Source organism: Melanerpes formicivorus, unplaced genomic scaffold, assembly GCF_026170545.1.
Source record: "Melanerpes formicivorus ecotype bairdi unplaced genomic scaffold, bMelFor1.0.p_v2 SCAF_45, whole genome shotgun sequence".
In the NCBI taxonomy this organism is placed as follows: Eukaryota; Metazoa; Chordata; class Aves; order Piciformes; family Picidae; genus Melanerpes; species Melanerpes formicivorus.
In genome coordinates, this window is record NW_027142397.1 from 4960198 (window position 1) to 5098169 (window position 137972).

Below are 137972 nucleotides of genomic sequence, written 5' to 3' on the forward strand. Positions count from 1 at the left end.
CAAATGTGTCTGGAGTGACTGGGAAGAGGGAATGCTGTCTGGGGAAGCGGACTCTCCAGATGGCCTCAAGGTCCCTTCTGTCTCTCTCCTCTATGCTTCTACAGACTAATTCCTTAAATCAGCATCCTGTGGAAATCTGCCAGGCATCCTGCCAGCTCTGGAGCTGGAAGAAGGACTGGAGGACAGCATTAGTGGCTATGCGTGCACAGCATGTAAAAGGAAGCTGGGTTTTTGCAGTAGCCCCCCTGTAATCTCCAGAGACAAACTCCAAGGAGCATTTCACAGCAGCCTCCTCTCAAGACAGCAAAGCCCTGACTCAGAGGTGCCAGGGGTGAGAGGCTGAGCAGCCCCAGCCCAGCACTGCCTGCCTCATGAGTGCCCCCCTCCCACATGCTGCTCCCAGCCCCCTCCTGCTACAGGCAGACTCATTCCTGCAGCAAACCCAACAACTGCAGCTCAGCATCCCCCTCTGTGTGTAAAAATGGCCTAGATGGACAAGATCATCTCTCCTGGCTGTACCCACCCTGAGTGACAAATTCTCACTCCAAGCTCCAAGCATCTGGCAAGGAGGACTGTGCTCCATCTGGAAGCCTTTCCCCATGCACTGGACTCTCTCCTAGTTCAGGCATTATAAGAAAATAAATCAGAAGGAGATTAACATAGATATTGTTTGAAAGATTTAATCAGCTACAATTTGCAGTGTTATGTTTTCAGCTTAATTAGCCCAAGCCTGGTTTTCTTTGGTCTGTATTGGGAGGGCATTTAAAGCAGCATTGCAGACCTCAGTTTGCTGGGATGGAGAGAAAGTTCTTCCTGGCACCTGGGGCCAGCAGGTGCCTTAGACAGCAGGATCTCGAGCAGAGGCTGCAGGATCTCGAGGAGAAGCTGCTGCAGAAGGCTTCCTGTGTGAAAAATGTGTAAAAAAACCATTAAAACAATTAAATGTTACCTTCCTGTACCAAGAGTTATTCCCAAGCTGCTCTGCTTTATGTCCTGCTTCCTGCAGCACTCCAAACAATCATCAAAAGAATCATAGAATCAATAAGGTTGGAAAAGACCTCAGAGATCATCAAGTCCAACCTATTACCCAACACCTCATGACTAATTTACCCATGGCTTCAAGTGCCACATCCAACCCTTTTTTGAACACTTAGTCCACAAAAAAAGGGTGCTCCTGCTACACCAGCTGGGAAAAGTTCTCAGCACCACACCTCTGCCATGAAACAGCTGCACAGAATGAAAACCAAAGAGTATGGAAAGCCACCAACTGCAGCAGCAAGAATGACATTGTGGACACGGGGAAGCACTCAACAAACATCAGCAGATAAGATCATGGTGAGGAGCAGGAGTTACCCAGCAACTGCTCGACATCAGGCAGACCCTCATTATTCAGCCAAGGCTTCCAAACACAAATCCCTGACAGTGTTTTCCCCAACAGCTTCACAAGGGATGGGAAAGGTCAGACATTCAACAGCTTTGCCAGGGATGGAAAGGGTCACACACTCAGCAGTTTCACCAGGGATGGAAAGGGTCAGACATTCAGCAGCGTCACCAAGGATGAGGAGGATCAGACACTCAGCAGCTTCACCAGGGATGGAAAGGGTCAGACACTCAGCAGCTTCACCTCTGATACCAGCACAGACTAAAGCCTGCCTGGGCAGTTGTTGCTCGTTCGAATCTTCACTTGATGAGTTTGAACTGGCCCTACTAATGAGGTTCTAAAGATGCATTTTGATTTGGAGGGCGAGTGCTGATTAGAATGCAAGCTGTGCGCTTCCTGCTCCGAGCGCTCATGCCAATGTGATTTCAACAAGGGTTGCAAGCACAGGAGTCACCCTGATCCATACTGCTCCTGTGAACTGGCTCCTGAAAGTGCTTATAGTTCCACCTACAAGACCCAAACAGGCATACCTCTCTCCACTCCAGGAGGAGCTATTTGTCTCATCACCCTGTCCTAACCGGTGATGGATCTGTGTTCATGATGCACCTCAGCAAACAGCTCACCGTGTCCCAGATGTTCCCTGCTGCTGTCCCCCCACCCACTGCACACATGGTTCCTGGCACCAAGTCTTCTCACAGAATCACAGAATGTCAAGGGTTGGAAGGGACCTCGAAAGATCATCCACTCCAACGCCCCTGCCAGAGCAGGATGACCTAGAGCAGATCACACTGGGATGCATCCAGGTGGGTCTTTACTATCTCCAGAGAGGGAGACTCCACAACCCCCCATGGCAGCCTGCTGCAGTGTTCCATCACCCTCACAGTGAATTTTTTTTTAATCATGTTTACATGGAAGTTCCTATGCCTCAGCTTCCACCCATTGCCCCTTGTTCTGTCATTGGCCATCACCAAGAAGAGCCTGGCTCCAGCCTCTTGGCACTCACACTTTACATATTTACTCACTCAGCAGCAGGGTCCTGGGTTTGGAAAGGACCAAGAACATCTCAATAAGCAACAAAGCCTGGGTTTGCTCCTTGCTGGTGCATCCCAGAGGGGCTGACAATGCCCTCATGCTGACACAAAGGCTGGGGACTTTAGCTAGTGCTGAGTACATCACCCTGACAGCTGCAGTGGCCTGCAGATACCAGAGGCCAGAGGAAAGAAGTAATTTATAGTGGCTGCATTTCCTGCAAGGGAACAAGGGCACCAGCCCCTTCACCCATGCCTGACGTGCTGCTCATCCTCTTGATGCTGGTGTCACAAATAAAGCTGTCACCTGCAGGGACAGTGAAAGCCAGCACTGTGGAATGAGCCAGAAGCAGAGAACCAGCTGACATGCCAATATGTTCTTCAGCTTTCTCTCCATCAAGGCTGCTTGCAAAGGCGGCACCAGGTTCACAGGATGCCAGGACCAGAGGATGTTAGGGGTTGGAAGGGACTTCCAGAGATCTTTGAGTCCAAGCCCCCTGCAAGAGCAGGACAGTAGAATCCAGCACAGGTCGCACAGGAATGCATCCAGATGGGTCTTGAAAGTCTTCAGAGAGGGAGACTCTATAACCTCTCTGGGCAGCCTGCTCCAGTGCTCTGTGACCCTCACAGTGAAGAAGTTCCTCCTCATGTTGAGTGGAACCTCCTGTGCTGTAGTTTATATCCATTGCCCCTTGTCCTATCACAGGGTACAACTGAGCAGAGCCTGTGCCCTCCCTCCTGCCACCCAGCTCTCAGATATTTATAAACATTTATTAAATCCCCTCTCAGTCTTGTCTTCTCCAGACTAAAGAGCCCCAGGGCTCTCAGCCTCTCCTTACAGGGCAGTGCTCCAGTCCCTTCATCATCCTGGTAGCTCTCCATTGGACTCTCTTGAGTGTGGCAGAGACAAGGCTTTGGGGTGCCCCTTTCAAGCAAGCCACAGGGTTTGGCCTCACCTTCTTGTGGATCATTAGTGCCCACCCAGCTATGGGACAACAGCCCTTCCTAGCCATGAGCTCATCACCTCCATCTGCAGCTTTCAGAGTCCTCAAGCAAGGGGCAACCTGCTGCAGCAGAGACCAAGCAGCTAGGGAACGGCTCCGAGGAGGTCCCAGCAGCTCAGCTGGCTCCATCCATGCAGAGCAAAGCTGAAGGCGGGTGCTGTGCCAGCACCAGCACAGAGGTCAGGAGCACAGCTGCACCCCCATTATTGATGGCACGAGATTAGTTTGTCTGAACAGGGAAATACATCACCAGAAAACAGGAAACATTTGGAAAGTGGATGGCGGGTGTGAGAGTGATGAACGAGCAGGGAGCCCGGCAGAGATCAATGAATAGCTGATGAGCCACGGGCCCAAGGCAGGGGGAGCTGCCAGGCAGGTAGAGGGAGCAGGATCAGCAGGGAAGGGGCTCATCATGGAGAGACATTACAGGGAGCCCCCAGACGGCCCAGAAGTTTGGGGGCTGCCAGAGATGGTCCTGGCTCTCCTCAGTGTGGATGTGAACCAGGGGCTGTGATGAGTAGACCAACCCTACTCACAGCCTGCCCTGTGCCCCACTCTATCCCCTCCTCCAGGCCATAGCTTCTGCTCAGGGCAGTGCCAACCAGCAGTGCAGGAACAGCTGGGCACAGGAAAGAGCTGACAAAAGTCCCTCTTGCTTCCCTCATCCCCTCTGTCCTGCAGGATGCCCAGTTTGGAAAGACAAGGCTCAGAGAAGGGGAAGCACCCAGGGACCCCTCACACACAGGCTTTGCAGATGGTAGCAACTCACCCAGCCTGGTGCTGCTGAGCAGAAGCTCCACGGACAGGCAATCTCTGTGAAGACATCATTTTGGGGTCAGCTCTCTGTGTATTCCAGTCCATTAGCAGCATCTGAGGCAGCTGCTCGTGAGCAATAAAGACACATAACCACTCCATGGCACTCAGACACTGGGGAAAATCACCACAGCATGAGAGCTTTGCAAGGACCAGGCAGGGGCAGGAGAGCAGCACCATATCCTGCTCTCCCCAGCAGCCCAACAGAGCACACTGAACACGGGCATGGCCCCAGCACAGCACTCACTTGTTAATGCCCTGAACCATCAGCCGTCCCGGGGCTGCCAGCAGTGGCTGAGCACTATCTAGTGGTGGGAGACATCGCTCCAGTAGCTTGGCCACCCTAAAGCAAAGGGATGGAAGTGCAGCCCAGCTCCCAGGGCTGCTCAGAGAATGAAACCTGCACATATGGAGGCACTAGGGATGCAGGGTGGTCATTTGGGACACGTGTGATCTCCAGGATGTTGCACTGAGAAGTGTCCTGGTGTAGTAATTTGGGGGAACTCAGGTTTCTGGGCCTTCTGCACCACAGGGCAACTGAGTTAGGTGGGCTGAGGAATGTGGACTGCAGTAAAAGCTGATCCTCGAGATGCTGCTGGAACACATTTCCCACAGGCAGTGGAGACCCAGACTGGGCCACACCACTGTTTTACCAGGTGAGAAGGGCTGCTAGACCTGGAGAAGCCAACTTGTACCCCATGTACCCCCTGCTCACTGCTTCCAAGTGATTTCTGTTCAGATGGTTCTGTCCTGCCTTCATCTCCTGTATCTGACAGGTCATAAATTAAACATCACAGACAATTTCTAGAGGCATTGTACTCACAGAGGCAGAACAGTGACAGCAAATTCACTGGTCTGCAGATTTCTGTCCAGTGTCCTTGTCCTTGGCAACCAATACAGAAAGAGAAAGCTCTTCCCACTTCCCTGGAGCATCCACCCTCTGCAGCCTGACCTCTCCAAGTAGCCTGAAGGTAGCTATTTGAAAGAAAATGACAGCAGCTACTCGTGGGATGATGAGCTGAAGAGAGTGATATAAAGCTATCCATCAAGAGGCAATGGCATTTAGCCCTGCTGCCTCCTTCCCTGCTCTTGGTGGCTCCAGCGTGCTCAGAGCAAGGGTCTGGCAACCAGCAGGTCACCAGCAGCCTTTGCATTGCATATGCAAAGACAAGACTCAAGAGACAGGGTGGCAGCACTCCCGGCCCCCTGAGCCGGCTGGCTCTGCATGGTGCTCGCTGCACCAACAACAGGCAGCTATGAAATGAGCTTCAAAAGTGTCCTCACTTCCAAGAGCTGACAGTGACTGAGGCAAAGTGGGAGAGGGGGAGGGGAAGCTCACAGGGTCCCTGAGGATGTTGGAGTGGATGGAGCTGATGAAAAAGCACACGGGAGTGGCACTTCCAAGCAAGAACCAGGCCCTTAAAATGACCACATCGGTCTAAAATGGCTTGAAAAACAAAGAGGGGGAGCAAGAGAGCCTCTTTGTTGCCTTGCCCACCCTGGGCTCTAAAGGAGTTTGTATTTCGGGTTCTGATCTCTGCCTACGATCCAAGGGGGTCCCGCAGCTCCCTCAGAAGGCTCAGCCACATAGCCCCAGAAAGGTGACAGGTAAGGACTGGTCAGCTCCCTGCTCTCCCCAAGGTGCAGCACTGGATGGATTTACACCCAGGGATGAAAAACCCTCCTGCGGCATCCCCGTTCGGGCTCCAGCAGCACTCGTGCCCCCCACCCAAAGGAGATGGAGGACAAGGACCGTGTTCCCCGTTATCGGGGCTGGGGACGCTGTAGAAGCTCTGCACACTGCTCACACGGAGAAATGCACCGGAGGATGCTCCCGGCCCCGTCGTGACAGCGAGGGGCCGGCACCAGCAGCCGGCTCCTCCGGGCCGGGCAGCGGCGCTGCAGCCCTGCCGCCGCCAGCAGGGGGCGCCGCCGCCCGGGTTCGAGGCTCCGAGGAGCCGGGCCGAGCAGAGGCGAACAGAGCCGAGCCGGGCCGGGCCGAGCGGGCGATGCGGCGGCGGCAGCGGCGGAGCGGGCGGGTGGTGCTGCTGGCCGCGCTGCTCGTCCTGGGCACGGCCCTGGTGCTGCGCACGCTCCGCGCTACCACCGCCGCCGGGGTCCCCGCCGAACCCCCCAGGAACCCTCCCGCCCAGCCCGCGGCCCCCGCCCCGGCGGCGGGCGGCCCCTCCTATGACCTACACGCCTTCTACTATGCCTGGTACGGCAGCCCGCGCTTCGAGGGCCGGTTCCGACACTGGGACCACGCCCTGGTGCCGCACTGGGACCCACGGGTCTCGGCTGGCTTCCCCCGCGGCCGCCACCGCCCGCCCGACGACATTGGCTCCAGCTTTTACCCCGCGCTCGGCCCCTACAGCTCCCGCGACCCCGCCGTGCTGGCTGAGCATATGAGCCAGCTCCGCGCCGCCGCCATCGGTAAGCGCCCCCCGGGCAGCGAGGGCCCTGCTACCGGTCCGCCCGCCCCGTACCGGGCACACGCCCGCCCCTAAGCTGCCTCACCGTAGCTGCGATCCCTCCCTGCTGCCGGGCCGCCATGCCCCAGCACGGCGCACCGGCACCCCTCCTGCAGCCAGCGCCCCTCCCCGCTCCTGGCACCCAAGGCTCCCCTCGTCCCCTTACCTGGGCGCGGTGGTTGCGGGCTCGGTACCCGGGAGCTAACCGCGGCAGAGCTGCCAGAACACGGCGGAGGAACTGCACGGGGGAGTTCGGGAGCAGCCCCGAGCCCTGCTCTGTCCGTGCCGCTGCAGGAGTGCTGGTTCTGTCCTGGCACCCCCCTGGCCAAGGAGACGACCCCGAGGAGCCGTCGGACAGCCTGGTGCCCGCCATCCTGGACGCTGCGCATAGCCAAGCCATCCAGGTGAGGCCCCGAAACTGGCCCCATGTGTTCGGGCTGGGGCTGCCCTGCGTCAGTGACTGCTACAAGAGCACTGGCGTTTAAGGCAGTGGGATCCATTCTGCAACACGGAGCTTTTCCTCTGCTTCATAACTGGGATTTTCAGTTTCCTCAGTACTGGCAGCGGGAAAGCCAGTGAGAGCTCCAGCTGTGCTGAGTGGACAGGGGAATCCTACATGTCAGAGGGGTCTGCCCAGCCTGCCCACAGAAGGTCCTTTACAGCAGACCCAGTAGGTCAGGGTGCAGAGAAAGCAGCACCAGTGTGATGAACATAACCATCTCTGTGGTCTCTTTTGAAGGTTGCCTTTCATATCCAGCCATACAAAGGGCGTGATGACCACACCGTGCATGAGAACATCAAATACATCATGGACAAGTAAGTTTTTCACAAGGCTAAATCCTGACATGCAGGGTTTGCCTTAAGCACCCACAGCAGGCAGAACTTTGAATTAAATGCATCAGAATAGTGTCCAAAAAAACACTGCAAGAGGAGGAGCTGCCTGCAGGGAGCCAGCAGGGCAGTAATCAAACACTGCTTTCTCCAGTACTTAATACTGTGCCTTCAGAACCCAAAATTGCTTTCTTCTGCTCAGGTTTCTAAGCTTATCAGCCACAGCCTGACACCTCTGGCCTTTCTCTCAGAAAGCTGCATGCACAGCACTCCCATGGAGCCACAGATCAGGGCTGTGGGGAAGGAGACCCCCATGTCTCACGCCGTGTTTGCCATGTAAGGGAAACGGCTGCCAAGGGCTCATCCCCCCAGCCCCTGGACAGCTCTGTGCTCTGCTCTAGGTACGGATCACACGCAGCTTTCTACAAGTACAAGACCAGCACTGGCAGGACCCTCCCATTGTTCTACATCTATGATTCCTACTTGACACCTCCTGAATCCTGGGCCAACCTTCTCACCCCATCAGGCTCCCACTCTCTCCGCAACACCGCATACGACGCCGTGTTCATCGCACTGCTGGTGGACGAGGGACACAAGCAGGACATCCTCTCAGCAGGCTATGATGGCATGTACACCTACTTTGCATCCAATGGTTTCTCTTTCGGCTCATCCCACCAGAACTGGAAAGCAATCAAGACTTTCTGTGATGCCAACAACCTGATGTTCATCCCCAGCGTCGGCCCAGGCTACATCGACACCAGCATTCGCCCCTGGAACAACCACAACACTCGGAACAGAGTCAATGGGAAGTACTATGAGACAGCTCTGCAGGCTGCCCTCACAGTCAGGCCAGAGATTGTCTCCATCACATCCTTCAACGAGTGGCACGAAGGCACCCAGATCGAGAAGGCTGTACCCAAGAAGACACCGACGCGCCTTTATCTGGACTACCTTCCCCACCAGCCCAGCATGTACCTGGAGCTGACACGCAGGTGGGCAGAGCACTTCAGCAAAGAAAAGGAGCAGTGGCTGATGTGACCTCAGCACTCACTCGGGATGCCCTCCCTGTGCCACTGACAGCACAGGGCAGTGCTGTAGGAAAGCACTCAAGGAGATGCAGCTGCAGCTCCGTCAGCCTAACCAAGTGCTGGGCACGAGCAGCCACTCACCAGGACCCCAGGGACTGTGCAAGCCTCAGCCCCAGGCTCACAGAAGTGTTACAGAGAGATCTGCCAGCAGCAGTCAGATGTGCAGGTCTGGTGCAGGGGCCCCTTATGGAGCTCCTCTGGAATTCACAAGGAGTGCTTGGCTTGGGGACCAACAATCTGGTATGTTTGGGGGTGTTGGACGTGGTCAGCTGGGCTTCAAGCACACTCTACCACACGCTCTTGGCCCACTGCCTGCAGGATCCATCCCTCTGCCAGCAACTGTCACAACAAAGAGGAGTAAAGACTCCTCCAGCTGAACACTGTAGGTGACACTAAGCTGTGCTGTTATCCATCCTCTACTTCACTCAGCCTCTCCTACACCAAGGAGTTCTGCGCTGGGCACTGTCACTGTGGTCCCCTGTATCCTAGTAACTACAGACAACTCGAGCTGGAACACCAGAGACTATTTCCTGATGCTACTGTATGTGCTGGCAACCAGGGAAAAGCAGAGATCTAGCCTAAAAGCTCTTGGCTGTTTAGTGTTCCAGGGTTTGAAAACTCAGATCTAAAATTGCTTTCTCTCCTCCTGAAACAGGGAGGAAAAAAAAATACTTGCCATAAAATGCAACTGAAAGCACCATTAATTTGTGCTTGGAAAGAGGTTGAGCTCACAGCAGCTTTCCCTTTTCTTTCCTTGGACCCTTCTGAATTAGCCATAAAATTAATTTATACTTGTCTGTATCATTAATAAAATGAGAAATGGCAGCTCTGGATGTGGAGTGAGGTTTTGTTCATGGCTGTCACACACACTCTTGCCAAGCACCCCAGTCCATCGAAAGCGATGGGCAACAGTGTCTAAAAAGAAGCATTTATAACGAAACTCTGCCAAGTTGGTCACCAATTTTTAAATTAAAAGCAGCTCCATAAACTTTACATTGCAGTGAAGAATAAATAACCAGCAGAAACTTCCATCCATTCCCCACTGCCTTCTGCTCAGCACTGCTGTGAGAATATGGAGACGGGGAGGTCCACCGAGATCACAGCAAGAGGTTGTCCTCCGTTGTATCCAGGGAAGCCAGGTCTGAGCAGCTCTTGTCCAGACAGTAATCATCTGAATACTCTTCATTCTCAGCAGAACTCAGTGCTAGGTTTTGATTTGGAGGTTTAGAGATGTGGAACAGAAAAATGGTTAGTGGACACTAGAGCTGGGACAGCCCAAGAGCTTGAAAAGGCTCTTCTCCATCTTTGCTTCCCTTTAAGTGCAGAGACAATAAACAAAGACCTGGGATAGGTGTGATGGGGAGGGTGGGTCAGACACCATCACTCCATCCTGGAACAGTCTGATGTTCACATCACTGGACTTCAAAAGCCTCACGTGAATGAGGCAGGCAGGGATGTGGGATGGGTACAGCACACAGCTCAGCAGACCTGTTTGGGTGGTCTCCCAGACTGTAGCAGAGATGACAGTGATCAGCAGATACCCATCAAGTGTTGCTCCTGGGTTTGTCTTGTCTTTTTCTCCTAAATCTTCTGTTTATTAACCTTGACATAATACACTGACCTCATTAAACAAGGCCACCAATGCCCACCTCCTGAGCACACAGGCACACAGTGCCCAGCTCCAGCAGCTTTGCAGATTGCAGAGTCTCCTCAGCCTGAAGCCTCAAGGGGACTCTGGTACCAGGCCATACTTCTGTCTCAGGATCTCAACCGTGGATGCCAGTGCACTGTGGTAGGAACAGAATTGTCACAAGGCTTTGGGGGATCAAACTCTTCCTGATTGTGCTACGAATGAATCTGAACAACATGAATGGGAAGGTTCAACTGCTAAGGCAAAAGGGGCAAAACATGACCCACCCTAACAGGAAGAATTCCATTTCATTTAAAGACAAGCTGCTGTTAGTCAGCAGAGAGCACTCACCAGCCAGGACGAATGATGGTGAACTTGCCTGACACAGACAAGTCAACCACAGTGGATCCCAGACGACACTCTGGGCTCTGGATGTCCCCTGTTGGGCCTCCATCGATGATTAAGGACAACTGAGGCCACAGGTCTTGGAATTCCTGTACAACAGAGAACTGGTTTGTGGCCCTGTGCTAACAGCCACTGCTGTTAAGGGAAGTGGGGTCTCCTCCCTTCCCCATTATGAATACATCCCAGTTTGATTTCTGAGCACAGATTTGTCTCAGACATGCAGGAAAGCTACACAATCCTCTGGCTGAAGACTTCTTGCTGTATCACCATTGCTAAGGAGTGCATGAAAAAAGCCAGAAGTCTGTTAAGACATCTGGGGGGAGGACAGGGCGCTTGCCTGGTCCTGTGCCCAACTACTTGGTCACAGGCTTTGCAAAAACACCTCCTTGAGGGGCAGCAGGCTACTAGGTTAAAAGGAGCTGCAGAGACAGCAGCAACCTCATTCCACACCCATCCCTCCAACATAAATTTCTGTCTTTCAGATTTGGCACCCACTTCAAAAGCTGCACAGAAGCCTTTAAATGTTACTTTTGGGCTCTGCCCTCCTTACTTTTTAAGGTGAGTATCACAGCAAGAGGACTGCCCCACACCCCCTATTCACAGGCTGCTTTAACTGGAGATTATAATTTAAAACACTACCAGCAGCAGAGAAATCCTTGTGCTATTGCTAAAGCTGGCCCTTAGCTGAGAGCCCAGGCCCTGAGAGATGACTGCAAGGACCTCACATAGAGCCCCAGCCTCACCGACACAGTCAGTGTGCTCCCCTGGCAGCTGACGTTGGCACTCGTTAAAGCCAGTGGTCCAGAGCAGGCCCGTGCCAGCTCCCTGATGAAAGGGTGGTTTGGGACACGAACACCAACCAGCTGCAAGAGAAGAGAATGGGTGTTAGACAGAACAACTTGTGAATCCTGCACTGCCAGGCACCCTCCTGAGGTAAACCTGACAGCCCAGAGTGAGCCAATATCCAGCCCCTGCTGGTGCAGCAATGATTTGAAACCTTCACAGACTTGCCCTAGCACTGGGTCCTGCCGTGCTCAGTCCCAGGGAGCACCACAGCACCAGGACCAGCCTCAGGAAGTGCCAAGCGGACACCAAGGAAACAAAACCACTACAGCCTAAGCACAAAGCCAGCACAATGTCCTTCAAAACCCGAAGTGTGCCCTGTGACAGAGACCTACCGACGTGAACGGATTCAGGTCTTTATTTAGTTCTTCTGAACGTTTCAAGACCAGGGTCACAGGTCCTGGAAGCAGATCCCGCAGCAACTCGTCTGGCACGTTCACGTGGCAGTACCTGCAGAGCACAGGGAAGAGTTAGAGGCTCCACCCAGACCCCGGTACCAGGCGCTAGGAAGTGGCTGCCGCGCAGCCTGCCCCCGTGGCAAGCAGAAAGCAGCTGCTCGCCGCCGAGCCGGCCCCGTGGGCAGCCCCACTCGCACAGGGTTGTAGGAGGGCTCAGGAGCAGAGCACCACACACGCACCTGTAGAGATGGTCCACGTCCCCCAGGCAGATGGCCAGCGGCTTCGTTCCGTTCCTCCCCTTCAGGCTGTAGATGCTTCGCACGGCGCCGGAGTCCTGGGCCAGGCACGCCACGCCGTACACTGTGTCCGTCGGCACCGCCACCAGACCGCCTGCCTGCAGGGCACCGGCGGCGGCCGCCACCGCCTCCCTCCAGCCTGCGCGGCACCGGCGGGTCAGCGGGGCGGCCCAGCAACCCCCGACATCAGCATCTCGCCCCGGACCTCCCGCCGTGCCGGCCCACGCCGCCGCCAGCCCTCGCTCCTCTCCCCGACAGGCCGCTGCCCCTCCCCTCCAGCAGGCAGCCCCACACACCTTGCGGGTCCGGCTGGGCCCCGTCGTCGGGCGGCAGCAGCCGCAGGCGGGCGCTGCAGGCACGGCCCGGGCCCGGGCCCAGGCCCGGCGCCCCCTCCGCGGCCCAAGCCAGCGCCGCCAGCGCTGCCCGCCGCACGCGCTGCATGCACCAGCCGCTTCCGGGCCCGGTGACGCAGCTCCGGGGGCGGTGACGCACATCCGGGGACGCGAACGGCCGCGCCGTTCCCCTGGCGACGAGGGCAGGGCCGTGACGGCGGCAGCGGTCCGAGGCGCCGCCGGTGCTTGCTGTTCACCGTTCGCGGAGGGTGCCTGCGCCGCAAGCTACGGGGAGCTGACGGCGGAGATATTCCGCTCTTCGCGCCGTGCCGGTGCGGACCGCCGTCCGCCTGACGGCAGCTCCGTCCCGGAGGGAGATGGAGTCTCGGGCCCAGCAAGGAGCGCTCTGTGCCCGGCGGCGAAGGGGAGCGGAGGAGCCGCGGCCGGAAGCGACTCCAGGAGTTGAGCTTCGCGGGGCCGCGGCTCGAGCCGGCTGTCCCAGCGCGGAACCAGGCAGGGCTTGGCTCGGGCTCCAGAAACGCCTCAGTGCCAAAGGCCGCGGCCCTGGACTTCGCTCTCTCTTGCGGCACCGATGCCTTATCTTGCTGCATGTGCAGTTTAAAATACAGCAAGAGGGGTTTAGTCTGCCATCTCATCGGCTCCTCGGTGGAGGAGGTACAGCCTTCAGACCTTGCACCGGCTTGGCTCAAATGCTGGCTCCTCCTTAGCAGGATCAAGGCTAGTTAATGACTGACCTGATTTACTAGGGCAGGGAAGCACGCAGGCTGGGGCTGGCTCTCTGGGTACCATCAGCATCCGGGGATAACTGCCGGCCTGTCATCAGAGCCCCAAACAAGCTGCAACTAGCCAGGGCTGGAGGTTTGGGGTTGGGAGGTGCAGATTCCCACCGTCTGCTCTAACTCATCCTTACCTGGGAGAACAAGCTGAGGATATGGAGCTTGCGAAGGTCGCTTGGTGAGGAGGAAGGAGCCTGCCAAGGGAAATGCCTACACATCCTGGTCTGCCCTCAGGGGGCAGGGGATGCCCACACTTCTCCCCCCCTCCCCCCCCAATTTAAAAACACTCTTAGGAATGACTATTATAACACGAAATTTAAATAAGCATTTAATTAGGATTCCATTAGTATTAATATTGCTTTCAATTCCAAAAAAGTTAATTTCCACTTCTTTGCAGATATTTCAAAGTACAATATTAACTTCATACAAAATGAGCAATTAAGCAAACACCATTATTTCACATTTTACATTCTTCAAAAAAATACAAATTCATATTTACTCTTTTTTTTTTTTCCTTTTTTTTTTTTGTGTTTGTTTTGTTTTGTTTTTCTCTTGGGTTTTGGAGATGCTCTTCCTTTGGAAGTACTGTACCTGTAACTAACATCTTCACATTGCTCAATGTAAGCACATTTGTTTCCAATGTTTCATAGTTAAATAAATTCCTTTAACACCACACACACATTCTCGTAAAACTGGGGCTCTTTTTGTCATCTCCAAGACCACTGCCCGGCTCCCCAGGCGTGCCCACGCCACACGGCACCACCCGCGGCTCTCCTGCGCCTCCTGGGCTGCCACCCGCAGCCACCGGCGCTGGGGACAACTCAAACCATCCCAGGCTCAGGCCTACAGGTCCCTGCCTGCCGCTGCTCTGCGTCACGACAACCACAACCGCACCTCTTCCAGAACTAGGGCCAGACAGCTCCGGGTCAGCAAGCAAGCGAAGGGCACAAAGCTAACACGGCAAAGGAACACCGACTGCTGTTGACTGTGGGACTGCAAAAACATACCCTTGATTCTGCTGGGGGGAAAAAAACAAGACAAACAGATCTTGTGGGGGTAAAGAAAAAAATTCTCAGGGAAAAAAAAAAACCAAAGGTAGAAACTGCATTCCTTTGAAAGTGTACACTGCCTAAGGAACCACGTTTGGGCCAGCTTGCACAGCGGCGAGGGCGCGGTGGAGGGGGGGAGGGGATTGTTCCGCCAGTCCCAAGAACGCACACACAGACTCTGAACACCACCACATAAATATCCAGTTTAATTTGCATTTCTCAGTGCAGACACAGAATCCAACTTCTTAGAACAGGAGGAGGGGTAAAAGACGAAAAGACACAACCAAAACAAAAAGAAAAGAAGGGTTCAAAAGTTCAGCCCTGTCCGTGAGTATCAACTACAGGTAACAGGTATAAAAAAAAAATCGGACGTTGCTTCCAAAATGCGTTACGGGGGGAGGGGTGGTGGGTGGGTGAAAAAAAGTAGTTTACCGTTAAAAAGCTCGCAGGGTCTGTTCAAGACTTGTTTCTTTGTCGTTGTTTTGTTTGCCTTACAGCCCAAACTGACTCTGAGCAGCTCTGCCCAGCTGCCTCACGTCACCGATGCCAAGGATGTCCCACCCATGCATCTCAGAGCATCTGATAAAGACAAGTTCATTGTCCTCACTTCATAGGGAGGAACCGAGGCGCGGAGAGGTCAAGCAAGTTGCCTGAGGTCTCTCGGCCAGTGAGCAGCAGAATCAAGGTGACACCAGAACATCCTCTACTCTACACCACAGACCTGGCTGCCTCTCATTTCAGCTGCCAGCCATACTCCTCCCAAATCAGGAACAGCTTTTCATCTCCAGTCAAGTCCAAGGCCAATTACCCCTTAACTCATCTCCCCAGCAGTCCCCCCAGGCCAGCCGAGCTGCGTTTATGCAGCCAGCACAGGCAGAGTTCTGTAAACAGTTTAACAACGCTGCTGCCATTGCAAACACAACACCCCAGATGGCTGCAGAAGCACCATCCCCCGGGAAGTAAGGCAGGTAACGACATCAAAGAGAAATTTCAAAGGTGCAACATGCCTGTTTCAGAACCACTTGTCACTTCTGTTGGTACTGGCATGGCAGAGCAGAACAGAGGACAAGAGAGGAAGGAGACAGACCAGGACCGTGGCCGCATCCAACAGAAGTGACAAGCAGCCCCCCCAGAAAGCATGAGAGAAAAGGCTGCAAAGCACAGTGCTCTCAGGAGTATTTGCATAGATTGGACGTTTGCTAATGGTGCATAATTTCTCTGGGGTCAGACAGGGAGGGGCAGGACGTCACTGAGCTACTGACTACATCTACTCCATCGACAGACACAGACAGACCACACGGGACAATGATCTCCAGCTACAAGTATTGCACCAAGTTAAGTGCTCATCTTTGCACACCCCTGTTAACTTTTACTCAGAGCAAAAATAAACTTTGTGAAAGTATATACAAAAGAAATTGCAGCAATTGGGTTAAAGACAAAATAACCTAAAGTGCATTTTTTTAGATACCAGTATGAGGTTCTGCAAACTAGTCTGGACACAGTCAGCGTGACACCAAGTGCCCAGTTCGTACTTTGTTCTATAGAATTCAGTACCAGCATTCAGACAGTGCTGATCTCCCAGCCCTCTACCATCTATGAGCATGAGAAGCAACTTCTACAGCCTCTAACTGCATGTCAAAGTCACTGTGTGGTGACCAGAGCTACTGATGTTGGTAGTTTGACCCATTTCATACGTTCAAGCTTCTGCACCTGTCTAGATGCCACAGGTAAGCAAGTAAATCCCCATGAGCCACAGAACAGCAAAACTTTGAACACAGAACGACCCAGAGCGGAGCAGCTTTGCTGTCTGACTGATAACTAAAGGGGTTCATGACATGGAGGCTTTGCAGAGGAAGGGCAGATAGTTCTCAGAGGCTCTTTCTGGGAATCCCACATCTACAAGAGAAGAAGCTCCCCTTTGCTAAAGATGTTATTGTGAATGTGGTAAATGCTGGGGCAGCAAGGGGAGGACACATAACTCCCTGGTGCTGAGAGATCCCAAGGCTTTGCTGGGACTGCCCTCTCTTGCCAGCTGCTTGAGATCTTTCCCATCTGAGTGTGCTAACAGCCAGCCCAGCAGCCCCAGGGATGATAAAAGTCCACTGCCAGACATACAGCATGGAACACTCTGGGAAGCAGACCAAGAGCTGGGCAGCAAAAGCACACATCTGTACAGCACAGTGGGGTGGGATGTGCAGTCCGTGGTGCAGCAGCCTATGCATTCAGTCACACTCCTCTGGCCTCCTTACCAGCTAATTAGTTTCACCTAAATTGCAGCCTGCCAGATGCACATGCAAGAGGTTAATAACAAACCAAATGGACCTAAAAGCAAGCATAAACTTGGAGCACACCGACAGAAAACAGCAGAGGTTAACCTCTGGCACCTGCTCAGGAAGGATGCCTGCAGCACCGCTCTGCTCCAGACCAGCTTCTAAAGCCTGGGGCAGAGACTCTTCTACTGATTTGTGTCACAAAGGAGTTTCTGAAGATGCTACCTGCTGCAACCAGAAATGTGCTTTACCTGGACTAAGTCACAAGCAGCAAAAGTAGCACTGAAAAACATCTCCCTGAAGAACAGGCTCTGCAGAGGTTGCTAAATCCCCCAGCTGTGACATTCCAGACCTCATCTGGTACCCTTGTCCCCATCAGAGAAAACCCCACAACTACAGGGGGATCTGCATGCTCCTACACTAGCAGAGTCTCACACTCAACACACCCTCTCACCCTCAACCACTACTGTCATGCTGTGCCATGGGAAGGGTGTGAGGCCCCTCGCAGAGGGCTGTGCTCCATGGGACCCTTCCAGTTCCAGGCACCACTCACACTCCCTCTGAAGCAGAGCTCAACCAGAGGACTCATCCTGCCAGTCCCAGCCACATAAGCTTGAGACAATTTCTTTTGTGTTCAAGGCAGTTCTTGCTGCTCTGCAACCAAACTGAAGCACAAAATGAAGGAGAAAACCAAAGGGGGGCCACTACCTCACTGCCATGCAGGGATCACCACTGCAGGGACAAACCACAAACCACTTCATTAATCTGTGTTTCAGGCTGCAGGACCCACCTCCCCACTGGGACAGAACTGCACCACACACCAACACACCCCCAGAGGAAACACAATTAGCAAGGAAACACAATCAGCCTGTTTCCAGCTCAGCTGGTGCCACCAAGCTCTCACTGCCATCACCAAATGGAGCACTCTGCCCTGGCAGAGACACAGCACTGCCCACACAGCATCCCCTGCACAACCTCTCCTCACATACACCCACCCCAGCATGGTAAGATTTCATCCTTCTGCGTCTGCACTGGACAGCTGGCAGCCAGCTGACAGATGAAAACCCAGCTGCCTGCAGCCTGCTCCCAGCTGTGCCGCCACAGTGCACTCACAAGGGAACAGCAGGAGATAGCCAAAGCCAGGGATGTGACAACAGTGGTGGGAAGGTTGCTGGTCACCATGGGGGGCTGGCTGCACTCCTGCCACTCCCCCCAACAGGTGGAGAGGGCAGCTCTGCTCAAACACCCAGGGACACATCTCTGGAGTCTGCCTCGCTAACCTGGTGCTCAGAGACTCCACGTTAATTGGCTTTACAGTTGTTATCTTTGTATCTCACTAATGACAACACTGTCAACTGAATAAAGACTATTTAATATTCTTTCCTTTAACAGAGAGAGACTGACAGCCAAAGCCAGAAAGATGGGGGGGGGAACACTATAAAAATTACATCTCTTAAAATAATGCAGCATAAATAAGCCATTTAGAATGAGACTGCATTTATTGCAACATTACAGGCTTTTTGGTGGAAGGAGGGGGGGGGTTGTGTTTTATTTACCCTGAGTAGGTTAGAATAGAGACTTCTCAGTTCGATATGAGGAGAAAAAAAAATAAACCACCAAACTTCTACGCTGTGTAACATCTTTTGAAGTCAAGAAATAGCCCCGTGCACAAAAAGCTGGCATTGCAGGAGGGTGGAGGCAGCTTCAGGCAGAAATGATACAGTTTAACAAGGAAGAAAAAAAAATAAAGGAAGTGTTTCTGGACAGCTGAAGGAGAGACTCAACTCAATTCTAATGGAATTGAATCATTCTGAAGGTTTCCCTAGAGCTGCTCTTGACAAAAGATGAGAGTAACCAGCAAAGGCACCGCGCTCCTGGTGAAAGAGTTGCAGGAGTTAAGAGGGTGACTTGTTTCTGAACAGAGCCAAACGAATCAGAAAGAGCAGCAGGCACCAAGCTGCCTACCCCTGGGACTCACTGCATCCTTCAAAGAGAGGCAAACAAGCTCCTAAGCCTAAGGAAGCCGAGGCTCTGACTGGGTTTCCATGCCGTGGAACAGGGTTTGCCACCACACTCCTAAGTCCTCACGAACTCAAATGAACAGTTCTGTCAGGAACACAAGGTACTTGTGCTCTCCTGAAAAGACTCCCCAAAAGCTCCTGTGGGCTTCAACAGTGTTCACACAAAGCAAACCTAACCATCAGCTCCCACTCAGTGATGTGACAACTCCATTCCAATTCAACTGCAGACAAACCATCTGTCACAGTCATGCCAGCTCCTACCACAGCAAAGACCTCTCCCAGGCTCCCCTCGTAGTGCATGGTTAGCATCAGACGTAAAGAGACAGAGAAAAATGATAGACCCAAGGAGTTGTAACAAAGACCCACTTGCTGCCAGTACCTTAAACCCAAATGGAAGTGATGTGCAATTGGAGACAAACTAACACCCCCACCCCCACCCCCTTTTTTTTTTTAACTTTTTAAAAATCCTTTTTTTTTTGCACATGAGTAACTTTTAACTTCTGTGTTCACATATGACAAGCAAAAGTGACAGACAGTGCAGCCAAAACAGTTCATATATAACTTAGCTTTTTCTGGTTTTATCTTGTTGTTGTTGTTGGTTGTTGTTGTTTTTACCTTGTTTTTTTGTTTAAGATAAGATTTCTCAAGGATGGATGTACCTGGGATGAGACTAAGATGACATCTGTGAAGCAGAAATAAGCCACAAAACTTCCCAAGAGGAAGGGGGGGAAAAAAGAAGAGAATTGATCCTTCAGTTTCTGCTTCTAAGGAGAAGGGTTTTACCCTCCAGGTGCAAAAAATAAAAACCCCAAACAAACCCCAAATCTGGAACATCTTCACTTGGAGAAGCTGCTATTCAAACCGATTTCTTCCTCACCCTGCAGTAGTGCTTCGATTGGAATTATGTTAGAGGGGGTGTCAGGGCTCTGGAGGGACAGGAAGTCCGAGACATCCATGGCACTTAATGTTTCAGTCTGCGAGTCTGAAGGGGTCACTATCTGACTGCTCTGCCCACACGAAGGAGAAGGGGAAGGGAAGGTCTGAGGCTGCAGCTGGGGAGCTGGCTGCTCCAAAGCTTTAGAATCAGGTGAGGAACATTCCTTCTTAACAGTGGCTTTGTCCTTGGCAGAGTCTCGGCAGGCACACTGACACTGGCAGGCCTCCTCCTGCTTGATAATAATGACAGGAACACTGAGACCAATCTGCTGAACAGGGCTTCCTGAAGGTGAGACAAAGACAAAATACAACGGAACTACATCATTTCACAGCAGGGAGAGAGACAAATCACCTTTGTTAAATGAGATCGTGTGCCCCTGGCAGCAGAGATTAGCTGTTACTTTGTTCAAACACAACAAACACCTCCAGTAGATGATCAATAAGAAAGTGGCAGGTACTCTGCCCTGAGAAATAAGGATAAGAAACCTTTTCAGTCTGCACCCAGGCATTAGAAGGCTGATCTAACATTTTTACACAGCACAGTGTCTCTTCTCTGACAACCACTGCAACTCTTACAGCGTCAAATCAAACAAAGAGCAGTCTTCAAGCCCCCAAGTCCCTAAGCACCAACCTGTGAAGATGATATAACATTGCACTTTATCTTTCTATGTGAGCTCCATTAAAATACCATTTTTATGACTACTGGATCTAATTTGTGAACCTAGTTATCTTAAAAGTCATTGGAGAAAGTACTACAGGACAGAGCTCAGCACAAACCTATATGCTGACAGCAGACTGCACTTGAAAACCTCAGGAAGGTAAAAAAGGGAAAGGATTTTTTTTTTCCCCCCACCATTTTTGCAAGCAATAAAAATCACCACAAGTGCTGGTCAAGCTAAAAGTGCTACAGAGAGAGAGAGAGAGAAAAGCAAGTTCAGAGTCAGGCTTACCTGTGTTGCCAGCTACTGGTAATGCGGTGGTAAAAAAAACCTTTTCTACTACTTTTGGAACTTGTGGCTTCAAAGGAAAAAAGAAAGAGGAAAAACATCTGAGTTGGTTTCAGTCAAACTTCTGCTGACCTAAGTCTGAAAAACTGCTCAAGCAAAAGAAAACAGCTGCACATATATTCCAGAGACAACACACAGCAGAACTAATTCAAAATGGTATCATTCAGCTTGGTTCTGAGCCATGTTCTGGTTGTCAGATAAATCAGTTATTGTTTCAGTAGTCCTAAGGATGGGGAACAACCACCCTCCACACACACACACCCCCTCCCATTAACACAGCCTAGGGGATTATGACAACTGAGAAAGCCTACAGCTAGCAACAGTATTCCCAAAGCAAAAGCATGAGGACTCAGGTCTCCAGATTTCCCAGAGAACAAAGCATGAGGACTCTCAGCTCTCCAGACTTCCCAAAGCATGAGGACTCTCAGCTCTCCAATTGATTAAACCCCAGGTATGTTCTTGGGCCACGTGCTATTGTCTTGGATAAACCAAGCTGTTGCCCACTCTGAGAAGTCTGTAACTGGGGACAAGATTTTTCTGTCCTCTGGATTTTTCTACCCATATTCTATTTGTTTCTCTCCCTGCTTTAGGGGCTGCACTGGTGATGTGTCTACACACATTAAGGTGATAGGCATTCAACGCTGCATCTCAGCTTGTGTCTTACAGTTCCAGGTTTGATCCTTTCCAAGAGCAAGGGCTCTAGAAGGAAGAGCTCCAGCTGCTCAAGAGCCTGCTACACACACTCACCATTTGTTCTTGGCTTTGTGGGGAACCAGTGGCACCATTTAAGATCCATTGCAAGTTCTGCTCTCCCATGACAATGCTGGACTGCAGGATAGCAGTGCTCTGCGAAGGAGTAATGGTTATGGTTGGGTTACTGGTCAGAACAGGGTTTGCACCGACAGGCACAGTCTGAACCACAGCTGGCAGGGGCTCAGCAGCACCGGGCACTGCCGGGGCAGGGGCCCCAGCCACCACAGACAGTCCTGGCACCATGGGCTGCGGCGGGGGCTGTGGGGGCTGCAGGAAGTCTTGGTGACTGGCTGCAAACTGTGTGCTGTGAGGAACAGGCACTTCTGGGGATTGTAAAACAGTTGCAGGATTTCCAAATGCAGCTTGCTGTGAGCTGGTTCCTATGGAGGAGGGAGCAGCGGGGGCTGCTGAGGCTTGTAGTGCTGAGTGGGAAGGCTCAGAGATGCCAAGCTGCAGGACCAGGGGAAGAGACAAGGATGCAGAGTCTCCCGCGGGCGGTGGAGCAGCAGGGACCGAGTCCGTGTCACCATTAAAACCTTCCATCAAGGCAGCTGCCAAAAGAAACACATCAGTTCTCATGAGATCTGAATCAAGGACCTTTTCAGTGAGCTTATCAGGCAGCAGGTGGATTTCTGCCCAGTGAAGCACCGCCAGACCAAAGGCGCTCTGTAAAACCAGCCACAAGCCGCACCTGTCTGCTGAGAGTCTTCCTGGTTTGCAGGCTCTGGGCTCTGGAACATCGACTCGAAGATGCTTGCTGGTGAGATTGTGCTAAGGTCTTGTCCATGTGTCTGGTGAATGAAAAATAGAGGAAGAAATCAGATAGTGTCCTGTCTCAGGCCTCCACAAACATTGACAAATTCCAGTCAGGCAGCAAATGGATGTCAGAAATAACTCTCCAAGCACCAACCACCTCCAGGAAAGGCAAAGCTCCTGAGCATACTCCACTTACCTGGTGGAAAAGGACAGTTTTATATTATCCACAACCAAGTTTACCAACATAATGAGCAAGTCCTTACAAAAATAAGTCCTTCAGAAGTAACATATATTCTTCTGCATCCACACTTTGTTTAACCCTTACTTCTTGTAATACTCTGCCAGAAACAGAAACAGACATGAAATTGTTCTCGGCTGTTTGCGAGGCCTTTTCTGGGGCTGAAACAAACCAGCTCCATTTAGATTATATCCTGGACTGTGAAGAACTGTCACCCAGCCTGCCTCAGGAACAGAGCAGACAAAAAAGCTGCACACTGCTTCCACACCAAAGCACAAAAGATGACTCTCTCTCATCAGTGGATGATTTTCCTCTATGGAAAAGTTCAGCTCAGACAACAGTTATCAATGAGCAAGAACATTACTGCAGTAAAATCACATGCAGAGCCTTTAAAAACCAGGCTGAATGAAACACTGCCTATACTGGAGGAAAATCCCCCTTCTTCACTCTGTTACTCTGCTGTTAGGCAGAAGTATTTACATTTTGTTCCAGCAGTCCAAAATGGACAGCAGCAGTAGGTCATATTTGCAGGCTCAATAGGGTGTGTAGGAAACACACATTTCCTCATTAAGACACACTAAGCAGGATCAAATCCAGGCTCTATCTAAAGACAATCCCCTCCCTCATGCAGAATGAAAGCCTAAAGCAGAGCATGCAACACAGAAAACACCAGCCACAAGTATCTCATCTGCTGTGCTCTCCTGAGCAGGATGAGCAGGTTGCCAGCAGAAGCACAACCCAACTGTCAGTTTGAGGCCAACTGATGCCAGTGACTCACTGTGTTGGAGTTCTCCCGCAGCTCAGAATCTGTTGAGATGAGGCTCAGGTCACTCAGACAAAGTGAGTGGCTTGTATCCTGTGCAGCAGAGAAAGAATATTCAGTTTCATGTGTTAAAAAGTGTCAGAAAGGCTTTCAATTCCTTTTAGAATCCCTACAATCCTGCCCATGCAGACATTATTTTACTTCTATGTAACCCAAGTCTCAGGTCTAAAATCCAAGGAGCAATTTTACCAAGCAAAAGACATTTGGTAGCATTCAGGATTTTTAACATCTCTTTCACACTAATTCCAAAATGTTAAATAACCTAGAATTTTAAATTAGCATAGGAACAAATCAGCCCACAGGAAAGAGAAGTGCTGCTAACCTCAGAGACGTTGTTATTGGGAAGTGCATTATAGGACTGTCCTTTCTCGTGACCTTTCATGTGACTCTTGAGACTGTACTGCGTACTAAAAGTCTTCTCACAGCCATTACTGGGACAGAAGAAGGGTTTCTCCCCTACAGGCAGCAGAAAACACATGCAACAAACTTACAAACATTGTACCATTAAAGCACTTAGAGTCATATTTTAACAAAAACATTCAGCACTCCTCGGAGTCTTGCAGAGAACAGCCTCTGGTTTACCATCCAGACTGACACAAGAACACGGAACTGAATCCTCACACATTATTACTGGCATGTGCCACACACCCAGGAAACTCAAGACTTGACTAGTATAAATAAAATATTGAAGGTTGCCCTGGCCCAGGCCCAGAAGCCTGCACTTGGCCTTGTTAAACTTCACAGGGTTGACATATGCACAGCCCTCAGCCTGCCCAGGTCCCTGTGGGTGACAGCCCTTCCCTCCAGAGCATTGACTGAACCACTCAGCTTGGTGCCACCCGCACATTATATAGAAGTATAAATACATATGAGGATTCTGAGAGTTGGTATGAAGTGAATAAGCTCAATTAAATAAAATAACAAGCCCTTGGGACTTACCAGTATGTGTCCTAACGTGTGTTTTAAGGTGGTGGCTTGCAGCAAAAGCCTTCCCACAGCCGTCGTGCTCACACCTGAATGAAGCATCACAGGAGGGTTAACATCAGCAGCACCAGGCTTCTCTGATGCATTAGTTACAACCTTAGATCATGCTCTGCAACAGCCCCAGGACCCTGAAGAGCAGGCCCAGCACTAATCTGTGACAGAACCAAGGATCTCCCACCAGCTGCTCTGCATAACAGACCACAGCAAGATTCTGAACAGGGTGTGAAGAGTCAGGCATGAAGTCAGTGGTTGTTGTGGGGGGAGATAGGGCTCCTTCATGGAATAAACACTTACTGCTTCACAGCAAAGCAACAACACAATTTAATAGGTTTTAAAAGCATGCTCATTGTGGCACACATTGATGTTTAAAACAGCAGCTTGACTCTTGCTGTCTTTGAAGACAACCATTTCACCCACTTGCAGAGGCAGCTGAGGGAGCTCCAGCACAAGCACACTCACACACCAACTGCCTTCACCTCCTCATGAGAAGGGTTTTTCACTCAGGACAGCAACAGCTGCCCCATGGCACAGTTACAGCTGCCCCTTTGCACAAGTCCCCCAGAAAAGGTCCCAGGTGCCTACCTAAATGGCTTTTCTCCTGTGTGTGTCCGGATGTGCTTCCTCAGGTCGCTGTGCGTTGTGAAGTATTTACTGCAGCCTTCCGATTCACAGTTGAACGTTTTCCCTGTGTGAAGCCTCTGATGCGCTTTCAACCTGAAAAGTATGCCACAAAAGTCCTTCCTAGGACTTGCAGGAAGAGACAGCCCCTGAGGCAAGCAAGCCATTCATCCTAACGTGCAGGACAGGATCAAAGGCTGGATGTGTTTGGAAGTGAGGGTAACTCGCTTAAGGAAATAACTGATGATGCTTCCCAAGCCCTTAAGCAGACCTGAGAATTCCTCATGCATCATTTTCAGCACTACTGTGATATAAATAAGCTAAGTATGTCATTGCAGGTCCTGTCATCCTATTCCTGGTATAGCATTTCCACATTTTGAGGGGGCTTATATTTATATCTGCAGGAAGGAGAGCGACAGTTCCATTCAGACACAAACAAAGTAGATGCAACCTGTCAAACAGCAACAGCCAGCTCTGGAGAGCCAGGGGCAGAGCCTCCCTACCTGTAAAGGGTGTTGAAGGCCTTCTCACAGCCCTGCACGTCACATTCAAAAGGCTTTTCCTTAGTGTGCACTCGAACGTGGATTTTGAGGCTGTAGGAGGTAAGAAAGGCCTTGCCACAGCCCTCCTGATTGCAGACAAAAGTGTACTCCCCACGGTGAGTCTTCTGGTGAGTGCGCAGGTTGCCAGCAGTGCTGTAGGTGCGTGGGCAGCCCTCAAAGGTGCACTGGTATCGCTTCACCTAAGGGGCAAAACACTGCAGGCTTAACATTTACTGGAGCCCAGACAGGGTAGAACTACAGTCAGACATTAAAGACAAGATTTTGACCTCAAAGGCAAGGGGGAAAAAAAACCCAAATTACTCTTTATTTGTCTAATGTAGGATTTCTCTGCACTAGATGAGGAAGGGGTAACACACTCCAGAAGCACACTGATCTTACAGAGTAACAGCAATCTACATGAAAAAAGAGAGGAAAAACACAGTTTGAAATGTTTGTAACTAAAAAGCTGAAAAAGTAGTTGGAAAGGATGCCAAGAGGCCATCAATCCAATCCACTGTCCCCAGGTGTGGCACCAGGGTGCTCCTGGCAGAGCTGCTTACATGGAAAGGAGGAAGACAAGGGGGAAATGTGCTTTTACAATCTGACCCTCAAAACGGGCCCAGTTCCCATTCACACCTCAAACAAGAGCTGGAGCTTTCCCCATTCCCTTCAGTCTAACCATCAGTCATCTATTACTTCATTTTATCTCAAAACCAGCCTTTGTTGGGCTTTGCTCTTCTCTCCTGTGTTTAGAATAGAATTAACCAGGTTGGAAAAGACCTTTGAGATCATCAAACCCAACCTATCAACCAACACAGTCAGCACCCGAAGCCTAACAAATCAAAAAGGTGATTTACATGCCACAGGTTTCTGCATCATCAAGGAACAACTTCACATTGAACTGAATTTGGTCCCTTCCCAGCATCTGCAACAGGCAGAAAGAGGCCATGCAGAGCCTTCCAGTGTCACAAGGTTTAATTAAATCTCATTCTCTCTTATGACGCAGAAGGAATAAGCCATCTGATATGCCTCAATAAATTGATCTTCAGCAATAATTAGCAGGTCAATGGCTTTCAGTTTACCACTGCAGTTAGGAAATCTTAACATCTAAGAGTGATTACAGAGTCCAAGAGAGGACTTGATGGTTGGCAGGCAAGAAGAAGGAGTGTTCCAAGAGATGTTATTTGGAACATTGAGAAAGACAACCTGAAGCACAAGAGAGGAGCAGGATCCTGCAGGTTTAGTGTTCTAACAGCTGGTCAGGGAGAGGACACAGCAGGAGACAAGGCAGCAGCTCTCCTCTCTGCCAAGACACAAAGCACCCATCTCACAGCACCCAGCATGTTGCTGAGGAAAGGCTGGAGACTGCCTCCAAAAACCAGACCCTGAACTGAAGGTTGATACCCAGACTGATGAACCTGTACCCAACCAATGCATCACTTCTGTGGGTCTCTGCCATCCCATCACTCAACAGCTGCTTTTTTCCTTTACAGACACCCCTCAGAAAAGAGCATTTGATAGTCAGGGCTCCTTGTTCCCACAGCTGGCAAGCTGAGAACAGAGTAACATGGGATGCCTTCATCACTTGTCAGGGAAGTACAAAACCACTCTCTATTTGAAGTTGTGCTCCTCTCAGAACAATGGAAATTTCAGCTACTGTATGAAGCAGGAGTAACAGCAGGAACATCACTGTTGGTGAGCAATGTGAGTGGTACACTACACCAAACCCAGATTCTCCCTTGGCTTTGTACAAGGCAGTAAAAAGAGAGAAGATGACAAACACCCAGTGTTCAAATGCAACAACCAACCTCAATGATACAACCAAGCAGTAACTTGAAGGGGAAAATATCTTGGAGGTCTGCACACTTTTCCTCAGTCACTCAGCATTATTAGAAGGAAACAGTGATTTCACTGAAAGGAACTTGCCCTAGATTTATACTTTCAACCAGGTAACAGTTAGCACTAAATATTCAGACACTACAATAGTTGTAAGATAATTAGAAAGGCTGGTTGTGTTGAGTCAGCCAAAACCAAAGGGCACAGGACTGGCAACACACAGACACAAGGTCCCAAAGTCCATTTTATCAGACAGGAAGGGACATGTTACCCTCACCAGGGATCACCAGATTCAGTATCAGTACAGAATGTATCAGTATAGAAGTAATGTTCCCTGCTGGAGTTTTAAGGCTGTTGGCAATTAAAATTTTACAAACTGCGTCCCAGGCCATTCTCCACAGCACTTCCTGTAACACACAAGAGGTCTGACGCCAGCAGGAGCTACCTAAAAATCAAGCAGAGCCTGTTAAGCTTTCTAGGTGTTTACATTAGGACTAGAAAGTGAAAGGAGCACATGAATTACAGGTGAAGGATTTGGCTCCCAGCTGCCAATGAACATATTTAAAGGAGTAAGGCAGTGACACTTTCAGCTATGCACAAACCTTGCAGTGTTCCCTCTTCCTCGAGGGCCAAAGCTTTGTTTCACAAATCATTCTGGGAGGGTACAGCACGGGAAGTTCCACCTCTTTACTGTAAGGGTCAAGGAGCATTGGAACAGGCTCCCCAGGCAGGTTGTGGAGTCTCCTTGTCTGGAGACTTTCAAGACCTGTCTGGATGTGTTCCTGTGCCACCTGCACTAGATTCTATGGTCCTGCTCTGGCAGAGGAGTTGGACTCAATGATCTCCAGAGGTCCCTTCCAACCCCTAACATCCTGTGATCCTACAGACAGAAGCAATGCTCCCACCATGCTCTAAGAAATAAAATGGTCTGTGAAGCAGCAAAGCCATTTCTCTTTTCACTTTAGGAACAACAGCACATCACATAAATGCAGACTGTGCACAAAAACACCCAGATATTGCCCATAAAGACTGGTGTTCAGAGTAGCAAGCATCTGAGAGAGAACAAAAAGGGCTTGTGCAAGATGGAGGAGTGTGATCCACGCTTAAGGCTTATTTCCACTGCAATGAAATCACAGTGTAACTCTCCCTTGACCCCAGAAAATTAAGTGGTGGAAAATCAATTAACATAAAGGATTCATCAGGAAATTCCAGGTTTTAGAAGGCTTTTTTAAAAATGAGGGAAGAAGAAATACAATCAGTTGAGTTGCACAGGCAGCCACCAGCACCTGTTCAGCTGCACAAGCTGCTCTTAGTCACTGCAGCTGCACACGTGGTACCCATGAAAGGAGAATGCTATGACTGACATACAAAAATGTTAGCAGCTAACAAGGTAGTACACAGAAGCTGCTGGTACAAATAGTAACTGAGCAAGAGGAGTTCTTTAGGCCTAAACCAGGCTCGCTGAACAAACCTCTGTCCAGATATGTCTTTACCTACAGAGCTGACCTCCTGCAGCCCCATCTCCTCACTGCCCAGAATGTAGTGACAATGGTTCCCTGCTCACCTGAATTATTCAGTGCTCAAACCCAGCTTCCCTTCTCAGTAAGGCTCACTTCTGCAGTTCTCTGACACTCAGTATCAATTACACAAGGAGCTGATATGACTGATCCTGGCCCACACCCTTGTGCAGATCACCCCTTAGTTAACTAAGAAGGGCCAAAAAAGAAGCACAACGTTGGCCTTTCACTCAGATCTGCACTGCTTTTGTGCCTAAAAAAGGCCAGACTCAGCCTGCACAAGCCCTCACCACTTTGCATGCAGGCAGAATTCATTAGAGAGACAGAATTAAAGGTAATTCCCACTTTTAACGGGTAAGGTGACTTAAGCTTTCAAAACACAGGAGGAGGTAGGCTACAGTTTCCCTTACTTCCATCTGACAATTTCCCTGCAAGTGACACAATAAAGCAACAAAGTATTTTTAAGTTTGGGATCTTAAGTTTCACACTTCAGCTACCACCCACAGTCTGGAACTTAACCTGCAGCTTGGATGCACTTATCTCAAGATGGTTAACTGAAGGAACAGCAGAGATCACCTTCTTCTTAGACATCACTGAACTTGGGAAACAACTGCCCAACCAAAATAAAACCAGGAGAGCACTCACTCCACACATTATAGACATAACCACATTTTCAGTACCTCAGTCTCCTACTCTCTGGGATTACCACACATCACAAAGTGTTCCCTGGCTGCTTCACAAGGGAGAGCGAAAACTGATGGCACTCACAGCTTTGCTGCTGACCCACTAAGTGACCAGGGAAAAGTTCTGCCCACCAGCACAAAGCACTACAACAGCCAGAAGCAGCAACAGATCCAAGAGCGCAGTTCACTTCACTTGACAGGAACCCTTAAGAACAAGGCAAATTCTTATCTGCCTTCTGGCAAAAAGCTTTAGGAAAAAGCATTTTCAAAGCATTTAAGGCCACCAGGGAAAAGCACATAGGACATAAAATTCATAATCTCAGCCACTTACTTCTTTAAGCTTAGTTTCTGGGCATTCAGATTGCAAAGTGAGCGTTGCTCCTTCAATATTTCTTGGCATAGGAGTTGAACCAGGATTTATTGTTAGATGAATCTGATCTGGAGAAATAATATGTTGCACATAACCCTGGGACATTCCTTCATGATCTGCTATTAAATGAAATCCTTCTTCATGACCCTCTGGCAAAAAAGGCAAGTGATCACCACATTGTCCTTCATCCTCATCGTCTTCCAACACACTGTGGTCCTGTTCTATTAGAACAGTTGTCCTGTCATAGACCGTCCCAGATGACGACGAAACCAGCCCGTTTTTATCAGCAAACCTCATCATATTATCATCTTGAGTTAAATCGTCTTCCTCCACTTCATAGTAGATAACGTTGCCTTCAGGGCTGTTTTCCCCCATGGCTCACCGCTTCTCAGTGCGATACCGTGCACCTTAACGACTCATCTGCAACAGAAGGACGGGCGGCTGGGGTCAGGCGGTTCTGCCTCGCCGGCCCGGCCCGGCCCGCGCTCCGCCCTCAGACGCAGCGCCTCGCGGCTGGGCAAGTGCCCCGCAGCGGCAGCCACCCCACCAAGCCCTGGGCAGGCGGCAGTAGAGGTGCCGGGCCGTGCGCCGCGGCCCGTCACCCCGCGGGCCGGGGCAGGCGTCCCTTCCCCGAGCGCGGCGCTACCCCCGCCCAGCCCCGTGCCGCCCCGCGGGGAGCCGCCCGCAGGGCCTGCTGGGGCCACACCGCCCCCAGCCCGAGCGCCAAGACGCGGCCCCGCGGCGCTCACCGAGCTCCCGGAGGCGGCGGCACCTCCTTCCCCGCCCCAGCGGCACCATGATTTCCAGCGCACTCACTTCCGCTTCCGGCCGCGCATGGCCCGACGGGAGCGCCGCGCCCACCGCGGGGCCTGACAGGAAGGGCGGGCCCGGAGCTGCTGCTGCTGCTCTCGGGACCCCCAAGCCCCGCCCGCGCCGAGGCTCGCCGCTGTGGTGCTGACGCAAGGTGCAGCCACCCCCTAGAGCGGACGGGAGCGGGACCAGCGCCGATGCAGGAGCAAAGGCTCTCAAATGCTGCGGCCCAGTCTGGCAGCCGCGAAGCTCCCACAGGCGCAGCACAGCCAGCGTTGGACGCAGCATCGCCGCCCAGTTGCACTACAAACGGCCATTTCGTCCACACTCGGCGCAAGTTCAAACCAGAGCGTGCAAGGTTCAGACACGTTTTCCACGACTCTGTTTTCACCTCAGTGCTCTCAACCATCCCTCCAGGTATCCGCAGAAGCTGCTTGTCACCGGCTGTGGCCACCGAGCAATGGGCTACAAACACCTTCCCAGCTCACAGTGTATTCCCAAAGCCTGGGGCTGCCCCGGGGTAGAGGTCTCATCCCTCACACCCACCTCTCCTCCCACCCCATTCCCACCATCTGCAGCAGCCGCACACCACACTCCTGTAACCATAATAATAATAAACAAACCAGGTTGGAAGAGACCTTCAAGATGATCGTGTCCAACCCACCAACCAATCCAACCCCCCTAAACAACTAACCCATGGCAAAAGAACTCCCTTTCCTGCAGGCCAGTCTCTTACCTCCACTGGGTGACCAGTGCAGAGTGCTCACTGCAGGCAGGAAGAGCAATTGCTCTAACGCCTCCACATTGCCACCCAACCCCAAACTCTCTGCCAAACTCTGGCAGGACTGCTCCAGGCCTTCTACAGCAACTTGAATCGGTCAAACCACCAAGAGCCCAAACCAACACTGAAAACAGGCAGAAAGGCTGGAAAAATGCATGGGGGATCTTTTTTATTTAAATAACAAGGACTTAAAAAATCTTTTAAGACAAAATATAGAGTGTGAATATCAGCTTTTCTTACAGTTTTGTCTACATACAGCTTATTTAGCAACCTGATATACTTTACAACTGAAACACTGACACCTGATTCAACCTGCTTGATCTGTGCTTTCAAAAGCAAGAGATTGTATAAAATACTGTGATATAAACACCCCCCCCAACAGTGTACTGTACAAAAAAAATATCTATACAGTAATTTGATCTCTAAAAAATAAATCAGATTAGCTGCATCTGAAATTCATGGTGAATTGTCTTCTCTCAGGAGGAACTGATGGATGAATTGCTGAGCTTTCCTCTTCTCTGCTACATCAGGCGTAGGGCGTCCAGGAGGAGGTCGAAGTAACAAGCCACCAAAGATACTAGCTGCATTTAAGCCAGAGACACACAGTGAGAGCCTGTCAGCAGCAAGAGATCAAAGGTAATTCCATCAACCCCACGTGAAGTCAGAGTGCCTGGCTTCAGAAGGGGGTGAATCACCCTCTCTGAGTCACTGCATCACTGTTCCCAGGCTGCAGCAGCGACTGCTTCTCCATGGATGGTTTGCTCAGTTTTGAATGCCTCAAAACAGCAGAGGCCACGTCCACGCTCCCTTTGGAGACGTGCTTTGTGACACAAACTGCCAAACTCCTCTGAACAAAATGCTTGTTTTGTGCCTTACCAAGAATATTCACATCCAAATGGTTTCTCTCTGAATTTTTCAGCAGTTCTCGTAGAAATGCCATCAGATATTCAAAGACGTTTTTATGGCATCGTGGCAGCTCAGAGACAATCTGAGGAGGGGAAAAGAAAAAGCATTTCTATTGAAGACAAGGCAATGGCTTAGCAGCTTTGCCTACTGCCAACATCACCCTGTCTGCAAACACCAGCAGCTCCTTATAACCACGAAGCACGAGTTCTAGATCCTTCTACTATCAGATGATTAAGTTTCTGAGAACAAAAGCCTGTTACTGGTCCAGCACCTCCCCTCCCCATCTGGAAGGACAGCAGGAGTCTCCCAGTGAAGCCTGCCATACCTGGCTGCTCAGCAGGTAGCTGCTGGCACTCTCCAAACAGCTGCTGTAGAAGCTGTAGCAGATGACAGGCTCAGGCAGGCTCTCCAGAAAGAGCAGCAGGGCTTCTGCCACTGAGTGGTTGCTGCCAACTGGTCCAAAGACAGTTAAGGAAGAAGCAGGCAGAGCGTGATCTGTTTTGGTTGCATCTCTGCTGAAGCACTGTTTGCTCAGGTCTCCAAGAACTCCTGCAACCATTGTTCACAGCTTTGACTGCACACCTGCTTTCTGTTGGCAGCTGGACACTTGGGTAAGTCATCAACAATCCTTGTCAGCATCGCAAGGACTCAGCAGGGCATCTGCACCAATTCCAAGGAGCAGGGAGAACTGAAGACTTTGGTCACCCCAAGATGAGGCAGTAATTTAAAGCCGTGGTGGAGCACAGAAGCCTGCTGACATCTTTTTCAGCTTTGGTCACTAAGGCTTGGAGGCCCTCCCTGGACACCACTCTAAAAGGATACAGAGGGTATCGTACATTCCTGTGTCCAAACAGTCTCGGATCTGCTCAAATTCAGACCTGAGGCCTGGCTGCTGAAACAGGTCCTCCTGCAAAGAAAGCCATGAGTCAGTCTCAAGGAAAATTAGAAGTTATTTGGGTAATGTCATTATAACCTGGCTGGAAAAATGCCTCCAAATCAGACATCAGCACAGAAATTTCCATGAGCAGCTCTTGTAAGGCTGCAGCACTGAAGCAGAGAGTGGTGCAGAAGGACGGCTGATGCATGCCACATACAGACAAGGTCACCACCACGGAACAATGCAACCAGGGGCACCAGGATTACTGCTAACAGGTGTCCTTTATCTTTCTTACCACTGAGCACAAGTTAGCAGTGATCATCATTACCAGTGTTGTGTGTGCAGTATAAACTGTGCCCACCTGCTGGGAAGCATTGCGGTACAAGTGTTCCACCATCATCCACAGCTCCTTTGGGATGTCCATAGGTTTTTCAGCTTCAGCAGCATCTTCACTCATTTCTAGTGGCATCAGGGTCTGAGACAGAGAGGTGTGAGGAGGAAGGGAAACAAATGATAAAAGAGGTAGTTAGCCAAGTTCTTATTCAGCTCTGCAAAAATGCCTCACAGGGGTTATACCTGAGAATGAAAAGCTGTTAAGCAACTGTGCAGCTCTCTTCCCCAGTCCTCACACAGACTTGTCCCACAGGCACATTGATACCAAAAATCCAGATAGAAGAACCAGGCTGCTCTCACAAACACCCTTCTCTACACCCAGCTCTGTGGAAACATTATACTGTCCCTCACATACACATCTCTCTCTATTCAGTGCAGAGAAAGCCAAAGGCTGCAGGGAAGAGGTCCACATGTAGAAGTTTCACATCTTTTTCCAGTGTGCAGGCAGAGCAACTGGGATCTTACTGTCAGTGCTCTCATAGGGAATGGGTTGGTTCATCCATGTGAAGAACTAAAGCAAGGTTTGAAGGTAGTGCACTGGAGAGCACAAGTTATGTCAGCATTCTCAGCCTATGGACCAGGGAAGTGGAAGGTGGCTCTTTTATCAATAAATAGTGGCTCTTTTATCAATAAACAGGGCTTAACATCCAGTTTTAATGGATCTGGTGGGTTTGGGAGGGAGTCTTGCCTTTAACTCACAAGTTTCCGAATGGATTCAGCTGACATGTCCTGGATCGGTTCCCTCATGTAACAGAGCGTGTGAATGGGAGACCCAAAGCAACTCGGCAAGTAGTTGCCTGTTACAGACAGAAAATAATCCTTCCCCCCGTTAAGATGCAGGACCAAGATATCTTCCAGTTTTTCCTCTCCAGAGTTTAAGTGTGTAGCTGTTGATTTATTAACAAACACCTCCAACTCAATTGTGATCTCAGCATCTGCCAGAGGGTGACAGGAAAAAACCCATACTCAGTTAAAAGAGGTATTAAAGCAGTCAGCCTGCCAATAGAGACAGCAGTCTCAAAACAGCTGAGAGCTGAGCCAGATGGTGACACTATTAGCTGATTAACGAGGAGGAGCTGAGCTCACCTGCCATCAGAAAGCCCTTACTGGGATTAGCAATCAGCCACTCCTTGCAGTAGGTTTCCTCATTTAGTTTGCTGATGAATTCGAACTGGCAAGGCACTGGTCCATTGTGGATTGTAAATTTCTCCACCTGCAGCTGCATGTATTTAACATCCTCAAAATGGAACTAGAAACAAACAGTCAACAATCATCAGCCAGTTCCCGGCACCAGCAGCAATTCCTGTCCTGTGGTTTAATCATTAAGCAGCAAGATACCCAGATTAACCCTCTTGCTCCTGCACCCCATCTCTTCCAGGACTCTGCAGGATTACATCTGCTTACTTTGGAGGCTAAAGTCATTTGCATCAATGAGCCCTTTAAAACCAACATTCCCTTGAGCCTCAACAAAACTCAAACCCAAGATAGCTGCAGCCTCAAAGGTCTCATTTGCCTATCTTTTTCAGTCCTCCATACACAAAGCAAATGCTGGTTTTGTGACCTTCTCCAAATCCTGCATATTTTACATTTTATGTTTCGAAGAACAAGTCAGAGCAAGGGCCACAAACTACCCTTTTACTGCCTCTTCCCACCTCAGGGAGTAACACACCCTGCATTTCAGCCACGTCCCTGTGGGTGGAATTTACCTGCCCCTGACCGGAAGCAAGTATTTCTAAGGCTTGTAAACACAGCGCCTGCAAGGCAAAATATTCTGCTTGTTTGGAACCACACCCTGGGGTCTAGAATCCACCTAACATCCTTCTACAGCTGGACACACTTCTGGGGAGCGGGGCTGCTCAGCTCTCCAGTGAGTCACAGCAGTGACCATGACCTACCTCTCCCCGGGACAGCGTCACTGAGGGGATGTTGGCGTTCTCCAGCTTATCCAGGGAGCGAACTATTTCTTCAAAGGCTTTTCGATAGAGCTCCTTGTTCACCACCTTCACCTGAGAAGGACACACACCTCACCCACTGGCATCACTGTGCCTCTGCAGGAGAGCTGGGACACAGCTGGGAATACAGTATGAAGCACTTGGACTTCAGCAGCACATTTAGTGCATACACCACCTGTATGCTCCCCAGGATCCATGGGGGAGGCACTCCACTAGAACTAGCAAGAGAGTTGCCCTGTCAGGACTAGATCAGCTTCCTTTTAAGAAACAGAAGAATGTTGACAACACAGGCCTGTGTTGTGTTGTCAGTGATGGAGCATTCCTGCACTGCAAGTTTCTGTCAAAATTATTTGGGAAATAAGGAAGGCCAAAGAACACCTCCAGACAAAAACCTACAGATGTTCCTGCTGTGCTGCTTGACTGAAGTATCTCTGGGCACAGCCCTGGCTTACAGTGAACAATCCTATCTGGGTTATCTTATCTAGCCCACCTTCTAGGCCATTGTTCTCTGGGGATGCCATGAAGGCAGGAGGAGATGGAAACCAAAGAGAACCTCCCTCCTCCTTCCCTTCTCCCCAGGCAGAGGCCAGGTCAGCAGAGGGATTGTCTCACCCCAATGTCAAACAGGGAGCTGACAGGTTTGTGGTCGCTGATCTTCAGAGCCATGTGGCTGCGGTAGCTGCGCTGTGCGACGTTCTGCCCCTTCCAGAGGATCCGATCACACCACGCTGGAACACGGCACTTCTCACTAGGACAGAGGCAAACACTGCAGCTTCCAAGTACAGCTCAGGGGTAGCAACACTGCAGGGCAGGATCCTGCTCTTTTCCTGACATGGCCCAGGGCCAGTTCGGTGCCCAGCTTCATTCGAGTGGCTATAAAGGGTTCGATTGTCTGCTGTGGGGGATCTGTGTGTCACATTTCACTCTCTACTTTTCCAAACACACAATTATTTGCTGTTCTGTCAATACACTTAACACACAAAGCAACATTCAGAGACACCTTTAAATAAGAACCATGAAAAGTAAGGACTCAGCCTTTGGACAACACACTCAGCTACAGACAGCACAAATGCACCGTTTCGAACCCCAGCTGGCCCAGGGGTAAAGCAGGTACCAGCAAATAAAAAGTAGGTAGAGCAGGTACCAGCAAATAAAAGATGCTCAAAATTTTCCTTGGGAAAAAGAAATGAACCAAACCAAAAGAATTAAATTAAGATGACTTCTTGATTTTGTGCACCTCTAACAAAGAGGAAACCCAAAGGATCCTGGGGAAAAGATCAAGAATAGCTAAGAAATAAGAGTGGAAGAAAAGCAACACAAACACATGTGGACTGAAGAGGGATTTTGGAGGCAAGGGAGTGGAGCAGCAATAATCTCAGAACTATTTCTTTTTAGCTGTTTTCACTCCCCTCACTGCTAACATTAGCCATTGGTAGCACCACAGACCAGGTGACCACTGTACCTTGTGTCCCACTCATCACAGCCAGCATCGTATTTGTACGTTGGCTGGAATGAAATCTCTCCCTCGGTGAAGCCTTCAAAGACTGCAAGTGCATTCATTTGCCTCTTCAGCTAAGAGAGAAAAGAAAGACCAAAAAAAATTACATTTTAAACAAGCACAATCTCCATCTGAGGTCAAAAGGAGATGTTTGGCACCAAGAAAGCCAAGGACTATTGGGCAGTTTCTAGCCAGCGCCCTCGGTACCCATCAAGGGTAGAGACATCGGTACCTGGTCATACTGGCACAGCTCTGGGAATGCTTTCTCATCCACCAGCTGCTTCACTTTTGCCACATTCAGCTCCTCCAGCCGATAGTTGAGGTCACCCAACCATAAGATCACACTGGAAGAGAGCATACAACAGAGGTCTGCATAGGGGCCTAAAGATGTCAGAACACAAGCACAGCTCCAAAGCAGTGCCTTCAACCATCTAATGCAAGCATGAATAATTCTTATCTCAGCACCAAGCTGAGAACAAATATGAGTGAACACTTGAAAGAGAAGCTACATCTTCCACCTCTGCTGCTCTGTCACTACTTCTTCAAAACCTATGCTTTTAATATTCCACACCAGCTGAATCCCACAGCCTGCTGGGGAAATGACTGCCCTATTCCCATTGCATGTTTGAAAATGACACAAGGCCTGGAAGAGCATAAGGTGGCAGCTGACTTGTCAGAACTGTACCGATGCCCACTCTCAAAGCCAGGGTTGGGGTAAAGCATTTCTGTCCCTTCCAGGCGGACGATGGATCCCTGGGTACCATTTCTCACACCCCTACTGACAACCCTGCTCCCCAGAACGCCCACAAGGCTCTGCCTCGCCACAGGCAGCCATTCAGGCAGGCAGAGGGAAGCATACTCATGTTTGCCAATAGTGAGAGGGGGCAAATCTGGATCTGTCTGGCAGAACTGCATCCGGGAGCAGATGTCTTTGAAGTCCTGGTTCCTCCGCTCAAACTCCTCCGTGTGAGCTGCCAGGTGAGAATTCACAACACACACACTGGTGTTGTGGAACTTAAACCTTATGGCAACACCACCTTTGTTACCCTGAAAGATAAAGACAAAGATGGTGGTCAGAAGCTTCCACACAAGAGAGAAATCCACAAATAAGCTATCAGCAGTGGACAAGCCAGAAGACACTGAGGCAGAGTATTTAATTCCAAGGGAAGGAAAAGGCTGAAAACACCAATTAGTGACAACTACTTAATGAATTCATATCAGTAACTCATGTGAGGGTTGCACACAGCAAGCAAGCACATGGAATTTGGTTTGTAATCAGGAAATTAGTACCAGTAAGGCAGCTGATCAGTTACTTCATCAAAGCCTGAAACCTATTTAGAAATAAACTGGATCCTTCAACACAAACAATAAAAAAAGTTGTAAGTGGAGGAGGAGGAGGCACAAAGCTCAGCTGACCAGAATAGCCTTGACAAGTCAGAACTGCAGTGTTCACAGAAACTACATTCAGAATGCACAGATTACATTCCAGTCATGTGGAGTACCAGGAGGCCAGGAAATCCTCCTCAGGAAAACTAATCTGGACAGACATGGTTCTCCTCATGTTCCCTTGTGTTATTTGCTTTGGGCAAGCTCAGCCAGCATCAAAATCACATCAGAGCAAGGCCCCACGCAGCCCAGCACACGCAATCAGAAAGAAAAGCCTCCAGAGAACATTCTTCCTGGACATCTCTGAGCCCTGGTGAGCACACAGCAAGTCCCTGAGCCTCGAGGACTCTGTGCTTCTGAAGGCAGCTGCATCCCTCAGCTGGAGGAATAACCACTGTACCCAAAGAGAGGGACTCTCTAGGGCTCTTCTAAATCTCACCCTTCCTCATGCATAGTTGCCATTCTCACCATCCTCCCCATGATTCCAGTTCCCACGGTCTCAACTTCCACCTCAGAGATGTTCAAGGCCAGGTCTGCTTTCACATACAACAGAAGCATGATCCCCACGAGCCGCACGAGTTTCACCTGAAAAACAAATCCTGTTCCATTAGATACAGGGATGAGAGAGGTGTGATGAGAGAAGGTACACTGCCCCCCAGTCAAGAAGGTGGGCCACCAAAATATAGATGAAGAAAAAGAGCGTTCCAGGTTCATCTGACAGAGCAGCTGGGCTCCCACCACACAGGCACTCCAGCAGCACACCACAGGAAGGAGACAGGGAAGAACACCCCAGTAAATGAGGCTGAAACCCAAAGCAAAACCTACAGGCACAGATACAGCCCATGAAGCTTTCCTTCAACAACAGGCAGACCTAAGAAGCAGGAGCCAAAGCACATGCAGTATTCCTACCAGCACACCTTCCCAATTCATTCCACCATGCATGGAAGAAACTCCCCCTCAAGACAGCAGGAGCTTCCTCTACACGCAGCTGCCTAGCTCTGGTCTCCCGTCCTGCTCCTGCACAACACCACTGTCTACTACACCTTCACACCTTCAGAGCACTCCTGACCGAGCAAAAGCCTGCAGATCACAAGCCTCTGGAAGACACAGTGATTGAGGACAGCAAAAAGCAAAGGGAAAAGAGACCCAAGTGGAATATAATTCCACACTGAAACCTCCCCAAAAGCCACATTTACCTTTGCATATTTGGCATCGGGGTGCAGACTATCAGTTACAGCTTTAAACCACTCCTCTTCCTTCGGGGTGTCATTGAAAAAGAAGGCTTCTTTACTCAGATCAAGCTCCTGGAAACTGTGTTAGAGGAAGGAACCCATGGATGCATGCATTTGTTTATAACTCTCCATCCCTTTCCTCTGGGAAAGAACTAAATCAATTTATACTCACTAAATTTATAACTGAAAACTCAAATTTGGTTATGCTGATTTTAGAGCCATGTTAAATGAGAGTTACTGTTAGTGTTAACTGCATGACATTAAAGATTCTGTAACACTACAGTGCCAGAGAGTGCAAATACTACCAGAATGACAGCTTCAGACTGCAGAAACACTCCAGGAGCTGTGAGTAGAGAGAGGCAATGCAAACAGTCCTCAGCTGTGGTGTTCTGGCCAAACATCCCCATGCTACAGATTCACCAGCAAGCAACCCTCAGTCAAGGCTTAGAAGGATAGATCAGAGAGAGACACTTACCCCACACAGTAAACATCTGGAGGCTCGGCATCACAGCTCAGCCAAGGCTGGAGGCTCTCTCTAGGTGATTGACCGTTCACGTTGTAGGTCCCAACAAAAAATCTGCAAAGAAAGTAACTAAATCCCAGAGCTGAAAACTGCAGAGGTGATGGAAATGTCACCATTACTGACCCATGTACTTCCCACTACATGTAACTGTTTAGGAGTGACATGTTCCCAGGAGGGAATTAGGAACAATGTGACAAAGTTTAAATCCCTAAAATGATTTAATTACAGCAGCATCTCACAGAAGGATACAGAGGTTGACACAGAGTGCATATGTTGAAAATAAAAAGCAAACTACAGCTCTACACTGGCAGTTTGAAAGGATAAATTCACAGAGTGACCTAAAAGGATTTTGACCACAATAACGTCTTGGTCCTAAACATGCATTTCACTCAAGCTCTTATGAGCTCATTGGAGCAACTCCATGGATTTGCAAACAGGGCAGTGAGAGAGAGGGTCAGAGGTGCACAGAACTGATACATTTCCAGACACAGACAAGCACAGGACAAAGTCTGTATCATAGTATCATTCAGGGTTGGAAGGGACCACAAGAGTCTTTTCAAAAGGGCCATTTTCTCAGTAAGAGCCATGAAAGCAAGTCTTGGCAGAGACAAAAATGCCTAAGTGAGGGAAGAAGATGTTCTGCAAGGTATGGGCCATGCTCTCCTGCAGTATCTCCTGCCTGCAGCGGTATCAGGTGAAATAACACACACAAGGTATTTTAGCTTACCCTGCACAAAACCAAGTTCTTCTCAGGACTGACCATTACCTGAAGCTCTGGATGTGTGTATAGGAGTCTTCCATCTGTAGAAGCTGAGATTTAACAATGGTATCTCTGAGTCCAAACTTTGGCTCTGATAAGATGGAAGCCTTGTTCGAAACCATGATGCTGGAGGACTGCACCGCCTCAGCTGTTGCTTCAGGTTTGAGTTTGTTTGGCCTACAAAAGAAAGCAGAATTGCCTGATGAAACCCAGGACATACACACCCCAACCAGCTTATTTCTGCCATCAAGGACTTGATTTGCATTCATCTGTTTCACTAAAGATAGATAAGCAATGTTTGGGATAAGCATCAAAACCAAAATGCACATTTCTTGGAATGATTCAGCTCTCTCGATAAAGTAGTTCAATAAACTCAAATCACAAAAGGTTTTCACTAACCCACTGCAGCCCCTTGATTCAGAGCAGGCCTTACTCACACCTGGATGCTGGTACAAAACCCTTTACACTTTTCCTGCTCACTGGGGCAAGGAAATGCAAATCCCATCTTCCACTGCCCCTGCTCTCCCCTTCTGACCTCAGCAGAAGAATGAAAAACTCTGTGTGTTTAAAAAGCCTTCTGCTGGAAAATCCCAGCTCTGCTGAGAAAGGAGGCAACACACAATGGGTGGAGGTAGAGGTGCTTTAAGGATCTTGCAGCTTTGCAAACTCCTTTTGCAACACTAATAGTGCCTCAGCTTGGGAGTTCCCACAGTGAGTGGATGGTATAAATTTAAGGTCAACAACCTGCACACGAGTGCCAAGGACAGCACACAGATAGACTTTGAAGGATATGCATCAGGGTCCACAAAGTCCTGGGAACTGGAAAAATCAGACTCTAACATTTTAAGAGTGTATCTATGAGACACTGTGGCCCTAAGCCAAAGCTCTCTGAATTCAAAATAAACAACACTGATGGGTCCTGCCCCACTAACAGCAAAAATATGTCCAAATAGGGGACTAGCAGGACCAGCTCCAAGAGGCTGCGCTGAAATTCCCACTGAAGTTCTGACAGCCTGCTCATGCTGAACTTCTTTCCCTCCTAACTAGAATCTGCAGATTCTTGCCTCAAAAAGTTGCCAACCTCTGCTCTAGATCCCACCACCTCTGGAGACTGCAGCCAACACAGTCACCAGCACATGGAAGGAGGCAACACAGGTGCCACATCACTCAAGCACTGGTATGTGCAAAGACCTCACAAGCTGCCACCAGAGACACCAACTTTCCCCCTTGGTTGGCAGCTGAAGATCAGGAAACCCAGACAGAAAGCTCTCTGCACTTCCTTTTCTTCCTCTAGACACCAAAGCACCAATCATTTGCCCACCACAGTTCATTCCATCCATACAGTCACCCACAAGGACCCAAGACTTTGGTGCTGTGCATATTTACTATCACTCCACAGATCTTGTGTGGAGGGAAGGCACAGCCAAGGCAGCAGAGGAAGGTTACCACCACAGTTACTCCTCACTGGACCTTCCACAGAGAGCTGACATGCACAACTCAGTTGCTCTACCAAACCTACAGGAGAAGCACCAGATACACCATACCTGGGAGCACTTTTACTGGTGCTGTTGTGGCTCTGGTTCTCACTAACCATGAGCTTTTTTCCATTCAATTTCACACTTTCAGAGCCAACCACATCTAGGAAGAAAAAACAAAACAAAAGTTAAACACCATGTGTTCTTTCATTTGTGAACACACTAGGCGAGTGCTGGCTAAGGTGTGTGAGCAGAATATCATTTGAATTTGTGTAGAGAAACCAAGTGCACCACAGTCTCTCTCTCTCTCTCTCTCTCTCTCTCTCTGTTATCTGACAGATTTAGGTTATTTTGACAAAACTGTTCTGTGATGATGCAGCTTCCCCTCCAGAGAATGAAGGGCCACTAATGTGCTGTGTGACTGTGGCACAATGGCTGGGTGCTGCCTGCCCATGTGCTGGAGCAGGTTGCTGTTGGCTCTCCCTTACAGCTAGGCCAAACTAAGACTTAGCAGCACAAAACCTAGGACTTTCTCCCAGGAATGCAGAAAAGGTGTGTTGGTTACAGGGTTTGCCTTTCTGAAGCGTGACAGGGGGTCTGAAAGAGGGAAGAGAAAGGGGAACAAAATAACAATAATATAGTAAAAAAATAACAGTAACACAAAACAAACAAACAAACCAACCCCACAAACACCAAAACCCCACCACACCATTCCAAGGGTTTCTACCTCTCTGCAAACAGGCAGCAAAGCACAAGAGTCTCCCCACTCGAGGCAGTGCAGCGCAGACTGATCACATGAACCCCCCTGTCCCCACCAGAAGTGGTGCAAGCTGCACATCCCTAAAACACAACAGGGCTGCTCCCATGCAAACACAACTAAACTAAACTAAACACACCATGCAAGGCTAGAACAATCTGGCCAGTCTTTCAGGGCTCTGTTCCAGTTACAACATTCTGCTCCTACAAGTGGCAAAGTAACAGTTAAAAAGGAAGACTCTGTATGGGGGTCTCCACGTTTAAGATGTACAAACAGCAACCTCAAGATCATGCTACTTAGCACAGAAATCTAATGATGATAGTGAGGTTGTTCTTAAGGTTCTAGTCATTCAGCTGAGCTTCTCCTCAACTCACAAGCATTAAAATATCACTGCTGTCACAGGACCTTCTCCAGGATGAGAGCACAAACCAGACACAGAACATGAGGTACTTGACCTAAGCAGAGTATAAACAAACTGGTAAGAAGTGGCCATATCCTTAGCTTGGAAAACCTCTTCTGTCCAAGAGCCCTCTGAGGATAAAGACTGTGTAAGAGGATTTATCAGAGGCTGAAGAGCACCTGACCCAGACCTCATTACAGATCACACCACTGGAGTCACACAGGGCTCACCAGGAGCTGTACACATTCTGATATGCACTGCCACACGTGGCCCCAGTGAGCTAGGACAGAGCTGGGCCTTAAGTATTTAATGAGTGCTGCCTCAGCCCCAGCAAGTTCTGCTGACCACACAGTCAGTCTTGACAGTGCCAAGAACCAGCTTGGACTTTCACTTGCAGCAGGGAGGAGCAGCTCAGGCTGTATCACCTACACAGAATGAGACTGCTTGACAGCATGCACCAGGTGTCAGTGGCTGACATGGCTGTTACACCATCCAAAGATCATGGTCACACCCCACACTTAACCTCCTTAGCAGAAAGGTAGGATTCTCCCAAGAAAGAGACTTATCCTGGAAAGGGGCTGTTTCCTTTAGATAAATGTGCATCTCTACACATCACTGTAGCCAGAGGGACCTACACAGCAGGAACCTGAAGTGGAATGTTTTAGCAAGATAATGATCTTGTTCAAAACTGAACTGGGCACAGAAATGCTGAGCTGTGTGCAGAGATTACAGAGCAGAGGAAAGCATCTGGCCTCAAACAGGCAGGATTTGCATTAAAGAGATTTAAGCAGTAATAAAGAGGTTCTTGTTTAAATGCGCAGTGACATTATAATGCTGCTCTACTGCAGGAAAAACATCATCTGGATAAAGCAGGATCTGTGCTCAGAAGGAAGAATTAAATTGGCCTTGCCATTGGTGATAGGAGCCTTAACCAGTGCATGAACAGCAGCTATGTGGGGCTGCCCTGCTCTGGTCTGGAGGAAGAAGGTTTGCTCTGCTCAGGATTCCAGTGAGGCAGCACTACAGGTGTGGTTGTGGCTGCACTCCCAAGCACAGGGAGCAGGCTTTAGGGAGGGGTTCTACTGAAATTGTGAAGCTAAACCATACAGGGTAAAGAACACCTAAAGCCTTTAGATTCCTTTGCAGATACTCTCATTCATCAGCCAGCCTTAATTCACAAAAGGTTTTATGAACCAATATCACTCTAGGAGCAAGTGGCAGCAGTTACACAGCAATGAAAGATGCTTTGATTTGCCTGTGGAAGTTACTCTCTCAGTGCATGTGTTCATTGAACTAGTTGCAGCTATTCCTGGAAGAGAGCAGACAAAACCCCACTCTAGATCAATTTCTTCTCCAAAAGACCCCAAGTGATGACAGAAAGCATTTTCTTCTGCTAGTATGAGAAGAGAAAAAGAAAACCGAGATCCCTAGAGTCCTCTGACTCAAGAAAAACACAATGAAGCCTTGAAAAGCAACTCTGTCAAAGCTCAAAAGTGTGCTTTGATAAGAGAACTACTCCCCAAGGAGCTCATCTTTGAGTGCTGCTCTGCTCCAGATACAACACAAAAACCACAGAGCAGCAGGGCTGTGCTTCTTTCAGCCTTCCCTCCTAGGCACAGAGAGATGCCCAAGTCTCTCCCAGTCAGTTCCGAGCTGCAGGTTAAAACACCACATCCAAGGGGACATTCCCACACCCAGACTCGGCTCAGGCCACACGGTTCACACAGGGCTCATCTCTTCCCTGGTTTTGCTGAAGTGCACAGACCGCATGTGCCAGCAGCACCAAAACGCACGGAGGAGCCCAGCCCAAATTCAAACTGGGAAACGTACGACTGAGATTTTGCATCCCTCTCCGCCTCCCGGGAATGTCCCAGCTCCTCGCATCACCTCACGCGTGCTCCGCAAAGGGACAAACGGCAAAAGGCGCCGAGACCCGCAGGGGCAGCCAGTGAGCACCGACCTGAAGCGTGCAGAGCCTGACCCATAGCCGGGGACCGGCATGGCCGGGGCGAGCGGCTCGCAAGGAGCAGCGGCGCCGCACCAGGAAAGCGGCGGGAACCCCGGCGGCGGGAACCCCGGCGGCGGGAACCCCGGCGGCGGGAACCCCGGCGGCGGGAACCCCGGCGGCGGGAACCCCGGCGGCGGGAACCCCGGCAGCGGGAACCCCGGCGATTGGCGGCCGGGGTGATCCGGACCAGTTTGCGCTGCCCGCGGAGAGCTCTGCCCGCGGAGAGCTCTGCCCGCGGGATGCCCTGGCAGCCTCCCCCTGTCCAAGCCGCCGGCGATCCCGCGCAGGACGATCCGGCCGAGCCCCTGGACAGACGCCGGGTACCGCGGCTCCGGCTCACGCTCCCGGTTCCAACCTGTGGCGGGAGCCTGCCTAACCTGGCTCTCACCTCGGCGGGACTGCCCACCCTTGGACATTGCCGCCGTTTGTCCCGGCACCCGAACCGTCCCCCGGAGCCACCCCCGAGAACCGCCCCGTCCCCGCCCGGCGGCACGTTGGGGCTCATCCCCCACGGGGCGGTCCCAGTGCTCCGGGCTCCGCGGGTTGATGGCCCTGGGTGACCGCTGCGGGGGCAAGAGGATACGAAGCGAGGCTCCGCTCACGGGCCCTGCTCGGTCTGTCGCTGCACCGACCCAAGGCACAAGGTGGCTGTCGCCTGTGGCACCTGCTCAGCCCAGCGCCGATCTCTGGCCATGCGGCATCGTCACAGCGACCGCCACGGCCCTGCCAAGCTCCCGCCGTCACCGGATATCTGCGGGGCACTACCGCGGGGACCACGACACCTCCACCCCCGCCCAAACCCGCGTCCGGCACACGGCAGCTCCTACCTGGGCTGCAGCTGCCCACCTCCTGAAGGAACGCACGGGTGTGGGAGCCGAAGGGCAGCTGCACCGTGAGCCGCTCATCTCCTGAACGGATCTGGACGGTGACGTCAGAGCCTGAGGACACCGAGAGAAGAGCTGCTGTGGGTGGCGCCTTGGGAACCCAGCACCTGCTGCACTCCATGCAGCGGTGCACACAGACAGCTTCAGCGACAGGCCCCCCTGTGCCTCCTTACCCTGGTCCTTCCCCACGTTTCACATCAGATTGCCATGCAGAAATACAAAAAATCAGCGTTTGTAATAATTTGGATTCTGCTCACTCAGCACAGTAATTCATCTTCCACTAGCAATTTTAACAACAGTTGGGAAAACCCTTCACTGGGGTGAACATCCTCATTAGCATGAGGAGTTGTGACACACAGCACAAGCTCGCTGACAGAGCATGACAAGACCCCCACCGCCAAGTTACTAAAGCCTCCCCCCACCTCACTAAGCATGGCTGGTGCGAGGCTGGGGACACCTGGAACCGGCCTTAAAGCAGCCACAAACTCACCAAGGACAGGAAGGTCACTGCCAAGCACAACTGCAAAGGCAAAACAAAGTCTGGTTACAAAGCCAGGCACAGGTTAAGAGATTGCACTGCTGCTTTGAGGGTGGCAAGCTCAGGAAGCATCTCAAGCCCCACAAGCTCCTTGTAGGGACAAATAGTGGCAGCACTACCTGTGGGGCAGGAGGTCACGGCCAGTGCTGGGAGGGTACTGGGCTCTGGGCTGCAGAGCAAGTAGTCTAGCAGGGCCCTCCAGCCACACTGTGTGACACCGGCATCACCAGGGATTACAAAGTGAAGAAGAAAAGTGAAGGCTGAATAGACCTGGGTCTCAGCAAGGAGAGCACCAACATATGGAGTCCAAACCCCTTCATCCCCTTTGGAAGTGATCACCAAGCCAGCAATGTGTTAGTACCTTCTTGCACTGCAAACCCTTCTGTGATGGGGATGACTTTCTCCAGGCAGACATCCTCAGCCGTGATGGCCATCCGCCGGTGGGTGTACACGTGGATCCTGCAAGCATGGAGCAGACACAGAGCCAATGCCTCCTCACATCAGGCATCTCTGCAGGTACAGGCAGACTCATCCCACCCAGCAGTGCCTGCCAGCACTGCCTCATGCAAACCCTACAGCAGCTTCACGTGCCCACCACCGCCCACACCATCACTGAAGTGCCCAGTATATTTACACCAGTGGTAGAACCCACCAGGCCAAACCTCGAGGGCCTGGGCTTTGTCCCAGCCCACCCATCACATACAGGAGGGGAAATGCCATGGACTCCTGCCCGGTGGAATGTCTTTGGGACAGGAAGGGGTTTTTGGATAGTTTCCAAGGCCTGCAGAAGTCCTGCAGAGCTCTTGGCCTCTCCATGGATGCTCCCCACGGACCCCTCTGCCCTCCCAGCCGCGGACTCGGTCCCGACACCCACGCGTGCTGCCCGCCGCTCTGCACCAGGCCCAGCAGCCGGCTCTCCACGCTGTCCCCGGCAGCCAGGATGCCCTGCACGGCCTTTAGCGCGGGTCAAGGAAGGACCGGGAGAGACGGAGCCCGCGGGGTCGCCGCGAGGGGGCGAAACGGGAGGGGAAGGAAGCCGGACCGGAGGGGAGAGGAGAGAGCCCGGCGAGAGGGGAAGGGAGGAAGCCGGACCGGAGGGGAGAGGAGGGAGCCAGGCCTCCCCCACCACGCAAGCCACGGCCGCAGCAAAGGATACGATCCGGCACGTCGCGCCCTCGGCCAGGCTCTCCTGGATGGCGACCGACTGGTCCATTCCCTGCACCGGGAGCAGCGCACGGTGCTCCCCGGGACCGGCCCCGGGATTTGACAGCGGCAGCCCCGGCCCCGCTCGGCGCGGCTGTCGCGATGCGTCGTGCCCAGCCCCGCCCCGCTCGGCCGGGGCCTCCCCCGCGGCGCTTCCCTCCGCCTCGGTCCCGCGGCTCCCGGCCTGCGCCGGCGCTCCCTCAGGCCTTGGCTCCGGGACCGGCCGCGGGCGGGGTCCCCGGTTCCGGATGCTGAATGAAGCGGCTGGAAATAACGGTGCGGGCCCGGGAAGGGCCAGGACCGCCCCGATCCCCGCCCCGGGCAGCGGGTTCACAACCGCCCGCATCCCACGCATCCTTCCGGCGGGGTGCAGGCGGCTGGAGGACACGGAACCGGTGGAGCTGGCGGGCACCGGCCAGGAGCCTCCCGCAGAGCAATCCCGGCGGGATGGGGAAAGGGGGGGAGGAGGCGCTAGGGTTAGCGGGAAGCTGGGGAGGTTCATTCCCGGTACATCGGGAACGGCGCTTCTCAGCAGCTCCTGGAGTGACCTGGGTGTAATTCCGAGAGTAACTCTGCAGAGCGGGACCGCGGGTGTCAGGACGTGCTTTCGTGTGCTAGAGGTGGGAGAGTTTGGCCCATATCGGCGCTTTTTCATGGATGCAGGAGTGACAGCCAAGATCTAGAGATTAGGGAAAACCGAGCAAGCCCTACTGAAGTCCCGGCTAGCAAAGCCCACACGCCCGCCAGCATCCCAGCGGCACAGACTGGAGCCTGCAAAGAGGAAACAAAAGGAGAACTGTCTAGATGTCTACTGCAAACACTAAACCTCTTCTTACAAGAAACGTGGTGCTGGATGATGTTTCTGAGATAGAACACCTCCGGGATTCACGCTGGTTCCACTAGCTGTGGACACACTGCCACCGTGGCTCAAAAGGCACTTCCCGGATGCTGTGCTGCAGTTTGACGCAAAGCAGCTCTTGCCGGGGCTGCCCTGCACTGTGGAAGGGGCAGCCATCGTTTCTGTGAGTCTTGTCCCATCCACCCCACACCTGCCCAGGGCTGAGGCACGGGGGACTCTGAGTGTCCAGAGCCTCAAACCAGTGCACCCCAGCTCGCCCTTCACACCACGTGTTCAGTCACAGTCAAAACACCTGGCACTGACACACAGATTCGTTTATTTTTTCCAATATTTCATTTAAAGAGAAAAGGGGCAGGGGCCAGCAGAGCATTTGCATGATCCCAGCACACCAACACCATGGGTGGGAGGCACCTGCAGAGGGGGAGCAGCAGCCACCTGTAGCTGGACCACCTTGTTTCTGGCACAGGGATGTAACTGAGGGGGTTCAACAGCAGCCTTGGCTGAAGTCAGAGGGCAGCAGGGATCCTAACAAGCGCTGTGAAGCTCTGCTGCAGAAGGACAGACTGTGGAGCATAGGCTGTGGAGCACCTGGATGGCTGCTTACACCCAGAGGGACATGGAGACCCTGGAGTTCAGGAAAACAACCACCCCAAGTGCCATGAGCTTCAAGACTGGGGCTGGAATGACCTGCCCAGCACTGTTGACGTGAACTTTGCCATCCAGTTTCAGACAGCTAGCCTTCAGGGTAGCTGGGCAGCACTCCTGGAAACAGGCAGCCTTCATCCCACTGGCACAGACTGGTTTGGCAGCCTTGCAGACTTTGCTGCATCCTGCCACATAATTCAAGCCTGTCTTCTTCATCTGGAAGGAGGAGCGAGACATGAGCCTGGGGGCCCTGCCAAGCCTTTGGTATTCACATCACAGGAACCATGCAGGCTCCTGGGCTGTCCTGCTCCTTAGTCCCAAGGCCATACCTCACAGAAGTCCTGCCCAACAACACATCTAGCAATAGTCTTCTTGCCTTTGAAACATCCATCCCCATGACAGGAGAACGCTGCACACACCTTCCCCTGCAGGAGAGGAGCAGAGGAGATTGCATTCATCAGTCTGGAGAGCTCAGCAGCCCCAGAAGAGCCCAGGGCCACAGCAGCCCCTGCCCAGCAGGTACCTACATTTCGGGGGGGGGCTCGGGTGGTGGTGGTGGTCTTAGGTGGCACAGTGGTGGGTGGCAGGTCACCTGCAGACACACAAGGAACCCTGTGAGGCTGTGCCCAGCCTGCACAGAGCCCTTCATGGTCACACATAGGGCAGATTCACCAGCACAGCTCAGCATGAGCTGCCAGAGCTGCTGGGCCACCCTGTCCCCTCACCCAGCTCTGCAGGACAGAGCGAGCCCTTGGGCAGAGCCAGCCCTCTGTCATGGCTTTTGCCCACCCACCTCCCTCTGCAGAAGATTGAGCTCAGCCCCCCGTGGGCAGTTACCATAGGCACTGGCATTGAGCCGCAGGCAGAGCCGGGTGGCACAGCAGTCCAGGGCACAGTGCTGCCCACTCCTGCTGCTGTTGCTGCTGCACAGCTCCTCACTGCACCTGCTGCTGCACCTGGCTGTGTAGTTCACGCTGGAGAAACGGTAAAGCTGCAAGAGCAGAGCCAAGGGAAACAATGCTGGGAGTGTCAAGAGGCTCCAAAGGAGAAAAGTTAACTGTCAGAGAAGGGACACAGCAGACTGGCACAGACCTCACAGAGTGCTGTGGATTCCCAACATAAAGAGAGGGAAAACATAACTCATTGCAACCCCCTGCACCCCCATCTCAGGCAGCTCCATACCTCACAGTGGGTCTCATTATGGCAGGTCACTGTTTCATTGATGTGGGAAACATCCTGGTAACATCTCTCCCCAGAGCACTGAAAACTCTGGCAGGTGAGCTGCAGGGAGAACACACCAGGACATCACCACGCAGCAAAACCTCCTCGTGTGGCACCATGGTGCTGTCCCCAGTAATGACTTCACTGTCTGGGGGGGCTGCCTCTGCACACCCACCCTCCATGACCAAGTTGCTCCCCTTCTACCTCAGGAGATGCTCTCAGGGAACTCCTGTCTCTCAGGAAAGATAAACTGGGCTAGAGGCCCTGTCCATAGGGTTGGAACAGCCCAGCCAGCAGCTGCCTCTCCATTCCTTTCCTTTCCTTACCAGTTTTCCTTCTGTACCATTCACAGAGGTGTTGGTGGCCACCGAGACGTTGTTGGCAGTGGTCACTGAGGCATTGCTGGCAGTGGCCATCGAGGGGCTGCTGGCAGTGGCCATCGAGGGGTTGCTGGCAGTGGCCATCGAGGAGGTGCTGGCAGTGGCCTCCAAGGTCTTGGCGGTGGGAGCCACTGAGGCCTTGTTGGCAGCAGCCACTGAGGCCTTGTTGGTAGGGGCCACCAAAGCACTGCTGGTCGACTCTGAGGCCTTGGTCGTGGTAGCCACTGAGGCCTTGTTGGCAGCAGCCACTGAGGCACTGCTGGTTGACTCTGAGGCCTTGGTGGTGGTAGCCACAGAGGTCTTGTGGGTGGTAGCCACTGAGGTCTTCTTGGTGGCAGCCACTGATGCCTTGTTGGCAGCAGCCACTGTCGTCTTGTTGGTGCCCATTGAGGCCTTGCTGGTGGTGGCCACTGAGGTGCTGGCAACTGCATTGTGCTCTGGGAAACAAAAAATTCCCCCTTAGGTGAGAGAAACACCAACCTCACATTCAGCAAGTTCTGCATCCCTTCCTGAGCCATGGTTGGATTCAGAGGGACTTGCAGGAATCATCAGTCACACTGTGGCTGAGACTTGGATGGCAGTCAGTGACAGGATGTCCCAAACAAGGTCTATTTGCAGCTAGGGACCAGACAGCCCAACAATTAAGTCAGAGAGAGCAGGCCCTCACAGCAGCACTATGGACAGATGTTAAAACAGCTTCTCCCACCCCCTTCCAGCTATGCTGTATATGAAGAAGAGGCTTTTCTGAGTACAAAACCTTCCAAAAAGGTTCCTCAGTGCAGCTCCAGCCTACAGAATACAGCCTGGAGAGGACAGTTACAAAATCCCCACTGCACCACGCTGCCTTTGCCCCGCTACCCACAGGACCCCCCAGTTTCTGTTGGAGTGCAGAGCTCACCTGCTGTGGCCAGAGGGTCCTGGATGCAGAGGTGCAGAGCCAAGATGCAGAGCAGCAAGCCTGGAATGAAGTGGGGATGACTGAGATCACTCTGTCTGCCATCTACTTTACCAACAGCCTGAAGAGCCTCCCCAGCTGCCCAGGCAGCTCACCCTCAGAACAACAAACACAGCTCCCTCCAGCCTCCCTGGAGCAGGGTGGTGGCCAGATGCCCTCAAGGAGGTTGCAGGGTGTCTCCCAGACACATATAAGGACAGGGGCCCACACAGGCTGCAGGGTATCAGCCCTGCTGCAGAAAGACCCCCTACAAGCTGCCCAGAGCCCTAAGGACCAGTGGCCACCCCTTGCACCAGAGAACCTCTGGCACAGTCTCCAAAAGCTAGGGCAGGGAGGGACATCCTGGGCATGATGGGACAGCCACTGCTCTCCGTGCGGCAGCAGATCCCTCCTTACCTCGAGCAGGGAGTGCCAGCTGCCGCTGATCTGCCATCTTCATCCACCAGAACCTGGCAGGAAGAGACACAGTCAGAGCTGGGCAGGAGGGGACAGTCTGGTGGTTGCTGCCCCAGGCACCGCAGCACCGCCTGGCACACAGCTCTGGAGCAGGTGGCAGAAACAACATCAGGACAAGTTGCATAAGAGACTTTTCCTGCTGAGGCTGCCTTGTAAGAAACCTTTCTCCTGGGAAATGGCAGGGGGGTTGAAACTACACAATCCATTGAGGTCCCTTCCAACCCTAACAATTCTATGATTCTGTGAAATTCTGCAGCCTTTATTCTGGCCACCATGGCACAGCAGAGAAACCCAGGCTGTTCAGTTGTGGTCTCTGCAGTGGCAGGATGTACTGAGGAGTGCAGTCCAGGCCATCTCAACAGGCTCTCAACCCCGAAGTCATCTAACATGTAAGTAACCAAGTAGTCCAGCACCCTTGTAACTGTGCTTGCCTGGACTTTGGGGAGCAACACCCAGGTCCTCCCAGCCACAAGAGCAGCAGCAGGTGACTGAACAAGTGCAGAAGGGGCCTGGGAGCTGCCTATCCCAAGCTGGGCCTTCTGAGCCACCAGCATGGTACTGCCAGCACAGCCTCAGAGCCCAGCAGTGCTGAGTGCCCACTCCTGAGAGCTGGGTGCCTCTCCTCAGCAGTTCAGCCCAGCACAGTCTCTAGCTCCAGCTCTGATGCTAACAGCCAAGAGGGCAGCCCCAGAAGGCCAAATTGCTCCTTCTTAAGAGACTCCAGAGCCACTGATGCTGCTGCAGTTGCTAACAGGTCCCAGGGGCACAGAGCAGGAGGCCCCCAGGAGCCCCATGTTGCTGCTGGGGTGGTTATCCTCCAGCATGTGTGGAGCTGTGACAGCTGCACAGTGGCAGAGTGATTGTAGGTGACCCTTGGCACTACACAGCTGTTTTCTGGTGCTGTTACAGATGGAGATGTGACCCACCAGCAGCAGTACCCATCACAGTAGGACCCAAGCCTCCCAGCCCTCAGAGCTGAGGGCAGCAAGAGAGACCCTGCACATCAGCTCTTGCTGTGGATGGACAAAGTCTGGCATGAAAAATGCTCATTTCCAGACATGCTGACAAGACAGGCCCTCAGGACCTGGCCAAGAGCAAAATACAGCCCTGTTAGTGCTGACACACAGCTCATATGTAACAGGAACAGTTATAGCTTTCCCTAGCTGAAGGTGGAAGTGCTCTGGATCACAAAGCCATCCTCCTGCCAACACTCAAACATTTCTGTTAGCTCACAATAAACACTCATGTCCTTCCCACCTGCCCATCGCTGTGTGTCTGCCCTCCCTGCCAGCCCAGGGCAGCTGCACCTCCATGGGCTGGAGTCCATAACCAAGCCCCAGGGGGCACTCCCCAAGGACCAGAAGGGCTGAAGCTTGTGTAGTGACCAGAGGCCATTCAGTGTGAAAGAGACAACTCAGGCTGGCATCTCTCTCACCTTCCAAACCAGAGCAGCCACCACCCAGAGCAGGTTTGGACAATGGTGCTGAGCAGTGTACCACTCCCACACAGCCCGGCTCCGGCACAGGCCAGGAGCAGACCCCCCCCCAGACAAAGCCCTGACCCAAGGAGAACATTCCCAGAGTAGGGAAGGAGCCCACAGCACTGACTCACCCTTTCCTGCTCCCCAAAGCCTTGAGCCACTGCCAGCAGTGCAGCCAAGCACCAACAGCAACCGGGCACCAGCCTGAGCCCCGGGGCCAGCAACCAGCCCCACCCCTGCCAACCACCAGCTGCGCAAGCCAGCACCCAGAGGAAGCGTTTGTCACCTGCTGCTCGGCAGCATCTGGAGATGCAAACAGCCCTGCTGTGGAGGTGGAGATGTCACACAGCTCCATGCCAAAATGAAACCCCACCAGAAGAGGGTCAGGTGGGTTTCTGATGGCACAGACTGCATACAAAGTGTTCAGAGGACGCCGTAACCAAACCCCTTCCTCCAGCCCAGAAAAGGAGACAAACTTCTCAGCGCTTCCTGAATTAAAATCAGTTTTATTTCTCATGGGGGTTTTTCCTTTTAATATAAAATAACCTCACAAGTCTGCTTTTTCACAAGGGGCTCACTAAAAATTGACTCTATAAAGTAGCCTTGAAATCTATACTCATGCACATACAAAAATCCAGAAACTGAAGGGAAATCAGAGCTGCTGGGACGCCTCCTGCTTTTCAGGGGTGAAATCCTTCACTTGGGAGACCCTACAGGAGCCCTTGGCGTTTCAGGTCTTCATAGGTCTTTTTATTCACCACATTCCCACTGGAATCCTCATATTCCTCCTAGAACAGAATGAACAGTTTGGAGACACCTGGATACAGCCTGACTTAGGTTATCCTACAGCATTTAATTTTCAGCTCCAGAAGCACTGCCTAACAACATCCACCCTGCCAAGCAGCTCTCCACACGAAGGTCTGCGGTGATCTATCCATGAGAGGAGCTTACACAGAGCCAGGATATCCACAGCTGCCCCCCAGGCTGTATTCATCCCCCCCCGGGCACCCTGCACACTGCTGAACAATGGTTAGAGGCAGAAGTTCACAAGAAGGCCTTGGTGTGAGCATCCTGCTCCCCACAGCCCCTTTTCCTCCCCACCAAGATGACATCAGTGCTGTAAAGCAGCCTGTGAGAAGGTCCTTACACAAGAGCTGATCTGTCCCATCAGAGCTGCTTTCCAGCACAGCACAAGAAGTGCTTTTCTCACACCACCATGAGCAGGAGCCACACAACCAACACTGCAGCTTCCTGACGTACCTCCAGCACTGGGGATTCCCTCAGGAATTCTCATGTCAGAGCCAGACACCTCATGTGAGGCATGAGGGGACTCCCACATGCACAAGAGCCCAGTGCTCTAGAAGGTCTTACCTCTGTATCAGGCTGCCACCTCTCTGAAGCCTTCTGCTGTTTCAGCTTTGCCCACACTGTAAGTACAAAGTCACACAGGATCTGATGCTGTTTCTCTTCCAGTAGCAGTTTTTAAATTAGCCACAGCTGGGATTTTTTTTTTTAAACCCTATCAGCAGCTCAGGAATACATCTAACACCCACTGTGAATTCATCATTCCTCTGCATGCTTTACTGAAAGGCCCAGTCCCTGCAAACATCTACTCCTGCAGGTATCCCACGAAGACAAAAAGCCACTCTCCTTCCTTAGAAGGAGCTGGGAGCTCTTCCTCAGATCACCCCACATGCACCATGTGTTTTACTCTCTTTCCCCACTCTACTGTCTGGTCATAATACAGGAAAAATTTATCCTGAGAGCTACTATGAGGCTTCTTATGACTCCTTCCCCATTCTGCCACCACCACTTACGTGAGACTGCGTCCTCGATCTGGGTGACGTTGGCAAAATGAGCTGTGTTGGGAATGCCCAAGCACCTCATGCCATGAGCGTGCCGCCACTCCTGGGGAGAGAGAGGCAAGAGGTCAGAGCACACGGGGAATGCCCTGGCTAAAGAGACTTCAACATCTGGACAGAGTGAAACCAATCCTATCACAATACCCAGCCTAAGAACCTCTGTACAAATATTTTGTGTCTATTTTAGACACAGTCATAACACACTGGCAGGCAACATGCACTGTGCACCCATGTGTATCCATCAGACCTGGATACTGGAATTGGTGTTCAAACATGAAGGAATCATACAGACAATGGCAGAAGTGATCTGGGCATGCCCTACATCGTGTCCAGCTCCCACCACAGGGCCCTGCAGCACAGCCCAGATCCACAGTTCAGAAGAGGAAGCATTGTCCCTTGGGCACCCAGTGACTGACTGATGATAAAGATCTCTGAGCATGCGCTGATAGTTTGTAGCAAGACCTTACTCACTGCAAAGTGACGCTGGAAAGCCTTGGGCCCTCTGTAGGTGTAGTTACCACAGATCTCACAGTTGTAGTTGATGTTCAACCCGTGGAGTTTGTACAACCAGTACGGGATGGGCTGAGGAGCAAAGAGAAACACGAGTCAGGCTGAATGCTGGGGTCAGGCACAGGAGCAGATGGGGTCAGGGAGCGCTCCCACTGCTCCACACCTGACAATCACCCTTACCTTGCCATCCCAGCCAAGAGGCAGATTTTTAGGATTATAAATTATTTCATTTTCTTCATCTTCACTCTCACTCTCACTTATCTGCTCTTCCTCCTCCTCCTCCCTCTCTTCCCCTGTCCGCGCTTGCTTACGCTGCACGTTCTCATGAGTGAGGTGTCTCTGCTCCTGGAGTGAGAGGGAATTGTTCACAGGACATGTCAGTGACAAAAGAACTCTCATTTTACTTAGCTAGCAACTTTTGTTTTTAGTGTAACATGTGCTGCTTCCAAAGACTGAAACCACTGTGCTACCATCAGCACCTACAAGGTGACACCTAACAGCAACAGACACCTGCTAAGAGCAATCAACCCAAACAGAGGCAAGGGCTTAAGGAAAGTGCCAAGGCAAAGCAGGGAAAGGTTTGCAATGCCCTGTGACAGGCATAAACCAGAGAAAGAAGACAAGACATTAAAAAAACCCACAACCACAACCCAAAAAAAGACAAGCCAGGCTTCCTGAAGAGAGTATGCACATGCAACCACTGGGTAAAGGTCTGCATGACCTTTCAGCCACTATTTGACAGCTCTGAAATTAGAAGCTCAAAGACCAAATAAAAATCCTTACCCCAAGAACCTCCACATATTCATAAATCTGAGCTTCCAGGAATGCAAGATCTTTATTTCTTTCAGTGTCTCTGGAAATAGATAAAGAAACTTCATGAAGTCTATCCCCAAACTGCAAACATCCTGTGCACTCTGAAACCCTGAGGACACATGTGATGAGTGTACAACAGCTCCTGTAAACTGAACAGGAGCCCAGCTCTGGGTCCTTCCATCTGCTTCAGGACTATGTGATCCAACACAAAAAGCTTCTAATGCTCAAAGAATCTCTGTCAAAACTGCATGAGAACAATGTCTACAGGACAATTCTCATCCAGATGAGAACACCACCAACCTCAGATTGGCCTTTAGGAGCTCACCTTTTGCTGCCTTTTGTCTTTGGGTTCTTAGCAAACAAGGATGCATCCAGTGCTTCCAGGGATTTGCCTTTAGTGCTGAAAAGCCTCTGAGCACGCTCCTCCAGAGTCCTGTGGAGAAGAGGGGAGGAGATGAGTCCAAACCAGAGCGTCATACCTCCCAAGAGCTGTTTGAATTTGTGCTACAAAATGTCTTTCAAACATCATTAAGGTAATTCTTGTAAAATAGAGATGACAAAGCAAGTATTCCATAAAGGAATTCAAGCCAGGAAGACCTCAAGAACTTAAAAAGAACTGTAAGAAGATGGCATCTTACCCGCCACATTTTAGTCCCAGGGCCAGCAAAGCTGATTTTAACCTGTCCAGTCCCAGGGAGGCCAATTCCTGTTCAATTAAAGGAAATCACAGTAAGGGAGGAGCTATGAAACAAATACAATATAGATGTATGTCCACTTCAACTCATTAGAGAAAACGAAGAGCATTAAAGAAAGGTTTGTCAAGGGTGCACCACTCCCTCCTAAAAATAAGGAATGGGGAGAAATTAAGTCACCAGCAGAATCAGTTTTATCCAGAGAGCACAAAGCCAGAGACAAAAGCACAGCAAATGAAGTTACTGAAAGAACAAAATGATTAAGTTCCTGGCTGTTGACACTCAGCACTAAGAGCAGAGCACTGAGAGCATTACCTCCCAAGAGGAAAAGGCTGAGAGGTCCAGGTGGGCTCCAGCATGAGTGAGTGCACTGCTGGTTTCTTTCTGTCAAGACAAAACACACACAAGATCTTTGTGACATCCTGCAGCACCTCATACAATACAACACAACACCCCAGCCCCAAGAGCAGGTCAGTTCACAGAGAAAGAGTCTCTCACTAAACTGAGCAAAGGAACAATTGATAAGATCCAAAATAGATAAATAAACCTATGAAGGGCCAGTTTCAAATGGGTTACTTGGTTCTCAGATTCAACTTAGTATTAAACTGCATCCCTGTGGTACACAACTGCATCCCTGTGGTACACAACTGCATCCCATACTGCTGAAACGTCACCTCAGAGGTGACTTCACCCAAAGGACTGATAGAAAACCCTTCAGAAGCACAGCAGCACTCCCAGGGGCTTCACCACTGCTCACCGGCCAGCCAGGGAAGGTTCCATTTTCCCACTTCTTCTCAAACTCTGTCTGGATTTTCCCAAATAGTTCATTCTGGTCCAGTAAGGGCTTCACTCGGTCTGTGTAGTCCTGCAGGTACTCAAGAAGCATTTCAAGGTACCTAGCAGAGAAATGAGCACAGGCCAACTCAACACCAACTAAGGTGTTTCTCTAACCGCACTTCTGGAACGCAATTAGCCTCCAGCTCTCCAAAGGGAAGTCATCAGGACTGTGAGTTTCCAACAGAGTTTCCAGATGCAGCAGTTACAAGCACAAAGAAAGGTCCTTCCACAGAGTAGGAAGTGGCTTTCACACTCCTGCTGAGCTGTGTGTCATCTCAGGGCTCAGGAAGCTGAGTTAGTAAAGCTCAGTGACCCAGGGTACACAGGTTTTACTTTGACTGTTAGCTGCTCTTAGCAGCTCTGCACTTATGAAGCAAATTCCTCCTCATCAACTATTGTTAAAGAAGCAGGCAGGCAAAAAGGCTCACCTCTTATATTCAGCATTTTTCCTCTCCTTGGGAATATCAAAGAGCTGGTCAAATGTGGATAAGTAGGTGATGTAGTCCAGTTTCTAAGGATGAAAAAAGTCTGGAGTCAGACTTTAGACACGTGCAGCCAAATGAACCCCCAGCTCCCAGACCAGAAGACAGGCACCAGCTCATGCCACCACTCAGGTTCCCTGCACTGACACTCTGCAGGAAACAGGATTTAGGACAGAGAGGTCTCAGCTGAGGAGACCAAGAGGAGAGTCAAAAACAGCATTGGGAATTCAGATGCTGTCAAGCTCCCTGCGCAACAAAGTGACTCTGAAATAGCTATCTAGAAATAAACTTCACACAAGAAAAAAACCCAACCAATCATGAACCTACCAAAAAAAGCCCCAAAAGCCCTCAGCCTTAAGCACTGAAGTTGCCCAGACACAAGGGGCCCCTTACCTCTGATGACTTGAGATTAATGTACTTGAGATAACAGTCATGAAGGTCCAAGTACCGCCCATACCCTTCCTCATCTGTGAACTCCACCAGATCTGTAGGAATGATCAGGAAGAGCTTTAGTATGAGCTTAACCTCCCCTACTTATAACACATATGCTTCAGAATTTGAAAAGCCTTCACTGGGGACTAATTTATGCTAAATGAAGATGTTAACAACACAAGTGGGATACATCTGAGTGCTCCCCTGTGTGAGCACCCCAGAGCAGGCCTTGGGAAAGGCACCACTACTGTGGAATGTCCCAGGGGCTGCAGAATTCATTTCAGAAGAATCTGAATGACACAAGAAAGCTGGGGAGGGACTGCTTAGGGTGTCAGGGAGTGATAGGACTGGGGGGAATGATAAAAAATAGAAATGGGTAGATTCAGATTGGATGTTAGGAAGAAGTTCTTCACAATGAGAGTGGTGAGACACCGGAACAGGTTGCCCAGGGAGGTGGTGGAAACCTCATCCCTGGAGGTTTTTGCAGCCAGGCTGGATGTGGCTGTGAGCAACCTGATCTAGTGTGAGGTGTCCCTGCCCATGGCAGGGGGGTTGGAAGTGGATGAACCTTGAGGTCCCTTCCAACCCTGACAATTCTATGATACTATGATTCTAAGAGCAACTGTCAGAAGTTAGTCAAAGGTAAGCAGAACTCTGAGACATGCAAACCACTGAAGAAAGCACTGCATTTTCACTTCAACTGGCCTCAGAGAAAAACTCCAAACTTACTCTGAGCTTCTTCACTTGGATTGTCTCTGGCTTTCAGCAGTTCCTCGAACTCCACTGACATTGGAACACAGATCTTCAAGGACAGACAAAAATCACACAAGGAATTACTACTTCAGCTCACATCCCAGCATAATTAATACACGATCACAATAAAGCAACTGCAAACAGTAAGACCAGCAACTGGAAAGGGTGCCAAAACATTGCTTCACCATTCATTTTGCACAAGTCTGACTTTGGCCAGCAGAAGAAAGGCAAAACCAGACACCAGCTCAGCTGTCCCTTAGCTGTGAGCAGAGAACACCATCGGCACCTCATGTCTTCTCCTGCCCACATCACTCCCACAGAAGCTGACAAGCAGCCTCTGACACACCACCTAACCACAGACACCTCTTCTTAAGTGAAGTTTTAGTGTGTTTAGTATTTGTATACTAAGGCAATAAAACTGGGGGGGAGGGGAGAAGTCTGTTAATTGCTAGAGATAAGATGCAGTAGGCCACAAACCACCAGGTCCTGTGAAGCAGGTAACTACTGACCTCATTGGGGTGCTTCCGGTGAAACTCCTTAATTTGCTTCAGTCTGTTGTAGAATTCTGCAAATTCATTTGGCCCCGAAATGGCACTGAGCTCCTCCTTCCTTAAGCTACAAGGTCATGAAAATGAGAAGGGAGAAACAGTTGGCACTGACACAGCCTTCTCCAGGTCCAGTGCTGCATTTTGATCACATGAAGCTCTGGTAAGACTGACTGCAAACCCTCAGACCAACACATCAGGTCTCACAACCCACCAGACTCTCACTTTTGAGGTTCTGGGTCACAGGCTGTGGTCTCCACTTGGAAACCTTCAAGGCAACTCAGAGCTTCACCCATGACTTAAACCAAGAAAACAACAATGTACACCCAGCATGCATGTGTCCAACGTGTAACCTGGCTCATGCTCCAGGATACTTACTCCTGGTCTCACACTGCTGCCTTGCTTCTCACATATTAACAACTGATCAAAAAGATCCCCCCACCAGTTCTTCACCTGCAGAACACATCCAGCGTGTGCAGAACCTGATCTAGTGTGAGGTGTCCCTGCCCATGGCAGGGGGGGTGGAACTGGATGATCCTGGAGGTACCTTCCAACCCTGACAATTCCATGATTCTGTATTTTGCAGAGACCCCAGAGGACATGCAGCAGAGGTGTTTGTATAAGCGCTTACCCGTCCTTGTCATCATACAGGTCTCTCAGGTTGCCGCTCACTTCCATGTACCTCTAATAAAACAAGAGAAAGCCCCAAACGCCACCGGACGTTATCAGGGCCCAGACCCGCTCAGCGCCCGGCACTCCAGCAGCACTAGGCAGAGGCCTGGCCTGCCCCGCGCTGTGCCGCGGCGCGGGGACACCCACGGGGCCCACTCTAGGCCTGCCGGGGCCGCCGCCCACCCTGCCCCGCTCCCGGTGCACTCACGTCCTGCATGGCCCGCGTCCGGTGGTCTGAGTTGATCTGGTCGCGCAGCTACGGGAAGAGGCGCAGAGTTAGTCCGAGTGAGGGCCTAGGCCGCCGCCATCCTTCCCCCGTCCCCGCGGCCCCGGGCTCACCGTGGACTTCTTGGTGAGCATCTCCTTCACCATCACGTCCATGAGCCGCTCCCGCTCCTCATGGTACCGCCGCTGCTGCTCCAGGATGGTCTCCATCCTCCCGCGCTCCGCCGGAAGCCGCCGCTCTTCACTTCCGGTCCCGCCTGTGCGTCGCCGGAAGGCTCCGGCCCGGCCTGTGTCCTGCGGGGAGGCTCCGGCCCAGCTCCGCGCGTGGCGCAGAGGTTCCGCCGAGCGGGGATGTAGCGAGGCGGGGGCAGCCCCGCTGTCTGGTGCCGAAGGCGATGCGCCAGTTCTGGGGTCGGTGTCGGGCCTCAGTGCACGGCCTGCAGAGTCGGCTCTGGCCTGGCCGTGCCCCTGCGGCTCGGAGCCCTCTCAGGCCGGCGGGTCCCCATCCCCCGGGCGGGACCGGGCCGGCTCCTCCGGGGACCCTCATGATGAGCCCTGGGCGTCATTGCCCATCCCTAGCCCTGCGCGGTGCTGCGCTCCGGCAGCGCGGCCTGGCGTGAGTCCCTGCCAGCGCGGCGGCTGCTGAACGAAGCCCGCCGGAGTGGGGGGCTCCGGGGTGTGCAGGGGCACGTGGAGAACCGACCCCGTGCCGCGGGGCGCTGCTCGGCCGTGGCCGGGTGACACATGGCTGCTCCGTGCAGATGGCGCAGGCTGTCAAGTCGGCAGGGCCCCGCAGGAGCTGCTGCTCGTTCTCTGCCCACGCAAGCCAGCAGCAGCAGGGCTGAGGCCAGCAGAGTGTGGGTTTCCCGGGCCTGAAGACTTCGGTGGTATCCACCGGGCACACTGCAGACCCAGGCTGGGTCAGAGGAGCTGGGGGATCCAAAGCCCAGGGCAGCGGAGGCCTAAGGAGATGGAGCCTCCTTAGAGCAGGTCCCTGGCTTTCTGTGATCTCAGTGCCTCAGCTGCAGCAGCTCCTTAGCCATGCCGTTGCCAGGGACAGTCAGGTCGTTGCACAAGTGCCAGAAAAACAACAACAAAACCAAAGGTGCTGACAGCATGACCTGGACAGAATCTGGACACTAGAGCCTGGAGAAGGACTTGCAGAGCTTCCCAGCACCCCTTTCCCCACCATTTCCCACCAGCACAGTTATTAACAGGCTCAGCATCCCACTTTGGCATACACCTGGTGGCACACAGTGTCCCCCTCACTGCTGAGGCCACAGGGGGATGCACTGGCCAGACCCAGAGCTCCATCAGGGTGGGTGGGTGGCTGCCTGCTTGCCAGAGCTCCCCGGCCCCATGGTCAGCACCCTGCACCTTCCCCTTGCCTGCAGGTAGGACACCAGCAGCTGGCAGGGCTGACAGGCTCCAGCAGCGTTACATGGCCATGAATCAGAGTCTGACCTGGAACATGCCTGAAAGGAATCAGCATGTTGGATCTGGTGCACAACCCGTGCTGGCTCCCACAGGTCAGAGCTGTTGCCCTCGGTACCTGGGAAGTGCAGACGTTTGTTGCCTAACAAGCTTCGACAACATGACTGTGCTTGACTGTCATGATCCTGGTGGAAGTCCTCCCACAGAAATGGTGGCTGCAACCTTCCACTTTCATTTGGATTTTAATTGCCTTCTTCAGATCCACCCTAAATCCCGAGGAGAGATTGTGCCAGTGCTTTGCCCCCACTTTGCCAAATGCAAAGCTGTAATTAAATTTTAACTCACAAATAAATTATTCATCTTTTTCTACAATGCATGCTTAAATTACTTCAAGCCAAGAGCAACAGAAACACAAAAATTGGCTTAATTATGGCAGACAAACATTGACTCTGCTCTGGGAACAGCCATTCACTGAGGAGAGGATGATACTGAAGGTAAGAGTATTGTCTTCAAGCGCTCCCTTACACGACAGTCTGCCCCAAAGCATGTCATTTCTTCCTCATGCAATGCCTCTCATAAAAACACAGATAAGATTCTGAACTTAGTGTTCTTCCATTTCTCCTTTCATGAAACTTCATCCCTGTAAAGAGAAAGAGATGAAATCTATCACTGTCCTGTCCAGATTCTTTATTTTGGGTATTATGAGGGTTGAGGTGGGACAAGGCCAGCCCCTGCATGCATGGCCTTCCTCCTCACACCCTTGATGGCAGCACAGTGGAAGAAGGTTTGCTCTGGTGGGAGAAGGCTGCTCCAGGCCTTGTGGCCCTGGGAAAACAGTGCAGCCCCTTGGTGCCATGTGCCACAGCAGCAGCCTTTGTGCAGGTGGTTGTGGGGCAGATCAAGGAGGGCTATCAGTTTTCCTAGAAGGAAAGGTGGGATCATGGGAACAAGCCAAGCTATGCTGAGCTACTGCTCCTTCCCCACCTTCCCAGGACCTTCACTAGGCACTGCCCTGACTGGGTGGGAACAAAGGGACAATAAAAAAGACCTGGGGGAGTATTCATGGGATGCCTGCAGGGTTCAGCCTGGCTATAACCACATTCCCATCTAACACTATCACAAAGGAGAGCTCTTCACCCTTTTACAGCAGCTCTCCCACTAGCCCTGGAGACCTGCCTGTTACCACTGTGGGGCCAAGCCCAACCCTCCGGCTTCACCCAACACCTCCTGACCAGTCACTTGGTGTGATGCAGCAGCAGCCATGGCAGGTCTGTGCTTGGTTTGGCGAGCTGAGCCAAGGCTCCACATACTGGCTATATGGACCTTTGTGCAGCTGGAGAAGGGGCAAACGGCAGCAGGCAGCTGGAATTGGCCCTTCCCTCCTGCCCCTCTGTCAGGCAGAGTTCCTCCATCCATGCAGCTCCCAGCAGCTCTGGGACACCCGCACACGTCACTCCTGCTCAGACTGTGCCCAACACACCCATGGCTCAGCTCTCCTGGGGAAACTCTGGCTGGAAAGACAACAAACTTCTGGGAGTTGAAACTGCTGCCTGCAGCGAGCCTGAGCCAGGAGCAGCCACGTCCATCTCCAGAGGAGGAAGCATGCAGCCGGCATGTGCCCAGCACTGGCACTGCTGCATGCCCGGCGGTGAGCAGCTGCTGTCACTGTTGAGCTGAGCTGCTGGTGCCCTGCACTGTGGCAGAAGGTTGCTTCCAGGCACTGAGGAGCACCGTGTCCCTAACCATCCTCACCCCTGCAGCTGCATTGGCTAGCCCCTGGCAGGGCCCTGCTCTCACCCTAGCAATTGCCCCAGCCCAGGGCCAGCAGCCCTTCAGGGGCACCTTGCTGGTCCCTCAGCAGGCAGCAGCTTGGCCCTGGCTCTGCCCATGGGAGTTGCAAGTACACTCCCTGCAGGAGTCCTGGAGGGCAGGCGTGGCAGGGTGGGCACATTTGGTTAATGCCAGGGCCTCCCTCCACACCCCAGAGCTGCCCTGGCCTCACAGCCAGTTTCCCTGCTCCCCCGGAGCCCCATGCAACACCCCCGGCCCCCCTGCACTGCTCCTCTCTGCTTGCTGATATTTTCATGACTGTTTTAGACCCGCACTCCGGGAGTCTCGGGGGATGTTTGTGCATGACATCAGCCTCCCCCTCCCGTAAATCAGGCACTGGGCTGTGCACAGCCATGACCCATTCATGACAGGGATAAAATCCAGATGTTCCAGGGCTACGTGCAGCTGGGTCATTTCCTTTTTTGGCTAAAAACGTGAGGCTCTTGAGGCTGGCTGAAAGAGGAGCCCGGGGGCCCTTTGTACAGAAACCTTTTGTGGTTAATCCCTGGAAACAGCGCTGCAGAAACAAGGGCTTGTGGAGCTTCTGCTGGAGGACAGGCTCGGCTGAAACCTCCCGGGCTGCAGCTGCTTACTTACCCTTTGGGGCCGAGCAACAGCAAAACCAGAGCCCGGTGCAGGTCACAGGGCAGCAACAGCAACGAAAATTTTTCTTGCAAAGCCTTGCCAGAGCAGGAGCCTCTGAGGGAGCCAGGAATGTGCGGGCAGAGAGCCCCTTCCGAGGTCTCACACGGCCCTGCGGGCAGCCCCAGCAGCACCCAGCACAGGAACTGTGCAGGGGAATGGAGCGGGGGGCTGGGGGCCAGAGCAGGCAAGCCCAGAGGAAGTTGTGGCAGCTGTTAGTAAATGTAAAGGAATCTGTGGAAAATAGTTTCAGATGTGGGGGGGATAAACGGCTCCCAGCAGATAGCAGTGAGCAAAGAGCATACACTGCCCCGACAGGAGACCGCACCAGAGACCACAGCAGCTTCCCCATGAAAACCTCCTCCCAAAAGCCCACCTGTGTGGAGTGGGGACGACGCATCACGGGAGGAAGGCGACCAGCGGGACATCACAGCGATCCCCATCTGCTCCCGCAGCAGCCCGGCAGCAGCCCGGCTACCGCAGAACCTGGCTGCACAGCCAGCCCGGAGGCATTGGCTGAGCCCTGCTCAGGCTTGTCCTGCACGACGGTCGGCCCGGACAGACGGCAAGCACGGACAGACAGCCCCTGGCATCAGGAACCTACTGCACCCCCTCAGCAGGAGCCTGGAGCTACCGCTGCTCTGCCATAACCCGCGGGACTGGTCCAGCTAATGCTGGAGGGCTCCGGAGGTAGGAGCTCTGCGGGTACTGGAGCAAGAACCGGGCTGAGCATGGAGCCCCGGCACTGACTTGGACAGCACCCTACCCCATGCCGGCTGTGGGAGAAACACAGGAGAGAGCCAAGTGTCACTGAAACGGTTTATTATATAAAACCGTAGGAAATACAGGGGGGGCTGAGGTTTAGGACACTTCCTTCTAGAGACTGGTCCAAGCTCCTCAGAACAGCAAACACACAAACTCTGATTTGCCTGCATCAAAGCTTTCAAATGAGGGTTCAACCAGGATCTGCATACAGAGTCAATAACACTTCAACATGCATAACATTCTCTGTTCTTAAGTAAAGCTGGGGGAGGGAGCGGGGAGGAGAGGGGAAAAGGGGGAGCCCCTTCATCATCCTGCAGTTGGTTACAAAATGACAGATTTCATGACAAAAGAGTACAAAAGAAACACAAGATGCTTTCAGAAAGCAAGCTGGTGTCTGAGCAGGAAAGCAGAGTCAACATATGTGCCCCAGCAAGAGAGGATGTAGAGACAAGGCAGGCATGAACACCCCACTGCAGAGGGGCCTCAGGGCCAGCTCAGCATCAGGCAAGGATGGCTCAAACCCTTGTGAGAGCCTGGGATAGCTCAAGACGTCCTATTTTGCAACACTAGGGAGCTGGGAGATGCAAAGCCCCTCCTCAGGGCAGCCTGAGTGCCACCTTTGCTTTGGTTCTCATTTGGGACACAGAGAGGGACGAGTGTGTCTGGGGGCAGCTGCCGGCAGCAGGTACACTCAGCCCTGGTAGGAGCAAGCTGTGGACACCCCAACTGCACTCTCAGCTGATCTTTTTGCTGGAGCCCTGTACTCTGATGACCTTCCTGTCCCAGAGCCTGCAGGACAAGCTCCCTCCTCGAGTTAAGGGGAGGTCTGGTGAGATACTGGTGCCACTGGCAGCTAGGCTCAGGGAGGCAGCCCCCCACGAGAGGGATGGAGCAGGAGCAAAGGCCTTGGGGTTCTCAGCCTTCAGCATACCCCTCTCTGGGGCTTCACCAGGCACATCTCAGGGGGGACCACCAGCAGGCCAACAGCCACCTGTGCATGAACTGGGCTCCTCATCCACAGAGACATGCAGAGCAAAGGGTCTGGCCTGCAAAGGGTGAGGTGGCAATAAAAACCTGGAGATAGATCCCATCTGGCAGGACACATGCTCTTCTCCTGGCCCTGCTCCAGTCTGCTGTTCCCAGACTCCCCAAACAGGCCAGAAAGTGCCCTTCATGCCCAGGTTACCACAGGAAGGCTGTGCTGCAATGCCATCTGCTCCGCAGGCCAGCATAGCCAAGCCACACAACCAGGAGCTGCTGCCTTCTATCACACAGAGCAAGGAAAGCACACAGGGGCAAGAAGTCAGCACTGTGCTGCGGAGCAGGAACATGCTGCCAGTGTGCAGATCCAGCCACCCAAGGCTGAAGCCGCTGCTGCTACCCTTTGTTCAGCTGGGGCCCTGCGCTCAGCTCGTGCCGTGTCAGACAGGAAGCAAAAGGAAAGAGTAAATAATGGGGGGGTGGGGAGTGGGGGGTGTCTTAAAGCTCCTTTTTCAACTTTATTCGGCTTTGACTCCGCACAGAGCCACAGCATAGCATCCTCTAGCCTTCAGGGAGCGGCACAGGGACCCCCGACACTGCGGTTCAGGGGCAGCCCCCATCTCCTGTGCCTTGTGCCCTGCCCCTGAAACGTTGTTGGGTGTCTGGCACAAAGACCTGAAGAACAGAGAAAGCCCCTGGCCCACGGTGGCTCATAGGTCGCTGCTGCAGTCGCGGCAGAGGATCTCCTCGTTGTCGGGGATGAAGCCTTTCCCCACCAGCGAGGTGTTGCAGCGGGCGCAGTTAAAGCAGTTGTGGTGCCAGTGACGGTCCTCAAAGGAGACGTATTTACCACCGCCAAAGCCTGCAGGAGGGACAAAGGGGAGTGTCAGAATCCCTGGGGAAACAGGGACAAGCTTCCTGAACTGACTGAGCCTTGGCCTGCTCATCTGTGTGTCAGGTCTTCACAGGCGGTGCTGCTCTGCGGGACCCAACGCACCCAGTATCAGATCTCCACTCTCAGTGGGGAGAGGAGCAAAATGATCTCACACTGAATTTTTGCAGGGTTGAGATCCTCAGACCACAATCACCATTTTCTCCCCAAAGAGGAGCAGGAACAGAGCTGTACCATCAGAGTGGAGGAACAGGCTTGTCAGGAGGGGAGGTCCTGGCAGCAGTGCCTGGAGCAGCTCTTTCCAGGGACAGTGCTAGTGAAATCCTGGGAAGAGCCCTCCTGCCACCAGCCCAGGCCTGGGCTTTTGCAGAGGCTCCGCAGGCAGCTTCCTTCCTCTGCTAGCAGTGCCTGGACTTGTCGGCTGTGACACCCTTCTCCCATGTACTGTGACAACCTGATAAGGACCAGACGGGAAGTGGGGTGCCCAGAAGCTGCCCTGTCCTCAGCTGGAGTCATCCTCTGAGTCACCAGAGCTGATTCACAGCTCTGCCTGCCTCCCCAGCAGCAAGAGACACAGGCTGCAAAGGGAAAGGTCAAGTGGGGGAGGACAGGAAGGAGGCCTGACCACCTCAGGCTTTCTACAGAAGAGGACCCCCTGTTTCCCCTGTCTTAGGCAGGTATAACCGGTCCAGACTCCCCTGCAGCAGTTGCTGCTCCAGCTATGGCTGGAAGTCCAGCCTTCCTTGTCTGGGAGCAATCTTTCCACAGAATGTGGCAACCAGCCTCAAACCAGGCAAGCCAGAGACAGGAGATCACGCTGTGATGGGTCATTCTGGGAGCCTTTACTGCTGGGCAGAGGGAATTCTTCTCAAGTTCACTGCTTTGGAAGATGCAGATGAAGGCATGAATGTGCCCTTAGGACCACTATGACAAAGAGATCCTCTCTCATTGGGTCCCTTGAGGGTATTTCAGTGGGGGACATGCCTGAGAGCACCTTGCACTCCTCAGCATTTGTCCCTGGGAGGCCTGGAGTGCCTGGAAACACTTGAGCAAACCTGCCTGGTTGAGAGGTGTCCAAGTATCATAGGGGCCTGGGTCACACTCAAGAGGGCAGCTGTACCCAGAGAAGTCACCACACCTGCAAACAGGGCAGGTAGGTCATGCCCTGCTCTGCAGAAGTGCACAGTAACTGAGGCCACGCTGCTCACCTGTGATGGGCTTTGTGCAAGCACTGCACTTCTTGGCATAGAGATTCCCAAAGCACTTGACACAGTATGGGTTGTCATCCTGGGAGGTGAACTGCTGGCCAGCCAGGGGAGTCTTGCAGCCTGTGCAGACGAAGCACTCCTTGTGCCAGGGCTCATCCCGGTAAGTCACTCCTCCCTTGGTCAGGGTCTGCAGGTAGAGAGCACACTGGTGACACCTGGGCACAGGGAACAGGCTGCAGCACACAACCAGCTGCTGGCTGGGGTGCTGACAGCCAAACCCTTCTGTGGTGGGGCTCAGACAGAAGTAGGAACATATCCCTGGGCCAGAGAACTGAGGGGCTTCGGGCTGTCAGGCCACGCGTACCTTTTTGCAGCGAGTGCAGCGCGGCGCGAACTTGCTCTCGTAGCAGGGGACACAGTAATAATCCTTCTTGTCTGGGATGAAGGACTGAGACCCGATGGGCTGCTGGCAGCTGCTGCATATGAAGCAGTGCTCGTGCCAAGTCTGCCCATTGTACTCCAGCTTACGGGACCCTGCAGAGAGAGGCATTCACGGTGACAGGAGTGGACAAGGGAGGCTGTGCAGGATAGACCATGGTCTGGCACACCAGGCTCTGTGTCTGCCCTCCCCATGGCAGCACAGGGCTGCAGGCAGCTGGAGAGGGCTGCATGGGGAGGGCTGCAGGAACATGCCGCCAGCACTGGCACACAGGCTAAGTAAAGAGCCTGTTGAAACCTACGTCTGAAGATGGTGCCAGAATGGCCAAACAAAGACACTCCTTTGCCTCAGGCCATCTCCAGAGACACTCACACACCTTCTATCATTCCCTCATTTCTTGTTGGCACAAAATGCCCAGGAAACCCTCTGTGATCTCCTCCCTAGCTCACTTCCCCACGGAAGGGGGGAACAGACAGACAGGGCTGCTGTGGTGATCACAGCTCAGGATCCTGCTGACTTCCCAAAGAAGAAAAGTGCCAATCCCACTCCGTGCAATGACGGTGGGGCAGGAAAGCAGAAGCTCAGCTCTCCTCCTTGCTTCCACCGGCACCAGAAGCTGCAGCACTTGAGCCTGGCAGTTCCTACCTGGCATGACTGTCTTGTCGCAGGCAACGCATTTGGAGGAGAACTCGCTGCAGTAGCAGTCGTTGCAGAGCAGCTCCTGGCCCTGGCAGGTGAAGGGCTCATCGGCCAGGGAACGGTCGCAGCGGAAGCAGCGGAAGCAGTGCTCGTGGTAGTGGCGGTCCTCGTAGTACAGCTCCTGAGGAGGACAGCCAGGGTGAGGAGGGGACCCGTCACCCCTGGAACAACCCTGCCCGGCCAGGGGACCCCCCACTCACTCTGCAGTCGTGGCCGATCAGCTCCTTGCACTCGTTGCAGGTGTTGGCAAAGTGTGCGTCGTAGCAGGGGATGCAGTAGGGGCCATTGTCCATTTGGATGTACTTGCGGCCGTACAAGGACTCCTTGCAGTTATCGCAGTTGAAGCACTCCGTCATGGTGCCGGTCTGAGGGCCTCCTTCACCTGCTACGAGATGAGCGAGATGCTGGGTCAGGGCCAGCTTACACTGCCCAAGATGCCCCTGCGCAGCCCTGATGTCTCCAGAGGACAAGTACCATGGATCCTGCATTGAGCCCACCAACAGCTGCCGTCAGGAGAGGGCACAGACCTGAGCTGCTGCCCCTGCTCCATGGCTGCATGTGCTCCTAACAAAGCCTGCACACAGCCAGGGCCTGGGGCAAGCCTCACTTCAGGTTTATGATCAAGTTCAAGGCACCATCCACAGAACCCAGATGTGTTAAATGTTCAGTCAAGCATCTCACTGTCTGCCTCCTTGCTCAGAAGCAAAGTGTAAATGATGACCACAAAAAGAGCATTTTTAGCATGAAAAGTGTTGATCTGGCACTGCACAAACAGAATCATCTACATGCTGTGTGGGTGCACATCCACTGTCACATCAGAGAGCCAGCCACCTTGAGACAGATCTGTCTACCAAGCAGCCCTTCAGAGACCCAGCTGAGCCACCAGCACGGCCCTGCACCAAGGGCAAGATTCCTCCTGAGCCTGTGAGCTGATGCTCTGCCTGATGGGGCTGTCAGCGCTCCAAATCCTGGAGCTTCTCCAGAGCTTTAAAGCAGCTGCTCTGCAGGGAAGCAGAAATCAGGCACCTCATGCTGTGCCTGGCTATGAAGCCACATCCCAGCAAATAATTCTGCACATGTTGCTCCAACTACAAACACTCTTCAGGGAGAAAGAGTTGGGAAGGGCGAGGGCTTTATAAGCAGGAGAGATGTTGGGGGTTTGAGTGCAGGAAGTAAGACATCTTGCATTGCCCTTTGCCTCCCTCTCAAACTGGAGGTGTGTGGAACCACTTTGCTTTTCTTTGGAGCATTAACTCCAGAATGAGAGTCCCTTCCTTCTGTTTGGTTTGATCTGGGTATTCCTAAATATGGAGTTTTCCACTTGCAAACTCACACCCCTCTCTTAACACAGGTTGCTATCAAGTGTGGGCAAGCCCACGGAGTTGTCTCTGCAGTCAGCTGCAGAGTGCTGCAATGCTGCAGTTTTCTTCTTGAACTCACCCACTTCAGAAAGAGCTCTTACAGCCCAGTCTGCAGCTGAGCATTGAACGGGGCAGGGAGCTCACCGCCAGCCTCCATGCTTCCATCCTCAGGGCTCCCCAGGCTTGGAGGCAGCCTGTGGGGCAGGAGCTGACCCAGACAGCTCTGACTCACGCAGCTCCCCCGGGCTATTCTTGGTCAAGCCACAGCTCCCAGCTGCTGTCAAGCCTGGTATGTGCGATAGGGCTGCTGGTGAATAACCTCACTGTTCCCACATGGCTACGTGACCAGCGGTGGGGAACAAAGTCCCTTTCAGATGCTCTCCTTACCCAGCTACTGCCTGCACCGCTGCCCACCCCATGCCCTCTGGTGGGGCAGGCTGGCATGTGTGGCTGTGGCTGCAGTAGCAGCTCCTGGATATGCTCCTGGGACTCCACCAAGCCCAGTGAGTGTTAGGGTGTCCCCAGCTCTGCCTGCAGTCTGAGCTGGCCCCTCACAGTGCCTGCTCCTTCTGGGGCACTCCATGACGTGCTTGCCCAGCCACACACCCACATCCCCAGCACCCTGTACAGCTTCTGGCTACTTCTCACCCACCGCCACCTCCTCTGCTGCCCCACTTTGCTGTTGCTCCCTGAAGCCACCCGGGACCTTTCTCTCTGGCAGTGAAAGAAACTTAAATTAATTGCCCTCCTCCTCCCAGCCCTGTTGAAGGGAACTTTCCAAGGTGTGTCTCTAATGAGCACCCCTTTCATGAAAGCCATGGCACTGCCAGAGCGGGGAGCTGCCATGTTTGCTCATGGGGCTCTGCTCTATCTCCGTGGTCCTGCAAGATGGGGTGAAAGGACCTCAGAAAATGTGAGGGAAAGAAAAACAACTTGAATGGAGAAGCCTTGGGTTTTACCAGTGACACAAACTCAGCCTCCTAAGCACTGCTGTGCCTGATGCTGTCCCCAGACTCAAAACCAGAGACAGCATTTCCCTGTGCTGCAGGGGTAGGGGGTGGGCAGGACAGACCCACCAAGCACTGATGGGCTCTCACACCCCTGAACCACCCCAACAAGGCAAATGCTGCAGCCCAAGAGCACTGCTGTCCCCTTGCTCCATCTGCACCCATGGGACCTGGGCCAGGCAGCAAACTACAAGAGAGCTGTGGGTGTGAGCATCAGCTCCATAGCAAGAGCACAGGGCTGTGGCATGGTGAGGGCAGACCCTGCTCCCTGGAGCAGCTGAGCTACACCACCACTGAAACAGGGATTAAAGAGTGACTCGACCTTTCAGTCCCCAATGCTGTTTGCCACCCAGGCTCCTGGCTGTACCATCCTCCTCTCCACCACCACCAAGCTGCATTCCTGAGCCCACCAGGACCCACAGATAGCTGTGTGCTGGCCAAAGCCCTTGGCTGGCACGCACTGGCAGTGCCACAGTGGGTGCCCCACGGTGCCACGTGCACCACAGGGTGTGTGCCACGGAGCAGTGCTGAAGAGGAAGTGAAACCCACAGAAACCCTCTGAAAAGGCCGTGCCAAGGAGAACCTTAAGGCAGCATGCCACACTTGCCTCTGCTTTCAGAGCCCACCTATGTCCGTCGCTCCCGGTGTGACCAAGCTCCCCCAGGCTGCCAGTCTGCACGGCCAACGCAGGGGCTGCCAGCAGGGCAAGTCCCACGAGTGTCACATGGCCGAGAACCTGGGGATCAGCCTCCACGCTGCCTCGTCCACAGAAAAAAAAAAGAACGGGCCCAGGAAGTTTGCTGAGGGTTATTTGTGTTAGATAAGCTGTTTGCTCCCTTTGTTCTGGTCTCAAAGCGGCGCTGGGCAGGGGTGTCAAAGCCCTGCGCGACGCCAAAGCAAACTCTGCATCTTCACCCCTGGGGGCATGGCGCTGCAGAGAGCAAGAGGAAAGTGGGACAAAAGAAATAAAAGACATGGTACAAAAGCCCACAGATCTTACTGGGGTTGTGATGAGGAACCTGGAGATTGCCTCCATTCGCGAAGGAAAAACGCCGGGGTTTTAAAAGGCATTACACAAGAGATTTAAAGGAGGCTCAGATAGAGCAGGCGTGATCCAGGCAGTCGCTATCTGTGCTCATTAGCATGCGCTCATTACTTCGCCATCTGCACCACCCTTAAACATCAGCTGCGTGCTGAGCAACGCCTTCAAATGCTAACCAAGGTATCGCCCTAAAACGATGGGATTGCACTTGCAAAGCCAGCCTGTGTTTGCCCATTACCAGATGGCTGTGGGCCCTGGAGGACAAAGGTCTACTGAAGCAGGCCCCTCCTAGGTGGGGACAGTGGAGCCGGCTGTGGGGTATTCTCTCAGCTGTCCCACTGGCTGTCTGAGGGCAAAAATAAACAACAGATATATGTGTGCCAGCTGCCTACCCTTCCCCTTGGACAGATATAGCTGTGCTCACGGAGGAAAGGAAGTTCAGTTCCTCTCCTGTGCCCAAGAACAAACAGCTTTGGAAACAAGAGCTCCTCTCACAAACAACATTTAGAGTGCTCCAGGATGCAAATCTGATCAGTCTGGAACAGAGCTCAGAATAGTTTCACGTATGAGAAAGGTCAGCAGTTTGTCAAGGGCACACGACAGAGTCCACTTTCTAATTAGAGAGTAACAGGCACCTCGCACCACCCCGGTGTCATTGTCTGCAGTAACACAGCAGATGGCTCAGCAACAGCCCCAGGAGATGATTACATTAATTTCGGTGTCAACAAACTGGGGAACTATTATGTAAAGGAGGCAGCCCAGACTGTCCAGGGGCAGGGTTTTCTGCTGCACACAACCACTTAGGAGTTTAAGCAGCCTTTTGAGACAGTTCCTGCTGGGACAAACTCCTTCAGCGAGAGGTCTCATGTGTATGGTGAACCTATCACCCCCTGTAACATCACACCAGTTTGTTTGTTGTCAGGTCACAACCAGCTGTTCCACCAAGTGAGCAACACCAGGCTATTCCTAGGGAAACACTTAATCTTCCCAGGACACAGGAATAGACCTGCCTTCAACTGTCAGGTTGTTGCCTGTTCTCACCTCCCTGGGGTGCTCCACGTGTGGCTCAAGCAGCTGCAGCTCACACCTAAAGAGCCGCACAGGAGAGGCAGCCACAGGGCAGCCCAACCTTCCCCATGTAAGGATGAGACCATCCAGGGACAAGGTTTTGGAAGATGGTCCTCAACACGCTCCAAGGTCAAAAGAGGAGAACACTTCTTGTTCCTGTTGGCTTTCCAGAACCAATATGGGTCCTGGAATCTGCCTGAAATTGTTTCTGCCTGCCACCGACCCTAAAAGGGAAACCAGCTGCTTGCTCTGAGGAGCAGCTCCAGCCCCTCTGTGAGGCTGGGAACGTTTTCAGTCCACATTTCCTGACATGGCTTTTGCAGATCGCTCAGGGTCACTGCACACCCCAGCCAGAGCTCAGAAGGGCTGCCCTGGGCTCTCACTGGGGGTGAGGGCCAGTTCCCTGGGGTGCTGCTGGGTTCCTCCATGCCTCCTCATGCTGCTGCCTCTGTCTGTACCCTCTCTTGTTCTGCTCCCACACCCAGGAGTGTGGCTGTAGCCCTGGTACAATGTGAACAACATCCCACATCTGCTGTTACAGGAGATGCTGTTTTCAGTGAGAGGCTGGAGGCAGCTTGCCAGAGGTGCCCAGTGTTTCACCAAAGCAGTCCAGCCAGACCCAGCTTGCTTTGAGCACCCTGAGGAGCTGTGTTGCACCAAGCCTTCACCTGCCTGCTCACAGCACCACTGAGTCACTTCCTGCCACCAGATCTCACCTCCCAGCACCTCCCTATGAGGAGAGATTGAGAGAGTTGGGGCTATTCAGTCTGGAGAAGAGAAGGCTCCAAGGAGACCTTATTGTGGCCTTCCAGTATCTTCAGGGGGCCTACAGGAAAGCTGGGGAGGGACTTTTTAGGGTGTCAGGGAGTGATAGGACTGGGGGGAATGGAAAAAAAAATGGAAACAGGTAGATTCAGATTGGATGTTAGGAAGGAGCTCTTCCCCATGAGGGTGGTGAGACACTAGAACAGGTTGCCCAGGGAGGTGGTGGAAGCTTCATCCCTGGAGGCTTTTGCAGCCAGGCTGGATGTGGCTGTGAGCAACCTGCTGTAGCATGAGGTGTTCCTGCCCATGGCAGGGGGTTGGAAGTGGATGATCCTTGAGGTCCCTTTCAACCCTGACAATTCTATGATTTCAGTCCCAGTCTTCCCAGGGACAGCCTGGAAAAGAGCTGCTCTGGGGGCTCTGGCACAGTGAGGAGCAGAGTCCTCATGGGCATAGCCAAGGACCTCACCTGGCAGATCCCCATCACTAGCATAAAGGGAGGATGCTGCAGATGGTGTTGGGTGCTGACAGTTGGCTTGGGAGGAGGTAGCATGAGTGCAAGGCCACTCAGACCCTGCCTGCCCACTTGCACCTGCCTGTGCCGAGCTCTGCCTGGCAGCCTTCAGCCCAGAGCACTCGTGGGCTGCTCTGGGCTCTTGCAAACAGATTTGGCAAAACAGCTGGCACGGCTGCAAGGCAACACCCTGCAGCTGAAATGTCCTAAGAGCTGTCAGAATCATCCTTGCTCAGCAACGGGGGGCAGCTTCCTGAAATGCCCACAGCTTTGAGAGGAAGAAGGGGCAGAAACTGTTAAAGCATGCAAGAGGTCACAAGTAGACCTGCATCACTGCACGATTTTAACACCTCCTTAGAATGGCAAATTGAGGTTCTCCTGATGGTCAGAAAAGATTTCTGAGGTACCCTCTATGCAAAGAGCAAGCCCACATCACATGGGCTCCTCCTGACAGCTCTGCATACCGACCAGGACAAGTGCTAGGGGTACAATTCTCCCACAAAGGTCTGACCTCAAGGGCATCTCACCTGATGCCAGCACACAGCCCTGCAGCAGCTCTGCACTGCTTGAAGAACTGTGACAGAGATGTAACTGGCAGACCAAGGCAAGCAATGGGGGCCAGGCACAGTGCAGGGCACAGCCCCTGCCACTGTGCCAGCCTCATACAAAGTCCTGGCAGCACAGGCAGAGGCAAGGACTCAGCAAGGCAGAACTGTGCCCTCACCCACAGCACTACCTGCATGGAGCAAGTGGGTTCCAGCTTTGTCCTACCCAAAACCAGCCTTCCCCAGAGGGCAGAAGCTGAAGAGTGAGGTTGCAAGCACAAGGAGAACACTGAAGACCTACTGGAGATAAAGCTCAAAAGTGAGTGCAGCAAGGGCTGGCCTTTGCCCCACACAACAGGCTGACACAGGAAGCATCTTTATCACTTTATGCATTAGTGACACAGAACAATATGCCTGCCAATATTTATTTTCTCTCTCAGCAACATTCTATGGGAGGAGGTGAGGGGATGCATTTCCAGGAGGTCAGGCTAACTTTCACAATTTCTTGTAACACCAGCAATGCTGCTTCTGGATGGAAAACGACCACTGATACTCAGGCTAAGTACCTGCTGAATTCTGCCAGACCAGGTGCACTCCAAAGGTCTGGAAAGCAGCAATGATTCTTTAGAGTTTGAACTGAAGCTTTGAACTACCATAAATGACTGGCCAGGGCTCTCAGGAAGACCAACAAGCCTTAGAGAGACCACACACAGATGCAGCTATCTGCACATGGAAAGAGTTCTGGTCTTGCTGAGCTTACAGACTCCCCAGATGTGGCTGGGTCTGCAAGGAACCTCTACACCCTTGGCCACGAGCTGTGGTGCCTGTGCACTGGGGCTGCAGGGAAGGTCAGGGTCCTAAGGAACTCCAAAACTCTGCTTTGGTTTCAAAACACCAATGAGTTCATAGACCCTTCTCATCTAGTACTAAATTCCTCATCCTTTCTGCTAAAAATGAACCCAAACTTTTCCTGTGTGAAAGGAAACCTGCTGCTGGTAAGGCATCTCTGACAGGGCAGCATCCCCATACAAGGTAACAGGACAAAGCTCTGCACCAATATTTGTGCACCCTGAGACATTTGTCCCTTCTCTACCCTATAAAGAAAGAATCTCTGTTTAATGAGGCTGCAGTTGCAAGGGAATCCAATTTTCCATGCCACAGTGGAAAACCAGGCAGGTTTGCCCATCTGAGGCTCAAGTTCTCATTTCTGGTGGCCAAGACCTTGCCTTGCATTTGGGTTTTGCTACTTCTATCCTTTTCTTCCTCTTCTCCACGTCCCTCCTGCCTGAATGAATCCAGCTGTGAGCACCCACATGAAGACATATGGTTTGGAGGAAGAGAAACAGGAGACCTATTCACACACCACCAGTGAGAAATGGCAGGCTCCTCGTGGGTTTGCATCCCTACTGTGTCCATCCACCCTCCAGAACCCAAACAGAGGGACAGCAGAGGGCTGGCTGACAAGGAGAAAGGCAATTTAGCCCTCACTCTGGACTCACTGTAAGGAAAATTCATTCCACCAAGAGCTGAGAGAGAAGCCAAAGAGTCCCTACTATGCAACCATGAAATGAAAAGCCCTCCCCAAGAATAAAAAGGACAAAACCATTTCAGTTACAAATTTATTACTAAACACCTGAAAAGGTTAATTAACTATTTCACCTTCTGAACAAAATCCTCCCTCTTCAGGGGCCAGCTTGGACCAAGGTTGCAGCTAACACAGCAGAGCTGTTGGGACACATTCAGAACAAGCAGCCTGTGTCATTCTGCTGACATTAAAACTGGATATTTGCTCAAGAGTTCAGTTGTTAATCTCACTCAAAATGTACACAAAGTAAGCAAATTCTGAGCACTCAAGAGGAAGTCAGGAATTGGAACCATTTGGACTTGTCATAACCCAGACAGGCACTTAACTGAAGGAGGAAATCCAAGAGTAGAGGACTAAGATATGAACACGTCAGAAAGTTCTCCCCAGCCATATGAAGTTGCTTCTACCAGCTGGTTAAGAAAACTATGGCTTAAAGTTGTCCCAGAAATTATTCTGGCCAGTCTTTGAAGAGGCTTGGGAGAAAAAGAGAGATGCCCTAGCTCCACTTCACAGGTGCCTTGCCCTGCTATGGGCAATGCTGACTGAGCAGTTGCCTGCTGGCAGTAACAGCCTGCATTGAGTCCACTCCTGAGGCTGATGAGTGGCTGTAGGGCAGCAGCTGCAGACATGGCCAGGGTGACCATAATAGGAAGAACGATGCTGGAGCCAGGTTGCAGGGAGCGTGACTGATCACAGGAGCTTCAATGTGATCAGAAGAGCAGGAGGCACAGGCCAAGGAAATGTGTGCTCAGTCAGCTCTCAATATGGAGCAAGGAACAGGAGTGCAAACGCTTCCTGAACTCCTGCTCCCTTCTCCTCCATGCACCGTGAGAGGACAAGGGGCAGTGGCTTCAAACTAGAGAAGAGTAGATTAGGATTGAATGTGAGGAACAAATTCTGCACCATGAGGGTGGTGGAACACTGGAACAGGTTCCCCAGGGAGATGGTTGATGCCCCATCCCTGGAGATATTCAAGGTGAGGCTTGAAAGGGCTCTGGGCAACCTGCTCTAATTGAGGATGCCTCTGCTGACTGCAGAGGGGGGTGGACTGGATGACCCTTGGAGGTCCCTTTCAACCCAGGCCATTCTATGACGCTAAGAGAAAAGGACGTGCTCCCCTGCCATTATGGTAACAGTGATCCCTAAAACACCAGGGTGCAGCAAAGGACACTTGGCCCTCGGGCTCTCCTCGTTGGTGACAGCCAGTGCCCCAACACCAGCCCACCTCCAGCACCACCAGCTCACACTGCACCAACACAGGGACACAACTCCCAATTGCTTCTGCTCTCTCAGCCTTAACAGCCCAGGCAAAGATGCCATCAGCAAGCGGGTGCAAGAGTCTGCCAGTGTCAAAGTCACAAGTTCCTCCTTCTTTCAACTAGAAAACTGGGCGAGAATGAGGGACTCATTGCTTGTGCAGGGCTGAACAGACCTTTCAGACACATTGAACCATCATCCTACTGGCAATAAGCAGTAATTCAAGAACACAAAACAAACCCTAAAGATAGTCACCAACCATATCAAACCCAGGAATGGGCAGTGGCTGGCCTCCAGGCCCCAGCTTTCACACCAGGTATAGGCAGAAGCTAATCTGGGCAGTGAAATGTCTGTTGCTCAGAAGGGATATAATTTATCTGTGAACCTGCTTTGCCCATGTTATTAAGAGGTGATAGACAGGAAAAGGTGGTGGAAAGGGATCATGACTGAATGAGGTTTTGTCAGGAAAGACATGGAGAGAGAGTATATAAATGTACATGAAACTACACACTGGTAGGCAAGGTGCTTCCTGCTACTTGCTGCATGTTTTCTTGTCCTGCATGCTACAGCCTCCTAACATCACACACCTCTGCAATCACCACCTCACACAAAGTGCAGGGGCCCCCACATGAAGGTAGTGTTCTCCAGAAACAAAGATACAACCCCACAGATCCCATGGGACAACAATCCCATCCCCCACACTCAAGACAGAACTGTCTCACAGAGGCTAGGATGTCCCAGAGCTTCCAAAGGCAGAAACCCAGTGAGAGCTTCAGAAGGTCCTGGCTATTTCAGAGAGGGAGTACCAAACACTAAGTGTGTTCTGGGGATTGTAATTTAGCTAAGAAAGTTTAATTTTGGACTGAACTGATGCATGCCCAAAGCCATATAAATGCTTAACTGCTTAAACAGCTGCACAAACCCAGGACTCTGGCAGCAGCGTTTCAAAATCTTTTTGCCCCATGAAATAAAGGTCATATCCAGCACACTCGAATTCAAACATGAAAGCATGACAGGAAATGACTAACTGCACACTGAGGCCAATTTACCTTCATCTTAGATCTGCTCAGCACACAAGAATCTTGCAATTCAAACAGACATCACAGCCTAGATGCAGAAAAAACAATCTGACTGCTCTCCTTGCTAGTTCTTGGGGTCTGTGCATCTCAGTGAGGCTATCACTGCAAAATGATGGCATTCCACTCTACTTCCCCAAAGTTCCCTTACAATTCTAGCCTCACACTGTAGTTCTCACTTTTCTTTCCCTCAGAGGCAGCTGTTTAAATGGAGAACAAAGCCACACACATCTCCCTGAGGCCACAGCTAATTCGAGTTAGTGTTTACAAAGCTGTTTGTAGTCCCTAAATGATGGCTACTTGGTGTTTTGCCCACCAAGGGGCTGCTCCAGCTTCCCTCTGAATGCTCAAGAGCACGTGGACAGGCTGCAGGCACAGGGCACATGCTTTGTGCTCCCATGCTGAAGGGCAAACCTGCGTGGCCTGAGCCCCATCCCTCAGCAACTGTCTTCTCCAGAAAGCCTGGCAGCTTCCATGTTTTGCTGATTAAGGGTCTGCTCAGCTTCATTTTTATTTTTGACTAAACAAAACAACTTTGACTTACAGTAGCAGGAAAAGACACATACAACAGACATGTTTTATTTAATGCATGCCTGTTACATAAAGGGCAAAGTGAATTTTTTCACCTAATTTGGTCAAAAAAAAAAAGATTCCCTTTTCCAAATTGATTCTTTATTTTTCAAACATGAGTGTTTGGAGCTGGCTTCTTGCATGTAAACAGATACACAGGCTGTGAAAGGTAACCTGCATTGTCATGCTGGCACTTCTGTGCCTTTTGGGGCTCTCCACCTGCATGCAAAGTGAAGAGAAAGGCAGGAAGGTGATGAGGAGATGCTGCGATGACACTCGTGTACCACTCACCAGCCGCCCTCCACCAGCCCCATCGCTACCTGCGGGCTATTTGCAGGAGAATAAGGATAGTCTCCACCTAAAGGACTTTGCACAGCTGCTGGTGTCCCTTGCAAGACAAGGCCATGACAGCTCTGCAGCCCAGAGCATGTGAGCAGTTTCTAAATCTGGGGAAGGACTGAATCCTGGCACAGGCAAATTGTCTCAGGTTACTATCATTTGTTGCCCGGGAGATGCTGTGTGCCAGCCTGAAAGAGGCAGCACTCTGCCAAGAGCCCAAGAAAGTACAGAGTGGGGACAGCTTGCAGAGAGAAGGTGGTAAGCTCTTTGGCTACTGCTTTGTCAATGTGGAAGTGAAACAGGCTTCCTTCTTTTGTGGCTGTTAGGTGATGTGGTCATCAGGTGTCATTCACTTCTGCTCTGCTACTCTGAGTCTCCTTGTTAAAGCATTTCTCACCAGCTCCTTCACAATTACTCTGAAGAGCTGCACATTTTGGGTAGTAAAAGCCCTCAGTTGTAACTGTCACATATTTTGCAACTCCCTGCAAGCACTAAGGTGCACCACACTTTGCAGACTCTGCTGTGCTGCACCGACCCAGTTCATAGGATCATAGGATGTTAGAGGTTGGAAGGAGCCTTTGAAGATCATCAAGTCCAACCCCCCTGCCAGAGCAGCACCATAGAATCCAGCACAGGTCACACAGGAACACATCGAGATGGGTCCTGAAAGTGGCCAAAGAAGGAGACTCCACAATCCTTCTGGGTTGCCTGTTCCAGTGCTCTGTGACCCTTACAGTGAAGAAGTTCCTGCTCATGTTGAGGTAGAACCTCCTGTACTGTAGTTTATATCCATTGCCCCTAGTCCTAGTTCAAGAGTCTTCATTGGTGCCCAGGAGAGGGAAAACTGGCCTGGAAGCAGCTATTTTAAGGGGTATGGATGCTCACAAAAATCTATGAATGCCCTCACACCCCACAGCTACACCTCCAGTTTCCACATTTATGCCCCTGCCCGTGGGATGTGCCCATCTCCAGGCCATGGCTGCGGCTCACAGCTTTGGCAGGATGTCAGCCTGGGGATCACAGGGCACTGCTGCTGGCAGGCAGCACAGTGACACACGTGTGCTGATTGTGCCCAGAAACTCATAAAGAGAGGAAAACTGCTCTTTTACAGACAGAAAAAAACAACCACCCAACTCACATGAGCAGAGAAATAGCAATATTAGAGAGCCCCTGATCCAGGTCTGGGGCTCATTTACAGAACCTCATTCTCACATTCAAGTCTGAGATTTACAAGGAAACCTACATGGAACAGACTTTACAGATGAGAAAGGAAACAAAAGGTGAGAATTTTAACTCAGAACAGCTCCTCCCTTGACAACATTCAGGCAAAGACCCAGAAGAGTTAGCCTTTCAGCCCCTGCAGCAGCAGAGGTGAAGCTGTGCCCTGCTTATTTGCTGCTGAGAAGATACTCTCCACCCATTTATTGGAGGAAGCAACATCAACCTGCTCTCTGACTAGGTGAAAAGACTTTCTAAAGCTGTTTTCATGCTCGGGTAGTTCAAAGACTGTGAGCTTCACTGCAACAAGACAGCACCAACGCTCTCATGACCCTCCCGCTGTTCTCCTAATCAACCACAACAATAATGCTCTATTTATAAGCTATTTGTCCCAAACTGGCAAACCCCTGGAAATAGCAACTCGGAGCAGTTCTGTTACCTTGCATTGCTGGATGGGGTGGCCCAGGTAGAGCCCAAGAGCCTTGGAGGGAGCAGCACAGCAAGTGAGGGTGATTCTCCCAGTGCCTCACACTGCAGCTGGTCACAGCAGGTGCAACCAGCCAGGGACTTCACCAGTAAATCATCACTTCACCAGCAAAAAGCACACTGCTTGCCCAGAAACAAAGGCAGTCACATCATAAACCAGAGGGTGACATCAGCACAGGGATTGCATTTCCTACAGAGGTTTAAATGTCATTACTTGTGACTGGGAATTGGATGCTTACAACTCCCAGTTAGCGAACTCTAAATTTGCATGAGCTGTAAGAATTCCAGTTCCAGTTTGGCATAGATAGTATTTCACTTCCAAACCCTTCTATTTCTGTCATGATGAAAGAATTGAAAACAAAAAAACTACACTCAAAACCCCACCAAATACACACATACAAAAAGATGACAAACAAAAAGAAAAGAAGAAAGGACAAGCAAAACTCTTCACAGAAAGTGAAAAGCTAATGAACAGCATTATTAGCCTGACTTAACCAAGAGAGGAGCTAATGAAGTGGGCAGAACTCTCTGCTTTCCCCTGGAAAGGGTCAGTGTTATTCAAACAGTTCCACTCAGGGCCCAGCTATTCAGAATCTCTACACTGCCCTCTTCCACTCGGGTTATGCTCTCTCTCTTCTCCTAAAACTAAACCCAAAAGGCTCTCAAGGACCTGGAAGCATTTATTTCATCGCTCCTTATTCAAGTCACTGTTTCCCAGAGCATGAAGCATGACACAGCCTGTTGCTTATGGTCTGACACCTTCACCCACCTGAAGTGCCTTTGTGATTTTCCACACAGCTCTCCAGGCTCTCCAAAAGCAACACAGCCCAGGCTTCCTTACAAGCACAATGGGCCAGATTTAATCTTCCTGTGAGTTACACCATGTTTGCATAAGGTTGAGAAATAGTAGAAATAAAATTTCTCTTGGCTGTGTTACATGCACCACACTCTGTATTTTTGCTCTTAATGACTCTTTTGCAAGTACCATTATTGCTCTACATAGTCCAGAACTCTCTGGCTTAGGCATTACAGCAATCTTCTTGATAAAGGCAGCCAGCCACTGAAATGCCTTAAAATTTAAACACTGACTTTATTTGACAGTTTCCATCTACTGAGGGAAGAGCAGATGAGAATAATCCAGGTTTAAGGACACAAACTAAAGATTTTATTATATTTTGTTTTTTAACTTGGACAGCAGTTTAGCTCCCTGACTCCTTTCTGCAAGTAACACCAATATATGTATGTGATGATCCAGTGCAAGACCATAAATGGAGCAGTGCTCAGTTTCTGCAGGTCTGACCTCCAGTGCCTCTCGTGGGATTTGTTGCTTCCTCAATTCCCTGACAGCTGTTCACCAGCAAAAACATTAGTTACCCTTAGAATACCTGCAGGACAGGGGGTTATTTTATCTCCCTCCTGGGATTTGCACCTCAGAGTTTTGGCACAAGGCAAGCCTGGTAGAACTAAAAATGGAATCCAGATCCAAGCCTCTGTCCATCTTCCTCCTTCTAAGATGCAGCACCTCCACTCATCAGCCTGGAATCCCTGACACCCACTAATGCATGTTAGAGACCTTTGTCACAAGCTGAAGTCTTTGTGAGCTGAGGGAAAAGGAAAGAAGAGAAGGAAGAGAAGGGCATGATCTTTAAGGTCCCTTCCACGCCAAACCATTCCGTGACAGGTTACAAAGTACAGTTAATCCAGACTCCAGATCTTTCAACCAAGCAACACCACCACGCCTTTGCTAGCTGCTCCTGCTAGTCAAACTCTGGGCTTTGAAAGCAAGCACGCTGAGCTGGAAGAAGGCAGTGGAGCAGTGCAGCACCAGGGGTTATGCACCACTTCAAACTGTGTTAGTTCTTAGGAAGAGGAAGAGCCATGTTTCCCTTAAATGAGGGTAGTGGAATTCCAAGGTGAGGTCAAAAGCCTGCCAAAAGTCAGCAGTTTAGGCTGGAATGTGGGCACATGATGCTGAGAGAAGCACTCCTTGCACTCCAAACCAGTTCAGGATCTACTTTCTTATTGCTGTTCTTCATTCCCCACCTGCACATCAGAGCAGTAACTAGGAGCACTGCCATCAGATGTGGAGCTCAGAGGAATTTCTGTCTTCAACCACACTGAACTTAGGCCTTCCAGACAGAGAGCTTATATTATTATTCAACTGCTTTCATTTCAGTAGAAGGGTTCAAACCCCAGTCATTTTTTTCCAGCAGGACTTACTTAGCTTGCAGGATGTTTTAGCAGAGAACATCACACAACCTGCAGCCACACAGATCTGCATGACAACAGAAGCCACCAAACCCCTGATAAACTCACATGAGGGAAATCCTGTGGGGGCTTGGATCACTCAAGAAACAAGGTTGGCTTACAGTTCTAGGAACAACTCGTGCAGGATGGGCTCTAAACTGGTGAGATAGTTCGGAAAAAGAAGTTAACATATGTTAATTATTTTTACAAATTGCATTTTATATTCAAACCAAACCCAACCCAAACAAACAAAACCAAATTCCTGAAGAGCTCAGGAGGCAGAGCTCAGCCTGGAAAGGATTTGTATGGTTCCACTGTAAGCCCACAGAGAGCAGGGATGTAGAACAGGCGCAGTTCCTTGCAGCTTTTTAGCTGATCCTGGGTTCTGCCTGACAAAGCTGGGATGATTCCTCCCGTTAAACACATTGCTGGTACTGAAACTCACCCTGATATTTCCTGCCCAGATAACAAGATCAGAACTGCAGTAATTTAAGTGAACACTTGAAATTGGGGTAAACAAATTGAAAAATATCAAGGTCATGTTTACATTCTGGGGGCAATAATTAAATATTTACCATCTCGTGGTTCCCAGTCTTCTAGGTTTCTGGAAGACATTCAGTTGGTCTGCTAAGATTCATTTGTTTCAAAATACATAAATAGAGTTCATTGTATTTACAAATAAAAAAGCAAGCTATCAGGGCTGCTTCCAGCTCTATTAAGGCACTTGGTGAATAATGTGCAAGCAATGCTCTTAGCAGGAGGCATCAGATGCCAGTCTCACTAATGCACACAAATATCTGTTAACCAAAACAGGTCTTGTATTTAGTTAATGCTCCCCTGCAGTAACTGGGCTCATTAATCACAGCAATATGAAAACCAGCTTGTGAACAGTTCAGTTCCCATTTTTATTTTCTCCCCTCCTCCCGTTGCTCCCAAATCCCCAGTGCTGAAATTGACTGATGAAATGTCTCCTCAGAGCTTGGAGTCTGATACTTGTGCTAAAGGATTACAAAACACAAGCCTCCGCGCCTGGCCCTTTTTCTACCAGAGAAGTTCCTGCATAACCTCAATGCAGCTTTACAAAATCAAGTAAACAAGAGGCACAGCTGAGACTGGGGGGGGGAGGAAAAGTTGGACTTGGCTTAGTCTCCATAGGGATCACTTTTTTCTGGCCAGCAGTTTGGAAAGGGTTATTTACTGGAGAGCCATTTTTCTTTTTCTGGAAGATGCTGAGGTTTCAGCAAAGTTTCTGCAGAGTATGCAACAGCATTCAGCCTTTGCTCAGCTAGAGTTAAATCACTGCAGCTCTCTGATGGCTCGAAGATTATGGGTGTAGGAAAAGGGAATGCTCGAGAGGGGAACTTTCAGCAGTCACCACCAAACTGCGGTTAAAACAGACACCAATGACTCTATTCAGCTCCCAAACCTCAGACAGTTTCCATTTTCTCAATAACAAAGCATTTTTGTGGAATGAGGTAACAGCTTCCATCTGCCAGGTCTAACTCTCCACTAAGATTTCTCCAGAGTGTGGCTGAGTGAGGGCTGGCCGGCTGAGTGGAGGCTGGAGTCCTCAGCCTGGGAAACAAAGGGACAGAGCTGCAGGAGAGGAGCCTCTGGGACCCTCACAGGAACTCTCCTGGGAGTCTGCATCAAATGTAGCCTCAAGTGAGCTCCAACCTGTGTACTGCTGAAGACTGAAAAAGGCCAGGGGAAGAGGGAGACTTTTCTCTGAGGATGGCCTGGGACAGGCAGAGGGAGCAGAGGACAAATGGGTGCCACAGGTTCAGCAGCTCATCATAAAAGTGCCAGGAGGATGGAACAGTGTGGTAAGGGAAGAGGGGGCTGTGGGCACCCACTGCAAGATGCTGAGTGTGAGAAGGAGCATGGACTCCCTGCTTCCAAGGACTGCTCCTGAGACCTGAAACACTGCAAACCTGAACCACAGCACTTACAGCCTCAGAACAGAGGCTGGGAGCAATTAGGGGTTTGTTCTTGCCTGTTTTTTGTATTTGTTAACCTCTTTCTTGGCCTCTCAGCCCCAGAGATGCTGAGCTCCTGCCCATTCTTTTGATTCAGGCAAAGTCAGCTGAGCTCCTCTGAAAAGCAGACTGTTGAACTTCCCTGGGATTCCAAGCCTCAGCTCCAGGTTCAACACATCTCAACTGCCTGTCCTACCAAAGAATGAGCAAAACAGAACACCACAACCTCAGGCTCACTCATGCAAGCAAAGGTAAAAAGCTTGGAATACCATAAAAAGATGTGCAGAGCACATAACATCGGGAAAGGATCTCTGTGGTGTGTGCAGGTCTTCTGGCTCTACTTTTGCCCCTGCATAATATAAATCCTTAAAGAGCAACGCAGGAACTTCTCCAGGACACTGCAGCAGCTGGTGAAACCCAACTCACCGGCAACCCAAGTAGAGCAATGTGCTAATTAGGAGAGAGATTTCCCTGCCAAAGATGCCAATTCTCTAGCCATCAATCTTTATTTCTGCAGCCTCCCAGACATGCACTGATGCAAACAAAGGAGAAGCTTTTTTAATATCAGAAAACATGGAGCATTTTCTCACCATGCTGCTCATCTCCTGAACAGCCTCCTACAACTTCACAGCTCTACATGCAGTTCTCCCCCCTAAAGCAGAGGCATTTTTTTCAGTTGGCTTTCTGAGGCCCTTGCATTCCTGCAGCACTTTCTCCTGAAGTTTTGAAAATATTAACATTGAGCTACTCCCTCTCTAGTTTAATACCACATACCCAGCTGGATACCTGGAGAACGTGGCTGACCTTCTTTCCCAGCCAGGACAAAACATTTCCCAAGCCAGTTTTCTTCCTCTGAAGAATGCTGCTGTCAAATCTCAAAACTCCACACTGCTAATACTAGCCTCTGTGCAAGGTCAGCCAGAGAGGACTTCCATCAGCGATGAGCTCTGCTAGGGAAGGCTCCCTGGAGACTATAAGAATAGCACAGTCAAGCCCAGATGGCAACAATGTGCAGAGCACATTTCCAGCACACAGTGACGGGGCAGAGGACTATGCAAACTGGAGTCCACCCTGATTTCTGCCATCTGATAGCTGAATGTTGAACTCTAGGCTGAGGCCTTTGGGAAAGGTCAAGATGGTCTTACACATTCTCAAGATACCGCTTTTGTTCTCACTCTTTGCTTCTCAAGTCCTTCGTTAAAAGATACTAATCTCTGTAAGGCAGCTATTTGGAGCCAAGAGTTTAGATATTATTGCAAAACATATGCTTAAAAGAGACTGGAAATGATGTTGGCAGCGTTACAGAGGGGAGCAAAGCGCAGCTTTGGGTCAAAACAACCGAAAAAGCCCAACAACAACAAAAACCCCCCAACAACTAAGCTAGTAAGCAATTCCCATGTGATAGTTTAGGAGAGCCAGCAAAAGCTTCTTCTAGAAAGAAAACAATACTGTGAGAACGAAGCTAACAAGAGCTGCCTCTTGGAAAAAGAAAACGGCCTGTAACGAGCCAGGGCATTGCCAACAATATATCCAAGAGGATCTTTCTGGGAAACCGACCCAAGAAATTACACTGGAAAGCCCTGAGGGACCAGGGACCTTGAGGCTGAAAGCTGGCAAATTGCTTCATCAGTTACTGCTGGTCCCACTGTGTTCTGCTACGTAAGAATAATTTGTTTCAGCCTACAGGTCTCTCAAGAGCAATGGGGAAACTCAGGCTGCTTCCTCTGGGAAGGGAAACGGAGTGCTCGGCAGAGCCCTGCCCAATGGGACGACTTTCCAAGGTTTCCCACCACCACTGACGTCCCTCTGGCCCAGCCCCTGGCCCAGCGTACCCAGCCTGGGGCTGTGCTCAACTTCTGCGCAGCCCAGGGCTTGGTGGTGCAACTGCTGCACACTGGGCTCTGCCCACCGACTACCTGCTGGGAAATCACCCCAGAGACCTCAGCCAGTGCTCCACAAGCCGGCAGCTGACACAGAAATGTCTAAAAGCATATTCTGGAGAGTCACTCACCCAAAATGGATGCAGTCAGAGCAATTCTGAGGTATCCTGTTTTTCAGAGGGATAAGGAGGAGACCTTGCTCTGTCTGTTTGAGAGAGATCAGTTAACACACAAGCAAATAGGAACTCCCATGCAAAGAGATAAAGGCAAAGGTTTTCTCTGCAGCCTTTTCACTTCCAGTCCAGCTACTCACAGTTACAGGAGTGTACAGAGAACACAGAAGACAGTGAATGCGATCTCCAAGCGTTCTTCTGTGCTGGCAGTAAAAACAAATCATCCTGCACTGGCAGGGGACATCAAGATGCTGTCTAATGACTTTCCTCCTCTTCCAACTCCTTTTCTGATTCATATTGCTGTCTTCCTTGCAATTGACCTAAATAACATGTTCAGGCAGCGCTGGGAGCATTTCTGCCTCATACTTCAACAGCAGCAAGATCTCCACGTCTGGAGAGGGTCTTTCTCAGGGAAGTCAGACTACAGGTGGCTTAGGAGAGTCTTTACTGAGAAAGGAAGAGAAGCACCCTGTCTTGTCTCATTTCATCAGGAAGACTTCCTGGCTGCAGAAGAACAAAGGTTGCCCAGGAGCAGAGCAAACAGAGGCTCCATCTGTGCCCAAGCCCCAGAAGATCTGAACAATGTGGGCAGAGTATTCAGTTACCTCACTTCCAGGTGTGCTGTCAGCATGAGCCATGACTGGCTTGGGATGAAAGAAGAAAAAACTGTTCGTAGATCTGGACTTGTCTGCATCATTCATGGTAATTATTGCCCAGCAGCCTTTAATTCATATCACACTCACAGCCCTCAGCTTCTCTAGAAGCATTTGATCACTGCTTGCCGTTCCACCAAAGAGGCTGGAGGACAAGACTGCACTGTTCCACCAGAGCCAAAGGCACACTGACCCTGGCCTCAGGAAAAGGAAAGCAAAGAAAGCCCCTGCAAAAGGACTTCAGCAGGTCAGCCGTGCTCAGACACACAGTGATTCTGCATCCTAGCAACACTCAAGCACTGCAAACAGTTGTAGATCCACACAGCTGTAGCACCTCTCCAGCTATTCGCTTCAGCACCTTCTGTAACAGAGCTCAACAGCACTGCATCACACAATGCAGGGACAAGCCAACCCCTATCACTCCACACTGCCTTCACACACACAGATTTCTGATCCTCTCCCAAATCTCATTCTTCCCTATACCACAAGTTCAGGCACTCCTGATAGCCACTCACCTCCTTACAAACCCCAGCAGACTACTGACCTCAATGTTACCTCACAGCAACAGCCTTCACTGGCTCTGTACAGAGGACATAAAAAGTGAAAAGTCAATTGAAAATGCTCTTAGTGCCAAGGAAATGGACTGTGGGAGATACAGGAAAGTATTCCTAGGCTGCATGGACTACCATAGCACTTCCAGCTCCAGAGCTAGCCCAGGGCTTGCATGCTGCACCTTGCAAGGCAGGCAGAATATCCTCAGCAGCCTAACAGATCTGTCTGTGTGCACCCTTTGAATCAGAAAAGGGAAGTTATGAGCTGCATCACCTCTTCTCCAGGTAACTGAGCTTCAAAACTAAAGCAGAAAAGAAGCTAGCAGAACTCACCCATCTTTGTGCTGCAGCATGCCTGTTCAATCCACAACAGCTAGCCTGTATCTGTTATCTCTACATTTTTCATTAGCTCATGTTTACTTTGGCTGCACATCCAAGCAGTCATTGAAACAGGGTGAGAGAGGAAAATCTTGGACTCTCAACAATGGCCAAGCACTTTAATCTGCCACTGGGGACAATGACTTGACTCCTATTGGCGTTTAGTGCTGGCAGGGTCAAGTGTAACATGTGCTGCAGGAAGCACTAGGGAAGCAGATCTGCAGCCATTCCAACAACACTGAGCATTTCCTTGAGCTATTCAGAGGTCCCTTTCCCCCTCATGTAGAGAAAACGGCCCCAGCTGTCCCGTCACCTGCACTGGCTTCTCCACTCACTGGATTTATGGCATTGGAGATTGCTAACAGCTCCAGGTTAGATACAGCACATTCCTCTGGCTTGTAGCTCAGACGATCAAAACTAAGTAAGGAAGCACTTCAGATGATGTCCTTGGCATCAGCCACCAGGCTGGTACTGGAAGATAATTTATATTCCTGAACAGAACCAGCACTGGGCAGGTTGGGTATAAACAATCACAAACTCTTGTTCAGCAAGGACACAAAGCAGAAGGCAGATGTGAGCTAATGTTAACAGTTGGATGACCACTGGCCAAATAAAACCAAAGTGAGACTGCACAAAGAACAAGAATATCACTTTCAGGATTTTTATTCCATTGGTTATTTGGATTAATGCCTTTCTAATCACTCTTGATTAACAATAAACTTAACCCTACTGGAGATGTCTTTCTGATCCCTCCCAGAGTAACATTATCCTCTCGGTGGGCTCCTGTTGAGTAAGGGCAGAATCATCTGTTAAAACTGCTCTCCATTTAGCAAAAAAAAAAAACTCAACAGACACAAAGTGAGTCACTCAGCAGAGGCAGTTCTGCTAGGATGAAATACAGGAAGGTGGAAGCCATGTGGCATTCTTCCATTTCCCCTTTCCTTTCACAATCAGACCCTTGATATTTTCTTCAACAGGAAAGCTGACACTCCCCCTCTGTAAACTGCTGACAATTGTATTTTACACCTGGCAAAACCAGGGCAGAACGGAAGGAAGAGAAGAAACAAAGACCACAGACTTTTCTCAGCAACTACATCTCCACAGAATGGAGCTTTTTTCTTTCCATCTGTAGCTAAAGACCCACTGGTTCTTAATGGCCCCAGTCTAGTCACCACAGAGCTTTCATGGGAAATGCCACCTCCTCTCTGCCAGATGACAGCACAATGGGGAGCGCTGCAGCAGCTTCACAGCAAGCAGCAGAGCTGTCAAGTCCCCTTGAAACCAGCAGAGCTGGGTGCTCTGAGGTGGGCACAGGCAATCCAGGAACAGTGGCTGTCAACAAGGGGTACGAATGCTGAACGCCAGAGGAGAACAGGCTTCCTCACTGGAGCTGGCACAAGAAATTCTGAAGCTGTTTGCCCATTTGGCTTTCGTTCAGAGCAGCCAGTCCTCAGTTTTCCATAAACACCTTCTTTGTCTATGGAAACTCGCATGCAGAAGGTGAGGCAGAGGTAAGAAGGTTGACTTTCATGCCTCTTTCCTGAGGCTACTGCTGCAATTAGGGCTCTTTGAGCATGACCTTATGCAAGCCAAGGACAGTGAAAACACCCCAGACCTGAATGAGGAGCCCAGCAGGCCACTGTGAACATCTTGTGTATCAGTGTTGTGAGCACCATAGAAGTATTTTTGCAGGGAGAGGGTTAGGGCACTAAAAGTAATCAATTTATTCCATTTTCCTGCTGACATTTCAGAACACAGCAGGTCATGCCACAGCATCATCTCAGCTGCAATTATGACCCAGTAAAAGCATCTTACCCCACAGAGCAAGCAAGTCCTGGCTGTGAACAGAACCAAGACCCTCAAAGTTGGTGCACTGGGAATTTCAGCACCGTGCCCACAGAGAAGGTTTTCTTGGCTCCATCAGCTAAGGGTTCATCTCCATCCTGAAGCTGTTTGGCCCCAGAACCCCACAGGACATCTCTGAGCTCATACACCTCAGAAAACTCTTGACCTGTGAGCACTGCCTGGAGCTACACAAGGCACTCTACAGAACAAGAAATTGTGTGTCACCAGGGCAACCACAGCGCCACAGGCCAGCAAAGAGGCTCCAGCCTTTCTTCCCCATGATCACCTCAGAGTGCTGAGCCACCCAGCTGCTGTCTGTGTCCTTGGACAGTATGGCTGCCTCAGAGTCCGCTCTAAAACAAACTGCAATGTAAACAGGATGCAGAGCTGATAGCAGACACGCTGCAGAAGCCTACAGCAGATCCTTCAGTGACCTGCTGTCCTCCAGAGACCAGAGAACCAGCCCGACCTTCAGCACACTAGTCCCTGTTCAGATCTTCAGGTGCTGTTCTGAAGGGTGGGAAGATACAGAGCTCTTCCCTCAAAAGACACCTCAAAAACATCCAATATGGAGACACAGTGGTTTCTCCAGGAGCTGAGACCATGGAACTGTTCACAAGATTCCTGTTAGGGAATTCTGGATATTTCCAAACACCACCCAGCCTTTGGTGCGTCCCTGCCACTCCCTATGACAGGTTTAAGGAGTTCCTATTGCAAAACACACTTTTTGTTATAGAGCATCCACTATAATTAGTGCCCACAACTAACTATATCGCCAACATTTTTGTCTCCTCTGCTATACCACGAGTCTTAAAAGCACACAAGACTGCAGCTCTGGCTGGGCAGGAATTAAACTAACACTCACAACTCCATGCCTCCAAGAGAGCCATATGGTCACCATCCTGGGAAAAGGAAAGAAGATGGCACAAAAATAAGCCAGGACAGAAGTGAAGCTTCCCTTCTCCCACTGCCCAGCTGCTGGCCTGCCTGTCCAGAGGTCAAACTGTATTTTGACAAAGCAAATTAGGGCAATGAGGCAGCTTCAACACCTCTGTGAACATCAGAAAAACATTACTGATGGCAAAGGTGGATATTTAAAGATGAGAGATTGAGGAAACAGGCAAGAAAACGTTTCTCAGAAATAGGGCTATTTGACAATCACACCTTCCCAGCAGTTCAAGGAGCCGCTGAGTGCTTGGTCAGGGCTCAGAAAAGCTAATGAAATCTTCCCTGAGCTGCCACCAGCAGAAGGAATTCCCCAGACCCTCAGCCTGGTCTATGGGGCCTTACCCCAGGGCTTTCCGTGTGCGAATCATCTTTATGATTTCCAAGAAGGGGAAGCAGCAAAGGCCATGCCCGGAGGTGCGAGTCAGCGGAGGGCAATTCCCCCAACACGCCGCACCCAGGGCAACTGTAACATAAACCCAACACTTCCCTGAGCTCTCATGGAAGAGTCCAAGTGATGAACCTAACCACAGGTACAAGCACTGACAAAACTGGAAAACAAACCAGAAAATGTTACCTTTTCTTAGGAAAACTTAACAAATCGAAACAAAATTGTGTCCGGTAACAAACCAAACCAACAACAGTTTGCAAAGGTGCTGAGCCGTCTGTTAACCCCAGGATGCAAACCGTGACTTTGACTCTTTGTTTAACCCCCACACAAAAAGCAAAGCTTTGAGTGGTCCTTCCCAAACCCTGGGACCCTCGGGACACAGCAACCGAGGAGGATTTGTTGGAAAAGTCTCTGCCCTGCGTGCGAGCGTTTGGGTTATTTCCCACTTTATTGGTAGGGTAAAGTTTCATTTTTTCGTAGTAAAGCACAGCTCAAAGCGCTGCAACTGCACAGCCCGGAGGAGGCACGGCCCAAGGACTTTCTTTTCCTTTCAGAAAACGGTTCAAGCTGTGCTTCCCAGGACAGCCGGCGCGGAGCTCTCTGGACGAGATGCATCCCGGGCAGCGACACAGCAAACGCAGCCGGGGCCGGTGGCGCCCCGTCTCCGGAGGGAGCAAGGGAACACCACCGCGGGGACACCTTCCTCCCAGCCCCTCCCCGCTCCCCCGGGGCCAAAGCGCACGGCAACTCTCGCCGCCGCTGGCCCCGGGCTCCCGCCACCGCCCGTCCCGACCCGACCCACCTGGTCGGTGTCCCGAGGCCGTACCCGGCTCGCTGCTCGCCTGGCGGTGGGCAGGCTTCACTCGGCTCGGCTCCGCTCGGCTCTGCTCGCCAGCCCCACGGCGCGGCGCGGAGCCCGACCTGGGGCGGGGCTGAGGGGCGGCGGGCTGGGCTGGGCCGGGCCGGGGGCGGTGGACTCAGTCGCCCGGTGCCCGCCCCGCACAAGCTCTTACTCCGAGTGAATGCGAGCGGCACCCTGTCGACAGCCCAAGCATCCGTTCCCGACCCCAGCGGGATGCGCCCCGGGACGCAGCTGTACGCCCCTCCCAGGGCAGCCAGCCGGGCACTAGTCGCTTCGCCTCCCTATTCGCTTACAAGCCGCCATCCCAGAGCCCTGCTGCCACGGAGCCGCCCGCCCCTCTTCCCCGCTGCGAGGCAAGGCAAAGCGCGGCGCTGTCGGCGGGCCGGGAGAACCACAGTGCCAGGCTCCGGTAGAACCGGCCAGCTGCGGGCTCTTCTGTCCCTGAGCGGGGCATGGAGAAACGCACCAGCTCCCGTCCCCAGGGAAGTCCCGGTCTCGGCTCCCGGCACAGAGCAGCCCCACGGAGCTGCCCACGCCGCCACCTGCCCCGCGGCTCCCCCTTCTGGCAGCGCCGGCTCCCCGCAACCGGACGGGGGAAGAGAGACGGGAAGAGAGACGCGTAGAGCGCGGCGGGTGCCCGGCCATACCGGCCCCCGAACGAGGCTCGGAGCACTGCGGACACGCCGCACCCAGACCACCCTGCAACGGCGGGACCCTTTTAAAGATTCATCCGGCGCCGCGGGGAGCCCCGGTCAGCCCGGCGAGGGGGCGGGACCCGCCGTGGCCATGGAGACGGAGCCACCTCTGACCCCGCGGCGCCTCCCCTTCCGCCTCCTGCGCGGCACGGGGCTGCGGCGGCGCCGATCCGAGCCGGCGCGGCGTGGCCGGCTGTGGGTTTAGAGTCGGACGAGCAGAAGCCGTCGCCATGTCATCCGCCTTCAGGAAAGCCGCTAAGTCGGGGCAGCGCCCGCATCGCGAGCGGGCACAGGTCGGTGCGCCGGGCTGGGCCGAACCGAGCCGAGCCGGGCTCGATTGGACAGGGCCGGGCCGTGGCCGGGATCGGCAGCCGCCCATTGCCGTTCTACCTTTCTCCCCTAGCCTGCCTCCCGGAAGAAGCTTGGCTTGCTAGAGAAGAAGAAGGATTACCGGCTCCGCGCCCAGTGAGTGGCGCCTCCGCGGGGGTGGGCGGCTGGGGTGACCCCGGGTTGGCCTGAGCGGCTTCCGCAGCACAGGGTCGGGATGGCCGGGGCGGGTAGCAGCCAGCAGGGGTGGTGGTCCCAGCGTGGCTGTCCCCGATCCTACCTGCCAGGCTGCTTCAAAGAACCGGGACAGGGACATGTCTCTGCGCTGAGGCAGAGGGAAGGGGAGGGTGGAGGGCGAAAGCATCACAACATCGCTGTCGTTGTGATTAATGCCGAACTTAGCTTTATCTTCCGTCTTTAATGGCTCATTCTGGAGAAGATCCAGGAGTTTGAAGCAGCTCTGTAAGCTTTGCAGTATAGTGAATGTCCATTGCTCCCTTAACACGGTTGGACACTATTCGCTTTAAGGTTTGTTAAGGAACAAACTGTAAAGCTAACACTCTTTGTTGGTGTCTACCTCCACATTTGGAGTCTTGTCTGCTGTCTCAAAGCTCTGGGCATCATATTGAAGGACTCAGCATCTCATCAGGGAGTGTGAACGTGGAGAAGCTGCTGATCAAGTGATTCCTTTTTGTTTTTTTTTTTTTTCCCAGAGACTATCACAAGAAACAAAATGCACTCAGAGCGCTTCAAAAGAAAGCGCTGGACAAGAATCCTGATGAGTTCTACTTTAAAATGATACGTTCACAGCTCCAGGTGAGAAACTAAATGGCTTTCTGTGGCTCTAAGTAACTTGGTTTTTTTTTTTCCAACCTTGTTTTTGGCTTAATCTACAAATTAGTAAATAAAATAGCAGGCTTGGTTTGGTGCCTGTGAAAGGCTTTGAAGAAGATGAGGGGCAAAGGACAAAAGTTTCTTCTAGCTTTTACTATTAGGACCCATAGTACACTGTAACTGGAGTGGTGACTCTAAGTGCTGTGTCTGCCTGGTTTCAGGATGGAGTTCATGTAGTGAAGCAGCCAAAGGATGAAGTGACCCCGGAGCAGATGAAACTGATGAGGACACAGGATATTAAATATGTGGAAACTAAAAGAGTGGCAGAAGCCAAGGTAATGCTTCACTTCTTTAGAGTTTTCCACTTTGCCCAGAATTGTTCTCTTTGTGGTGCTGGTGGTTGTTAGCTCTTGTGTTTAGGGTTAGTGAAATCTGATTGTGTAGTGCTGGAAATGGCAGATGGACATTTCAGTGGAGCTGAGCATGTGGAACCTAGAGGTACAATAGGTAACAAAACCTCTACTACACATTATAAAACAGCAATTTCTGATCTGGATTTCAGACATCAAAGATAGGTTATTGCTTCTTTATAAAGAAGTGAGGGTTGTTTGAGTATGGTGGGCAGGCAATCAATAGAAATGTGGCCCACTGAAAGTGTTTTCTGGTCCCACGTTGATCAACGCTGCAGATAGAAAATTAAAACAAGTCAGCTTTCAATTTTCCTTCCTCCTCCTGCTGGTGATCTCTCGTGGCAGTCATTCCCCCTTTTGTCTGCCGTACAGATAATGCTTTGCAAAGGGCATTGTGCACGTTTGGGTGGGTAACACCAGAAATCAGCTAGCATCTTCTCCAAGGGGTTATGGAGACATGGCATAAACATGGGCCAGGTGTATTTTCAGATGGGAAGGAAGGGTTTGGATGCCCGAGAAGCAGACAGGCAGGGTTGCAGGGGGGGTTCTGTGCCCAGGCTGGCAGTGCCCATCAGTTCTCTTCCCACAGAAAATCGAGCGGCTGAAGTCGGAGCTCCATCTGCTGGACGCCGAGGGGAAGAGCCCCAACAAGCATCTCTTCTTCCTGGACAGCCGCAAAGAAGGCAAGGCTCAGACTGCTGCTGATAGAAACCTTCTGGGATGTTCCCTTGGTGGCTGTTTAAACCAGTACAGCGCTTTCTTCATGCTTTTATCATAGAAGAAAAGACTAGTTGTTTTACCTAATTCAGATGGTCTAGAAATCTCTTTTGGGATCTACAGCAGACCTCATTTCTGCAGGAGCTGTGTCGCTGGGATGCCCTTTGCTGACCCTGCTTAAACTGCATGTTTGGAAGGTTTGCTGAGCATCCAAGAAGCTCATGTGAGTTTCTCTTTTTTTATTTACAGTTCAGGAGTTTGATATTGCAACTCATCTGGACACTGTCCCAGAGCTTGTGGGTAGGGTGTACAACCGACCGACCATTGCGACGCTGCAGAAAGAGACTCTGAAGGGAGCCACTGATCCTGTCCACTTAAAGGTACTGCTGCTATTTGTACTCTGGTTGCCTTAATGTTCTGTATCTTTTATGTAATCAACACTAAAAAGGATTCCTTGGACTGTTGTGGAGGAGAACAAAGTTCTTCGTCATCCTGGTGGCACAGGACATCACTTAAATCATCAAGTGCCTGGAACTTGTAGTCACATTTTCTCCTGGACCAACATGGAGATTGTGGTCAGTTGTATTCCAGCCCCTGTGGATTATAAATCAAGAGTTGTGGCCTGTGGACCAGAAAGAGATAGTAGAGATCTGACCAGGCAGTTTCCTTGGCAACGTGGATATATTTTCTGCACTGCATGACATACACCTATGGGATTGGCTTTACACTGGATTGCTGCAATTTTAAGGGTGATTTTGCAGCATCCACTGTTGTGTCTTCCCTCGTGCCTCCCCAAAACCCCCCTTGCATCTCTGTTCAGGGATGTGAAGAAGCTTATTCCAACAGAGATGTGTTTGGGCATTTTTCATTTAGGTTCTGAGTGAAGTGTCTTGACATTCAAGATTTGTATCCCTCCTTCTCAAAGACATCTAAGCTGTAGTCTCATTTTCTGGCTTAAAGTTTCAGGATCCTTCAGGATTGCTTACACAATCCACTTTGATTCTGATGTTTTAACATCACAGCATTTTCATTCTAGAAGTAGCTACACTCAGCTCTAATGTGGCAAATACCTCTTAAGTAGGTTAGAGCTGTTGGGCAGGTCCATGAGCCTGAGCTGGTCTGCGCAAGGCAAGAGCAAATTTGCCTGAAATTGCCAATCAATAAATTTGTAACCTGCTGTTTTCTGACTCAGATGTCAGATAACAACCCCCCCTGTGGTCCTTTTCTCCTTGCCAGCTTTCTCAGGTTGGCTTGTCAGTAAAGCAGTTGGACAAGTTGTAGACTGACAAGTTTTCTTTTCCAAAGGCCTGAGTCATATTTCAGGCATGTTGGGATTCGCTCTCCTTGATTTAATTACTTGGATCACACCTGCAGCAATGCCACTTCTGTGCTGGGAAAGCCATCTGCTCTTCGTAGGTAAAACGTGACCAAACAAGTTGCATTTTGGGAGGCCTCTGTGCAGTTTCTAAGCACTTCAGGAACTGGTCTCAGGTCTTTGTTTTTTTTTTTTCCCCCTCCTCTGGATGAGTTTGGGTTTCATTAGGGAGTTAAACATTACCTGGCACTTCAACAGTGAAATTCAGAGGACTTAGAAAAAGGAAATTCCGGCCACTTAATTGAGCAGCATCTAAGCTAGGTTAGAAGAGGTTCAGGGTTTTATGTGTGGATTTAGGAGATTAAAACCAGCACAAAGAAGACCCAGCTGCAAAAACCTCTAGTGTGAAAATGAAGGTTTTAAAATGCTTCTCTGAAATCTGCCCACATCACTGAAGCAGCATTCTCTGATGGATTGAAAATTGGAAAGCAACGTTTGTGCCTCAGCAGGAAGTCAGTTACAGCCCTGCTCCTCTCTCAAGTAAGTTACAGACCACAGTGTCTTAAGCTTAAAAAAGCTTCTTCTTTTCTTTTGTTTCCCCTCTCCAGAAATTAGCCCAGCAAAGGAAGAACCAGTACGACCTCCTGAAGCAGCGCATCGAACGAGAGAAGGCCATGTTTGTTGTGGCACAGAAAATCCAGACACGTAAAGATCTTTTGGTGAGGGATTTGGTTCTGGTTCTTCGTTTTTCCTGTGTGCATTTCTTCACTCTGGCCTTACCCTGCAGCTTCCAGGTAGCTCCAAAACACTACTGATCCTCTTTTAGCACAGAAAAAGGAGATTAAAGCATTCCAGCTGTGCCGTGGCTGCTAAATCGTATCTGCTAGTTCAACTCTTGCAGTGTCAGCAAGGAAAAAGATTCAGTTTTGGAGTGGTGCTCACAAGTCTCTAAAATGCTGTTGCTACTCTTGATTAGGAGGAGTAGCAGGGGCAAGGAAGTGTTTCTGTAGGTGATGAAAAGATCTTAAAAACCTCAATGGGCAATAAATGGTTTCTGTCACTGGGGACTCACCCTTCACCAGTGCCTGCGAACAGAGCAGGTTGTGCCTGAGAACCAAGAGGTGAAAAAGCAGATGGAAATAACTGTTCTCACCTGAACAGTGCAAAGTGCCATCTTGCACCAGTGCCTTGTCAGTCCCAGTCAAGGAATTCTCTGTGAGGTGGGATTTTTCTTCTTACTTGGCAACAGACCTTTTTTTTCCTTGCTCTTTTGTGTTTCCAGGACAAAACCCATAAAGTGAAGGTGAAGAAAGAGACAACAACCAGTCCAGCTATTTACAAATTCAAGTTTCAGCGGAAACGTTAACCATCCCACTAACTATTGTTACCATCCTTGCTTCCAAAGAGAGAGCATTCCCCTCAGGAGGCACTGATGCACCGTTTGTGCTTCGCTGCAGCCTCCTAGCACCGTTACAACGCATTATCGTGGGCCTGCGGTATACATATTGTATCTAATTAATTGATTAATAAATCAGAGCTTGTTCTCTTGGTGTTTACAGTGGGGAGCCACAGGAGGTACTTGAAGAGTCTTGTAAGACACAGCATAAACAAGCCCTGAGAAGTCAAGGTCAAAACTTGGGCTGGAGGGTGGGTTCACACAGCATGTGCTGCAGTGGGACCACGATGTGACATGTCCAAAACCACCAGAGATTTCAGATCAACTTTTTTATCTGTCTCTTTCAAGCAGGTTAGAGCTGAATTATTTAATACCTTCCTAATAACTACCCTCTTCCCCCCTTAAATAGCTCTTCACTTTTCCCATTCCACTTATCTGCACAAAGTATTTCACTTTAGCAGTTAAGAGGCAACAGGCATTGCTGAGGGCATGCAGCCACGTTCAGGTACATTGTTAGGAAGGGGTTTCTTTCTTCCACTGTGCAGAAAGGAAGGAGAACTTGGCCTTTGTGGATGATCTCCATGGCTGAGAAGCTGTTTGTTCTTTCCCTGCGTTCTCCTGTGCAGTGGGGCAGTGTCTGTGCCCCTCCACGTGGAGTTTCCAGTGCTGCCGATGAGGTGTGACAGATGATACTGAAACACATAGAGGGAGAGGCAAAGCCGGTCCTGTGCTCAGGTGCCTGCAGCGTTGGTGGTTGGAGGGGGTGTCAGTGAGAACAATGGAGACAATCCCGGAGCGTCCTGGAGCAGTTGGGGCAAGTTGGGAGTCTGGGCGTTAGCATTCCTGCTCTTATCTCACTCCAGTGCCGTGCCTGCCAGCACGCAGCGCAGGCCTGTGCAGGACGGGGGCTGTTCCCGGGTGCTTCCCACGGCGGGAGCTCTCCCGGCTGCTCCCCGCAGGAACGTGGCGTTTTCGGGTGCTGAGGTGCAGCTGCAGACCGGCTCTCTGTGAGATTTCTTCTGGGAAGGGATTCAGGCAGGCACCAGGCTTTGTCCTTAAAGCAGCTGCGGTACGCCCGTGCAGGCGATGCCACCGGTAACGGCGCGAGTAGCAGGCGACCGGGGCGGGGAAGGCAGCTAACTGCACGGTGTGGGAACGACCCCGGTTCTTTTCCCTGCTAAAGAAAGAACGCACGGGTGAAGGCTTTTCCCCGTTAGTTACCTCCCCACCGCCGGCAGAAGCGGCAGCGGGACTCCCGTGCTGCGGGAGCACTGGCGCAGCCCGGCCGGCAGGGGGCAGCAGCGCCCCGCCGCGGCGGGAGCAGCGGGGCCGAGGGACCGGGGCCGGGCTGGGAGCAGTGGTTGCCGCGGTCGCAGCGTTTCCTCAGCCCGTCGCCGCCGGTGCCCTCGGGTGCCCCGGGCAGGGTGCTCTGGCCGGTTCTGCCAGAGCAGCTCCCGCTGGCTCGGCCGTGTTCACGGGAGCTCCACTCCCCGCCGTCGCTAGTCCCGCGCCTTCCGGGATTGGTTTGCTCTGAACCTTGCGTTCCGCAGCCCTGAATCCGGCTCGTTCACAGCCTGCAGTCCCGAGGCTGCGGAGCCAGCCCCGGCAGAACCGGGCTCGTTTCACCGTCTCTCGGAACGGAAGCCAGGGGATGTGTAACGGCAGCTCCCTGACCAGCAGCTGGAGCGGGCACATCCCGAGAGACGCCGGGGGCCAGACTTTGGGAAAACTGCCAAGTTCACCTCTAGTTTTGGGCACCTTTTGTTTCTAAAGCACAGACAGAGGTCCCCTCCACACCGGCTGGGGCTCGTTGAAGCGAGATCATTAGACTGAGATTTAGGTGGGTAAATATTTGATCCTTATCCCGGGTTAATTTTACCTGCATTGAGAGAGTTACTGGAAAGGATGGGAGGGAAAACAGCAATTCCAGGAGGGGATCCTGAGGAGCTGCTGCCTGCCAGGAGCTGGGAAGGGACAACCCAAACATGAGCACCCCAAGAGCCTGATGCGGCAAATACCCAGTACGGTGAGGATTGCAACGGGCACAAATGACCTAATGCTTGGAAGAGAGCCATCTCTTTCCAGTGAAAAAACAAGATAATGTTGGATGCATTAAGTAGCTGGGAGGCTTTGAGTGATCATTGCTCTCACTGTGGAAATCAGATCAAATGCCACACCACTTCTGGTGGTGGCTCTCACCAGTGTGCTGGCACACAGGAGCTGCAAGCTTTCAGGGAGCTGTGGCAATTTTATCTTCACTGCATGAGGAACAGAAGTGGTGCCTATTCCGAGTTACTTTTCCCTGGAAAATCATGAAGGCCTTAAAGGGAAATGAGAGCACTGTTAGATCTGTGGTGTTACATCAATCAGACTTCTTGCTGGACCCTGACCACAAAAGCCTAGGCACAAATGCAGTTAGCTGTGGTTTATCTTCTTGTGGCCACAACAGACAGAACGGAGATGGCAGCTCTCGTGCACACGCCTGCAGTGTTCGATGATTTGGTGGGAGCTGATCACTGAACTTCCACCTTAGCAGACAGGGCTGACCCACACCTAACTGACCTTCAGAACTCCCATCAGCTACCAGCAAAAGATTTGCACCAGCTCAAAAAAAACCAAAACTAAATCAAAGAAAAAGCTCTTTAATCTGACCAACATCCATTGCTGCATTTCACAGCATTACTGTGACTCACTGTCCAGAGAAACATCCAGGCAGTTAATACTGAAAATGCCATCTCGGGTTAAATGCTGTCTTCTGGTGCCATGACCTGGCTCCCCACAGCACAGATGAAAGGGGATCTGATGGGAGGGAGAATTCACTTTGATTTGTCTTGGCAGACAAGCCTATACACTTTTGAAAGTGTGAGGAGCAAAAGTGGTGTCCAGGTTCTGTTTCTCAGGAAGATCCTCAGTCCTATATCACATCTGGACAGGACCTGTCTGTAAACAGCTTCCCACATCCAACATCCCATTCAGCCCTAAAGCACTGAAGCATTTCTGCAAGGGTCCAGGAAGAGACAAAACCTTAACAGCACAAAACACAAGGCCAGCTCAGCCACAGTGCATGATCTGAAGCGAGACATTGGTGGGATCCGGCATCCTCCTAGCTGGGCCCTCACGGGGAAGGAAAACAGCCCACAGCTATTTTCTCCTTGTGATAATTATAGTATCAAATCCTGAACCAACAGGTTCTTTAAGCAAGGAGATTCCCTGCAGCTTGCAAGATACAGATATCAAAATACCCCACAGATTCACGGCTCAGGTTTCAGGTGACTCAGAATAATATTGTGCCATATAATAATTCCATGTAATTCCTTGTACAAGCTGAAGAACTCAATTGATAATGACTGTCTATAAAAGTTAATAGCAGGCTACATTAAAACACTTGCAGGATTATTTCTAGGCAACTGCAACAATATATTACCAGCAGGAGAATCACCAGCAGCCCTTAGGGTGGTTTCCTGTAGGCCCCACTTTCCAGCCTAAACCACACTTGGGACCAGCACAGTGGGATCTCTCACCCCATCCCTGGGGCATGACAAGAGAAGCCAACACACTAGGTGAGGCTCCAGAGCCTTCCATGGGCAGCTACTGCCAGGTCTGCACCAGCAGTTTGCTGCTGTGGTGGCTGGAAGGACACTCAGGAACCCCAGAGCCCTCTTGATGGTTTTCTTTCAGCAGATAGGAGCAGGAAGGCTTTGATCCCACCCATCCCACCACCCTCACACGATTTCCATGTCAGGAAACCACTCACCAAGGGCTCAGCATCTGGACAGCCAGGAGTCCAGCAGCTCCTGCTGCCATCCTGATGCTGCTGTCCAGTGTCACCAGCAGGACGGTGGTAGTGATCCAGGGGTGGGATTGCAGGTGTCTGGAGCTGGCAGGACTGGCTGCTCTGGCTCTGACTGTCATCAAGACCCTGCTGTCCTCACAGCGAGGTTCAGCTAAGGTGACTTGCCCAAGGGCATCAAGGAGAAAAGGGTGGTGGAGTTCTTCCACTCAAGCCTGAGCAGCTTCACAGCAGGGAGTTGAAAGAGCAGGATGTAAATCAGGAATGACTAATTGCTGCTCAGCCTCTCTCTTCCAGGGCTCCTTGGCCACCCAGACCTTTACCCACCTGGCTGGGAGCAGCACAGGGACTGCTATCAGCCAGGAACAGCCCGGGCAGGAGGTATCATCCCCATTCCCACTGGTGTGCACTTGGACAAACTCCAAACAGAACGTTCCTGCCCTAATACCATTACAGGGGCTTTCAAACAAATAAATACCTGCTGCTGCTTCTGCTGGGAGAAGCCAGGCACTAGAGCAGACCAAGTGCTGTGCGAGGTGAAAGCAGCAAATATTTGCTTTGCCATCTCTACAGTTAGATACCTGAAGCTTTTAGTGCCTTGAGAGAACCAAGGTGAGCAGCACTGCCTGGAGCAGGTAGGAGCCCATTATTTAGTGAGAACATATTCCCAGGATGTCTCTGGCTTGGCTGAAACAGTAAGTTAGTGCATATAGATCATCGTTTACTGAAGCACAAGCCCTGATGCACCTTTCTAGGGAAGCTCTAATTTATTATGCATTGTCATTAGCTGCAGCAGGCAGCAGGGCCTTCATTAGAGCTAGAGTTAAGGTCTGTTTTGGCTGCCTCATCAGCATCAGTGAACTGCGTCCCTGCGAGGTTTGATACAATTTAATTAACCTAATTAAAAGCTCTGATTGCAGAGATGATTGGGGTAGAGCCAGCAGCAACTGCATATTTATAACGAGTTGGAAGGTGTGGGACTGGAGCCAAATGATATGCATCTCTAATGAGCTGGTGCTATTGAAGTGTGGATTTGGAACACTAACATTTATTTTTGGCAACAATGGCCAGTTTATCTTCATGATAGAAACGATCACAGCTTGATCACATGTAGCAAGGAGCTCGGCACTGTGCTCCTGGGGCTTCTTCCATCCCCACACATGCATCCCACGGCCCTGCTGCTCTCCAACACCCTCAACACCTCCACGGGCGGACAGACACGGCACACAGCGTCCCCCGCACCCCTGAACCCCCTCGTGTCTACCTGTGAGACACAGCACACAGTGTGCATGAACCCAAACTGTGCACTTGCAGTCCCAGATAAGCTAGAGGCAAGGTGCCAGCAGATTCCCTTCCCCAGCCACCACCTCTGCCCGCTCCTGACCATCCTGTTCCACAGCCAGGCTGGGCTCCCAAGACAAGGAACCTGCCTCTGTTACCCCTCCAGCTATCAAATACTGCCTACCCTAACCCTCTGCTGAGCACCTCAATGCCCAGAAAACAAACAGCCTGAAGGAAAGAGCTATCTACCCACACCCCAGCAGTGACCGTTCTTTCTCCATGTTCAAAGGCTACCAACCCAGTTCAGACCCAAAGCAAGATGTGCCATCAGGTCCCATCCCTGGTGCAGTGTCCAGAGCTTCTGGGGGCTGTGGGGCTGCAGCTGGAGAGGCAGAGCACAGCTCCTGGCTTTGGGACTGCAGGCACAGGGTGCAGGCAGCACTGGAAGAGTTGCTGTGTCCCTCTCTGGGAGCCATCACTCCTGGCAGGCTGCCGTCTTTGTTGGGCAGGGTAGAGGGCACCACTCACCGACAGCTACCCTGACCTGCCTCTTTTCCTGTGTGTCCTGGAGCAGTGCATGAGCAAGGCAGCAGCATGGGGCAGGGGGCTGCTCCACCACACCCCTGCTTGGGTGCTGCCAGCCCTGGCTTTCCTCTCGGCACGGGGTCCAGGCGCTGTGGGCAGTCAGGGTGCAGCATGCCCGGCGGCAGCAGCAGCAGCAGCAGCAGCAGGATGTCCCAGGGGTCCTGGGCAGACAAGGCACAGCAGCAAGTCTGCCGAGCCACTTGGAAAATTTGATCCCTGCTAATTATGCTGAAAAAGCCTTTCTGATAAGGAGTATGAAATGGAAGCGTAGATAATACTCATCTTGGAGTGCCATTAATCTTTAAAACTGGAACAATAAGTGAAAACACTGGAGGGCATATGAAGCAAGGTGTGACTCACATCTGCTCCTCCACTGCCTGATTTATTGGCACAAGGCAACTTTCCTGCACTGTTTCAACAGAGCTGCATTACATAACAGCACGGGCTGGCTTGCTTGCCTTTATCAATCAAAATTGCTCCTGATGATCTGCTGTCCTTCTTCCCTGCCACATCCCCGGTACCCCCAAACCCATGACTCTTTCCCAGTTCTCAGCCTTTCCAGGGATGCCTCTTTCAGCCTGGCTGCAATACCAGCCCAGGGCAAGCTTCCCCAGTCCGAGTGTAGCAGTGGGGCAGGACAGGAGGGTGTCCCAGTCTGGTCTCTGCCCCACAGATGGGAAGGTGGAGGATACCTTTCCACCCTTACAGGGCAGGTGCTCACTGTGCAGCAGTGGGAAGCACTTGGGGTACCCTGTCCTCTCCCTGCACTGTACAGACACTCTCTAAGCCAGAGCTCTCCAGGTCCTCTGCCACCCAGACGTGCCAAGCACATCTTCACATTTGATGCCTTTCATTTTCAAATGGCTCTCTCTGGGATTCACTTCCTTTTATTCAAATTGTGGATTTGCTGAAGCGACCTTTAAGCTGACTCTGAGGAGAGGTGGGCAGCTGCTCCCCATTGCAGTCCCAGGAAGGCTGCTGACCTGTGGCTTTGAACAAGTTCAAAGCAGTGCTTGCCTTTTGGCCATACCCTGCAATAGAGGCTTTGGATGGATTTTTCTCCCACATTCCTGAAAAGACATCATCAGAGACATTTCCCCTCACAGGCTCTTTAATATTTACACTGACTTTGTGAACACATAATATATTCCACCTTTTTTTAGCCTTTTAAAAGCACATGCTTCTTCTCAGTTGGAGGAAGCAGTGGCTGCTGCATGCAGGCTGCTGTAAAAGGCTAGCAGGACAAATAGGTCTGGGGGGAATGCAGATGGTTCTGCACCACCCTCACCTGGCTGTCTGCAGCTCACAGCACCACCCAGCAGCATCCTGGGGCAGCTGCAGACCTGGAGTGGCCCTGCTCAGTCCCACGTGTCCTGCTGCAAAAGAGAGGCAGTCCTTAAAACCTTCCTCCCAGTCCTGACTAAGCCCAAAGCTGATCATCTTGTTAGCTGGAAGACAATCCAAATGCAAAACAAAATGCTTCTAAGAACTGTCCCATAGATTGCCAAGCATCATATAAAGCCTGGCCATGGGCTTAACTACATCAAAATCATACAGATGCTTTTTGTCAAAAGCATTCTAAAGCAGGAAGGCAGCAAGCAGCTTACAACCCAGAAGTGTCATAGATGTACTTGCAAATGTTTGTCCATAATTTTGTTGATTCCAGACTGTAAGTCCAGGAGGGACTGTCAGATCCTGTGTTCTGATCGCCTGCGTGCTGCCATCCACTGCATTTCACTCAGAGAGCCCAGTCCCAGTCCAGCAGCTCTGGCTGGGGTTTGGCATTTCAGTCCTGAGGAGGCTGAGCTGCAGCAGCCCCAAGCAGGAGGTTCACTCCTGCCCAGGGCTTTGGTGATGGCAGAGAAGTGCTGAGGGGAAGGATGCCTGGGTGTTCCCCAGGGCAAAATCGTGACCCCTGGGGAGGAGGAAGGCAAGACCTCTATAGTCTTTGGCATTTTCACTTGGATATGAACTTCTTCCTCACCTCAGACCTGGTGAGTATATAAGCTACAGATGTATGTGAACAGAGCATAGCCAGAATGTCAACGGAGGCTTCAGAGTACTGCTCCTGTGCCTCATTCCACGTAGTGTGAAAGGCCTCTGGGTAAGGTGCAACCTTCTGCCTCAACAAAATATACCAGGACAACTGTTCATTGAGGTAAAAATCCTCCTTCACCTTGGGAGATGATGGGACATAGGTTGGCAAAGAGCAGCTCAGGACAGGAAGGCCAAGGAGTTGCGTGGCTGGGGAAGCTCCCTGGGTGTGGGACTCGTGCTGAAAGCTGGAATAGCAAGGGTGTGGGGGCTGTCTGCAGCATGAGGCCAGGCTGGGAAGGCTGGCCTGAGGTAGCCCCTGAGGTGGGCCAGCAATGACAAGAGTGGTGAGGCACACAGCTGCGCAGAGGGTCACATTTTTTCAGTTCATGTTGCCCTAACAAACAAATGTCCCAGGATGCAGACAATAATGTTTTTATGAGACTCTAAATTCTAAACTCAAATGCTCTTTGTGGTGGACTAATAGCCAACACGTGGCCCTTCGTCTCATGCTGAACTTTTGTGGTCCTGCAGGGGGAAAAAAGGCCCTGGTGAACATTTACACTGAGCACTTTGTTCTCACAGATTGGTAGAGCAAAGAGAATAATGTATTGAGACTCTCAGCCCGTGCCAGTTTGGCTTCATTTGTCCTTCTGAACTTGCCCTGAGAGATAATGTTTCCTTCTAATCTGCTGCTGTCCACCTACAGCAGGGACCCAGTGAATAATTCTCCCAAACAAGCCTTTATTCTTAAGGCTCTATCTGGCCCCAACCCTGTCTCCCCCCCTCCCCCCTTACAGAGTAATTGTTGTGTTCATTACATGGTAATAGCCCGAGCTGTATTCCAGCCCACACTTGCCATGGCCACACAAACAAGGCTCAGGCTGCTCTGCTCTCAGGATAATGCTGCTCATTTGGCATTATTTGAAAGAATGTGCCAGGCATCTGAGCACCAGGCTCCCCGTGCCAGCCTGCGTCAGATCTCAAGTCAGATACAGTGGCTTTGCTCTCCTGCAAGGAACCAGCACATCCTCCACAGAGCCAAGGCTTTAGTTAGTTATTTATTTATTTGGTTGTTTTTTTTCCACACACACAACAATAAATGACTGTTATACTCCTCTGGGAAGACGACACAGGGAAGAGGAAACAAGACTTTGGTTAATGTGACAAATCTTTTCCATTCTTTTCTCTTCAGGTACTTGTGTCACCCTTTCACAATGGTATTTTAACAAGCCTGTGTAAGCTTCACAAATTGCCCTTTCTATCTGCAGGAGATGGGAAGCTCCAGGGGATGAGGAGCACACACATGCACAAGAAACCCATTACCTAAGCCTGCCCTTGGAAACCCCTCTCAAGGGATACCTGAAATGGGTGCCCCTCTGAATATACCCAAGAGGGATGCCTCTGCTGTAGAGAGATCTCAGAAACATCAGTGCTGGCTTCATGGCATCTTTCAGCAGGATAAAGCTAAGCCGAGGTCAGCCCCCGTGGTCAGGCGCTGACAGCAGGCTTTGTTCTGAGCTCTGCTCCTGAGCTTTAGCAGTGGCTAAAGGTCACTCCGATACCTCCCAGGAAGGCTGGAGAAATGGAAGCCTTCAGATTGTACTGGCCTAAACCTTGGCATTGGCTGACAGTGTTCCTTGGCTGAGAGGAGCCTGTCTGACTCAAGCAATGACTCTTATTTACTGCTAAGCACTGGGTGAACTCAGCCCGACAGTGCCAGCGTCACAGAGCAAGTGGCAGCTGCTCAGGCTGGCAGGAAGTGGTGGTGCAGGGTGAACACCTGCATGGACACAGGAGCACATACATGTGCATGCGTGTGCAGAGGTTTGTGTGCTGAACACAGTTTGTGGGGGCTGTTCCCAACCAGTTTGTGCATGGCAGGGGGCTTCTCTCCAGGCAGTGCAAGAGAAAGCCCCCTTATGCCGGCTGGCACACAAAGGTGTGCGTGCCACAGCACGCAGGTATCTGCCACACACTTACACCCCGAAGGGGCACAAGATCTCCTGCATCTACAGTGGTGAGAAAAACAGAGAGGAATGGAGAGGGGCTCAGCTTCCCCAGTCAGTGCCCAGTGCTGTGCCCAGCAGCCCCTGCCAGCCCCCACCTGCCCCAGATGTGCACATGCACAGCTACACCTCACCATCCCCTGCTCCTGGGGCTGCTCCTGAGCTCACAGGGCAATCCAGGGAGTGTGAAATATCCCTGCACAGGACAGCTTGTTCCAAGAGAGCAGGAGCTCAGAAAACCTGAGCAGGAACGGCAGTGTCCTTTGTGTATCATGAGGCTGGACTCCTGCCAAATTCCTCTGCACCCACTGCCTCTATTAAACGCGTCAATCATTTCTTGGCAACCCAAGCCCCAGAGAAGAGCTGAGAGGCAGCTTCAGACAGTTCAGTTGCTTTCATTAAAAGGTGAAAAATACATGCTGAGCGGCAGCTGAGAGCAGGGCTGCCGAGCCCTCTCTGCTCAGGAAGGGAAGTGGCAGCCGAAGACCTTCCAGTGGTCGCAGACCTTGTCAGCCTGTGCATACCCCTGGATGCCTGCTGCCGAAAGACAGCCCTCAGCCCTTCAGGTGTGGGTCTTGATCTTACTGAGTGACTGAGGAAGCCAAGGGGGAGTGTCAAGGTGAAAATGGCAGTTCTGGCACAGCTGGGCAGGGGCTGGGGCAGGCAGGGGGGTGGCTGTGACCTGCCTGCAACCACAGTGCTGGGACAGTATCTGCCAGCCTGGAAGTTGCCAGCAGTGTATCCAGCAGCCAGGGGCTGTAAGGGAATCGGCTCCCATTTCTGGGGCTGAAAGCAGAGAAAACAGAACACAGCTTGGCACCAGTTTCAGCAGCTGGGGGGCTGGCTGGGAAGGTGCCCTCACTGTGGGGTGCCACCTGGGCTGCTGTGGCTGGGCCAGCAATGCTGGCTCCCAGGGAGCAGTGGGGCTCTTGGGAACAGAACAGGAAAGTCCAGGTGACTCAAATATTCCTGGCAGAGGGCACAGCTAGTGCCAGCAGAGCACAGCATGAGAAAGAAGGACAAGTGGGACCTGCTGGAGGAGTCCAAGCACAGAACTGTGGGACTCAGGTGAAGGGATGAGGAGCCTGGGAATGCCCATCCAAAAGTGCACACTGGAGGAAAGCCAGGAAGGGGGTCAGACCACCGAGCAACAGTGGATCCAGGGGTGGTGAGATCAGGAGCTGCAGTTAGGCCAGTTTGACAAGGCAGGATGAAAAGGGCATGGCAGGAGAACAGAGACACTTGAACTGCCCAGTTTTGCCCACAGCCCCCTGCAGCCCAGCATGCCCAGTGACCTGGCCCCAGCTCGCTGCAGATGAGCTCAGCAGGTGGATGTCTCCCGGGAGGTTGTGCTCTGCCCTGGAGTCAAGGACTTTCCTGCTGGCAGATGCCCCCACTGACCTGGCAAATGCCAGGGGCCAGCTGAGCACTAAGGACCTGCTCCAGTTCTGATTCATTCTGGCCCCTGGCCAGTGCTTCCTCCTCCAAGAGGAGGTGTGCAATTACTGTATTCAGTCAAATCCAGAAACCCAGATCCCTGCGTGGGAACTCCACTGTCCCGAGAGGCTCATCCCCAGCTAGGAGCTGCTTTGCATAGGGCAGCAGGCCCTGGGCAGAGTGTGATCCTGTCCCCACTCAGCCCCACTCTAGGGTCTCCTGGAGAGCCCCCACATGCCTGTGCTGCTGCCACCCAGGCAGCTCTCACCTCCATGCCTGCCATTCTGCTTTCTGCCTTTGCCTCCTCACGTAATTGCTTTGATCTTCACTCCAGGGGCTCACTGCTAAAAATTAATGTTTCATGGATGTTGCTGCCCATGGCTTGAAAAATGGCTTTTCTCCCCCAGGTAGTGGCTCACGACAGCTCCCGAAGGATTGTTCTGCTCGAGTTAAACAGATGGGCACAAAACCTCTTGGGCTCCTCATGCCTCGGTTCAGGGCAGGATGTGACCTGCTCCTGCCCCGCGGAGCTGTGCTGAAGGGGGGAGCTGTGACCATGCCACAGTGCCCAGGCTGTCCCAGCAGGCTCTGCCAGTCCCTGGAGCAGCCCTGCCCGGGCTGCAGGGCTCCGTGGCTCCTGCCAGCCGTGCCCACACCCCCGGGGCTCACCTCCACTGCCTCCCCCGCGTCGGCGAGGAAGGGGCCGCAGACGAGACGCTGGGGCTGGTTCCCCTGTAATTAGCAGAAGGGCCGGTGCAGGGTGGAGCGTGCCGTGCCCTCTGTGCCCTCTCGATGGGGCTTTCTCTCCAGGCTCCTCCGCATCCAGGTGTCAGCAGCCAGCGGAGAGCACTGGTTCTGTGCTGATAAGAGAGACATTAACAGAGCTGAGCTCCCCGGCACTCTCGTCTGCCCTCACCGACCGCCTTGTCCAAGCTTTGCTCGCGATGCCAGGGGCCTGTCCCCTCGATGGAGCTCCTGTCTGGGCACACTGTGTGGCTGGGAGCTGGACTGCAGGCAGCCCGGGGCGAGCACAGCCTGGGAACGGTCCCGCTCCTGTCCTGCCCGGTGTTTCGGGAGGGTAGGGATGCAGCGCCCGCGGCAGCAGGGTGGGTGCAGCAGGAAGTCAGGCCTGCCGAGCTGGGTGTGTAGCATCTGGGGATGCTTGTCTGGGCTCCCGAAGCATTTTCCAAACACTTTAATTATAGTGATTTATATGGCAAAAGTGTGGGGGCGAGAGCTTGGGAAAGGCATTAGCAGGTTTGTTCCGAGGGCTCTAATCAGAGGTAGGTGATGGGGGGCGGGGAGGGAGGGTATAGCGCTGGGGCTGTACCTTGAACTGCGGCGTCAGGACAGATTTGAAGGATGCGGAAACTCGCGGCCGTGCCAGGGATGTGCTGACAGCATCCCTGAGGCCTCGGTACGTTATGTGCTCCTGCGGGAACAGCCCTGGCACCAGGAGTACCACCAGACGCTGTGCTCATCCCCCGCGGTGCTCCCAAGCTCAGGGCTGCAGCACCAGGACCCTTCCCCACCGCCAGTGGGGCCAAGCCTGGCTGTGGTCAGCCCCACACACAGCTCAAATGTCCCCTGCAGCGTGGTGGTGGTGGGACACAAACAGGAGGCCATGTGGTGCAGAAGGCTCTTGACTAGACAGTCATCAGAAAACGATCAGCAATTCAACAGCAGATCAGTCTTCTCTTGTTGGTGTTGCCTTGAAACTGAATAACCTCTGCTATTCCTCTTCTGCACAGCACTGGGTACCCACAAGGTATCCACTCTCATGCATGCACCCACAAACAGGTTCCTTGCAGCTTGCTGGCAGCTGAGGAGCCGCTGGCTCTGCACAGAAGCAGCAGCTCTGCCGAGCCCAGCAGCCAGGGGAGCTCTGCAGGACAGCACAGCCTGCTCTGAGACCTCGGCCCCTGCAAGCCTGCCTCGCTCCGAGGAGCCTGTCACTCCTACAGAGTCCTAATGACACCGGAGGAAGCGAGAGAAGCATGGGGCTGCTGTCATGGCTGGTGGCAACAGCCTGGCCCAGGGCACAGCGCGGGGCTGCAGGGCCAAGCCTCGGTTATCAGCTGGTGTGGGGATGTGAGTGGCATTGGAGTGGTGGCTCTGACCCCTCTGAGCTGCCACTGGATGCAACCCTGGCAGCGTGGCCGGAGCACATGTCACCCCTGCTGCAGTCCTGCTTCTTGGCCTGTTTTCTGATAAATAACCTTTTCCTGTCCTTTTTGACACTGATGTTTATTGATGTCTGAAATCCCTTACAGCCAGGTCTGGCCTCGGATAGCTGAGGTGCCCTGCACATCCCACGGCCATGGAGCAGCACTGGGGAGAGGGGCAGCGCCAGCTCTGCTTCACCAAGATGCCCACAGCCTCCCTAACACACTTGCCCCCAGACATGTCAGGGTGGATGCTGGCAGCATCTCCCAGTGGAAACAGGGCATTGAGGACAGAGTGGAAAAGAAGAGTGCTTTAAACAAACATCTCCTGCTTCCTGAGGCGACTGCTCCTGTCTGCACAGACTGTGCTCAGCATCCCCAGCCTGGGCTCTGTGCTGCTGCTCCTCTCTCCTGGGGAGCGTGGGGCAGCAACCCTAACGGCAAAATGTTCACCCTCAGCCTCAGGGACCAGCACCATTGTCCTTGGAGGGCAAAGACAGCCAAGCCTGTGGCAGCAGGATGTGCCCTGCTTCCCCCACTGGCTAACAGTGAAGGCAAGGAGGCACCAGCTGGAGGTCAGGGCTCCGGCGTCTGAGCCAGGAGCTCTCACCCCAGCTCCCATCCAGAAGACATCTGCACTAAAACCGCATGGACACTGGGTGGCAAACCACTCTGCCCTACCTGGGAGAATTTGCTGATTAAGGGATAAGCAATCACTCCTCTACCCACAGGCTCACGTTATCACTTAATTGAATCCAATTGATTGAGAAGCTAAAAGCAGCCCTGGCTTAAAGCATTGCAGATGGTGCCTGGGAGCAGGGCAGCACAGTGAACCCTTAAAAGCATTGGCATCAAGGGCAGGCACAGTCTTGCTCTCCTCAAGTGTCTCGCACATCATTAGTATGAACGGGAACCAGCAGCAGCAGGGCAGTTCCAGGGGAATATTATTTATCATACTTCAAGTCTGCACAAACAGCCTCTTATTCGTGCCCCTGCTGCCCTCCGTGGGCAGACTCTGTTCCCACAGAGATTTCAAGGGAAGGAAGTGTGCATCTGCAGGGCGATGTGGGGGCAGCCTGGCTCTTAAGTGGTCTGACCACGAGCCCACACTGCTGGGAACAGAGCCCGGAAAACCTGCTGGCCTGACACATGCCCATACATACGAGCTGCTGGGGAGCCTGCAGTGCCCGAGCAGGGCTGGGGAGGGGCAGATCTGGGGGCAGCTCTACCACAATTGTCCCCTGTGAGCAAAGGGGAGCAGACATTGAGGTCCCTCCAGGCATGGGGAAAAGATGAGGAAGAAAGCTACAGGCACCTGCAAAACCCCAGCAGCAGCCTTCACTTTGCACTGCCCCAGCCCAAGGTGAGAGCCAGGCAGAGGAGCCAGCACTTCACCAGCAGCCAGCTGAGACGTCCCTGGTGCAGCTGACACAAAACTGACTGGGGCTGCAGATTGGAGGCATTTCCACATCAAATAACATCATGGGCTCCACCAACTGCTTGTCTGCAGTGAGCCTGACTGTGGGACATCACAGGGGCTGGGGAATCTCTTAGCACTCTGTTCACAATGCCACTGCCCAGGCACAGTCAGCCTTTCCTCACCTTGTGCTTGGCTTTCTCATTCGGTTGCATTTTTCAGCCATTCAGCACTGACACCCCGACAAAAGGCAGTGCATACTTTATTAACTCTGCTACTTTCTTCTCCACTAATTAAAATCAAATTATATCTGATGCACATTGCATACTTTGCTGTGAAAGCAACCTGCTTTCCCATTCTGCTCTCTGGAGCCTTTGTCACCACAGCAATTTATTTAGCCTGCTGAGCTGCAAAGAGAGCAGCCCTGCAGAGACCATGGGGGATGCTGAGGACCCAACTTGCTGGAGCCTCTCCTGGGATTAACTTCTTGGGTTCATGCTATTCTAGGGCCAGCGTCCCCCAGGGCCAAATATCAGTGCAGCATCCAAATGGACTCACTCCAAGCAGGCAGGGTGGGGAGGCTGTCCAGCAGCTGGGCATGATCAGAATTGCTGTTAGCTGGGGCTGTGAAGGGCCAGGAGTGCCCTCCAGCCACATCTTGCCATCTGTAGAGTGCCAATGCTGACCTACCAGCTGCGCCACAACTCCATGGGACCTGGTGGTACAGCACAAAGGAGAGTGGATCTTCACAAGCCTCAGTCTCAGGGGCCTCCCTGCACTACCCTCTGTCACTAAGCAGTTTGTTAACTCTTCTCCACTCCATGCTTCCAATGGGACATGAGCTTGTAAGTGCAAAGTACTGCTTGCTGGGTACAGTGGTGCTGCCAGTGGCACAACTTTGCCATCAGGTCATTCCTCCAGCAGTTGACAAACCCATGCCCAAGGAGGACTGCAAATGGCATACTGGCTGCAGCTCATGTCCCTCTGGTCTTTGGCCAGTAAATGGTAGCAATCTGCATGTCCTGTACCCAGGGAGAGATCTGGCCTAGCAAGGTGCACTTCATCCAGCAGCATGTGAATGGGAAGTGATCCCAAGGCAGCTGAGCCCAGCTGACAGCCAGCACTGTGGGTCCTGGGAAGGCAAGCAGCAGCAGTCACCCGTGCCTTGGGCTCCACTTTGGGTCCCTCTGTCTCCTTCCTGCTCCATATCCCCTTAGTGGCTTCACTACACTTGGATGTATTTCCTTAGGGAAGAGGCAGAGTTTCTGCAAAAGGCAAGGGCTCCTGTGGCCCTTGTGCTGGTGCTGGCAGGAGCCATGCGTGGAGCAATACATCATCAATGGAAGGTACCTAATGATGTATTGCCCTAATACATCACCATAGCAACAGTGCTCTAATCATGTATTATTCTAATGTGTTACCCAAGTGCACATTCTTCCTGATGATGTATGGTTGGGATCACTGTGCTCTGCCAAGCCCAGATGCAACAAAGCTCTCCTGACTGCCAAGCACCCTCCTGGGCACAGTGCCAGACACCCCATGGGGTGCCTCGGACAGCTGCAGGTGGGCTCACCCCCCCTCCTGCCACCAAGGACACCTCTTGTTGCTCTGGGGACTTCTCACTGACATCACCTCATGCAGTGGAAGCTGACTGGGAGCGTGCAGTGTTTGAAAATAAGAACTGTGGCCAATGTGCCGTTTCTGAGGCGGCTGCTCAGACCAGGGAAACAGGCTCTGCCACAGCATTTGTGAAGGTGGATCTCAGGTCCCCACACAGTCCTGCCAGCACAGACTCTCCTCCCTCTCCTCCTTCCCCACCAGCCTTGCTGTTCCCACTCCTCTGTACCTCAAGTCCAGCAACTGTCAGCAGGGGATGTATAGAGGAGAATGAAACTGGGTAAATGGTGGCAGTGCTGCTGGGTTTGCTCCCACCTTCACGGGGATCCTCAGTCAGGGGTGGTACCTTGGCACCAAGGGTAGTGGGGCCCTTGAACTGTGTAGCTCAAGGCTCAGTACGTTGCACCGTGCTCAAGCAGCACACACCTGGACAGCCACCACCACAGTCCTGCCCTTCTTACAGCCAAGGTATCACGTCTCCCTCATGGAGCTCTAAAAGACAAATTGAAAAGCATTCCTTTCCTGGCATTTGAAAAGTTCAGAAGGGGAAGAGCCCAGCGGGTTTGTGCATTTCTCCAGCCCTTTCCAAGGTACTGAGGCCACACAGCGCCCTGCGTTTGCTCGTTAACAATGAAAATACCATCTGGAATTCTCCTGCCGCCCCTTACAGGCACGGCATTGTTTCCAGTCCACACTATCTTTTTTGACCATCCAAATGCCATTAATTCAGTCACCCCAATGCGTAGGACAAGTTATCTGAAATGTTTTCCCAAACAGCTTAGTGACTATAGAGCAACAATTCATGGAACTGCTCGGGGACATCTGCGCAAAGCGAGGCGCAGTGAAGAGCTGGCGGCCGGCTGAATGCTCTCTGTGTGGACCCCGGATTCCACGGCAGACAGAGCGACTGAATGAATGGCAGGAGAAATCATTTCATCTATGCAAATCCATGCCAAGCTCTCCGCACAGCTGCTGTCAGTGGGGAGCTCTGCCCCTCTGCACTAACGAGTAAGAAGATTTTATTGTGCACCGAGCTGCTCCCTCTGCCAGACCGGCAGCCGCTCGCCGTGGGGGGAGCTCAGCCACCAGCGCTCCCACAGCCTGCAGCTGCTGGGGCGCTTCCTGCCCAGCAGTGCTGCCCAAAGAGCAGGGCTCTGTGGGATGGCCCTCACTGTCCCTCTGCTCCCGCGTGCCCGAGCCTCAGGAGCTCCCAGAGAGTGAAAGCTAAACACCAGCCACAGCTCATCCCTTCGTTGACAGTAAGAAGAGCAGCACTGCCTGCAGCAATCGGTGTCTGTGGTGACCGTTGCAGCAGCTAATGGGAACCCTCTGGGGACCTAGAGCAAACCCCAGGGTGACCTCACAGCACCCACCTGAAGGAAGACTTGGGCCCCAGGGCAGGAACAAAGTGGGAGAGTGATCCCCCCGAGGAACCCTGCTAGCATAAGACTGATGGAAACCAGAAAGCAAAGTACCTGAGCAAAACGTCCTCTGCAGACTCAGACCTATCACAAGTGGCTGCCAAGGTGCAATGCCAACCCAGATGGAGGCTTTCCCAGTGAAGGGACCTGCCTGCAGCAGTTCTGTGAAGGCTGCATCATGCTGGGCACTGCACAGACCCCCACAGAGAGGGAGTACAACAGGAAGGCAGCAGAGGGGCATTTGGTCCCAGAGCAGAACAAAGTGAGCACAGCAGAGCCTGACCCTGCCCTCTGCACTCCCAGCACATGGAGCTCACTTGCTCAGGAAAGCCCTAGGACAGTTCTTAGGGAAGTGTTCTGAGGGTAGCTGACTTCTCCTTTTCCTTCCTGATATGCTGGTGGCTTTACCAGCAAGGCTGCAGAGCCAGCTTGGCTGACCAGCACAGGTGACAGCTCTGCAGCAGAGCTGTGCCACAGGGCTGCTGTGCTATTCCCACCGGGATCAGCCCAGCAGTGCTGCGGCTGGCAGCACACATCTCTGCTCACCTGCAAGAAACAGATCAGATCTTCTGCATTGACCCAAGCCTGGGCTAGGACAAGGGCACAGTTCTGCCCTCCTTGATGCCAGCTGGACCTCTGTTGGCTTAGGCTTCTTCCATAGCAGCCCCAAACCCAGAGTCAGCAGATGTACCCGGGTACCCACATGTCATCCTCCAGGCCCCTGTGAAATACCCAGAACTGAGGGAACAAGGCATTTCAGAGACTCAAACTTGTGACACCCCAGAGTGGGATCCTGCTGGCAGAGACCAATCCAAGCCCCTACCTGTCCAGTACAGACCCTGAGCAGAGGCTGCTCAGTCTCCCCAGGGCCATACCAGGCTGTCTCCCAGCTGTGGGTGAGCATGCTGAAGCCCTGGCTGTGTGTGCGTGCTGAGAGATACAGAAGACCTCCCCATGCTGCATTTGCAATGCTCCTGTGCTGCACCTGGCAGATTCCAGTCTCTCAACATTTCAGAGGGACAGCAGTGACAAATTACAGCGTCTGCAGCAGAGAAAAAGGGAAATAGAGGGAGCAAAGGAGGAATAATTGTATTATCAATAATGTTTCCAATAGCTGATGGATGAGGACACCCAAAGGATTTTTAAGGTTTCAGGAGAAACCCTCCAAATGGCAGCACAAAGGCTGTGCTGATCCAGGGCCTCCTAAGGAATTCCTCCAGGGATGCGCACAGCAGTGCCAGGCACAGGCAGAGTGCTCAGCATCATGCTGTGGACAGCCCCTTTAATAGCAGGCAAAAAGAGACCTTCTCCTTGTCCCCGTGGTGAGCTTGCCCAGAAGGATGGACATACAGACACTGCTCAGTGGGATCCTGTCAGCTGTGGAGCTCTTTCCCCATCTTCCCTACCCAGGGCTCGGTGCAAACATTCAACTGAACAGTTCTGGACACAAACAGCTTTTGAAAGCTGCCAGGGAAAGCCCTCTGCTTTCACCAAAACTGTGAGTAGGGAACATTAGGGAAAAGATCACTTCCTAGCTTTTGGGGGAGCTGGATTCACAGAGCAGCCATCCTGCTCCCTTCAGAAGGCAGCCCCTTGCCCGGCATGTGGCAGGATGTGCGGCCACTAGCTCTGATGCCACACATCGGCCCCAGCCTGGGAAGTGTTGCCGTGCTGGAAACCTAACAGACAACATTGTTCTGTGCTGAAAGCTGGCAAAGCTCCAGCCTGGGGTTTCAAGGGATAATTTGCAGATTGAACGTTAATGAATATTATTGTTATCTGGACAGGCTGTGCTGGCTTCCCTCTGCTGCCAATTGCACAGCCTGGCTCTTTGATTGGTTTTTCTTAACCCCAACACCAGAAAGGGCAATTCCAGCACAGCTGATGATTCAGGAAGCCAACTGAAGGCATACAGGAAAAGGTGATCCCTCCTGTGCCTAGCCTATGTCACTCCTGACTCAAACTCTGTTGCTTTGAATATTTGTTAGATATGGGTGCGTTGATTCACCCCAGTCTCACCTCTCCTTCCCCCTGTAAACTCATCCTCCTTCAGCAACCATCCCCAGCAAGGTATCAGGAAGTCTGGAGCAGACATCAATGGGATCTTTAAAAGCATAAATCCCTTTTTAGCTCCTTGGGGAAAGAGGCAGGCAGGGCAAATGCTGTCATTTCTGCAGCCCTGCACTGCATCCAGAGTTGTGACATGGGAGCCACCTTCTGCAAAATATCAGCTCCTGGAGCAGCAGCTCACCTGAGAAAACCATCTGGGGTGCTCCAGCAGCATGGCCCAGGCCAGTGCCCCTGGCAGCTCTGGAGGGGAGCCTTGTCCTCCCTGCCAGGCAGGAAGGCTGCTGGGCCACTCAGCAATGCTCTGCAACCCACCATGATTTATGTGGCACTTGGACTAATTGATGCGCTTTGTGCCTGGGGACAGTGAAATGGTAGATCTGTCATTAGTTTAAGCAGAGGTTAAAGGTGATCAATAACAAGGGTTTCATGCCCAATTGATCACCTCTTGCTATTTATTTCTGCCTTTTGCTTTCCATCCTGTGGTGCTTTTAGAAATAGTAATTAAAGACATAACAAGTGTTCTGCTAAGCAGAATATCAAACACTCCAGATATCGATTCAGTCCTCTTCCTCCTAATGACGCTGACCCATCGGTCCCAAATGCCACTGAGGCTGCCAGGGCTGAAGAGACAAACTCCTCCCTGGGGGCACAGCCAGCCCCTGTCCAGGCAGGCACAGGCAGCACCGCTGAAGTGCAGAACTATGGCAGGGCTCTGGGACAGGAAGTGTTTACTGGCTGGGTCTGACCCTTTGCTTCCCAAGAAGCAGAACACTGACACAGACACAGCTGTGCCAACAGCTCCTTACCCTGCTCAACTCTCCCAAGCCCTTGCTGTGCCCTAGCACTCCTAGCGCCCCCCTAGCCAGGCACTGGGAGGAGACCCAGAGAAGGAGCATGCTGGGTGACAACCGCCCAGCAAAGTGTTGCTGAGGGCTTTGCCTTTTCCATCTCTGCTAGAAAGAAAAGGCCAGGGATGAAGAGCAGCAGAAAAGCCAGTGCAGCTGTCAGGGTGCACAGACCAATGGTACAACCAACTGGGCCATCATGCACCAAAGCTCTGTTTCACAACCCCTCTGAAGATGTGTTTGTCTTTCACTTTAAAAGCATCTCCTGAATGAAAGCATGATTCTCACACACCCCCTAAGAACGGTACAGTACTGCAACTGCCTGCTGCTTTTTGCTTGCCCATATTTACTGAAAAAATCAACATCCTTCTGGAATCCTTCACACCAAACTTCAGCTGACCAGTGGGCTGCTTGGCCTGCTTCTCATAGGGCTCCACAAACCCCTTGTTTCCTCCATCTAGGTGGCTGCAGATGCCTCCAGCTCCATTCTCTGAAGTAATAACATTTAAAGATAGAAAAAAAACCCCCAAACCTAAAACCCCAGTCCCTGTAGTGGTTTGTAGCCTGAACCACAAGACACCAGACTTGTCAGTGATGAGGGGTTTGTGAGATTGCTCCCACACCTGCTCTAATTCTGCAGCCTTCAACAGGCCCTTCAGGCTTCTCCCTCACTGTTGCAGTGGCTGGGGCACAGTGGGTCGGGCTCCTGAGCATCACTGCTCAAGTGGATCCTGCCAGTCTCTGCCACACAAGTACGTGGGCTCCCCCAGGAGAGCACCGTGGGGGGATGGCAAGGGAAGCAGCACACGAGGTCAGGTTTGGCAAGAATTTTCATCCCTTTGCTCCTGAAAAATGCTGCTAAGGCATGAGAAAAGATCTGACAATAACACTCTCCTGAGCACTAAGTATTTGCCAGCTCCTGGCACTTGGGGTTCCACAGAGGACATGGAGGCACAGGGGACGTGGACCTTGGTCCTAAAGAAGAGAAATTCAAAGTTACACCCTGATGCCCACTCAGCTAGGAGAGAAGGCAGGGGACAAGGGCCAGCCACCACAGCATGTTGGTGCTTCTCCAGACAGCTCTGCCAGATACAGCCACAGGCAATGGAAGCAAAAATAACACTGTGCTGATGCCAGTCTGCTGGGAGCTGGAGAGACAGCACTTGGCTGCACTTGTCACCATGAGCTGGAGCTCCACAGGACCCCTGGGCTAACAGACAGAGGCTGCTTTGGCAGTGGGTGATGTCCTTCCACAGCACTTACACTCTAAACACACAGCATGGCTGTCCTGCTCTCCACAGCCTTGTGGCAGCAGGGTTGGGAACACTGCCCAGACCAGAATTCCCATGTACAGGCTGATGAGAGAGGGGAGCAGAGAGGTCTGTTCCATGGCCCCACAGGCTCTGACTCATGGCAGTGCTCTTTCCATTGGGAGCTACTGTGAGCAGACAGTGGTCTGCAGACCCACACAGCTCCCACCACCAGTCAGGGAGCATCTCACACTGCTGCAGCATTTTTGCTGAGGTCCTCTTAGCCCTCTGTAAGAAATTAACCCTTGCAATTTAAGGAAAGATTTATTGCATTACTTCATGAAAAGCAAAAACACTGAGGGAAAAAAACAACAACAACAAAACAACAAACAAAAATTTCTCATAGTCCTCAAGGAAATTAACAGGAGATCTGGCAGGAAAATCCAGGAGCTCTGATACTGTTTTAGAGGAACCTCTCCAATGCAGCAAATCCGGTAACCATCCTCCTATATTACAGCTCTCACTGGCTGTACTTCTGTGGATGTATTTGAAGAGCCATCACACCTTTTGTCTGAGAGAGTCAGTCCTAAGCATGACTGGAAAAAACAGCTCCAAATTCACACTAATTACATATTAAAATAAGAAAGTACAGGAAGACATCTGGTGCAAGGGCCTGAGCCTTTAAAACTCATCCTGCAAGTGACTGCAAAAGATGCAAACGTGTACATCAAATTCATTTCCCAGAGTTTTGGCTAGCTACAAATCTCAGATCCAGGATAATCTCCAAGTCCCACAGCCTCCAGGGTGGGTGAGAAGTATGAACACAGACTGAGCTCCAGGTAAGGAAAAAGCACATGACAATTCCTACAGAACCCCCCCAATATTACAGTGAAATGGGGGTGTGTGTGAAACAAATGCCCATTGGCTTTCTCATACCTTGGATTGATCCCTTAGCGAGGAACAGGCACTTCCAGAGAGCATCTGACAACTCTTGTACATACACATGACATCTGCAGGAAGATTTTGGTGCACTTGTTCAACCCTTTGCTCTCAGGGCTCTTAATCCTTCGCTCTCAGGGCTCTCAGCCATTTTGGGCACAGATCCTGCGATGGAGCCAGGCAGCTCCAGCAGTCCTCCAGGCGCTGACAGAAGAGCCAGCTCCGAAATGTTACGAAAGAAATGCTGTTCTTTGGCTGTGGTGGCTGCTGTCCATTTTGCACCCCCCCCCCCCTAGAGCAGCTGCTGCAGGTATTAAAAAGCAAGAAGCCTTGGAGGAATGATAATCTGGGAAAATGATCAAAAGCAGATCACCCTCCGTGGAGCTGCCAGAGGGCAACGCACCCACAAGGAAACATGACCTGGGTGTTGGAGATGTTGCACAGGTGTCTTTATGAGGCAAAATGCTCCAAAAGAAAGGTGATGAAAGGAAAAAAAAAACCAAAAAAAGAAAAGAAAAGAAAAATCAATCAAAAATGTCTTTAAACTTGGCACGCACAGCGGTCACCTCTGCAGCAGGCGCTCTCCAGAGCGGATGAGCCAGGGAAACTGTGTTAACTAAAAGGCTTACAAGAAATAACACTTGTTTTGACCAACACCACAAAAAAAAACCAACTATAAAGTGATATCAAGGAACATGAAATATTCATGAGGCCTGATCTAACATGCACATTACAGCTTGTGTACAGCACCCTATGCTCTAACGCTGCCTTTGCAACCCTGTAATTCCCGTGCGCAGCACGGCGGGTTAGGGAAGCCTGCTCTCCTCAGTTCAAACTCAGTCCAGGGGGGGAAACTTTTAGGGGTAGAGCTTCCACTGATCACAAAGGGTAACACCTGATGATGAAGCACAGTTTGCTGTATTTCTGTGCTTCTGTGCCCAGGTGAGAGCTGTGCACACATGCACAGTTACCCTCACTGACAAACAGCGAATGGGAGAGATGCTGAATGCTCATAAATCAGCTCTGCAGAGCACAGGGGGAGTTCACATAAAAGACTAGATGGCCTTTTTCTGTTTTTCCTGTAGATGCACATACATGTAAAACAGAGGGATGATGCTGACCAGAGCCCATCTCATACTCACTGGTGTAAGCCTGGGGAAATCTCTCCCCTTTCAGGAGGGCCAGATCTCTCTAAGCAGTAATATGAATCTCAGCGAGAGCAAACACTTCCACCTATGGAAATTTAGCATTTTAAACCTAAACCAAAACCAAACACCCCCCAGTCCTGGTTTGGAGCTGGCTTGTGGCAGGGTGGTAGGAGGGCAGCAAGAGTGCAGCCCATCCGTGGCATACACACTACAGCCAGCCGTGTTCCCAGCCTGGATGCAGGCAACAAGCTCCACAACCAGCTTGGAGTTAGTTGGCCAGGATGTGCTGATTTTAAACAGCCCGGCAGTAAGAAGCAACACAAGGCAGCTAAGAAGCAATTCCACAGCTGTGGATTTCTTCCCTGGGGGCCACAACCCAAGCCTGTCTCCAATACCTGCAAAATAACAAGGCTGAGCTTTCCCAGGGCTCCTCCAGCTCCAAACAAACAACGGGAGAGTCAATGTAAAATTAAAATATATGCAAACAGCATTAGTACAGAATTAAAATACAGGCTCAACCAGACGGTGCTAAAATCTCTCTTTGTGGGAGAGCTGGCAAGCAGGGATGAGCAGAGTTAGGAACAAGATTCTAAGGTGTTAACACCGATGATCGAAATTTACATGGCAAAAGACTACAGAGCTTTAGAGGCTGCTTCAGCTGGTCGGGGACAGCCTGTACCGCTGGTGCTTTACCGGGATCAGTGAGTAGCAGTTAGCAGAGCTTCTGTGGAAAGCAGTAAGGCACCAGTAGGGATGTGACTGGCTGTGCCCAGCAAGGCTAACTGCTGTGCCCTAGTCACTTCTGCTGCTATTACACAGCAAGCAGTCTCTGCTCTGGCAAGAGGCAGCAATAACTAAGACAAGAAATCTGGAAAGAAATTTGGACACTGGACTGTCACAACCTTCACCTAAGCACACAGGAAAGATGAGCAGCAAGTGTCTGCTTTTTCCAAAAGTGATGCAGACAATGTTCAGCAGAGTCATGCAGAAAACTGCAATTGCCCAAAGTTGCTGATAACCAGTCTGTAAGACAACAACACTTGGAGAGCACTGCTGCCCTGGAGTACCTGGAGAGCATGGCCAGGCTGCTTCACACCCAGCAAGGATGGAGAACATGAAGGCACAGCCCATCCTCCTGTTTTACTGCAAGCATGAGGGAAAGGCTGAGATCCCATCAGGGGAGCATCTGCCTGATGCCAACTGCACCTCTCCAGTCTGAGATAGCCCCATGGTGCTAGGCACTAGCCCTACTCACCCCAGTGCTGGCAAGGCAAAGGGGTGTCCAGCAGGCACACACTGGAGGAGTATGCCTGCCCCAGTGCTGTCAGGGCACTACCCCAGCCCAAACACCAGTGCAAAAGCAGTGCTGCTCTGGAGAGCATCTGCTGGGGTCAGGCACTGCCCAACAGCAGAGAGCTCCTGCAGCTCCCTCCATCCTGGGGTTGCAGGCAGGATTTCACACCAGCACAGACCTAAACTCCACATTAGCAATGTGCACAACACTTTTTCCCTTATCTGCACTTGCTACTCTGCACCTTCTACTACTTACTTTGTGCATTATTAAATAACTCTTTGAACATCTGCTTTGCTTTAATACGCCATTAATATACCAACATCGCAGTCCTGACTTCCTGTGCTTTACCCTGACGCAGTAATCCAAGCTCACACTTTCACTTTAGTGAGAAACAAACACCACCAAACAAAAAAAACACCCATAAAAAAAACACCCAAACAAAAACCAAACACCCCCAAGTCACCCTCCAGTAATTGCTATTTAATCCTTGACCAAGGCAACTAACAAGTTCTTCTAAGAGAGGCAAAGCTTTGGGGCATTGGATTTTTTAGAGCAGCTGAGCGCTGCAGCACCGCAGAAATAAGATAGATAAAAGTGCATTTTATTTTTCGCTGCTCAACAGCATGAGAGAGCTAATGCAGCGGGGCTGGCAGCGCCTTATCCAATCTGACAAACCCAACCACCCAAGGGTGCTCGTCCTCCCCAGCACTCACAGCACATCTCATCCATTAGGAGAACGCAATGTGAAAACTGACTCTTCCCTTTCAAGTATCAATATAAATGCTGCTTGCCAGCCAGGTTAGTGCCAAAGGAAGAGGCTACTGCAACCGCTCCTGCTGTAAAAAAGCAGCACAATTAAGCACTCGATGCAAACAAGAGTTTTTCTTGTAACAGATCACCTCTCTTTTGTTCATTTCCAGTTCTGTTTCTCCTTCTCCTAAAGCCTGGCTGCCACGCAGAAATTCTGCAGAGCTAACAGCACTACCAAAACAAGAAACACAACGATACAGGCGTTTGGAACACAAAAGAGTAGTTAAGGGATGATTTTCAGAGCTGAAAGCTCGTTTAGATGCTTGCATGATACATTGTCTCCAATCCTTGAATTGTCCCTCTCTTTTAATTTTTTTTTGCCCAGAGTGCATCATCTAAGCTACTTCATATGCTCAGCTATTTAGAAAGACTATCCAGTAAATACAGCAAAACTTTTGGAACACAGGATCTCTACCACAGCCCTACAATTCTGTGCTTTTCTCCAAAAATCAGCCTCATTACCACAAAAAAAAAAGGAAGCTGAGTCTGTAACAGAAACTGACAAAACAAACAGTGCCCACCGAAGCCTTCCAGTGAGATTTCTCACTGTGCTCTACATGCCAAGGGAAGTTACCACCCCCTGAGCTGCAGCATTTGCTGGCTGATTTGTACCACAAAGCAAACTCATTGCTTTACATACTTAGGAGCATCAAACAGCGTTTAATGAAACAACTGCTCAAAGGGACTTTTATTTTTAAAATTAAATGCCAGCTGCCCAGAAATTTGCACACAGAGAAGTTAAGCGTTAAGAATTAGCTGCTGCAAAGCAGCTAAAATTTAAGAGGCCCCGAGACCATGGTGTAACGTTTTCTACTGCAATGGAACCGTTTAAAACAAATACTGTACACGGCCCTCAAAGGCACAAAATCCAACCAAATCCAACTGCAGCCAAGAGGAGAATTTTCATGTGTAAATTTAAGTGCAAGCTATTTGATATCTTAAAAAAACCCCTAATATATATATAAAAATAATTACATACAAATGCCTATGCAGGATGTGACCAGAAAAATCCCTTTTAAAGGCTGTTCTCAAAGCACAAAATTTGCACCGTGAGCCAACCAGGGAAACTAGCAAGTTCCAGATGTTCAAGAACATTGATAAGTTCTCTCCCGAACAAAACCAAAGAATTTGCTGCTTTGCTGCCAGATTTTGCCTATTTCACCAGTGCAAGAGCTCTGTATGTTTCAAAAGTTCTCCCAACATACCGCAGGAATCAAAGGACCTGCAAAAGCAAACACAGTCCTCACACGCAACTTTTCTCGCCATTCGCTGAAAGAGAACAAGTTTAGAGATGCAGTGATTCTTCTAGAAATAGTGCAGGAACCACATTTTCAGCCTTTCTTGGCAGAACCACAAAATATTAGGGCATGAAACCAGGAAAACATGGTATCAGAAAACCCGAGAGCATGGTTTGAGTAGATAGAAGGCATCCTCTTGGCCATGCCGGTGCATTTATGACTTCTGCGGTAAGCGGGGTGAAAGTTGCGTTTGGAGCGTTTTCCTGCCCAGGCTGCAGCTCGGTTACGATCAGCACAACATCGCCTCTCGGCCGGTACCGACCCCCGTCGGCAAGACCCTAGCTCGGTTTGGCCATTTCTACCTGTGCCAGGCGAAGAAGTTTCGCCGAAGCGCCGTTAACGGAGAAGCACGACCCGCCGAGCTCCCCGCGGAAACCGACGGCTACCGGGTGCCGACCGGGCGGCCACGGCGACCTGCGCTGCGCCCCGGGAGGAAGAGCCCGAGGGGGACGCAGGGGTCCCGCTATAGTGAAGGCGGCGGGGATCCCACCTCCGGGCTCCTCCGGGCTGGTCCGTTCCCGGCTGGGCGCCGCAGTCCGCAAAGACGACACAAGACCGGTTCCTGGGTAAATGGTTTATGTAAGTAATAAAATATTTACTATAACATAAATAGAAACGTACCCTCGCAGTCTACAGTGGTTTTGCAATAAAGATACAAACAAAAACCGAAACCCAAGGGGATGGACCGGACCCAACCCACCCACGGGGGGACAGAGCTCCGCGCGCGGTTAGAAAATAAATAGAAACGGGCCGGGAAATGGTACCGAGGCGTCCCCCGGGCCGGGCCGGGCGGAGCGGGGCCGGGCCGGGATGGGGGGAATAAATTAGAGATCGCAAACCTTTGGCTACTGCTGCTGCGGCCGCGGGCGGCTCCGGCGCGCAGGGGGCCCGTGTCGGGCGAATAAATACAGCGCGGAGCGGCCGCGGCTGAGCTGCGCGGCCGGGCCAGTCTGAGGAATAAATTAAAGCGCGGCTCCCGCCGCCCGCGGCCACTCCGCCGCCGTCGGGGCCGGGAAGTCACTGCACGGCACCGGGCAGCGCGTGGTGCAGCGGCGACGTGTCCGCCTGTGCGTAAACGTCCTCCATGGGCGGATGCGGGACCCCGGCCGGCGTCATGCGCTTCTCCTTCTGCCGCCGGTTGCAGAACCAGACCCGCACCACCTCCTTCTCCAGCTGCAGGGAGTCCGCCAGGGAGGTGATCTCGTGCGCCGAGGGCTTGGGGCACTTGAGGAAGTGGTTCTCCAGGGCGCCTTTGACGCCCACCTCGATGGAGGTGCGCTTCTTGCGCTTCCGGCCCTGCGCCGCGATCTTGTCCAGGTTGGTGGGGCTGCCCGTGCTGGAGTCCGTCTCCTCCAGCCACTTGTTGAGCAGCGGCTTCAGCTTGCACATGTTCTTGAAGCTCAGCTGCAGCGCCTCGAACCGGCAGATGGTCGTCTGCGAGAAGACGTTCCCGTAGAGGGTGCCCAGCGCCAGCCCCACGTCGGCCTGCGTGAAGCCCAGCTTGATCCGCCGCTGCTTGAACTGCTTGGCGAACTGCTCCAGGTCGTCGGAGCTGGGCGCGTCCTCGTCCGACGGCTCGGGCGGCCCCAGCGGCGGCGGAGAGGCCGCTAGCTCATGGGCTCCCGCCTCCTCCGCGCCCAGCGGGTCGCGCAGCCCGTGGTGCAGTGCAGGCGCCGGCGGCCCCAGCATCCCGTTGAGGCCCGCATAGGGCTGTGCGTAGAGTAGCGGCTGCCCCGACGGCGGCGACATCGGCGGCAGGTGGTGCGCGCCGCCCTGCGCCCAGCCGCCCGCCGCGCCGCCCGCCGCCGGCTGGTGCACCAGATGCGGGCGGTGATGGAAGGCAGCGGCGGACAGCTCCTCGCGGGGCCCCGGCGGGCCGCCCTTGGCGTGCTCGGCAGGCGGGAGGTGCGCGCCGCCGCCGCCGCCCCCGCCGCTGCCCCAGTCCGTGCCGGCGCTGGGCAGCCACTGGTGGTGCGCCAGCCCGACGGCGTGCCCGGCGGCGGGGGCCAGCCCCTGCAGGTACTCGTGGTGCATCATCTTCTGCACCTCGCGGTACGTGGTGCCCTGGTGCAGCCGGTCCCCGTCGGGGTGCATCAGCGCGGCGCTGCGCGGCAGGTACTGCGCGGTGGCGGCCATGACCGTCTGCGCCGCGCCGCCCCGCGCCGCGCTTTAGAGCCGCGCGCCGGGGCGCCGGGCCGCCGCTCTCCAGCCCCGCCCCCGCTCCCCATTGGCCCGCCTGCGGCCGGCGGCGGCCCGCGCCTATCCGCCATAGGGCGCCGCCGGCGCGGGGCGCCGCCCCGCGCTCCCCGCCGCTATTGGCCTGCGGCGGGCGGCCGCTGCCGACGGATTGGCCGGCGGAAGCGCTCGGCGGGGGAGCCCTCGTGCGCCCGCCGGCGGGGCGGCCGCCGATTGGAGGAGGGAGGCTCATTCATGCCGAGCTGCGAGCGGCCACATGGGCCGGCGGCGGGCGCGGGGCTCGGCGCGGCCGCTGCACAGTCACCAGCACCGCACTGGCCTGTCCCCTAGACAAGGCACGGCGCGGTCCGACGTTGCCTGGCACGGCAGTAGTGGCACCAGCGTCAAAGTGATGGGTCAGACAGCGTCGGTGGCACGGCACAGAGGAGCCCGGCCCGCTGCGGAGCCTGCCCAGCGGTACCGGGCTCTGCACCTCGCAGACCTGTGGGGACATCGGTCGCATCCCTGAAGATGTCTCTGTCCCCTCTGCCCTGTGGGTTTGGGCTGCTGCAGAGCACGTGAACAACTTGGCCGCCTGCAGCTGCTGTGCAGGGGTAGCCCTGGGTGTTTTGCCAGTCAGCCCTGCACTGATCAGGAGCATCACAGGCGCTGCAAGCCTTGATTTACCTTTTCGGGAAAACTCAGACCCTTGGATGCTGGGAAGTTGGGAGCTCCTTCCTAAACACCCCTAGGATAAAGCATCGAGGGCCAAGAAATGAGGATCTGGAATGATTTGGGCGGGTTTGGCGTCACGAGAAATGTGGGTCTTGGAAGCAGCCTCAGAGGCAAGTCTCTGAGCCGGTTTGAGGGTTGGCACAGGATGAAGGGTGGAAGAGTTTGTGGGAAAAGACAATGACAACCAGCAGTGGACGTGTCTGGCAGTGCTGGGAGAGGGGCAAGGGACACCTTAATTAACCCAGCTCCTTACTTCATTTGGGGCTTGAGGCCCAAAGTGGATCAGGATGGGCACCAGGAACATTAATCACTTCTGAAAATTAATCTTCGCCTCTGTGCTCCCATTTGTAAGATGGGAGCAGAGACAGTGACCTTTGCCAAGGGCTTGGGCGAACAATGAACCATCAGATCAATATGTGTACGAGTGTAACATGTCAATGGCCACACACAGGTGCCCTGCTCTCTCCCAGTGGAGAGGAGATGCCTGGGCAGGGTGGAAATCTGCTAAGGACGTTAAGTACTGCTTCCTGAGAAGGTGTGCCCTATCCCTTCCCCCAGTGCTGAAGTCATTTTGCCATTCTGGTGCACCAAAGCACTGATCTGGACTCAGGTGACTCCAGTCCTATGAGCTGGAACTACAGAAGCAGCAGACAGAAGAGCCTCTGTTGTCCTCAGGGTTTGTGGGGACTGAGTGAGGCTGCTGCAGCTCCCACTCCAGCAGTTTTGTGCTGCCCAGTTCTAACCCCTGCTTGCACTGAGTGCCAGCATGTGATGATGGTGAATCAAGCCCCTGGTGCTTCTGGGTGGCAGTGCCCTGCTGGCCCACTCTTCTGGCTCATTCAGCCCCTGGAACTGCTGGCTGCATGGGATCATGCCAGGCTGGAAAAGTTCATCTCCTCCAGGCTTGCATCAGGCAGGGTGACAATAGCCAGCCCAGCAGGAACTACTGCTGGTCCCTTACCAGCTGCAGGCCACGCTGTCAGCAGCAGGAGCTGTGCTGGCCCACTGCAAGGTCTCAGGCATCACATCAAGGGACTGGGGAGCTGCTGGCCCCTGTTTCGCTGAATCATGGAATGCACAGCTACAGGAGTGACATGTCTCACTGCTGGCAGGCTGAGTTCTGCACTGTCCTTGCCAAAAAGGACAGGTTTGGGATTGAATATGTGGGGGGTTGGCTGTGAAATGATGTGCAATTGGTTCCTTTCACTGCAGCTGGTATCTCTTTTCAGGTGCACAGCCCTAGAAAGAGGCTGGACTTTGCAGGAAAGATGGGTTTCATAGATCACAGGGCATATTTCATTAGAATAATAATGGTTTGGGTTTTTTTCTCCTTCTTTCCCCCCACCCCCCTTTCCTAAGGAATCCTTTGCAAACTCTGCATACTTTTGTAACGAATATAACCCTTTCAGATGATTCAGTGCCATGCTGTAAAATATCATACTAGGTTAAGCATTTTCTGTGTATTTTTTTCTGACCCAGACTCACATTCATGTCAGCTCTCCATGATGCAGTGCCATAATATTCAAATTCTTGGTAGCCAATTGCTTTTGATATTTACATCTATTTTTAAGGGACTCACAATGAATAAATGTGCCCAGTTCTAACTTTATGCAAAATAAGCTGTGTGTAAACCTGTAAATCATTAAGAGAAATGAATTGTTCCCCAAGACTGAGGACTGCATCATGCTTCAAACTTTTATCTGTTTATGTACTTCAGAAGCCACCACAGGAGAAAACACGCTGTGTGTGATAACTTAGATCCCCACTGCAGCCCATGGACACAGTTGTGTTGGTTTATGCTTGATCAAACAATCCTTTCAAACCAAGGCATTGTGTGTAGGTTGTGCTCTGCACTTTATTTGCTTAATAAAAGTTGTATTTAAAGACTGGAAACAGCAGAGAACAGAGAAAGATGAGAAACTGTCCTTTGACAACTTCCTCAGCAGCTCCAGCTCCAGAAGTGAGAGCCAGGTGGCAAAGTATCTCTTCTGTAGAACAGCGTGGAGGAGGTAAAAGCAAAGGAGAGTTCTCACCCTAAATGGACGTGAAGGGTTAAGATATGTCTATAAGCACTGACTTTGAGAGTTGGACATGCATATTTTTGTTCCTGGTGCACACTGAGGTGTGCTACTGAGGAGCTGAGCTGTTTAAAAGACCCTGGAATCTTTCAGTACAATGAAAGTGTCTTTGCTTGTTTGAAATTATTTCTTTTACATGTATTGTTATTTTCACATAGCTTTCCCAGAGCTCTGTCACCCAGCAAGTCTCTGTAGGAGGACATGCAGGTTTCCTAGCAAAGCCAAGTTCATTCATGATGCCTTACCAGGAATATTGGCATGCAGTCCATTCCCTCTTCAAGGAATAAACAACCCCATGGGCAATGTTCGATATGATTCATTCTCTGACTGTGGCAGCATCGCAACCTGCCTAATGCAGCTGGATCTGAGGCTGGTGGGAGGAATGAAATAAGGAGGCAAGCTCAGAGTGCAGGAGAGCGGAGCCTGAGCTGCTGTGTGCAGCAAGAGGGACACTGGTCCAGTGCATGCCATGCACCCATCGCTGGCTCCTGGTAACGGGATGCTCAGGCTCACTGCTCCTTGTGCGTGATCTGTGACAAGGGGCCGTGGCAGGACATCACAGCTGGGAGCCTCTCTCAAAGGAGCTGGAGGAATCCTCCCCAGGAGATTTTGGTGGGATGTGCAGTGGTGTCAGCTCCCCTTAGGTTCAGCTCCTGTGTGTGATGCCAAAGGAGCTGCCATGCTCCGTGCTGTGGTGCCATCGGGTGTAGCAGGAGGCTCCACGTACTGGAGCAGGAAGGACTCAGGGAGGGGAATCCTTCCAGCCTCCAGTTTTATTTGGGTTGAACAGCACCAGCTTTCTCTTCTACACTGGTACAGACTGGAAGGCTGTTCTGGAGTTACTCTGCAGAATGACCTATCTGCTAACACCCTGTGAAGTGAGCAGGCAGTGTCATGCCCTTGCTTAGTGGACAAATCGCCTCTGACCCAGTGAACTCAAATGTGTGACAGGGGCTTTAATATGGCCTGGGGTTAGGACTGCCTTCTCTTCTAGAGCAAAACACATGCTTCTTCCTCCAGGTCAACACAATTCCCACATGGAAGACAAAAATCAATTTGAGAAAAGAAGGTGAGCTGGATTCTGTGAGTCAAATTTGGGTCTAGGAGATATGGCAAGTGCCAAACAACAGGATTATGGAAGAGGCTGTCATCCTGCAATTGCATGCCCTGGAAGCCACCATGACATGATCATAGTTGTCTCAACAGTCTTCAGCCAAGAGAGAAAGTCCTTTTTGGTTGCACTCTCTCTTTGAATAGGATTAGACTCACTTCTTCAGGAGCTGCCCAGTCCCAAGCATGCTGTGGATACTCCTGGGAAGCAAAGCTGTGATTTCCTCTGCAGCATGTGAGCTATGCCAACATAGTGGCAGGATTGGGCTGAGGGGAGGACAGCCACAGTATCCTGCAGCTCGTGGTGGGTCTGTGCCTTAGATCCAGGTCTCCTGCAGCTCAGCACTGAGAGAAGCCTTTTGCTGTTAGTGCCCAGCCCTCATGGCAGACACCAGTTGAAACAACTTGATTGACCATTGGATCAATGGTTTGCACCATTTCTGCAGCAAGGAAAGACACCAGCATCATCTGTCAGCAGACAGCAGTCCTAAAGTCAAATCTTCTCAGAGTAAACTCTGTTTGTCAGTGTAAAACTCCCCTCAGGAGAGGCAGCATTTCCCCACATTTTTAGCATTTTGCCTACGTGTCCTTCATCCAAGACCTGAGCACAGCTAATAAATGTTGACAGCTTTCTGGGTAGCTGCATTGCTTGGTAAAATATTCTGTTTTGCTTTGCTCATCTGAACTTGCAAAATTCTTAATCTAGTGACAATTAACAAGTTAGTGGCTGGGTCAACAGTGATTTTAACCATAAACTCGATGGGAAGAGAACCAGAAAGGGGCTGGTGAAGGACAGTTAATACAGATGTGTGAGGTATGCTCACTGGGATTAGCTTTTGTCTTCTACAGTCCTGTGATTGTTTGAAATTTGTCCAGAAATATGTTCTCACAGGGCCAAAAATGAATGCAAAAAATACTGTTGTGATCTTTTATTGAATCAATGAAATTTAGATTAGGCAGCCACTAAATTCCTATTTACACAACAGACCTTAATGGCTCCAAAGGAAGCACTCAAATGTATTCGACAAATAATCCCTGTTTATGAAAGCCCCATAATATGCATTTACATAATCCCCACTTTAAAAAGCTATATCAGCTTGTGATGACAGCTCTAAAGTTCTACAGCTCACAGATATGCCCCAGGGGATTAAAAGTACCAAACAAAGCAATGGGAAGTAAAATGTACACAGAGAGAGATTCCCCAGACAGGCAGCACGGTCTGTAGGATGAACACACACGCAGGAGGCACAGGGATGATGCCTCCCTCTGCAGCAGGCCCTCTAAGCATCCTCAGCCTTTTTCACTGAATCACAGAATGTTAGGGGCTGGAAGGGACCTCAAAAGATCACCCAGTCCAAGCCCTCTGCCAGAGCAGGATCACCTAGAGGAGATCACACATGAACACATCCAGGTGGAGTTTGAGATGCAATATTGGTTAAGCACCTATGCTCTCTGCCACAAGGAAACAAATACTCACATGAACATTTTGGGATGTATGCAGCAGCTTTAGAGAGCAGCTGGCTTGGCCTGATGCCAGCAGGTCACAGGCTTTATTCACACTCAAGACTGGACACTTGCTAATATTCCCATGAGATGGCTGCAGCATTCTGCTGTCAGAGGTGCTGTCCTTGAGATAAGAAGTATGACAGGTTATAGATCTGCACCAAGCATGTTAATGCTGCAGAAGGGTCTGAATTAAAGAAGCTGTTCTTGACTGTGGAAAACAAGCTGTCCCTGCAAAGCTGATGCTCCAGAAGAAATGCAAATTCTCCATACTGATTTGTTAACTTCTTTAATTTTACCCTGTTTAGCAACTGTCCATTGTTTAGGAACAAAATGCTACAACTCTTGTCTGGTGAAGCACCAGTTTTGCAATTCTGATGGCTGGGTAAAGTATATGTTGGATTCAGTCAAACTAAGAAAGGCAAAATACGGCAGAATTAATTTCCATCTTCAGAGAAATGCCTCCACTGCCTAACAAAGTGTGTGCCTTTCGTTTCAAACTCTCTCATTAGCATTTGTAATACAAATGAGAAGATGGAGGCACAGAAGTGTTGGTATTTACCTTGGGTGAATGCTAGTGTTCAAGTGATATGTAGTTTTGTCTGCATGAATTTCATCCTCTCCCAAAGCTCCTGGCTTGTCAGCTGGCTCTGGGCATGCTGCAGGCACCAAGTGCCACTCAAGAGTGGGAGCAATTGCTGCTGGGCAGCTGCACACCTGGCCCAGTCCTTCTCCAGAAGTCAAATGAGATTTTGCTGGTTTTCCAGGGTAAGGCAGGGCCCATCGTACCCTCAGTTTATCTTTCAGTCTCCAGTGCTCCAGTTATTCCCCAGAGGTCTGCTCCCCTCCCTCTAGAGAGCTTCCCTGCCTGCTGGCCAGTACGACTCCACCTTGAAGCCAGACAGGTTCCCTGAGTGAGGTTGGGGTGACAGAAGGGTGCAGCACTGGGCTGGAAGATTTCACCTCAACATGAGGAGAAACTTCTTTACAGTGAGGGTGGAGTAGGCTGCCTAGAGAGGTTGTAGAGTCTCCTTCTCTGGACACATTCAAAACCCACACCTGGATGCATTCCCCTAAGTGATCCTGCTTTTGCAGAGGGGTTAGACTCAATGATCTCTGGAGGTCTCTTCCAACCTCTAATGCACTGTGTTACTGTGATTAAACATTTCTTCCCCAAATCACACAAAAGGTTGGGAATTTTGCCCTCTGTGTTCTGAGCTCTGTTCCACCTTAAAAATGAAGCTTTTTGAGTCAAAGTTCCCATTTAATGAGGCTCTTTGCAGTTTACATAAACCAACCACATTAATAAATACTCAGTTTAGGAAAGATAAGACCTGGGGAAGAGTTTGGCGGGGGTTCAGGAGGAGAGATTATGCATACAGCAGATGAGGGTGGCTACGGCTGTGCCGTCGCTTGATCTTGTCAATCTAGTACCAATTGGAACATGGAGGAGAAGCAGCCACTGCTGTACCAGAGATCAGTAACAGGATCTCAGGAACCACTACACCTGGAGCTGGTCAAACTCAGGGGCTCTCATGCTTGTCCCTCAAAGTCAGCCAGTGGTGATCACTATCATCATAGCAAGGTGCAAAATCTGATTGCTGAGAAAGAAGAACTCCACAGAGAATGGTTTTGCTTTTCATTTCCCTAACAGATTTGCTGTAGAGTCATAGAATATAATCATATAATGGTCCAGGCTAGAAGGGACCTCCAAAGGT

The 137972-nt window shown here is 51.7% G+C and overlaps 9 protein-coding genes and 1 long non-coding RNA gene across 14 annotated transcripts; 2 read left to right on the forward strand and 8 right to left on the reverse strand.

Annotated features, from left to right (window-relative positions):
• Positions 1–666: 666 nt before the first annotated feature.
• Positions 667–5200, reverse strand: LOC137451683 (uncharacterized). Its single transcript, XR_010989871.1, has 3 exons — positions 5050–5200; positions 4183–4292; positions 667–902 (listed from the first exon to the last, which is right to left on the reverse strand). It is a non-coding gene; the product is annotated as an uncharacterized lncRNA (long non-coding RNA).
• A 999-nt stretch (positions 5201–6199) lies between these two features.
• Positions 6200–9449, forward strand: MANEAL (mannosidase endo-alpha like). Its single transcript, XM_068159375.1, has 4 exons — positions 6200–6659; positions 6992–7101; positions 7437–7513; positions 7930–9449. Exons 1-4 carry the CDS (start codon positions 6236–6238, stop codon positions 8564–8566), a joined length of 1248 nt encoding a protein of 415 aa, XP_068015476.1. The 5' UTR covers positions 6200–6235; the 3' UTR covers positions 8567–9449.
• Positions 9450–9566: 117 nt separating this feature from the next.
• On the reverse strand, positions 9567–12665 carry YRDC (yrdC N6-threonylcarbamoyltransferase domain containing). Its single transcript, XM_068159376.1, has 6 exons — positions 12485–12665; positions 12132–12327; positions 11830–11944; positions 11395–11514; positions 10598–10740; positions 9567–10403 (listed from the first exon to the last, which is right to left on the reverse strand). Exons 1-6 carry the CDS (start codon positions 12627–12629, stop codon positions 10340–10342), a joined length of 783 nt encoding a protein of 260 aa, XP_068015477.1. The 5' UTR covers positions 12630–12665; the 3' UTR covers positions 9567–10339.
• A 1885-nt stretch (positions 12666–14550) lies between these two features.
• MTF1 (metal regulatory transcription factor 1) lies at positions 14551–30542 on the reverse strand. Its single transcript, XM_068159374.1, has 11 exons — positions 30470–30542; positions 29682–30140; positions 25276–25514; positions 24737–24868; positions 24110–24183; positions 23493–23626; positions 23126–23203; positions 22045–22144; positions 21348–21904; positions 20544–20610; positions 14551–19876 (listed from the first exon to the last, which is right to left on the reverse strand). Exons 2-11 carry the CDS (start codon positions 30093–30095, stop codon positions 19494–19496), a joined length of 2178 nt encoding a protein of 725 aa, XP_068015475.1. The 5' UTR covers positions 30096–30140; positions 30470–30542; the 3' UTR covers positions 14551–19493.
• Positions 30543–31459: 917 nt separating this feature from the next.
• Positions 31460–48362, reverse strand: INPP5B (inositol polyphosphate-5-phosphatase B). Of its 2 annotated transcripts, XM_068159378.1 has the most exons (22): positions 48057–48362; positions 47775–47854; positions 47262–47359; positions 46853–46882; positions 46306–46416; positions 42383–42476; positions 40845–41015; positions 40031–40132; positions 39520–39634; positions 38792–38908; positions 37797–37984; positions 37170–37281; positions 36902–37011; positions 36052–36187; positions 35383–35493; positions 34574–34736; positions 34187–34422; positions 33456–33569; positions 33040–33124; positions 32543–32670; positions 32188–32299; positions 31460–31892 (listed from the first exon to the last, which is right to left on the reverse strand). In XM_068159378.1, exons 1-22 carry the CDS (start codon positions 48111–48113, stop codon positions 31768–31770), a joined length of 2595 nt encoding a protein of 864 aa, XP_068015479.1. In that variant the 5' UTR covers positions 48114–48362; the 3' UTR covers positions 31460–31767. The 2 variants fall into 2 exon arrangements, with proteins under 2 accessions (XP_068015479.1, XP_068015480.1); XM_068159379.1 differs by lacking the exons at positions 46853–46882; positions 47262–47359; positions 47775–47854; positions 48057–48362 and adding an exon at positions 46536–46824.
• A 910-nt stretch (positions 48363–49272) lies between these two features.
• LOC137451450 (uncharacterized) lies at positions 49273–53884 on the reverse strand. The gene is made up of 9 exons (XM_068158917.1): positions 53877–53884; positions 52560–52612; positions 52107–52166; positions 51155–51645; positions 50790–50888; positions 50445–50598; positions 50135–50199; positions 49937–50032; positions 49273–49823 (listed from the first exon to the last, which is right to left on the reverse strand). The coding sequence occupies exons 1-9, from the start codon at positions 53882–53884 to the stop codon at positions 49563–49565; spliced, it is 1287 nt and encodes a 428-aa protein (XP_068015018.1). The 3' UTR covers positions 49273–49562.
• A 701-nt stretch (positions 53885–54585) lies between these two features.
• On the reverse strand, positions 54586–62167 carry SF3A3 (splicing factor 3a subunit 3). The gene is made up of 17 exons (XM_068159380.1): positions 62037–62167; positions 61906–61953; positions 61657–61709; positions 60990–61095; positions 60457–60529; positions 59689–59780; positions 59242–59324; positions 58734–58872; positions 58292–58360; positions 57923–57990; positions 57610–57717; positions 57255–57324; positions 56652–56816; positions 56433–56543; positions 55917–56007; positions 55471–55526; positions 54586–54887 (listed from the first exon to the last, which is right to left on the reverse strand). The coding sequence occupies exons 1-17, from the start codon at positions 62130–62132 to the stop codon at positions 54810–54812; spliced, it is 1506 nt and encodes a 501-aa protein (XP_068015481.1). The 5' UTR covers positions 62133–62167; the 3' UTR covers positions 54586–54809.
• A 4466-nt stretch (positions 62168–66633) lies between these two features.
• Positions 66634–95573, reverse strand: FHL3 (four and a half LIM domains 3). 4 transcript variants are annotated; one of them, XM_068159383.1, is made up of 6 exons: positions 95490–95573; positions 71013–71197; positions 70759–70933; positions 70039–70208; positions 69675–69861; positions 66634–68436 (listed from the first exon to the last, which is right to left on the reverse strand). In XM_068159383.1, exons 2-6 carry the CDS (start codon positions 71166–71168, stop codon positions 68285–68287), a joined length of 840 nt encoding a protein of 279 aa, XP_068015484.1. In that variant the 5' UTR covers positions 71169–71197; positions 95490–95573; the 3' UTR covers positions 66634–68284. The 4 variants fall into 4 exon arrangements, with proteins under 4 accessions (XP_068015484.1, XP_068015485.1, XP_068015483.1 ...); XM_068159384.1 differs by having other exon boundaries at positions 71013–71194; positions 95490–95570; XM_068159382.1 differs by lacking the exon at positions 95490–95573 and adding an exon at positions 83599–83772 and having other exon boundaries at positions 71013–71194.
• Positions 95574–96376: 803 nt separating this feature from the next.
• Positions 96377–101405, forward strand: UTP11 (UTP11 small subunit processome component). The gene is made up of 8 exons (XM_068159385.1): positions 96377–96537; positions 96648–96709; positions 97285–97387; positions 97627–97740; positions 98405–98498; positions 98782–98912; positions 100456–100566; positions 101130–101405. Exons 1-8 carry the CDS (start codon positions 96475–96477, stop codon positions 101211–101213), a joined length of 762 nt encoding a protein of 253 aa, XP_068015486.1. The 5' UTR covers positions 96377–96474; the 3' UTR covers positions 101214–101405.
• Positions 101406–129212: 27807 nt separating this feature from the next.
• On the reverse strand, positions 129213–130789 carry POU3F1 (POU class 3 homeobox 1). Its single transcript, XM_068159386.1, has one exon. The coding sequence runs from the start codon at positions 130787–130789 to the stop codon at positions 129671–129673; it is 1119 nt and encodes a 372-aa protein (XP_068015487.1). The 3' UTR covers positions 129213–129670.
• Positions 130790–137972: the final 7183 nt, after the last annotated feature.

Coding starts and splice junctions, on each gene's coding strand:
- POU3F1 (XM_068159386.1), bottom strand. CDS start 130,789: ATGGCCGCCACCGCGCAGTACCTGCCGCGCAGCGCCGCGCTGATGCAC.
- FHL3 (XM_068159381.1), bottom strand. Junction 70,934..71,012: donor TGATCGGCCACGACTGCAGA/GTGAGTGGGGGG, acceptor TGTCCTCCTCAG/GAGCTGTACTACGAGGACCG. Junction 69,862..70,038: donor GCTGCACTCGCTGCAAAAAG/GTACGCGTGGCC, acceptor CTCTACCTGCAG/ACCCTGACCAAGGGAGGAGT.
- LOC137451450 (XM_068158917.1), bottom strand. Junction 51,646..52,106: donor GGACCCTCTGGCCACAGCAG/GTGAGCTCTGCA, acceptor TTTGTTTCCCAG/AGCACAATGCAGTTGCCAGC. Junction 50,889..51,154: donor ATGGTACAGAAGGAAAACTG/GTAAGGAAAGGA, acceptor TTCTCCCTGCAG/CTCACCTGCCAGAGTTTTCA.
- MANEAL (XM_068159375.1), top strand. CDS start 6,236: ATGCGGCGGCGGCAGCGGCGGAGCGGGCGGGTGGTGCTGCTGGCCGCG. Junction 7,102..7,436: donor CGCATAGCCAAGCCATCCAG/GTGAGGCCCCGA, acceptor TCTCTTTTGAAG/GTTGCCTTTCATATCCAGCC. Junction 7,514..7,929: donor ATCAAATACATCATGGACAA/GTAAGTTTTTCA, acceptor GCTCTGCTCTAG/GTACGGATCACACGCAGCTT.
- UTP11 (XM_068159385.1), top strand. CDS start 96,475: ATGTCATCCGCCTTCAGGAAAGCCGCTAAGTCGGGGCAGCGCCCGCAT. Junction 97,388..97,626: donor TGATACGTTCACAGCTCCAG/GTGAGAAACTAA, acceptor GCCTGGTTTCAG/GATGGAGTTCATGTAGTGAA. Junction 98,913..100,455: donor CTGATCCTGTCCACTTAAAG/GTACTGCTGCTA, acceptor TCCCCTCTCCAG/AAATTAGCCCAGCAAAGGAA.
- SF3A3 (XM_068159380.1), bottom strand. CDS start 62,132: ATGGAGACCATCCTGGAGCAGCAGCGGCGGTACCATGAGGAGCGGGAG. Junction 58,873..59,241: donor AAAAATGCTGAATATAAGAG/GTGAGCCTTTTT, acceptor TTTCTCTGCTAG/GTACCTTGAAATGCTTCTTG. Junction 55,527..55,916: donor GATCGAGGACGCAGTCTCAC/GTAAGTGGTGGT, acceptor TTGTACTTACAG/TGTGGGCAAAGCTGAAACAG.
- MTF1 (XM_068159374.1), bottom strand. CDS start 30,095: ATGGGGGAAAACAGCCCTGAAGGCAACGTTATCTACTATGAAGTGGAG. Junction 24,184..24,736: donor ACAGGAGAAAAGCCATTTAG/GTAGGCACCTGG, acceptor TGCTTCATTCAG/GTGTGAGCACGACGGCTGTG. Junction 19,877..20,543: donor ACCAGTAGCTGGCAACACAG/GTAAGCCTGACT, acceptor TCTCACCTTCAG/GAAGCCCTGTTCAGCAGATT.
- INPP5B (XM_068159378.1), bottom strand. CDS start 48,113: ATGGACCAGTCGGTCGCCATCCAGGAGAGCCTGGCCGAGGGCGCGACG. Junction 39,635..40,030: donor CCAGATGTTTACTGTGTGGG/GTAAGTGTCTCT, acceptor CCTCTAACACAG/TTTCCAGGAGCTTGATCTGA. Junction 31,893..32,187: donor TTTGGATGTGAATATTCTTG/GTAAGGCACAAA, acceptor GCTTAAATGCAG/CTAGTATCTTTGGTGGCTTG.
- YRDC (XM_068159376.1), bottom strand. CDS start 12,629: ATGCAGCGCGTGCGGCGGGCAGCGCTGGCGGCGCTGGCTTGGGCCGCG. Junction 11,945..12,131: donor GACGTGGACCATCTCTACAG/GTGCGTGTGTGG, acceptor TGTGCTCTGCAG/GTACTGCCACGTGAACGTGC. Junction 10,741..11,394: donor GGAGCACACTGACTGTGTCG/GTGAGGCTGGGG, acceptor TCTGTTGTACAG/GAATTCCAAGACCTGTGGCC.